This window comes from Loxodonta africana, chromosome 7 (assembly GCF_030014295.1).
Source record: "Loxodonta africana isolate mLoxAfr1 chromosome 7, mLoxAfr1.hap2, whole genome shotgun sequence".
NCBI lineage: Eukaryota > Metazoa > Chordata > Mammalia > Proboscidea > Elephantidae > Loxodonta > Loxodonta africana.
In genome coordinates this window covers 380101-511869 of record NC_087348.1, presented here as the reverse complement: position 1 = coordinate 511869, position 131769 = coordinate 380101, and the positions used below count along the sequence as shown (strand labels likewise).

At 56.2% G+C, this 131769-nt stretch overlaps 5 protein-coding genes and 1 long non-coding RNA gene across 17 annotated transcripts; 3 read left to right on the top strand and 3 right to left on the bottom strand.

Moving 5' to 3' along the window:
• Positions 1-10079: 10079 nt before the first annotated feature.
• LOC104847227 (uncharacterized) lies at positions 10080-14964 on the bottom strand. Of its 2 annotated transcripts, XR_010322363.1 has the most exons (3): positions 14805-14958; positions 11949-12873; positions 10080-10465 (listed from the first exon to the last, which is right to left on the bottom strand). It is a non-coding gene; the product is annotated as an uncharacterized LOC104847227 (long non-coding RNA). The 2 variants fall into 2 exon arrangements; XR_010322362.1 differs by having other exon boundaries at positions 10080-12873; positions 14805-14964.
• RNH1 (ribonuclease/angiogenin inhibitor 1) lies at positions 14742-33774 on the top strand. 7 transcript variants are annotated; one of them, XM_064287481.1, is made up of 10 exons: positions 14742-14838; positions 24346-24451; positions 25349-25519; positions 25734-25904; positions 26379-26549; positions 27237-27407; positions 27548-27718; positions 27977-28147; positions 33008-33178; positions 33486-33774. In XM_064287481.1, exons 2-10 carry the CDS (start codon positions 24366-24368, stop codon positions 33571-33573), a joined length of 1371 nt encoding a protein of 456 aa, XP_064143551.1. In that variant the 5' UTR covers positions 14742-14838; positions 24346-24365; the 3' UTR covers positions 33574-33774. The 7 variants fall into 7 exon arrangements, with proteins under 7 accessions (XP_064143551.1, XP_003423109.1, XP_023397976.1 ...); XM_003423061.4 differs by lacking the exon at positions 14742-14838 and adding an exon at positions 16817-18686; XM_023542208.2 differs by lacking the exon at positions 14742-14838 and adding an exon at positions 18702-19377.
• Positions 33775-35652: 1878 nt separating this feature from the next.
• On the bottom strand, positions 35653-80031 carry PTDSS2 (phosphatidylserine synthase 2). 4 transcript variants are annotated; one of them, XM_064287483.1, is made up of 12 exons: positions 79844-80031; positions 73655-73756; positions 61710-61792; positions 56115-56182; positions 40245-40379; positions 39840-39890; positions 39403-39516; positions 38989-39107; positions 38224-38338; positions 37087-37232; positions 36818-37003; positions 35653-36548 (listed from the first exon to the last, which is right to left on the bottom strand). In XM_064287483.1, exons 1-12 carry the CDS (start codon positions 80029-80031, stop codon positions 36395-36397), a joined length of 1461 nt encoding a protein of 486 aa, XP_064143553.1. In that variant the 3' UTR covers positions 35653-36394. The 4 variants fall into 4 exon arrangements, with proteins under 4 accessions (XP_064143553.1, XP_023397978.2, XP_023397979.2 ...); XM_023542210.2 differs by lacking the exon at positions 79844-80031 and adding an exon at positions 73883-74356; XM_023542211.2 differs by lacking the exons at positions 61710-61792; positions 79844-80031 and having other exon boundaries at positions 73655-73693.
• Positions 80032-95299: 15268 nt separating this feature from the next.
• On the top strand, positions 95300-107262 carry ANO9 (anoctamin 9). Its single transcript, XM_064287478.1, has 21 exons — positions 95300-95666; positions 95823-95958; positions 96514-96563; positions 96668-96726; positions 96796-96866; positions 97430-97564; positions 97811-97907; positions 98054-98114; positions 98271-98353; positions 100271-100375; positions 100534-100698; positions 100778-100814; positions 101148-101259; positions 103853-103910; positions 104306-104403; positions 104593-104726; positions 104801-104953; positions 105710-105857; positions 106422-106523; positions 106597-106690; positions 106828-107262. The coding sequence occupies exons 1-21, from the start codon at positions 95414-95416 to the stop codon at positions 107038-107040; spliced, it is 2364 nt and encodes a 787-aa protein (XP_064143548.1). The 5' UTR covers positions 95300-95413; the 3' UTR covers positions 107041-107262.
• A 2741-nt stretch (positions 107263-110003) lies between these two features.
• SIGIRR (single Ig and TIR domain containing) lies at positions 110004-117301 on the top strand. 2 transcript variants are annotated; one of them, XM_064287476.1, is made up of 10 exons: positions 110004-110258; positions 112014-112156; positions 113103-113301; positions 113804-113937; positions 114033-114173; positions 114421-114564; positions 114916-115018; positions 115082-115232; positions 115583-115772; positions 116062-117301. In XM_064287476.1, exons 2-10 carry the CDS (start codon positions 112150-112152, stop codon positions 116223-116225), a joined length of 1233 nt encoding a protein of 410 aa, XP_064143546.1. In that variant the 5' UTR covers positions 110004-110258; positions 112014-112149; the 3' UTR covers positions 116226-117301. The 2 variants fall into 2 exon arrangements, with proteins under 2 accessions (XP_064143546.1, XP_064143545.1); XM_064287475.1 differs by having other exon boundaries at positions 112011-112156.
• Positions 117302-117530: 229 nt separating this feature from the next.
• PKP3 (plakophilin 3) lies at positions 117531-126942 on the bottom strand. Its single transcript, XM_064287477.1, has 13 exons — positions 126677-126942; positions 123893-123972; positions 123111-123742; positions 122900-123023; positions 120930-121134; positions 119948-120122; positions 119350-119467; positions 119109-119279; positions 118784-118969; positions 118483-118636; positions 118080-118272; positions 117814-117901; positions 117531-117591 (listed from the first exon to the last, which is right to left on the bottom strand). Exons 1-13 carry the CDS (start codon positions 126906-126908, stop codon positions 117556-117558), a joined length of 2394 nt encoding a protein of 797 aa, XP_064143547.1. The 5' UTR covers positions 126909-126942; the 3' UTR covers positions 117531-117555.
• Positions 126943-131769: the final 4827 nt, after the last annotated feature.

Sequence of the window (131769 nt, the reverse complement as noted above, 5' to 3'; positions counted from 1 at the left end):
TCCCCCATGCGAATCTTCACAAGCTCTGGAGAACCTGCCTCACTAAAACTCCCGGTGTTGAGGGAGGCCACGGCCAGGGCGGAGGGGGGCTATGGCAAAGGCGGCAGAGCTGGGAGGGCGGGCACTACGGGCTGTGGTGATGGCTGTGATGTGACCCACGCTGGCTCAGCTCCGAAGAAGGCCCACGCCCTGTGCTGGAGCCTTAGAAATGTGGGCTGGGGTGGCAGGTGACCACTGGGAACTCAGGCAGGCAGGGGGCAGCCCAGGAGGCCAGTCCCCCCACCCCCCATGGGGATGGTCTGGGAAAAGGTCTCCAGCTGAGTCAGGGCCCTGGAGAGCAGCCCCTGGGGACCCTTTCCCTGTCTGCAGCTCCTATAGCTCTACCAAGTGTCTGATTAATAATATGGTACCTTCAGGGTCTAAATTCAAATTTTATGACAACAGCAATGTTTATTCAGCATGCTACTGACTTGTAAAATTTCCTCAGAGACCAGCACCCTGCACTCTGCTAGCTCTCGGGGTCTCAGGCAACCCCGGGAGGAAGGTGTCATTCCTTGCTTTGAAAAGTCGTGGGTGGGCCTGGGTGCCCCCAACCCTTAGAGAGCCCCTCCACTCTTGGACTGAGCTGGAATCTTAACTAGCATGTTATATTGGTCACAAATACTGAATTTTCAAACAGCAGTGAAGTGCCAGCCACACCCACCCTGGCTGGCCAAGTGGTTACCGTAGAGTCAGCTGAAAAGACGTGAAATGAGGCTCATTGCCTAGTACAGAAAAGGAAAGAGCGACTTTGGTGTTTTTTTGTGCTGACATTGTTAGTTTACTTTTGTTTGAACAAACCCAGACACCGCCACCAAACCAGGGCAGTGTCACAGTTACCCACAGAAATCAACAGTGAGGTCCTCCCAGCTTGGCACCGTGGTGTTTTTATAAGTAAAATCTACATCTGATGAGCAGACTACCCCAAGCGTATGGTTTGATGAGTTTTTCCCACGCTGGTTGTCTTTTCTGTTAGTTTGCATACATTCATGTCACTCTGTGATGCTCTGTTCTATGGCCTCACCAAACGCGCAGTCACAGATCTGCCACGCCAGTGCCTACAGAACAATTCCGTCACCAAAAAGTCCCTGTGCATGCCCTCCCCTCCACCAAATCCCAGCCACCATGTGTCTGTTATCTGTCCTGTCCAATTCCAGATGTCATACAAGTGGAAACATATACTGTGTGGCCTCTTGGGTCCAACTGACCTATAGCCGAGGTGGCCCTCCCAAAGGTGGACCCTGAGACACAGTATATGTCCACAGGCTGCCCGGCCTCACCCCCAAGAGTGAGCCAGGCCAGGGGTCAGTCCTGCTCAGAGCCATAAACAGACGCGCCTACATCCCAGGAGAAGGAAGGGGAGAACCTTCTGAGGGAGGCCGTGGATGCTTTAGATGATCTCATCCACAAATTAATTATTGCCAAAGTGTAAACTGGTTTTTTTCTGACTATAAAAACAATAATAGGTACTTACAAGACACTGAGACAATACAAAAAGTAACCTCAACACCAGAGACAACCAGGACTAGCTGACTGATTCTACACCCATACGGAGCCCTAACACCGCACTTGGCTGTCGGGGAGGTGATGGCTCAGAGACACAGGTACTTACATGTAGGTGCGCACACTAGAGCGTGTTTTAAACACAAGTGGTAACATACCACACACACATCTTCACCCTGGTTTTTACACTTAATGTTTTCTGGAGACCCTTCCATAGCAATCCACGAAGAGCTGCTTCACTCTTTATAGCAGAATTCTGCTGTTCAGGTGTACAATCACTTGAATTGATTATTTTACGCAGGGCTCTCAACCTGTGAAGGAATTGCATTTGTATCTGCTGACTCTCCAACTCTACCCTTTGTTTCCTTAGTGGAAAAGAAGAAACGGAGAGCAGAGAGTTTCTGACACAGCAAGTTAGCCCCACACTGCTTCAATTTTTGTGAATGCTAAACAGGGAACAGGACACAACTGTTGGCCCTCTACCACCTCCACCGTCAAAAGTCCCCAGTCTAAACCACAGTGCACCCCACCCCTGCTGACCCATGCTCATTTAGTCGGTCTCCACAGCTTTCATGTCTTCTCTCTCGTTTTATGTTTGCATTTAAAAAAATTACAAGCAATAAATGAATATATTCGTTGTTAAACGTTTGAATGGTTCATAAACAGAGAAAAACAGAAACCCCTTCAAAGATAGCCTCTGCATCTCAGCCCCGTCCCTTCCCCAGGTTATCTCAGGCTCGGTGACTCACCCAGAGGGCTCACGGGACGCAGCGTATAGTCGTACTCACAGCTGTCTTACAGCTGTCTTCGGAAGGACACAGCAGATCAGCAAAGGGAAAGGTGTGTGGGGCCAGGTCCAGAGAAAACCAGGCAAGAGCTTGCAGAGTCTGCTCCCAGGAACGAGCTGTGACAACACCTGAAACGTCCACCAGGGAAGCTCATAGAGACGCCGCGCCCAGGGTTTTACTGGGGGCTGCTCACATAGGCACCACCTGCCTAGCACACACCCAAATCCCAGATGCCCAGAAGGAGACCAGGTGTTCAGCATAAACCACAGTGTTTGCACAGCCTAGCCACGGGGAGCTACCCTTATCATTTAGGGGAATTTTGTATCAGCACAGGGAACACTACCAGCCAAGTTCCTAGCCCCTGCCCAGGGCCAATCATGCAGGCAGGTTCCCAAGGTCAGCAGCCTGGGCCTGCTGTGGGAACTCACACATCTGCTGTTAAAGTTCACTGTGTATCTCCTGGCCTTCCTTCACACGTTTACAGATAGCTATGTGAAACCCTGGTGGTGGGCATAGTGGTTAAGTGCTACAGCTGTGAACCAAAGGGTTGGCAGTTAAAATCTGCCAGGCTCTCCTTGGAAACTCTATGGGCCAGTTCTACCCTGTCCTATGGGGTTGCCATGAGTCGGAATCGACTCGACGGCACTGGGTTTGGTTTTCTTTTTGGTTATGTGTGCATATATAATGCAGTTTTCCCTGAAGATAGCAACGTACATCTTATTCTGGGACTTGCTTTCTCACTTCTCATGTAGCAGAGTAGGGCTTCCTCCTTCTGTTTAATGGCCGCACAGGACTCCCACCATGGAGTTGCCTTAATTTAATTAACTGTGGTGGTCCTCCAACTGTTGGCTCCGTCTAGGTCTCTGCTCTGAATGCCAGGGGTCTGGAAGCCTGCAAACTATACTTCCCAGCCTTCCCAGCCTTCTGATCAGGTCCTGCTATGGAGGGCACCAGCAGGAGCTATGAAGTGAAGGGAGGGGTGCAGAGGTGCCTGCAGGGATGGCATGAGCCCGCTTCAGCAAGGATGTGGGCCCCTGGCTCCCGTTGAGGTGCTATGGGGCTGTTTCCGCAGCCTCCCATAGATCGGCCCTGACTGCGAGCCTGTGGGGCTAGCAGCTCCCACATCTCCGGGTGGTATCTCCTCTGTTTCTCTATTCTAGCCCTTCCAACCTCATTGTCACAGCTCCTTGCATGAGCTGCCTCTGCACCTGTAATATTTCCTCTCCACCTGTAATACCTGTTCTTTATGACTGCACATCAACGTTAATCATTCTCCGATATTTGCACATGGAGCTGTCTCCATTTTTCTGTTGCAAACAACGATGTAATGAACACGTATCTGTGCACCTCCGGGTACACATGAGCTTCCCAGGAGAGCTACCTAAAAGCAGAATTGCTGGTAAAGGTATGTCGTGGTGGTCATTAGGTAATGTCAAGTTGCTTCTCACACATAACAACCCTATGCACAACAGAACAAAACACTGCCCGGTCCTGTGTCATCCTCACAGTCATTGCTAAACTTGAGCACCTACTGTGTCAATCCATCTTGCTGAGGGTCTTCCTCTCTTTCGCTAATCCTCCACTTTGCCAAGCATGATGTCCTCCTCCAGGGACTGATCCCTCCTGATAACATGTCCAACGTACATGTGATGAAGTCTCACCATCCTTGCTTCCATGGAGCACTCTAGCTGTACTTCTTCAAAGACTGATTTGTTTGTTCTTCTGGCACTCCATGGTACAGTCAATATTCTTCATCAGCACCATAATTCAAAGGCGTCAGTTCTTCTTTGGTCTTCCTTATTCATTGTTCAGCTTTCACACGCCTATGAGGGGACTGAAAATACCACGGTTAGCCACACCTTAGTCCTTTAAGTAACATCTTTGCTTTTGAACACTTTGAAGACATCTTTTGCAACAGAGTTGCCAAATGCAATGTGTTGTTTGATTTCTTGACTGCAGCTTTCATGGGTGTTGATTGTGGATCCAAGTAAAATGAAATCCTTGACAACTTCAATCTTTTCTCCATTTATCATGATATTCCTTACTGGTCCAGTTATGAGAATTTTTGTTTTATGTTGAGGTGTAATCCATACTGAAGGCTGTGGTCTTTGATCTTCATCAGTAAGTGCTTCAAGTCCTCTTCATTTTCAGCAAGCAAGGTTGTGTCTTCTGCATATCACAGGTTGTTAATGAGTCTTCCTCCAATCCTGATGCTGTATTCTTCTTCATACAGTCCAGCTTCTCAGGTTACTTGCTCAGCATACAGATTGAATTGTTGTCAGGTGCTGTCGAGTCGGTTCTGACTCATAGCAACCCGATGTACAACAGAATGAAACACTGCCCGATCCTTCGCCATCCTCCCAATAGTTGCTATGTTTGAGCCCATTGTTGCAGCCACTGTGTCAGTCTATCTCATTGAAGGTCTTCCTCCTTTTTGCTGACCCTCTGCTTTACCAAGGATGATGTCCTTCCCCAGGGACTGATCCCTCCTGATAACATGTCCAAAGTGAGATGTAGTCTCGCCATCCTTGCTTCTAAGGAGTGTTCTGGTTGTACCGCTTCCGAGACGGATTTATTCATTCTTTTGGCACCCTATGGTATATTCAATATTCTTCACCTACAACATAATTCAAAGGTGCCAATTGTTTGGTCTTCCTTGTTCATCATCCAGCTTTCACATGCATATGAGGCGATTGAAAACACCATGGCTTGGGTCAGGCACACCTTAGTCTTCAAGGTGACATCTTTGCTTTTTAACACTTTAAAGAGGTCTTTTGCAACAGATTTGCCCAATGGAATACGTCATTTGATTTCTCAGTTGTTGCTTCCATGGGAGTTGACGGTGGATCCAAGTAAAATGAAATCCTTGACAACTTCAATCTTTTCTCCATTTATCATGATATTCCTTACTGGTCCAGTTACGAGAATTTTTGTTTTCCTTATGTTGAGGTGTAATCCATATTGAAGGCTGTGGTCGTTGATCTTCATCAGTAAGTACTTCAAGTCCTCTTCACTTTCAGCAAGCAAGGTTGTGTCATTTGCATAACACAGGTTGTTAACGAGTCTTCCTCCAATCCTAATGCCCTGTTCTTCTTCATATAGTCCAGGTTCTCGGATTATTTGCTCAGCAAACAAATTGAACAAGTATGGTGAAAGGACACAACCCTGATGCACACCTTTCCTGACTTTAAACCATGCAGTATTTCCTTGTTCTATTTGAACAACTGCCTCTTGATCCATGTACAGGTTCCTCATGAACACAATTAAGTGTTCCGGAATTCCCATTCTTTGAAATGTTATCCATAATTTGTTATGATCCACACAGTCGAATGTCTTTGCATGGTCAATAAAACACAAGTATACATCTTTCTGGTATTTTCTGCTTTCAGCCAAAATCCATCTGACATCAGCAATGATATCCCTCTTTCGACGTCCTCTTTATAATCCAGCTTGGACCTCTGGCAGTTCCTTGTTGATGGAACCGCTTCTGAATGATCTTCAGCAAAATTTTACTTGCGTGTGACATTAACGATTTTGTTTGATAATTCCCACATTCCATTGGATCACCTTTCTTTGGAATGGGCACAAATATGGATCTCTTCCAGTTGGTTGGACAGGAAGCTGTCTTCCAAATTTCTTGACATAGACGAGTGCCCACAGTGCTGCATCCATTTGTTGAGACATCTCAATTGGTATTCTGTCAATTCCTATAGCCTTTGTTTTTCGTTATTCCCTTCAATGAAGCTTGGGCTTCTTCCTTCAATACCCATTGGTTCTTGATCATATGCGATCTCTTGAAATGGTTGAACACTGACTACGTCTTTCTGGCACAGTGACTCTGTGTATTCCCTCCATTTGCTTTTGATGCTTCTGGTGTGGCTCAGTATTTTCCCTGCAGAATCTTTCAATATTGCAACTTGAGACTTGAATTTTTCCTTCAGTTCTTTCAGCTTGAGAAATGCTGAACATGTTCTTCCCTTTTGATTTTCAAATTTAGGCCTTTGCACATTTCATTATAAAACTTTACTTTGTCTTCTGGAGATGACCTTTGAAATCTTCTGTTCAGCTCTTACTTCATCATTTCTTCCATTTGCTTTAGCTATCCTATGTTTGAGAGCAAGTTTCAGAGTCTGTTCTGACACCCATTTAGGTCTTTCTTTCCTATCTTTCTAATGACCTTCTGCTTTCTTTGTGTACAATGTCCTTGATGTCATCCCACAACTTGTCAGGTCTTTGGTCATTAGTGTTCAATGCATCAAATCTATTCTTGAGATGGTCTTCAAATTCACGTGTGATATACTGAAGGTCATATTTTGGCTCTTGTGGACTTGCTCTAATTTTCTTCAGCTTCAATTTGATTTCAGATGAGCAGTTGATGGTCTGTTTCGCAGTTGGCTTTTGGTCTTGTTCTGAGTGATGATATTGAACTTCTCCATGGTCTCTTTCCACAGATGTAGTTGATTTTTGATTCCTGTGTATTCCATTTGGCAAGGTTCATGTTTATAGTTGCTGTTTATGTTGTTGAAAAGGGTATTTGCAATGAGTAAGTCATTGGTCTTGCAAAATTCCATCATGTGATCTCCAGCATTGTTTTCATCACCAAGGCCATATTTTCCAACTACCGATGCTTCCTTTTTTTTTTTTTTCAAACTTTGTATTCCAATCACCAGTAATTATCAGTGCATCTAGACTGCATGTTTGATCAATTTTAGACTGCACAAATTGGTAAAAATTTTCAATTTTTTCATCTTTGGCATTAGTGGTTGATGCGTAAATTTGAATAATAATATTAATTGGTCTTCCTTGTAGGTGTGTGGATATTATCCTATCACTGACAGCCTTGTACTTCAAGAATAGATCTTGAAGTGTTCTTTTTGATGGTGAATGTGACACCATTGCTCTCCAATTTGTCATTCCTTGCATAGTAGACCATGATTGTCTGATTCAAAATGGCCAATACCAGTCCATTTCATCTCACTAACGCCTAGGATATCAATCTTTATGTGGTCCATTTCATTTTGCTTCCAGTTTTCCTAGATTCATACTCTGTACGTTCCATGTTCCAATTATTAATGGATGTAGCGGTTTCTTCTCATTTTGAGTTGTGCCACCTCAGTGATATGGATGCTAGCCAAAAGGTCAGCAGTTCAAATCCACCAGCCGATCTTTGGAAATTCTACTCTGTCCTCTAGGGTCATTATGCGTCTGAATCAACTTGGCGGCAATGGTTTACAGATTCTACTTTGAGGAGGCAGTTCTTCCCCAGTCGTATTTTGAGTTCCTTTCAACCTGAGGGGCTCATCTTCTGGCACTGTATCAGACAATGCTATTCATGACGTTTTCACTGGCCCATTTTTTTCAGAAGTAGACTTCGAGGTTCTTCTCCCCGGTCTGCCTTAGTCTGGAAGCTCTGCTGAAACCTGTCCTCAGTGGGTGACCCTGCTGGCGTTTGAAATACCAGTGGCACAGCCTCCAACATCACAGCAACACACAAGCCACTACAGTACAAGCTGACAGATGTGTGAAGACCCGCTCTTAGACACCGTAAAGGCATACACAGCAACACGCAAGCCACTACAGTACAAGCTGACGGATGTGTGAAGACCCGCTCTTAGACACCGTAAAGGCATACACAGCAACACGCAAGCCACTACAGTACAAGCTGACGGATGTGTGAAGACCCGCTCTTAGACACCGTAAAGGCATACACAGCAACACGCAAGCCACTACAGTACAAGCTGACGGATGTGTGAAGACCCGCTCTTAGACACCGTAAAGGCATACACAGCAACACGCAAGCCACTACAGTACAAGCTGACAGATGTGTGAAGACCCGCTCTTAGACACCGTAAAGGCATACACAGCAACACGCAAGCCACTACAGTACAAGCTGACGGATGTGTGAAGACCCGCTCTTAGACACCGTAAAGGCATACACAGCAACACGCAAGCCACTACAGTACAAGCTGACAGATGTGTGAAGACCCGCTCTTAGACACCGTAAAGGCATACACAGCAACACGCAAGCCACTACAGTACAAGCTGACGGATGTGTGAAGACCCGCTCTTAGACACCGTAAAGGCATCCAGATAGATACCGCCAAACTGTCCTCTGCTGAGCTAGCACAGATTTGTACTCCGATAGACACTGTGTGATAATACCAGTCCCCCAAACTGACACCAACCCTAAATAATAATCTTTACAATTTTAACTGGTGGGCCAAAAGTGACAGGTCATTGTTTTAATTTGCATTTCTCTTATTACTGGTAAAGCTGAAAGCCTTGCAAAAGTCTTTTGTGCCATTATATTTCTCTTTTGTGAACTGTGAATTTGTACCCACTGCCCATTATATATGGGTCTGTCTTATCGACTTACAGTTCTTAATATACTTTGGATACTGACCATTCGTTACGTATATTGCAAATAATCTTACCTGGCCTGTCACGGGATTTTTATTTTTTCTTTGGTTTTACTAAAGTTTTAAATTTTTATTTAGTCAAATCCATCATCTTGTCCTTTACGGCCTCTGGGTTTTATATCTTCTTTAGTAATACTTCCCCAGCGCCGAAGTATACAAAGCATTACCTTACATATTTTTTCTAATTATCTTTAGTTTTGCTTTCTTGCTTCTGTTTGGCATAAAGATGGGAGCTAACTTTTTCCTAAATGACTATCCAGTTGTCCCAACAGTATCTGTCCAACTGTCTATCCTTTTTCCCTGATTTGGAATGCCACCTGGGGATGGGTTACCCAATAAGCAAGGTACGTGTGCTTGCTTACTAACGTGTAGTGCACAATTTCACCCATTTTTCAGCACATCAAAGATGAAACCCATGTGAAATTATGCACTACAGATGGTTAAGCAAACACGGTTAAGGCCATGCATTCTTTGCTCAGGAGGAGCCCTGGTGGCGCTGTCGTTAAAGCCATTGACTGCTAGCCAAAGGGTGGGTGGTTCAAAACCATCAGTGGCTCCAAGCGAGAAAGATGTGGCAGTCTGCTTCCACGGAGATTTATAGCCTTGGAAACCCTATGGGGTCACTAGGAGTCAGAATCGACTCAATGGCAGTGTTTTTTTTTTTTTTTTGGATACCTTGGTTACTGGTTAATTTGCCCCTAATGCCACAGGTACGGTAATCTACGTTCCTAGACACACAAAGGTCTACTGACCATCTACACTATTCACGGATCTGTCTCTTTTACACTGTCACATGTCACAGTGAGTTTTAAAGGCAGGTAGTTCAGGCAGCACAAGACCTCCTTCATTGCACCTCTCTTTAAAAAGTGTCTTGGCTATTCTTGTGGTTTGTTTTCCTCACGAACTCCAGAACCAGCTTGTCAAATTTATTTAAAAATCCACATGGGATTTTGATTGGAACTGCACTAATAGGTTTGAGTATAATTGATATTTTTATATTAATCTCATTCATGAACATGGTGACTTTTATGCTTTCATTTATCCTTCAAAGTTATAGTTTTTTTAAAATACTGTCCGTACATTTGTTAGGTTTAATTCTAGGTAGTTCATGAGTTTCATTGCTATTGTTAAGAAGATCTTTTTTTCTAGTTGCATTTCTAATTGGTTCTCTCTGATGCTACTGATTTCTTTACACTGATCTTCTGTCCAGTTACATCACCGAATTCTCTTGTTAGTCCTAATGGTTTCCCTGCCAATTCTCTTGGATGTTCTAAATAGGTGCTAATTTCATCTGCAATATTATGGGCAAATAACGATAGCTGTCCCTCTATTTTCTGTAGATATATTTCTTTATTCTCATCCTACTGCATCGTCAGGACCATCAACACAACGCTGAGTATGGGTACCCAGTGGTATCCTTGCCACGTTCCTGATGTTAACAGGAATATTTCTAACATGTTCGCATTAGTTCGTGAAGTTTCTACCAGCAGGCAAAGCATATTTCAGGCAAACTTCAAACTCAGGGCCAATGCTTTTCTAGTCTCTCCTGTTACTCCATCTCCAGATAGCAGTAACACTGCTGACTCCCCTCTCCCCATTAGTCTCTCTTCTTGGTTTCCAGGACACCACAACAGAGGTAGATGCAGGTTTTGTGGAACCCAAAGCTTATTAAGGCAGGAATGCTCCTTAAAAAAAGGAAGTTCAGAAGCAGGTGTCCTACAGAGAGAGAAAGTAGATTAGTAGTTGCCTAGAGCTGGGGGTGAGAGGCGGGGTCGCAGCTAACATGTACAGGGCTTTTGGGGTGAAAGTTCTAAAACTGACTGTGGTGATGGTTGCACACATCTGTGAGTCTCCTAAAACCAGTGAATGTAAGAGAGGCATGTCACTTAGCTCCTGCTGTGTCATAAGCCACCCCAGACCTAGTGGCTGAGACATAAACCATTTATTCAGCCCCAGATCCTGCAGGCCAGGGATTTAGGCTGGGGGTCCATTCCACTGGTCTCTCCCAGCCCCCCATGCAGCTATGGCCAGCTCTTGGGACTGGTGGGCTGGGGCTGGGTAGCTCGGCTCTCCCCAGGGGGTCTCTCATCCCAGCTATGTCAGGGCATCCAGCAGGCTAGCTCAGGGTCCACCGTGAGCCTGAGACCTGAGAGAGGGGCCTGGGCTCACACCGGCATGCTGTCCCTACCCCACGTCCTGCTGGCTTAAGTGTGCCATGAGGTCAGCTCAGAGCCAAGGGTGGGGACTGACTTGACTGATATCATAATCTAAGTCTCTAGACACATAATGGTCTACCAGACTCTCTACACCATTTACAGATCTGTCTCTTCTTACACCATCACATGGCCTCCATCGCTGTACTACTGTGTGTGCGCACGCATGTGTGTGTGCATGTGCACAGAGTATGGGTGCTGGGCGGGGTAGGGAGCCATGCAGGGTTGCATGGGCCTGATGTGGAGTGGGGACTTTATCCCGAGGGCAGTGGGATGAGGACACGGCACGGAGGACGTGAAGGTCACTGTGGTTCAGACTAGGCTGTGTGGTGGATGACGGTTTGCTGTGTAAAGCGGCTGAAGCTGGTGTGGGTGTGCCGTGAGGGTGGAGACAGGGTGTGCTCCCAGAGTTGGTTCCAGAAGTGAGGGTGCAGCAGAGCTGGGGGGGCAGGCTGGGGCTGCGTGGGGGCCAAAGGTAATTTTTGACATGCCAGTTTGGGGGCACCCAGGGGTACACCCAGATGACTAGATGGACAATGGCTGCAACCTGGTGGGCACATACTGCTGTGGATGTAACTCAAGGAGACCATGCCAGGGCTCGAGTCTTGCCCGATTCCCACTCCCAAGTCGCTTTCCGGCCCCATGACTGCTGGACCAGAGTGAGGTGGGGGGGACACAAAACACAGTGGCCCCATGGGTTCTCCTTGTGCTCTCCTGAGGGGACTGACCTGGATAACTGTGCCTTGTGAAAGTCCCACACCCGGACAGTGAGGACCAGCCGTAGGGCTACGCCGACTCCTGGGAACCAGGAAAGCAGCACAGCCCCCAGGTCAGGGGATGCATAGGGGGTTGGGTTGTAATGACATTCACCCCGAGTCCATTTCATGGTGCCCACAGTTGAACCCCGGACACACGTGGGGGTCATTCTCCAGAGTCCCCAAGACTCCACGGAAATAAATGGCCTGAGCACATGGCCCACCACCTACCTTGGCTCCCTGATCCCCTAGGTCTTGACTCAGGTGCCAGGCCCATCCTCGGCAGAACCGCAGAGGCCAGCACCCCCAGCCCAGTGAGGATGAGAAGTTTGTCCCATGTGGCCCTTCCGTCTGCCAGGTCAGTGAGGACGGGGACATGTGGCCTGGGGAGTGGACACAGGGTGCTGGCCCTGCCTCCTGCTGTGCTCAGGATGTGTGCTTTTGAAAGTGATGTGTTTACAAAGTCGAGCAGGAATACGGCCCCTACTCCAAGCCCCCAACAGCCCTCACCCAGCAGCCGCGTGTCGTCAGCTGCATCTTGCAGGTCCTCCTGGGTGATCTGTGGCCTCACTCACAGTTTACTGAGAGCCTGCAGGGTCAGGGCCTGTGATAGGTGTCGGGGGACAGGCAGACACCAGCCAGAAGCCCTCCACCCTCAGAAAGCGTGCCGTGTGGGGGCCGGAGGTGTGAGGGCAGAAGGGCAGACGGGAAAGGAAGGGTCTCGAGGGGACACCCACCAGATGCCTGTTTGGGCTGGATCTTGAAAACAAAGCAGAAACGAAGCAATTCAAGAACTGGGCAAGCATGGACACCTATAGGGTGGGCAACATGAAGCTGGGGGTGGAAGTACTTCTGTGTTCTCCAATCCCATGCTGGGTGAACAAGGTACATTTAAAAATAAAGACTTACCTTTCTGCAGCTCACAGGTGCCCCTGACTGCGGCCAGCACACACAGGGAAGTCCTGCCACACGCATGACCTTCCCAACTTGCAGATGCGTGTGGGGTCAGCATGGATGAGGAACCTCCCCACATCTCTTCGCTGGGCCCCATGGCAGCCGTGGGGCGGATGTCACAAAAGGGAGCGAGGCTTGCAGGTGAACACGCAGTGGTGATAGACATGGCCAACAACACCCTTATGAGAGTGTCATAGGAGACCTGGCATCGAGAAGAGTGATGTGAAAGTGAACTATCTTAGCAGCTCCCCTGAAAACATCATTCTCCTGGTGAATGTGAGAGCTGGGCCGGAGCCGGATAGACTGGTCCTTCCAGAGCCCTGAGGTGAACTCTGAGCCTCTCCTCCTGAATCTAATCCAAAGGCACCTAGTTCTGCACATTTTGCAGGAACACCACCGCGAGCCCTGGGCGTTTAGAGGAGGGAGGCATGGTGCAGAGGACCACCACCATTGGGGGCAGCTGCAGGGAGTGCGCGCTACCCACAAAAATAATCAAGTTTTAAGCATTGAATGGGTTGCCCCCAGCCACCAAGCTTGAAATGGCAGGGCAAGGATCAGACTCGGGTCTGGTGACCTTGTGCCTGTGAGCCAGCCCACCTCCTGTAAAGACAAACAGAAAAGCAGACCAGTAAAAAGAACTGAGGAGCCGCCCCGAAACACCTAACTTGTTGAATAAGCGCCCAAAGCGAAAGTCAGAGTTTACGCACTAACATGCATGTTTGCTCTTGTAAGGACATCAAACCCACGTTCTCAGAAATTTCCTCTTCATTAGTCACAACTCCAACAAGCCTTGTTGGTTGGTTTCCCTTAAAGCGAAAGAAAGCAACAAGAACAGGGGAGACCCGAAGCCAGGCCGTGGGTACCGGGCAGACACCACCCCTCATGTGCGCATTTCTAGCCCCGTCGCCATCGCTATATGTTAGAAAGGATGAACGTTTCTCGCGATTTCTTTATCCTTTTCTGAAAACCCCGGTTGTGTAGGACCTCCAGGGCACTGGTGACAGCTGCCGCCTGGAGAGTTGTCCCCACACGTGACCATGGGGCCAGCGCTGCAGGCAGGTGGCGTCCCTCCTCCCAGGCACCTGCTGGGTGCCAGCCCACAGACAGCCCTCAAATGATTTGTTAAATTAATTTTTAAAAAGCCAATTAAAGTCAGTACACTGCGTTTAGAAAACAGGGAACAGAATAATACATTTAAACAAGAAACTTCTATCAAAATTGTTAAAATAAAAATTTGATACTGATATAAGTAAGTCCTGGGGAGTCCGCTTCATCCCTGACGCCCTCCTGCCTTTTTCTACAGCAGAACCCGGGGCTCCGGCCAGCACAGCCTCCCCATCGGCCCTTCCAGCAGGGCCAGTAGGAGGTGGGCAGCTGTCCTCACCCTCACTGCTGCTTCCAGACCACCCTTCCCTTCTCGCCCAAGGCTCCAGCCTTGCCGTGTGTCCTCCCACGTCGGTGGACACCTGACCTCGCCAGCTCCCGGCAGGCTCTTGCTGTCCCTGCTCTTGTCTCAATTCTCCACGAAGCAGCCCCCAGCCCTGGCCTCAGGCCTTGCGCCTCCCCTCCGCCGTGTCTCCCCCATCAGGCCCCCGTCCGTCCCCAGCCAGCACGCAGCCGGTGCGAGCAGCCGCTCAGTAAGCGCCCGTGGCGTGCGAGCCCTCAGCGGGACCCCAGGCGAGGCGTCACCCACGCGTGGACGGCAAATGCGGCCTTAATGAGCAGCTTCACAGAGACAGACAGACAGACGACGGCCGGCGGATTTCGCCAGTGAGGCAGGCGGCGAGCGCCCGCGGGGAGAGGGTCCAGAGACTCCCGTCGTGGTCACGCAGAGCCGGGCACAGGCCCACGCGTGACTCTGGACCCCGCCAGCCACGCCCACCCGACGCCCTAAGGCCCCGCCTCCGCCGGCGAGGCCCCGCCCTCCCGCCGCCAATGCCGAGCGCGGCCGCCCCGAGGCCCCGCCCCCACCGCGGCCCCGCCCGCCCCGCAGGCCCCTCCCCTCACCACCGGCCCCGCCCCGCAGGCCCCACCCCGCGGGCCCCGCCCCTTCAACCGCCCCGCCCCTCTCCCGGCCCCGCCCCTTCCTGTCCGCCCCGTCAGGAGCCGCCGTCTCCCGCTCCGTCCACAGACCAGTGACAGGCAATCGTCGGTCGCCGCGTCCGAGGTCAGTGACTCCAGCGGCCCTCAGCCGCGGGCCCTCGGAGAGCTGGCAGTCCGGGGCCCACCCTCACAGGCGCAGGCCTCGCTCCGGCCGCCGGTGGACGCGTGCCGGGCGCTGCTGGGCCCTCGGAGCCCGGGCGGAAGGGGCGGTGGGAGCGGCCACGTGCGGGGGCGGGGTAGGGGCGAGGGGCGCCCGGCGAGGGCGTGGGGGCGGGGCCTGCAGAGGCAGCAGCACCGCCCAGCGGACGTCGGCGCGCCCTGAGGACGTCATCGCGCCTGAGTGCGCCCGCCCCCGGCCTCGGCCCGCTCCCGGGGCATGCTGGGAGTCCCGGCGCGGCTGTGGGTGTGCGCCTGCGTGGTCCGCCCCTCGCGGCCGGCGCGCGGGGGCGCCTGGGTCTCCCCGTCGGCTGGCGCCGCGCAGGCCACGCGAGCGAGGCTCGGCGCAGCCACGCTTCTTCCCCAAACGCGTAACCCTTGGCCTTATTTCCCGAAGAGCCGCCCCCGAAGGGAAGCTCTGGCAGAAAGGCCTCGCCTGGGTCCCACCCCAGGGCTGTCGGGAGGGGCGGGGCACCTCGGTGACCTCAGATCGGAGAGGGGCGGCCCCTCGGGCACCCTCCGGTGGTGCCAGGCCCCCGAGAGTCGGCGAACGGGCGGCCCCTTCCCGGGGGAGGAGCACCCAGAATTTTGCATGCGCTCTGGTTTTCTGGTGCAGCCCACGGAGCAAGTCCCGCGCGGGGTGTGCGCACCGACTACGTCGACACCGTGCGGACGGAGCCGGGCCGGGCCACGGTACCGAGAGAACCGGGCCAGAACTCTGGCCCAGGTCCTCGCCTACGGCTCCGCTCGCCGCCTGGGGGCCCTGGGGCGGTTACCTGCCTCCCAACTCAGCCCCTGCTGGAGCCCCGAGCGGCCGGGGGGCTGGGGCAGCGCCCCTAGGGGCCCAGGGCCAGGTGGTCCCAGGGTTGATTGAAGTGTAAAACGAGTCCTTCCAGGCGCTTGAAGGTAACTGTCTGATACCAGCAGAGGTGCCGACGCGGTGCCGGGAGGGTTAAGGACAGCTCGGGCAGTTGAGGAGGGCACTTGGGCGTGTTTGGCTCTAGGATGGTGTGCCAGGAGGGTAACAGTGAGTGATCAGCTGCAGAGCCTTAAAACAGCTTAAGTGTCCACCATGGAGACTGGCCGAATAAACAATACATGCAGACAACCTCACACGATGTGGCCATTAAAATTACATTGTATACTTGATTCTTGAGTGAAAAGGATTATAATGTAACATACTAATGTCTTTCTACTATTGTAGCAAATCACCGCCGATGTAGTGGTTTTGCACAAGACAGATATTTTTATTTCAGTCTTTGGGAGGGCAGAAATCCAAAATAAGTCTTCCAGGCTAAAATCAAGGTGTCAGCAGAGATGGTTCCTTCTAGAGGCTCCCCAGGGCAGAGTCCATTTCCTTGCCTTTTCTAGCTTCTAGAGGCCACCCTCATTTCTGGGCTGGTCTGTGGTCCCTTCCCCATCTTGGAAGTGCATCACACCACCTCTCGTTCTGTCCTCGCACCTCTGACACACCTAATATCAGACTTTTTTTTTTTTTTTTAAAGTGTATGCGTGTGTAGAGAAGGTGTGGGGGCAAATACCACAGCATCAGCAGACCTGTGTGTGGGGGGGGGGGCGGGCCTTTGGTTTCATTCTCTTTGCTTATCTCTGTTTTCTGGTTAATTTGTTGGGAGACTAGTACACGGAGAGGCCCCTCTCCTCCCCGGCCCACCCTCGGCCTCCATTAGTCTTCATCCCCCATCTACTCAGAGACCTAGCAGCCCCCTCCCTATGTCAGGGTAGAGGGTGCCACTCGCTGTCTTCACTCTGCAGCTTGTCCTGGGTGCCCACCCTGTGCCAAGCACTGAGCCCGACCTGCCCTGCCCCTGGAGAGCTCATCGGCTGGAGGGACTCAGATGTGATACAGCCTACCGGTCAGTTAGCCTCGAGTGTGACAGGTCCTCCCAAGAGGCATGAGGCTAGGACCAAGTCCAGTCTGGGGAAGTCGGGGAAGTCCCTTGGGCCATGGCTGAGCTCAGAAGTGGGGAACTGAAAGTGGCTGGAACTTGGGGAGCCTCCTGCTACACCCAAACCCTACCCCTGGAAGTAAAACAAGAATTTCGGTCATGCCCACCAGCTTGAAGGCTGCATCCCAGCCACTCTCCCCACCCTCCCTGTGGAGCATTTTCGCTGACCCTGCTGAGAGACCTGCACTCTTGGGGTGCTGGGCTCTGAGAGGGGAGAAGGGCCCTCTCTCTACAGTGACAAAGGAGCAGGGCTGCAAACCACCTACTTCCCAACAGCTGGAAGCCCCACACACTCAGGCCCCGCCCTCTGCAATCACCCCTGGCACACCCTGGACCCCCAGCCCCAGTGACCAGGCTCTGCCTGAGTGCCCTCCAGGCACTCCACGCAAGCCTGCTTTAAACGGATGAGTTCACCTGGGCAAGGACCCCAACTGCAAATCCACTATGGGGCAAATCAGTGGCCCTTTGTTTCTGCCACGCAGTAAAGAGCCACTTGCTGACCAGCACACTGAAGCCCCCACCCCACCTTGGTCCCTTCTCAGGTGATGGTGGCTCTGTCTTTCCATCACCTGGGCCAAATTGTGAGCCATCCTGGTTTGCCCACACACACTGTGAGCCATGCTGGTCTTCCATACACACCATGAGCCATCCTGCCCACCCACCCCCCATGCACTGTGAGCCATGCTGGTCTTCCATACACACCATGAGCCATGCTGGTCTCCCCCCACACACTGTGAGCCATGCTGGTCTTCCATACACACCATGAGCCATCCTGCCCACCCACCCCCCATGCACTGTGAGCCATGCTGGGCCACCCCCACTTCCATGGTGTCAGCTCCACCCTACTTCCTGCAGTGGCCCCCTGACTGTCTCCCCTCTCCTGCCTTCAGCCCTCACCCTGCAGTCTCTGTCCTTGATCCCCATACAGCCCATTCTCAACCCCGCAGCTGTGAGAACATGGCTCCTGCCACCCCTGTAGCAGCCTGGACACAGTGCTAGAGAGTATGGGTGAGATGCTCTAGGCCTTGTCTGGCAGCTGCCCTCCTGGCTCCAGTGATGGTTAGGCTGGTCGACAGGGTGCCTGAACGGTGGTTTTTAATAAGAAGGTACTTTCCACTCCTTTCCCTCCAGCCCCTAGCTGAGGGCTCACTCTCACCTCCTTGGTGAGGACCTGCCTCACCACCTTCCTGGCCCCTCCAAGACCCCTCCCTGCCTCACTAATACTCTTGATTCCCCTACTTAATTTTTTCCATCGTGCTCATCACATTCTAAATACTATTAAATTTCCTTTTTACCCCGGCCTGGAACATAAGCTCTGGATGGTAGGGACTGTGCTCACTGCTGGAGCCCAAGTACCTGGAACAGTGCCTGCCGCACACAGTAGGGGCCACTTATGCCCAGTGCAGTGCTTTTCCAGACAAAGGCTATGCTACATCCTGTTCTGCGCCTTAGAAACTTAGCAGCGCACTCTTGAGGGTCTCTAACTGGCAGAGCAGGGGCTTGCGGTAGTTATTTCCACAGACTGATGGTTATTGCCGGGTTGGCACTTCCAGAATGATGCAAAACCATACCGACTAAGTATCCAAGGTCACATGCTGAGGCCCCTCCTGGTTGGTTCGTCGGGGTGGGAGGGTGTAGGATGGGAGGGCCTCAGGCCTTTGGAGACAGCCGGGCTGACCTCCCAAAGCCTGAATCACCACACCCTTCTGAGAGTCATCTTTCGGACATCTCCTAACAAATCTTTCGGACATCTAACAGAAATCTTGCGGACATCTCCTAACAGAAAGCGGTGAGTCAGGGCGCAGTTTTTTCTGTGCTCTGGGAGATTCCTGAGGGCCTGCTGGTGGGAGGCGGCTTAGGGAGGGAAGCTCTGCCGGGCGCCCCCACCCCTGCACCCTGCTCCCCTCTCCCGTGCCAGGCCCCAGGCTTTTGAGGCTTAGGGGCACGTGGTCCGGCCCCTCCCTTTCTGGGAGATAAAGTGACTCTTTGTGTCCACTCAAGGTGGCCCTTAGCTTTGAGGCCAGAATGTGGGAAACCTGGAGGGGTAGTCGGGTTTTGCCCTGAGGCCAAGCACTGCAGACTTAATTAGGGGGAAATGGCTCAAAAACAGCCCCTGAGCAGCAGGTGGGCCCGAGTTTATGGGGCTTTAAGGCAGGGAGAAACCCGCTGCCTTCCAGTGGATTCCAACTCAGTGACCACGTGGGGTTTCCAAGGCAGTAAACCTTTAAGGAAGCCGACTGCCATATATTTCTCTGGCGGAGTCTCTGGTGGTTTCCAACCGCTGACATTTCAGTTAGCAGTCGATTGCTTTACACACTGCCAACCTATAGGGAGCCCTGGTGGCGCAATGGTAAAGTGTTTGGCTGCTAACCAAAGGGTTGTCAACTGGAATCCACCAGCCACTCCTTTGAAACCCTGTGGGGTAGTTCTGCTCTGTCCTGTAGAGTCGCTATGAGTCGGAATCGACTGGACAGCGATGGGTAAGGCAGGGAGGGTCAGGGGCAGACGCCTTCCGGAGGAGAGTGCCCCCAGCGGGGAGGGTCTGGAGGGATCCGGAGGAGCGGAGCCCCACCGCGCAGAGGCCCCACCCCGCGGGGACCCCGCCCCTCCGAGGTCTCGCCCGACCGGGCCCGCTAACCCGCAGAGGCGGAAGGAGCAGCAGCGGTAAAGCGAGGTGAGCGGCCGGCCCGGCGGGCAGGCCGAGTCTGACCCATCAAACCCGAAAATCGGGCGCGGCCTCCTGCTGACCCTGCGGGGCCGCGCGCCTGGGTGGGAAAAGGTGCTTTTCTGGATTTTTCTCGGCCCTTTAGCACGCGGCGGAGGGTCTGGAACCCGCGTGGACCCGACCTGAGAGCCGCGGTCGGTGGGTGCAGAAAGCGCCACTCCTCGGCTCCCCGCAAAGGCCACTTTCCTGGCTCTTGGAACCTTCGCCACGAGCCTCTCTGGCCCCGTTCGTCTGAGCAAGGCCCTGTTTTTTTCTAGAAAATGCCCCCGTCGCGGGCCCCCAGGCCGCGGGTCTGACCGGGCCTGAAGACCATGCGCAGCCTCGGGCCCGTGCGCAGGGCGGCGGCTTCCCTGTCCAGCCCCAGCGGTCCCCTGCTGGCCCCCGGCCCATGGCTGGCTCCCCGCCCCCGGCGGCCCCCAGCCTGCTCCCTTTCCGCGCAGGCTCTGTCAGGGGCCCAGCCTGGGCGCTTTGGATCCCGCTGGGCTGCCACACCTCCTGGAGGTAACAGCACCTGCGGGTCGGGTCCCCAGACACAGGCTGGGTCGGTCCTGTGTGCCTGCTGGCCCCCTCCCGGCGCCTGCTGTCCACAGCCTGGCTAACTTCTTTGCCTCTCCTCTGAGTTGGTTCTCTGCAGGAGGAGGAGGAGGAGGGGTAACAACAGACCCCAGACTGCTGGGTTCTTACCCCAGGCCCTGACCGCAGGCCCCTTAGCCTCTAGGGGCCCCCTCCCACTTTACTTATTGAGTTTAGTTTGCCCCCAGACACCTATTCAGACCCGAAGTCTTGGGGTTCTTAAGGTTGGAGAGAGTCCAGCTTCTGTCCTCTCAACTCCTGGGCCTGTTCTCACATGTCAGAGAACCAACCAGGTTAACAGCCCCAGTGGTCAGATGGGGCTGCTCCCGGCTGTGTGTGGGGTCCTGATTCAGTGTACGCCCAGGGCCCCAATGGGCTTTATCACCATCTAGATCAGAGCCCTTAGCTGGGGCGGGGTGGTGGGGGGACAGGTTGTATGTGGAAGGTGATACTTGTGCGTGGCTTTCAGGGGACTCCCAGAGGGCAGTGACCCAGCGGCCGAGAAGTGGTCTCCTGTGTACTCGCGACGGGTTCTGTTCAACTCTGGGGGGGGGGGGAGGGTCTACCCAGCTGCCCAGTGTCCTTGTCCCCACCCCCAGATCACCCCAGAAGGGCAGACCCCGAGCCCAGCCACGTGCTTTACCAGTATCCACCTGCCGAACCCCCAACCCCAAGGAGACATGAGGAGCTGTTGTACCATGAGGGGGTGTGATTTCTCACTGAGCCCCTCCCTTTTTTGGGGAACAGAGGAGCAGGAATGTCAGCCTGGGTTCAGGGTGGAGGCACCACCTTGGGTGAGAGCAACACTGGGGCTGTGGTGTGTGTGGGGTGTCGGGGCAGCCCCTCTCCCCTTTGGGGGATGTTGGGCTCTGCAGCCCCTGAGCTCTTGGGAGTCCCAGGGTTGGGGGAGTGGTGATCACACCCAGGGCTCCTGGGAGAGTGGCTGGGGTGGTGGCTGGGCAGACTCCAGTTCCTCCATGGGACAGTTGTGTGACCCTGGTGAGTTACGGACACCCCGCTTCAGTTTCCTCAGCAGACATGTGAGCTAAGAGGTGAACAGTGAATGTGGTCTCCGGGCTGGAAGTGGGTACTCCTTTCAGCAGCCCCTGGGTGGGTAGCATCGCACCCCAGCAGGGCCAGGCCATGCCAGACATGGCACAGCGAAGATGGATTCAGTGTTCTCACAGTGCAGTGGGATGGAAGGACTGTGTCAGGGATTTGAACTGTGCCTGGTAGGGCTGGTGACCCGAGGGGCCGTGGGGAGGAGGGGATGTTGGAGCAGAGGGTCAGCAGGTACAAACCAGAGGTGAGAAGATGGAGGTGATATGGGGAAGGTGAGCTTAGGTCTTGGGTTCTTGGGGGCCAGAAGATGGGATGGGCCATTGGGAAGGGTCTTGTAGGCCAGCTGAGAGAGGGGAGACCTGGGAGCTCTGACTGCCAACACAGTGGGATGTGTAGAAAGGCAGCTGCGGGGAGGGGCCCAGGCGGCCATGGTGGGGCTTGGTGGGCTCCGTGTCTGCCCTCACACCAGTCTTGGGCGTGAGGGCTGCCTGTCCTGGGTGTGCTTGTTCCCCAGGTATACGTGGCACTGAATTTGAGCTGGGAGCCAAGTTCTGGCTGAGCAGGGCCTGGCGGGGGCCGGGGTCATCTGGCTGCCTCCCGCAGTTACAAAGTCTTCCTGAGTGATGAGCTCTGAGCACTGAGGCTGGCAGTGGAGGTGCTGGGAGTCCTTCCTCCCTAGGGCTATGTGCACCTACCAGGGTGTTTGAGGTAGAAAGCGCCACTTCCCCTTGGCAGTTTCCCTCTGTCAAGGTCCCTACTGTGGCAGCACCCTCTCGTGAGCTGGCCTAGCCCTGTGGGCGGCTTCCCCTCCTGACGGCTCAGGCTCCCTCAAAGGAAGTAGGCAGCAAGGCTCGTCCTCAGGGTGGGGTGGTGGCCAGCTGCCTCCCAGGCCTCCCTTCACTGACCCCACCATTCTCTGCTCTCTGGCACCTGCTGGACATGCGGGGGTCTCTGTGGGTCCCTCTTGACCACTGGGCCACTTCCCCTGCCCCGGCTCAGGTGTGGCCTGTGGTTTCAGGAAGTGTGTTCTGCCAAGCTGTGGTACCTCCTCTCAGGCCCTTCCCTGGAAACCCCTACCTGAGACCCCTCTCTGGGACCCTTTCCTGAAGCCCCTCCTTGGGACGTGCTGACCCACGTCCTGAGGCCTCTGTTCCACATCACAGCCCAAGTGGCTGTAAGTGAACAGGGTGGGCACTCAACTCTATGCCCCCTCAGGCCTCACAGAAGGGCCTGTGTACTGTCCCAGTTGATGGCACATGGGACCTGCTGAGGGGACACTGTGGACAAGGGGATGCTGTGGGGATGGTGAGGGAATGTGGGGAATGCCTTGGGGGTGCGGATGAGGCGAGAACAGGGGGACGGGGACACCGTGGGGACGATGAGGGGATGTTGTGGGACCGGGGGGATGTGGGGCGACTGTGGGGATAAAGGGGGTGGGGGAAGTTGTGGGGCCGTTGTGGGGATGTGGGGGGATGTTGTGGGACCACCATGGGGATGAGAGAGGATGTTGTGGGGATGCGGCGGGGGGGATGTTGTGGGACCATCATGGGGATGAGAGGGGATGTTGTGGGGATGCCGGGGAGGGGGGACGTTGTGGGACCAAAACGGGGATGCAGGGAGATGTTGTGGGGCCACCGTGGGGATGAGAGGGGATGTTGGGATGTGGGGGGATGCTGTGGGACCACCATGGGAATGCGGGAGGGATGTTGTGGGGCCACCGTGGGAATGCAGGGGGATGTTGTGGGAATGCGGGGGGATGTTGTAGGACCACCATGGGAATGTGGGGGGGATGTTGTGGGGTCACCGTGGGCTTGTGGGGGGGCTGTTGTGGGGATGCGGGGGGATGTTGTGAGACCACCATGGGAATGGGGGGGGATGTTGTGAGACCACCATGGGAATGGGGGGGATGTTGTGGGGCCACCATGGCACGGCGTCACTCTTACCACCTAGGTTTTCAGTGTTTGCCCAAGGCTTCGGCCCTCCCTTGCAGCCCACCTGGCACAGGTCCTGCCTGGCCTGACCCTTCTAGAGGGCAGCTCTGATGGCAGAGCTCCATCCTCGGCTTGCTGCTGCTGTTCTTGAATGAGGGTCAACTTCCTGCCTGGTCCCCGCCCCCATCTCTCACCTCTTCCCCCCATCCTTGATGGCCGGGGTGTGGCAGGTGCTCAGGAAGTGTGACCACCGAGGTCTGGCACAGACATCTGATGACTAACCCAAGGGTGGGGTGGTGCCAGATATACGACTTTCCCGCTGAGCAGGTAGGCCCCCCAGGCTGGTGGTCCCTGAGCTCCTGGCCCCTGTACTCTGAGGCCTTGGGAGACTGGCCCTGGCAGACTGGTACCCTGGGACTTTGGTGTCAGGAGATGGGTTTCTTTGGGCTCCATGTTTGTCCCCTGTGAGGCCCAGGGGCCAGACTCTTCTGGGCTTTGCCTTGCCTGCCCTGTCCTGTCCAGGGCCTGTGGCTGGTGCCCACAGGAGCCATCTGACCACCCACTCACTGCTCCAGCTGGTGAGGTCCCAGGTCCACGCTCTTTGTGTCCCATGGGGCCTTCAGCCTCAGGACCGGCACAAGCCCAGCTTTGCAGATGGCGTGGTGGGACCCAGCCCAGCCCAGCACTCCCATTCCTGGAAACACAGGCCAGAGCAGGCAGGAAGAGGGCATCCCCCAGCTCTGTACTGACCCCAGGCTGGGGTCTCTGCAGATATTCAGGCTGTGGGCCTCCCGCAGCCTTGCACTGGTTCTTGTCCTTGCCCGGGCAAATGAGAGGCAGGGCGCCGGGTGGCGAACAGATCTGGGGTTCCCTGGAGTGCCCTTTTGGGTGGGGAGGCTGGGAGGAGAGTGCAGCCCTGGCATCTCGGGCACTATGGGTCTCCCCCTGGGCTGGGCTGGCATGCTGGGTCCCCCAAGTTCTCCTGGAGAGCCATACCTCCTGGCAGCCAGAGGTCCTGAGGGGCAGAAATGACACAGGCGCTCACCAAGGAAGGACTGAAGTTTTTCGTGCAACACCAGCCTTCTGGGTCCTGTTTGCTGGATCCCAGCCTGTCGTACGCTGAGGGCTTGACTGAGATATCCCCCCTCCACATGCAGAGAACCCGTCTTCTGTCACCATGAACCTTGATATCCAGTGTGAGCACCTGAGTGACACGCAGTGGAAGGAGCTCCTGCCCCGGATCCAGCAGGTCGAGGTTATCAGGTAGGCACGCCCCTCCCGGGAGGGTGCGGGGCAGGGGGCTGCTTGCTCAGCCCTGCGTGGTTGTGGAAACTTCTGGCATACCATCGTGTCCCTGCAGGACTGGCTTCCTCTCCTTGCATCTCCTCAGGGACAGAGGAACGTGGGCTGGCCTGGTCCTGGTCTCACATTTCAGCGTCTGTTTAGAAGTAGTTTCAGACACACAGAGGGTTGTAGAGTGACTCCTCGAGCCTGCAGACTGGCTGGCCCCTCACAGCTCAACTCACACAGTGGCCAGGACCTCCCTAATCACATGGTGTGTCCATGGCTGCCCAGCATCACCACTGTCGTCACTGTTCTTCCTGGTGACGGACCAGTGTCAGGGAGGATGCTGCAGGAGGCTCTGACACCCCATCTTCTCTGCCTCCCCGTTCCGTGCCATCAGGGGTCTGCCTGGTGGGGTCCCTAGCCGCACGCTCCTCCTGCGCTGCCTGATGGCCATTCTTCTGCAGGCGCTGCTGTTTCACTCAGTTTACTGATGGGTTTCTTCAACCTTACTGGCCGAGGGCTCTCGGCATCGTGCGTCTGGTGCTCAGGCTGCCCTCCACCAGGCCTGTGTTGTCCGACAGCCCCTCTTCCCTCTCAAGTGCTTGGTCACTATCTTTGCAGGTGTGCTTTTCTCCTGCAGGGAGGCCAGAAGCATCTAGACTGCGTGACCACAGTGAGCTGTGGCCCAGAGGACACACGGAGAAAGATCTCCAACAGAACTGTCAGGAACCATTCTCACTGTTTCCTGTTTCATTTTTTAAAATACCCTGGCTCTCGCCCACTTTGTTGATGTCTTGGCACTAGTGGGCTGTGGCATGTGGCCTGGACACCCCGCGGGCCCTGGCCCACCCTAAGTGAGCGTCCTGTCCGCAGGCTGGATGACTGCGGCCTCACGGAGGCCCGGTGCAAGGACATCAGTTCCGCCCTCCAGGCCAACCCATCTCTGACAGAGCTCAGCCTGCACAACAGCGAGCTGGGTGATGCTGGAGTCTGCCAGGTGCTGCAGGCCCTGCAGGGCCCTGCCTGCAAGATCTGCAAGCTGAGGTGAGCGGCCAGGGCCAGCGCTCACCCACGGGCAGGAAGCCCTCCCAGCTGCTCTCTTATCACTCGGGGCTCATTGCACTGTCCAGTCCCCTCTGCATGCCTCCTCCTGCCTAAGGCTGGAGACCCCAGAGCTCCCACAGTGGAGAGTCTAGATGGCAGTGGGGGGCAGGGACAGGGGCTTGCTGCAGGGGCTGGACTCAACCGCAACCCCCAGCCTCCAGAACTGCTCCCTGACGGCGGCCTGCTGCACGGTGCTGCCCGGGACGCTGCGCTGGCTGCCCACCCTGCTAGAGCTGCGTCTAAGTGACAACCCCCTGGGCGACGAGGGGTTGCAGCTGCTCTGCGAGGGGCTCCGGGACCCCCAATGCCACCTGGAGAGGGTGCAGTGAGTCCGGCCCCTATGTGTGTGCTGTATACAGGGTCCCTGGTGCCTGAACCCGCCGGGGGTGGGGGGTCCCTGCTGCACCCAAAGCCCTGCGCATCAGATGGCAGTCCTGCTCCCCACACGCTTGCCCCTCAGATTTGGGTCGTGCCCCCTCCCTCAGTGGGTGAGCCCCCCACTCCACCCAAATGCTCCCCTCCTCCGTTAGCAAGCCCCTCTCTGCGCCGAGGCTGCGAGGGGTGGGCTATGTGCTCGGGGACCAGCTGTCCTCCCGTCCTCCCTCGTGTCGCCCCCGGGAGGGGCTGGGCGGAAGTGGAGCTGAGTCAGCTGTGACTTGGCTCTGGTATTTGGGGCAGTGCCGGCAGCAACACACAGGGCGGAGGTTCTGGGCCTCCTGGTGGAGGTGGCACTCCGCCCCCACTACTGTCTCCTCACCCTGTGGGGAGGCCCGAACTTTCCTGCGCCCCCTTTCCACAGGCTGGAGTACTGCAACCTGACTGCTGCCAGCTGCGAGCCACTGGCTGCGGTGCTGCCGGCCAAGCTGGGCCTCAGGGAGCTCGTGCTGAGCAACAACGACCTCGGTGAGGCGGGTGTCCAGGTGCTGTGCCGCGGCCTGCTGGGTGCCACCTGCCCACTGGAGACGCTCAAGTATGCGGGGGGACGTGAGGGTGGGTGGGCGTTGTGGTGGGGTGACCCCCGGCCCAGCATTCTGATTCGGCAACAACTCCCCAGCTTTTACTGCATCTTGAATTCTGTGCTCAGTAGACTGAGGGGAGAGACTAGCCCCCTTGGGTACGAAGATGCAGATAGTGCTCCACATAAACGGAGACCCTCTTTCCCCTGGCTGTCACCTCGAATTCCCGGACTCTCGGGGCCCACATGTGGGATGCTCCCCTTTTTCTGTGGTTAACTTCCTAAAGCCACTGTTCCCTGGAAGGTCAAAGCCCTTTACCCTGTCTCCCCCCCACGCTGCAGTCAGCACCACAGACTGGATGGGGGGCAGTGTGGCTGTCCATGGAAGGTCACGTCCTTTAGCAATAGTGCAGGAATAACAAGTCCCAAGACTAAGGAAAGTGGAAGGAGCAGAAGAGGAACTTAGATGCGAAGTCTGAGCAGTTTTGGAGACTAGAAAGCATTTGGGTGTGGAGATCGGGAGAAAGACATGTCTCCAGGTGGGGTGGAGCTGCAGAGCAGGACCTGGGCGAGGGGACTGTGGACCACTGGCCCTTCTCCCCGCACTGACACCCTCGCTGTGTCACCCCACACCCTCCCCCTGCGCCTGATGCTGCCCCCCTCCACGTCCTGCCCTGAGCACCCCCCATCCTGTCTCCCCAGGCTGGCAAGCTGTGGCGTCACGGCGGCCAACTGCAAGGACCTGTGCAGCATCGTGGCCACCAAGGACTCGCTGCAGGAGCTGGACCTGGGCGAGAGCAAGCTGGGTGACGCGGGCATGGCTGCACTGTGTCCCGGGCTTCTCAGCCCCAGCTCCAAGCTCAAGACCCTGTGGTGAGTCTGTCTCGGAGGGGTCCTGGCTGGGCATGGTCTGCTTCACTGGCCTGAGAGGGGAGTCAGGGAGGGGATGTGTCTGGTGGAGCAGCCAGGTGGCACAGACACGCGGAAGTGACTCCCTACCCCCACCCCTGTAGGCTCTGGGAGTGTGACATCTCTTCCGAGGGCTGCAGGGAGATCAGCCAGGTCCTGCGGGCTAAGGAGAGCCTGAAGGAGCTCAGCCTGATGGGCAATGAGCTGGGGGACCAGGGTGCACGGCTGCTGTGTGAGGCCCTGCGGGAGCCGGGCTGTCGGCTGGAGTCACTGTGGTGAGTGTGGTGGGCACTGGGTATCCTGTCATGGGGACCCGAGTAAGGGGCATGGCCCAGGGGGACAATTCTGGAGGCCAGGAGCCAGATCAAGGGGGAAGGTGGGTGAGGAAGAGGAGGAGGCTGAAGCCCCTGGGAGCTCCAGGCTGAGCCGTGCAGACAGGTGAGTTCTTGGAGACATTCCTGCCCAGGTCTGCATGGGGCCCCGGGATAGGAGGTGTGGCCCACCCAGGACCACAATCCCGTTTGTCCTCATAGGGTGAAGGCCTGTGGCTTCACGGACGCCTGCTGCCCAGACTTCAGCACGATGCTGGCCCAGAACAAGTTCCTCCTGGAGCTGCAGCTGAGTAATAACAAGCTGGGGGACACGGGTGTACAGCAGCTCTGCCAGGGCCTGAGCCAGCCCGGGGCCACTCTGCAGATGCTCTGGTGGGTGCCCATGTGCACGTGTGTGCATGTGCAGGCAGGCAGGGTGAGGCCAGGGCAGCCGGCGCACGCTGGCTCACACCCCCAGCGTGCACACACAAAATTTCCACAGCTGCCATCCTCCCGACGTCTCTGCACCGTCACCTGGTCACAGCCATGCTCCTGTGAGCGTGGCCCTTGCGCTTTGTCCGCTCCCTGTTTTCCTTGGCTCACGACTTGTTCCTCAGGCCGGCCGACAGGCATGGATCTCCCTCACAGCACCTCCAGTGACATCAGGCACCTCTGCGTGTCTTCTTTCTTGGTGACGCCCTCTCACGTGCATCTGGCCTGGCGGCACGTGCTCTCCCTGGTAGCTCTCTACCTCCTCGACATAGGGGCCTGTCTCTGGACCCCCCGTTTCCTGGTTTCCTCCCTGCTTCTGCTGACGTGTGTTCTCTGGCAGCTTCCTAAGAGAGGGCTGTGAAGAAGATCTTTGGAGGCCTTCACTCCTCCCTCTTCTCTAATTGTTTGCTGGATGTAGTGTTCCCCTCACACGTGGAAGGCACTGCTGCGTCATTTGCTAGCTCCCGTGAGGACTGCTTTCTGGTTCTTACTCCCTTGTGATCCTTTGTGTGCAGTCTGTTTTTTCCCTCTGTTCACTGTGCTTTGGCGCTTGATGTTCCTCGCCCCGATGGGGGTCTTTTTTCATTACCGTGCTAGACATCTGGGAGGCCCTGGTTCCCGAAATCCATGATCTGCTAGAAGCAGGGTTTCTCTGATGATGTTGCGCATCTTTTCCTTTTTCTCTGGAGCACCCGGGACTCTTATTAGGTTTTGTGGACCAGCCCTCTTATTTTCTGCTCTGTCCTGTTTTGTTCCTCTTCAAATTTTTGTTATTTTTGGGAGACATTATCAACTGTATTTTCCAACCTATCTGCTGAGTCTTTTGTTTCTGCTCTCATATCCTCTTTTATCGTGTGTTCTCTGTCTTGGTCTGCGGTCTGCATTGGAGAATTGGATACCTGGCCATCCTTGGGTGGGTGCTAAGAAGCCCCGCGGAGCTGGGCCTGCAGCTGAGCTCAAGGGTGGTGCCTGTCACCAGCAGTTTCTAAAGGCCTTCCTCCCAGAGAGGAATCCTCCCGCCTCCTGGCTCGGTGGGGGGGTGGGGGGGGGCTCATCCTGGCTGCCAGCGTCCTTGGAGGCATTCTGGGAGCCAGGTGGTGGAAAGAACACTGGATCCTGGTCATTGTGTAGACTTGACTCTGTTCAAAGGAAGCCCTGATTCCACTCCATCCTCTTGTGATGCCTGGTGTCCCCAAGACCAGAGTCTGGAGTACAAACTTTTCAAGGAGTAACCCCGTCTTAGGTTGAGAGGGCATGGGCTGTCAGCCAGCCACATGGGACCTGACACTGCCCCTTTGCTCTCCAGTCCAGTCCCTAGTCTGCCGTTCCAGCTGGACCTCGGCAGTCCTGTTGCCAACTGCTGGAGCTGAGGGGAGGCACAGCGCCTCACCGAGGCAGGTGGCTCCTCCCCCCGTCAGGAGTGGGTGCTGCATCTGCCCTTCCCCATCCTCCTTCCTTTGGCCTGTACGCCATGATCTTTCTCTTGCGCCTAGAAGCTTCTGTCCATCCACTGTGTGCCCTCTGGCCATCCTCCTCCTCCTCCTCCTCACGGCCAGGCTCAGGACATGAGGGCTCAGGACCTCAGCGCTCCTTGGTCTCCCCAGCACCTGGCACTGCACTGGTGGCTTCCTGAGCCTGCCGGCCAGGCTCACAACACTGGAGTGGTGGGGGAAGCACATCCAAAATCTGTGTTAGTTTCCCGTGGTTGCTGAGACAAATTACCACAAATTTGTTGGTTTAATTCAACAGGAATTTATTCTTTATAGCTCTGGAGATCAGAAGTGCAAAATCATCATTGAGTCCAAATCAAGGTGTTGGCAGGGCCACATTCCCTTTTTGCTTCTTCCCAGCTTCTGCTGGCTCCAGGTGTCCCTTGGCTTGTGGCGGCATCGCTCCTGTGTCTGATTCCTGCCTGCACATCACCTTCTCCTCTGTTCATGTCAAATCTCTCTCTGCCTCTCTCCTATAAGGACTCTTCTGATTGAATTTAGGGCCCACAGGGATAATCCTGGATAATCTTCTCATCTCAACATCCTTCATCACATTTGCAAAGATCCCTTTTCATTATTATAACAACAGTTCTAGGAATGAGGTCCTGATATCTTTAGCGGCCATTATTCAGCCTACTACAATCTGCCCTCTGGCCCCAAAGATTCATGTCCATCCCCCATGCAAATACATTCACCCCATCCTGACACCCCCTAGAATGTCAAACCATTAGAGCATCAACTCAAGAATGTCATCTAAATTATCAGCTCAGGAGTTCCAGATCTCATCATCCAAGTCAGCCATGAATGAGACTGTAGGTAAGGGCCATCCTGAGGCAAAACTCCTTTACATGTCTAGACACATGAAACTAGAGAACAGGTTATCTGTTCCCAAAATACAGTGGTGGGGCAGAGTTAGGGTAAGGGTTATAGACACTCCGTTCCAAAGGGGGGTAAATGGAGGGAAGAAAGGAATCACTGGTCCCAAACAATTTCAAAATCCAGCAGGTAAAATTCCTTTAGGTTTCAAGGCCTGAGAATATTCCTCTGTGGCCTCATGGTCTGCCCTCGGAGTGGTCCTCCCTTTTTCTTGAAGCCAGGTTTGCAGCTGAGTAGTTCTGTTAGCCTGTTTCCTACTTGAAGAATTTTGGGAGTTAACAGTCTTATTTCATCCTGTCTCTAACCCCTCCTGGCCACGCTGGCATTGTTTCTGCAGTATAAACTTATCAAAAACCTTGTGGGTCTCCTGTGTATATTATGACTCATGCCATTAGACAAGAGAGTCTGCCACAGGTCTTTCCTGGGTAACCTCATCTCTGTTCTTGACAGCTGCTGAGATGGTTGAGGGAATTCTTTTTTTGTGTGTGTGTGTTTTAAGTGAAAGTTTACAGCTCAATTTCTCATATAAAAATTTATACATATATTGTCATGCGATCCTATTTGCTATCCCTGTAATGTGACTGCACATTTCTCCTTTCTATCCCAGATTTTCTGTGTCCATTTATCCAGCTCCTATCCTTTCTGCCCTCTCATCTTACCTCCGGACAGGAGCTGCCCATTTAGTCTCGTTTATCTACTTGAACTAAGAAGCACACTCTTCTCGAGTATTATTTTATGTTTTATAGTCTGGTTTAGTTGACATTGGGAATGGATTTAGTTCTGGGTTAACAGAGTCCAGGGGCCATGTTTTCTGGGGTTCCTCTATTATCAGTCACACCAGTAAGTATGGCCTTTTCATATGAATTTGAGTTCTGCACCATACTTTTCTCCTGCTCCATCAGGACCTCTCTGCTGTGTTCCCTGTCAGGGTGGTCACTGGTGATAGCTGGGCACCATCTAGTTCTTCTGGTCTAAGGCTGATGGAGTGTGGTTTGTGTGGCCCTTCTGTTTTTGGGCTAATGTTTTCCTTGTGTCTTTGGTATTCTTCATTCTCCTTTGCTCCAGGTGGGTTGGGACCAATTGATGCATCTTAGATGGCCACTTGCAAGCTTTTTTAAGACCCCAGATGCCACTCACCAAAGTGGGATGCACATTTTAATGAACTTTGTTACGTTAGTTGACCTAGATGTCCCCTGAAACCATGGTCCCCAGACCCCCACCGCTGCTACTCTGTCGTTGAGTTCTTGAGTCACATACCTGATTACTCACACTAGCATAAGGTTGTCCAGCCACACCCTTCGTCCTCTCTCCAGAGCACACTTTGCTGACAGCTCATCTAATTTTGGCATTATTTGCAGTCTCAGTAGACCGAGAATTTCCCCAGTCATCAAGTGCTGGTTCCTTCTGGCTTAACAGTTCTTTCCTGAATTTATCTCTTTCTTTTTGCATTTTACTGTAAGCAGCACAGAGAAACGAGGCTGCACCTTTAATACTTTGCTTGGAAATTCAGCTAAACATCCAAGTTCACTGCTCGTAAGTTCTTTCTATGCAACGGTAGGGCTGAATTCAACCAAGTTTTCTGCCATTATCAGAGTTTCGCCCTTATTTCCAGTAACACGTCCTTCATTTTTTCCTGAACCAAGGCCTTTGATGCTCATATTCCCACCCACAGTCTGTTTATGGCAACAAACGTATCCTCAGATGACACAGGCTCACGTCACCTCTACCACGCTCCCCGTGTCCTTCTGAGCCCTCACCAGACGTCCCTTTGACGTCGTGTTTGTACCAAGTTTCTTCCAGGCAGTCTACGCTCTTTCTGTCATGTTCCAAAAATTCCTCCAGCTGCTACCCATAATCCAGTCCACAGCTCCTTCCACATCTTCAGGTATTTATCACACACCTAAGTGTGGAGGTCTGAGGCTTCTGCAGGGACAGCCTCCGGAATCTGCGGTTTCCTCCTGTTGTCGCATCCTGTCACTGACGCTCTTCTTCCAGAAAGGCCTCTGGTGGCACCTCCGCTAGAGGAAGCTGGGATGCAGTCCAGGGTGTCCTGGCCTCAGGCGAGTGCACACCAGGCTGTGCCCACTGAGGGAGACTCTGTGCCTGCCCTATGTGGGTGGGGATGTCATCCTGCCTTCCTGGGGCCAGTGGTCTGTCCAGGGCCACAGAGGGTCTCTGGCAAACACCACAGAGGGCTGCCATCTGGGGCAGCAGCCTACCCTGCTGCGGGACCAGGGGTATTCAGGGCTCTGTGGCATCGCTGGTGGCCTCGAGTCCTGTGTGTGGGGCCCACACCCATCCTAGACACAGGTGGGGAGGCGGAGACCCAGGGGCACTAAGCTAGCTCGGGGTAGACACACACCTGTCTTGACCTCTGATCTACTCTGCTGCCCAGCCTGGGTGACTGTGATGTGACAGACAGCGGCTGTACCGCCCTCGCCTCGCTCCTGCTCTCCAGCCGCAGCCTGCGTGAGCTAGACCTCAGCAACAACTGCATGGGTGATGCGGGCGTCCTGCAGCTGGTAGAGAGCCTCAGGCAGCCGGGCTGTGCTCTGCAGCAGCTGGTGTGAGTGTGTGGGGTGTGGAGGTACAGGTCCTCCCATCACTGAGTGGCCTTGGCTGTGGTGTGAGTGCGGGGTGGGGAGTGTGTGGGGTGGGGAGGTACAGGTCCTCCCATCATTGTGTGGCCGTGGCTGTGGTGTGAGTGCGGGGTGGTCAGTGTGTGGGGTGGGGGTACAGGTCCTCCCATCACTGTGTGGCCCTGGCTGTGGTGTGTGTGTGGCCAGGGTGGCCCAGGGGCCAGGCAGATGGGGAGTGGGGTTGGACAGGTAGCACCGAGGTCTTGGCCCATGCCTGTCCTGGTCTGTGTGCAGCCTGTATGACACCTACCTGAGCGAGGCGGTGGACGACTCCCTGCAGGCCCTAGAGGAGAGCAAGCCTTCCCTGAGGATCATCTCCTGAGGAGGGGCTCCCACTGCGGCCCCCGCAAACACGCTGTCCAGGATGGTGTCTTGGTCTTGGCCGCCTGCGCTGCCGCTCGCCCCAGGGCACGCTCTCAGCTCTGAGTGTCCTTCCTCGGTTTGACTAAAGGGAACTTCCTAATTGACTTATTTCCGTGGGAAAATCTTAGACACTTTATACTAATAAAAGCGCTTTTTGGCAGGAGTCCTGTCCTTCCTCACGGAGCCCTGCGTGGCCCTGTGCTGATTCTCTATGTCGGTCTCCTGAGACTGCGTCCCCCCAGACTCAGCAGCTCCACAGAGCCCAGACAGCTCGTGCTTCCCCTGGGCCCAGAACCCGGGCTTGGTCAGGTGTGTCCCTTGCTCAGGCCTCATGGCTGCAGTCCAGTGTGGCTGCTGCAGTTCTCCTCTGAGGCCTGGTCATCATTCAGGCTGACTCAGTGCCTTGGTTGGGCCCATGGCTCCTGGGGCCACCCTCCCCATGGGCTTTAACTGACTCCAGTCCAGCCACAGACCCCTCTCACTCAAGTCGACCTCACCATGACGACACCCCACCCCTGTGCTGTACACTACTGTTAGGGGCCAGTCGGGGCCCTGCCCACACCTGGGCACCCTGCGGGTCTGCACACAATGCCGTGCCCCTGCCTGCTGTCGTCTCTGCCCTGTGGGCAGCGGGCACCTCCCTGCCCTGGCCTGGGGTCAGCTTAGCACTGTGGGTTGTGGGAGCACTTGCTCAGCCAGCAGTCTGCTCCGATGGCCTCCTGCTGGCTCCTCCTGGCATCCCTACGGGTGGCACAGCACCCTGGACCTGGCCACCCAGGCCCATCCTGAGCGTGAAACACTGCACGGGTGACTGGCCCAGACCCACTGCCCCACTTCCCCTGAGTTCTCAGCATGCCATGTCTGAGCAGTGCCCTGAGGTCTTGGTTTCTAAGTGCTACCTCCCCAGGAAAAGGCATCAGGGCTCCTTGAAGGGGTGATCTGGGTCTAGGGCTCCTCATCTGAAACCAAGAACTCACTCGGGTCTCACTGGCCACACCTGGGCAACACAGGCATCCACGCGTGTACATCCTGGTGACAGACAAGTGGACCGGGCGGGAGGTGGAGCCGTAGCAGTGCCTACTCCAGACAGGCCTTGCGGGGGGTGGGCCCATGATGGCAGTCCTCGCGGGGAGCGTCTGCAGGCAGGATGCGGGCACCTGGCCTCGTCTGCACAGCCTGCGATGGAGCAGCCCCAGTAAGGGGTGTCACAGACCCTCCCCTTGCCTCAAAGAGACCCAGCATCCTGGTGTCAAGGGGGAGAACCGCATTAAAGGAGCGGGAGACACAATCCTGCGCCCAGAATCACAGTCCCTGTGGGACCACGGCAGGGACTGCTATGCTGGGGCACTGGTGGGGGGGCATCTGTGTCCACCAGCCAGACTGACAATCCAACACAGGCAGCTTGGGCAGGAGTGGGAGCACGGCAGGTCTGTGAAGGGATGCCCCAGTCTTCCTGAACCTTTATCTAGGTTTGCTATTTTCCAAAATAAAAAGTTGAGGGAAACCTACAGACACAGCACCATGAAGCCAGGGATTCTGTGACAGCAACAGGGCGAGAAAGTGCCAGGCCCACTGGGCTGCACCTCAGAACCGCACTGGGGTGCCCGTGTCCAAGGGAGTGGGGGCAGGGGGCAAGCGAGGAGACCAAAGGCTGTGGATGGAGGATCCAGTAGCTACAGGGGATGCAGGAATTCAGGGCACTTTCCCCTATACTTGGAAGTGTCTGCAGTGAAGCTTGGAAACAACAGCCCCCGGGAGCTGGCTGCCCCGCAGGATCCCACTCCCACCCTCCACAGCCCGGCCTCGTCCACCACCACCTGCAGCCACGCAGAGCTGCCCACACCCCCTGCCCAACTGCCCTGCAACCAGCACCACCTCCTTCCTCTCCCAGCTCCCTCCTCACGGGGTGGGGGGGGGGCGGCAGGGGGCGATGTGATGAGGTTGGCAGCCCTGGGGGTCGGGACAAAGCCTCTGGTTGGAGCAGTAACCACGGCTGGACCCCCAAGGCCCTGACAGCGAGTGACTCAGAGCCACAAAAGTCACTGCTTTATTTGTTCTCTTTGCTCACGGTGGGGGGGTGCCCGAGAGAGACAGCCCACCTGTCCTCTGGCCCCCACTCAGAGCCTGCTACATAAACGCTCTATAGAAAACGACTTGGTGTCCCCCTTGGACCCACCCGATTCTAGGGATCTTAGGATGTCATAGCCACCCCCCTCACACCGTGCTGCCAGGAGTCCATTGGAGGTGCACTTGGAGCCTTGGGGCCGGCAGAGCCTGTGTGGACACCCAGGGGCCTCTGTCCCCCACCACACGGCCGCCCAGTCTCAGAGCTAACTGGGGGGCCACAGGAATGGCGGCCCCTGCGCAAGGGGCGTAGGAGGGATGTAGGAGTGGCGCCACAGGACTCTGCCCCTCAAGCAACCCGAGCCCACCACCCAGCTCACAGCCCCAGACACTCATGGACAAAGAACACACAGGTGTGTGCACACACATGTATGTGTACACACACACACACGTACACGCAAGCACACATGCAGACACAGAAGTATACACACACACAGTTGAACACACACTGGCACGCCCACACACAGCCAAAGCCCAGGATGGGGGCCTCTCTGACCCCACCTCTCAGAGCCGCCTCAGGGAGCAGGGGCTTCTGCTGGGAAGAAGGTAATGAGAGACTGAACGGCCGAAGGCATGTTTTGGCTCTGGGGCCACACATGAGGAGGCCGGGTGAGGAAGACGGGTAGGCAGCCGTGGGTGCTGGCCAGGTGGCAGCATCAGTTCGGAGCTGGCTCTCCCACCCCCTCGGGCTCCGGCAGGTCATCCTCCAGCCCCGGCGAATGGCCGTCCCCATTGCTGACAGCCTTGCCCTTGTTGCTCTGGCTCTCCTGCTTCTGCCGCCGGATCTCTTTATACCGCAGGGTGATGTCCCTGGGAGGGAAGGGAGCGTCACACGGACGGCAAAGGCCGTGCCACCGCCTGTCCCTGCAGCAGCCTCAGTGTGGGTCCTGGGGTCACCTGGAGTCACGAGTGCCATCAAGTGGGGAGGGATGCTCGGGGGGGGGTGTGTCAGGGAGGTGAGAAGGTCCCCCACATGCTGGGTGAACAGCAGCTGAAACTACGGCCCTGGAGTTGTGTGTTGGTGGCGCACCGAGCTGAGCACGCCCCGTCCCCCCGACACGCAGGCCAAGCCCCCCCACCTTAGGAAGAAGCGCCACACGGTCCAGGTGAGCACCAGCACGGAGCCGAGCGTCCAGCACTGGGAGATGTAGAAAGGCAGCGACAGGGTGAGCGTGTGTGGGTCGTACTTGACCACGATCAGCAGCTCCGTGACAGTGATGGCCGCCACCAGCCAGGCCTGCTGGCCCAGCTTCTTGTGGAACCTCCTGCAGGGAGATGGTCACGGTCAGGTTCCCCGCCTGAGCCACACGAGAGCCTTGGGGGGTACGGGTTCCGGCCCCCCACTCACGGGTCGTCCATGAAGTCGTAGATCTCACGCATGGCCACGCCGCCCACGTTCACGAAGAAGACCAGCCGGAGGAGGACCAGGTAGTGCTCTGGGGGCATCCACAGCACAAACTTCAGGTAGAACGTGTTCAGTTCCGCCAGCAGGAACTGGGGGGCAGAGGACGGTGAGCCCCGGTCACCCGATGACCAGGGCCCAGGACGGGCAGGCTCGGGAAGGGGGCGGGGCTGGAGGCCCGGGGGCGGGGCTAAGGGGCGGAGCTGGAGGTGGGCCTGGAGGCGGCACCCAGGGAGGGGCGGAGCTGGAGGTGGGCCTGGAGGCGGCACCCAGGGAGGGGCGGAGCTGGAGGTGGGCCTGGAGGCAGCACCCAGGGAGGGGCGGAGCTGGAGGTGGGCCTGGAGGCGGCACCCAGGGAGGGGCGGAGCTGGAGGTGGGCCTGGAGGCGGCACCCAGGGAGGGGCGGAGCTGGAGGTGGGCCTGGAGGCGGCACCCAGGGAGGGGCGGAGCTGGAGGTGGGCCTGGAGGCGGCACCCAGGGAGGGGCGGCGCTGGAGGTGGGCCTGGGGGCGGCACCCAGGGAGGGGGCGGCGCTTGAGGTGGGCCTGGGGGCGGCACCCAGGGAGGGGGCGGCGCTTGAGGTGGGCCTGGAGGCGGCACCCAGGGAGGGGCGGAGCTGGAGGTGGGCCTGGAGGCGGCACCCAGGGAGGGGCGGAGCTGGAGGTGGGCCTGGAGGCGGCACCCAGGGAGGGGCGGAGCTGGAGGTGGGCCTGGAGGCGGCACCCAGGGAGGGGCGGAGCTGGAGGTGGGCCTGGAGGCGGCACCCAGGGAGGGGCGGAGCTGGAGGTGGGCCTGGAGGCGGCACCCAGGGAGGGGCGGAGCTGGAGGTGGGCCTGGGGGCGGCACCCAGGGAGGGGGCGGCGCTTGAGGTGGGCCTGGGCGCGGCACCCAGGGAGGGGCGGAGCTGGAGGTGGGCCTGGAGGCGGCACCCAGGGAGGGGGCGGCGCTTGAGGTGGGCCTGGGGGCGGCACCCAGGGAGGGGCGGCGCTTGAGGTGGGCCTGGAGGCCTAGGGGACAGCTGGGGCTCGGGCCGGGCTGGGTCAGGGCGAAGGCCGGGTCTGGCCCAGCACAGGTGGGGCCTCACCACCAGGATGATGCCGCACACGGCCAGCCAGCGGCGCAGGTTGGAGGCGGGCTTCCACTCGAAGCGGACCCAGCTGTAGGGCGTGAACTGGAAGGCTATTCTCTTCATCTTGCCCCTGGAGATCGCATGGCACCATGAGCCCTTCCCTTTGGGAGGGAGCACTGCCTGGGACCCCTGTGAAGCCCCCGAGGGCAGAAATGCACGGGCGGGCTGGCTGTCCCAAGTCCTCCTCCCACACCTGCTGGTCTGAGCCCTCCCTCCCGACCCCTGATGCCAGTCCTCTCCTTCCACCCCCTCAGCGTCAGGAAGAGCCCTGTCACCCATCGATGCTGGGAGATCCCAAGCCCAGTGCTGTCCACCCACGGGCTCCAGCACCAGTCTGGCCTCAGCCCAAGGCCCTTCTTGGCTCTGCTTGTTGTTTCATTCCCACTTAAGATGGCAGAGCTCTTGTAAAGCCCTAGGAGACACGAGCAGCAAGGGAGATGATCCCAGGGACTCTCAAGGAGGATGGGTGTGGGGAACAGGTTCAGGTTCGGCCTGATGGCACAGAACATGGCCCCAGACATCCCTGCCACCACGGGGTTTTTGGCAGGGTGGCCCCAGACCAGGGCCTGGAGGTCAGGGTCCCGCTGCGGGCGTTGCCAGGCAATGAACACAAGGACTTGAGAGGAAGGTCTGGTTCTTGGTGGGAGCAGGGCCTGGACCTTGGGCTCACCTGTAGCCCCCACCCCTAGCCCTGAGAGTGGGGCAGCTCTTGAGACATACTTGTAGGTGGGAATGTTCCAGAGACCCTGCCACTTGTATGTCTTCAGGGACAGCCACTCGAGCGTCTTCATACCGCAGTAGATGCCCAGCCCGTTGCACACAAGCACGTCCATGATCCACTGGGGGGCAGGTGAGGGCCAAGGCGTTGGCGAACCCCCAGAGCCCCTGCCTGACTGGGCTCTGCCCACCCGCCTGGGGGCCACACGGAGCACACACCTTCCCACATTACCCTCCACCCCCCATGTCCCGGCCAGCCGCCTACCGCTCAAGTGACTAACAACTGGGACGGACCCTGTGGGGTGTGGGGCACCTACGTGGTCCCACCAGCACTTGCTGAAGTTGGGCAGCTGGTGCTCCAGGCTGTACCCCAGGGGACTAAGGACTGGGCCCGACCCCAGGACGCGAGGCACCTACGTGGTCCCACCAGCACTCGCTGAAGTTGGGCAGCTGGTGCTCCAGGCTGTACTCTAGGAACTCGAACATCACGCTGATGATCATGCACATCCACCAGTCCCGGATCATCAGCGTCTGCGGGACCCACACGGTCACCAGGGACCCCGCCCAGGCCTCAGGGACACCCCCCCTCCCCCGTGCACACCACAGCCCGGGACCCCGCCCAGGCCTCAGGGACCCCGCGCACACCACAGCCCGGGACACCGCGGGCCGGGCAGCAGTGTTGTCTGAGGGTGGCGCTCCCTCCCAGGGGGTCCCCCCACCCTCAGATCTCGCTGGGCGCCCCTCCCCGGGCCTGGGGCCCACCCCCTGAGGTCACAGGCCGCTGTCTCCATGCCCGAGAGCGTAGGCGCCAGTGAGCACGAGGGTGTGCTGATCCAACACGGTGGTCACCGTACCTTCAGGTACCAGCCAAGGAAATGCGCAGGAACAAAGCCGTCCAGCTTGTCCTGGGGGCAACAGTGCATCCTGTGTGTCTCTGCGCCCCCCGCTCCACTCCACACCCCACCATGGCCCTCATCCTCCGTTACCCTGAGTCTGTAGGAAGGGTCAGCGCCCAGGACGCCCTACGATGTGGAAGCTGCAGCCAGCGGGGGCCCTGGGGCAAGCAGGAGGGAGGATGGTGCTGCCACAAGCCCCCCTCACCCCATCCTGTCCAGGACATTCCAGAAACACCCGCCATTGGCAGGAAGCATTTGGGAGCTTGCTAAGAACACTGTCCCCATGTGGAGTGGCAGATCCCCAGAGGGACGACACATGGGGGCACTCCACCTTCCCCAGGACAAGGGCTCCTGGCTTCTCACCCAGACGTTGTGGAAGGGGTCGGTCTTGTTGTCCGGATCATAGATGAGGCAGTTTCCCCCATAGTCCCTCTCTGGCAGTGGGACCCCTAGCCTGGGGTCGATGTACTTCAGAAACTGCCGGCCATCGTGGACAGTCTGGAAGCCAGCACAGCCTGTCAGTGGGCCTGGCTGGGACACTGGGGATGGTGAGCCCCGTGTCTGTGTCTGGGGGTCCTAAGTCCTGGACCAGACAGCAGCCCCACTCCACCCTCCCTGCCCCAGACGTCACCACATCGGCTCCTGCACGTGGCCTTGGGTGCTCTGAGCCCCTGGGGGAGAAGGCAGACTCAGATCCCTGGAGTCATCTGTGCTTCACATTTCAAGTACAAAAATGTGAGTGTGTATTCACCAAAACAGACCCCAATCTGGTCATAAAAACAAGCCTGAACACACTCAAGTGAACTGAAATCCTAAAAGAATAAAACCTAATAGAATTAGACCACAGTGGAATTAAACAAAAATTAATAAAGAGACGTGACAGGTAAATCTCCAAACACTTAGAAATTACACAGTACACTTCTAAATAATCCATGGATCTATGAGGTATTTTCAAAGGAAACTTGAGAGTATTTTGAATGGAACAAAAAATAAAACATAACACAGCAAAATCTGAGGGCCACTGCTAAAACGGTGCTTAGAGGGAAATTTATAGCAATAAACGCATACATTAGAAAAGAGGAAAATCTCAAATCCATCATGTAAGCGTACTGCTTAAGAAACTAGAAAGAAAAGAGCAAAATAAAGCAGGCAGAAGAAAGGAAAAATAAAGAGCTGAAATCAATGAAACTGGGAAAAAAAAAAAAATCACTCCACGAGCTCTTCCAGAAAAAACCAGCACAGGGAGCACGTCTTAACCCCATTCAGTGAGGCCAGCACCACCCTAACCCCAAAGCCAGACAAGGACATTACGAGAAAGAAAACTACAGACCGGGATCTCTCAGGGACACAGATGCAAAACTCTTTAACAAAATACTAACAATCGAATTTCCCAACCAAATGGGATTTATTTCAGGTAAGCAAAGTCCGGTTCAACATTCAAAAATCAAACGATGTAACCCACTACATCAACAGGCTAAAGAAGAAAAAATCACATGGTCCTGTCATTTGATGCAGAAAAAGCATGTGACAAATTCCAATACCCATTCACGATAAAACCTCTCAGCCAACTTGGATTGGAGGGAACTTCTTTAATAAAAGACCATCTATTCACATGCAGGAAGATGCACGCTGCACACCATACTTAACAACCAATTCAAAACGGATCCAAACCAAAGCCCGCTGCCGTCAAGTCTGCCTTACGGCGACCTCATAGGACAAAGCAGAACTGTCCCTCTGGGTTTCCAAGGCTGCACCTCTTCATGGAAGCAGGCAGCCACATCTTTCTTCCATGGAACAGCTAGTGGGTTCGAAGCACCACCTTTCAGTTGGCAGCAGGGTGCTTTGAACCACGGCACTGCAAGGGCTCCTCAAAGTGAAACAGGAACCTAAGTATGAAAACTAAAACCATAAAATCCTTAGAAGAAAACATATGGGCGTGGCTGCAGGGCCTAGTTTTTAACAATGGATTATCAGATATGACAACAAAAGCAAAAACAGCAAAAGACAAAACTGATCTACGGGGCCCCATAAAAATTAAATACTTTCATTCATCAAAGGACTTTATCAAAAAAGTAAAAAGACAATTTACCGATTGGGAGAAAATTTTTGGGAACCATGTATCTAACAAGGATCTATTCAAAATATATAAAAACAACTTAACAACAAAAAGACAAACAAGCCACCAAATCAAATTCAAACCCACTGAGGTAGAGTAGATTCCAACTCATAGAGACCCTACAGGGCAGAGGAGAACTGCCCCAAAGTTTTCCAAGGCTGTAATCTTTATGTAAGCAGACTGCCATATCTTTCTCCCACTGAGCTGCAGGTGGCTTTGAACCAGTGACCTTCTGGTTAGCAGCCAAGTGCTTAACTACTGTGCCACCAACGCTCCTTAAACAACCTACAACAAAAAGACAAACAGCTCAATCAAAAATGGACAAAGGACTTTAACAGACATTTCATCAAAAAGAATATTCAAATGGCTAACAAGCACATGAGAACACTCAATGTCATTAGCCATTAAACCAAAAGAAACCAAACCCATTGCCTTTTAGTCGATTCTGACTCAGAGATGCAAATCAAAGCTACGATGAAATACCACCTCATCCCTATCAGAATGGCAATGATTAAAAAAAAAAGGAAAACAACAGGTATGGAGAGGTTGTGGAGAAACCGGAACCCTCATCCGTCAATGGTGGGAATGTGAAAGGGTACAGCCACTGTGGAAAACAGTTTGGTGGTTCCTCAAAAAGTTAGACACAGAACTACTATATGATCCAGCAATCCCAATCCTAGATCTATAACCAGGAGTGAAGGCAGGAATGCAAACATAAAACTGTACACCAGTGTTCACTGCAGCACTTTTCACAAAACGTGGAAACAACAGAAATGTCCATCGACAGAGGAAGGGATAAACGAAATGTGGTATACACACACAATGGAATATTACCCAGCTATAAGTCCTGACGCATGCTACCACATGAAATGAACCCTGAAAACATTACGCTGCACAAAATTAGTTGGCAAAAGGGCAAATAGGGTTATGGCTGCACTTCCGTGACACAGGCAAATATGCAGAAAGATCATGAGTGGTTACCTGGGACAGGAGGGAAGGAGAAAGAGGGAGTTTCTGCTTAGCGGACGCTGAGCGTATGTCAATGGTGTTGGAATAAATTGGAAAAGGATGGCGAGAATGGTTGCACAATTTGAAGAATGTAACCAATGTCGCTGAGTTATACACACAGAACCTGCTGAGATGGCGCACGTTTTGTTGTGTGTATTTTTACCACAATAGCAAAAAAGAAAAGAGCACCTACAAAAGCTCAGAGCTAGCATCATACTTAATGGTGAGAGACTGGACACTTCCCCCCAAGATCAGGCACAAGGCAAAGATGTCCTCTCTCACCACTCCTATTCAACATAGTCCTGGAAGCCTAGTTTCTTCAACAAGACAAGAAAAGGAAATGAAAGGTATAATAACAGTGGGAAGGAAAAGATAAAATTGTCTTTGTTCCCAAATGACGTAATTGTCTTCTCAGAATATCTCACAGGATCAACAAAAAAATCTTGAACCAATAAGTGAGTATAGCAAGGTCACAGAATACAAGATCATGTAATGAACAAAAGTTAACTGCTTTCCTATACAAGCAACTGAATGTTTTTTTGAGTCAAATACATGGATCACACCCTGGAGTCTCCACGAGCTTTGCGTGGGCCTTGTCAGCTGCTGACAGAACTTGCACCCAGCCAGCCGTGGGACTTTTCCATCCACAAGGCTGCCTCCACATTTCACTACAGCTTGGTACTTCGAGAACGAACTCAAGATTCACTTGTTGGAACCGTGGAGCTACTTGACCTTGACCATGACCTAGGGTTCGCTTCCCTCTTCTTACCTAGTTGACTAATTAGGAACTCAACAAATGGCCATGTCTTATCGCAAGTGTAATCAAGCCCTCTTTGTTCATTAGTAAGAGAGCAAGGTTTCCCTTTAAGGCCTGTTGCAGATTCCCACTGATAAATCCTTGAATCGAACTTTGAGATTGAAAACAATTACCATTTACAGTAGCATGCCAAAAAATGAAATACTCAGGTACAAATCTAACAAAATATATACATGATCTATACATGGAAAAGTAGCAAAACTCTCATGGAATAAATGAAAGATCTAAGTAAATGGAGAGATACTCCATGTTCAAGTACTGGAAAACTCAATATTGTTAAAATGTCAATTCTTCTCAACTTGATCCACATACTAACACAATCCAATCAGGACCCTGGCAAGCTATTTTACGGGCAAAATGGTTCTAAAGTTTATATGGAAAAGGCAGAATATCTAGAAGAGCCAAAACAGTACTAAGGAAGTACAAGTTGGAGGGCTTATTAGCCCAATACCAAGAGTTACCACAATAAAAAAAAGCTACTATAAATTAAGACAGGGTGGTATTGGTGAAAGAACCGACAAGGATCAATGCAAGAGCACAGAGCGCCCCAGGTATGACCCACCCCTGTGTAGTCAACTGACCTCTGACAAAGGAACAACACTGGAGAAAGGAGAAGCCTTTCCAAGCAATGGTGGTGAACAACTGGATGTTCACATGCAAAAAAACAACCTAGACACCAACTTTACACCTTACACAGAAATTAACTCAAAATGGATCACTGACCTTATGTAAGATGTAGACTACAGAACACCTGGAAAACATAGGAGATAAATCTAGTGACCTCAGGTTGGTGATAAGTTTTAAAATGCAATATCGAAAGCATGAACCATGAAGGAAACCTTGTTAAGTTGGAGTTCATTAAAACGAAAAACTTCTGCTCTGTGAATAACACTGTTAAGAGAATGAAAAGTCAAACCATGGGCTGGGAGAAAATATTTGTAAACACATATCTGATAAAGGGCTTGTATCCAAGATACACAAATCAAACCAAAACCAAACCCAGTGCCATCGAGTCGATTTCGACTGATAGCGACCCTATAGGGCATAGCAGAACTGCCCCATAGAGTTTCCAAGAAGCGCCTGTAGCACTTAAGCACTATACCACCAGGGTTTCCAAGATACACAAAGAGCTCCTAAAACTCAAGAAAAAAAACAAAACCCAAATACAAACTGGACAAGAGATCTGAACAAACACTTCATCAAAGACAGACGATGGCAAATAAACACAAGATGCTCAACATCATATGTCATTAGGGAACTGCAAATTAAAACAACAATGAACTAACACTACTTACCTATTATATTATTGGTGCCATTAAGAATGGCTGTTAGAATGGCTAAAATCCAGAACACTGACAACACCAAACGCTGACAAGGACGTGGCGCAACGGGCGCTCTCAGTCACTGCTGGTGGGGATGCAAAATGCCACAGCCACTGTGGAAGACGTCTGGTAGTCTCTTACAAGCTAAACTTGGCCTTACCATTTGATCCAGCAATTGTGCTCCTAGGTATTCACCCAGCTGATTTGAAAACATATGTCTCACAAACACGTGCATGCAAAAAAATTTTTTTAATTGTGCTTTAGGTGAAAGTTTACAGCTCAACTAAGTTTCTCATACGAAAATGTATACACACATCCTTACGTGACCCTAGTTGCTCTCCCTATAATGTGACAGCACACTCCTCCTTCCCACCCTGGATTTCCCGTGTCCATTCAACCAGCTCCTGTCCCTTTCTGCTTTCTCATCTCACCTCCGGACAGCAACTTCCCATTTAGTCTCGTGTATCTACTTGAACTAAGAGGCACACTCTTCAGGAGTATCATTTTATGTCTTATAGGCCAGTCTATTCTTTGAAGAGTTGGCTTCAGGAATGGTTTTAGTTCTGGGTTAACAGAGAGTCCGGGGGCCATGTCCTCTGGGGTTCCTCTAGTCTCAGTCAGGTCTTTTTACGTGAATTTGAGTTCTGCACCACGCTTTTTTCCTCCTCTGTCAGGGACTCTCTGTTGTGTTCCCTGTCAGCGCGGTCACTGGTGGTATGTGTGTGAGTGTACACAGCAGGTTTATGCATATTTTCCAGAAGAGTGGGAGCCATCAAGAGGTCCTTTAGAAGTGAATGGATAAACTCTGATACATGTGTACGATGGAGCATTAGTCAGCAATACAAAGAAATGACCTATCCAGCCACAGAGTCATGGAAGAACCTTAACTGCATATTGCCAAGTGAGACAAGGCAGTCTGAAAAAGCTACATACTGTATGATTCCAACTATAGGATATTGTGGAAAAGGCAAAATTACAGAGTCAGTGGACACATCAGTGGTTGCCACGGGCTGGGGGGAGAAGGGGAAGGAACGAACAGGTGGAGCACAGGGAACTTTTAGGGCAGTGAAACTATCCGGCACGATACTGAAGTGATGGATACGTGACATTCTGCATTTGTCAAAACCCAAAGAACGTTCAGCATAAAGAGTGAACCTTAATGTACACATTTTAAAAACATTATTTAGGAGGTTGGGGGATCCCAAGAAGGAAGAAGAACGTGACAAGAGACTTAAATTGTCATACAAATATATGACACATTCTCAGTGAAGGGGTGGGGGAGTAAGGTGCTGATCTAAGAAATTTCAGAAACTAGTGGCATCTGTGACAATTAAGGCAAAAGGAATTGAACGTAAGGACTGTACCCTAGTTGATAAAGTCGTTCAGCCACAGGTAAGGGCTAATAACTCTTCCACTGCTATACATGCGTGCTGGGACTGAGCAATTAAATAAACGGATGGTGGATGACCGGTGCTCACTGTTGCTGTGGCAGTTTACCGAGGGGGCTGGGATGACCCCTGTGGTGGTGCTCTATGTCAATTGCCAGTATGAACTCCTGTTTAGCTTAATACAGTCACAGGAGGAGGCTGGGACAACCCCTGTGGTGGTGCTCTGTGTGAAACGCCTGTATGAACTCCTGTTTAGCTTAATACAGTCACAGGAGGAGGCTGGGATGACCCCTGTGGTGGTGCTCTGTGTGAAAGGCCGGAATGAACTCCTGTTTAGCCTAATACAGTCGGAGGAGGAGGCTGGGATGACCTCTGTGGTGGTGCTCTGTGTGAAAGGCCAGTATGAACTCCTGTTTAGCCTAATACACTCACAGGAGGAGGCTGGGACGACCCCTGTGGTGGTGTTCTGTGTGAAACGCCTGTATGAACTCCTGTTTAGCCTAATACACTCACAGGAGGAGGCTGGGACGACCCCTGTGGTGGTGCTCTGTGTGAAATGCCTGTATGAACTCCTGTTTAGCTTAATACAGTCACAGGAGGAGGCTGGGACGACCCCTGTGGTGGTGCTCTGTGACAAATCCCAGTATGAACTCCAATTAAGCCTAATACAATCACAGGAGGAGGCTGGGACGACCCCTGTGGTGGTGCTCTGTGTGAAATGCCAGCATGAACTCCTGTTTAGCCTAATACAGTCACAGGACGAGGCTGGGACGACCACGGTGGTGGTGCTCTGTGTGAAAGGCCTGTATGAACTCCTGTTTAGCCTAATACAGTCACAGGACGAGGCTGGGACGACCACGGTGGTGGTGCTCTGTGTGAAATGCCAGTATGAACTCCTGTTTAGCCTAATACAGTCACAGGACGAGGCTGGGACGACCACGGTGGTGGTGCTCTGTGTGAAAGGCCTGTATGAACTCCTGTTTAGCCTAATACAGTCACAGGAGGAGGCTGGGACGACCCCTGTGTGGTGCTCTGTGTGAAATGCCTGTACAAACTCGTGTTTAGCCTAATACACGTGCAGGAGGAGCCTGGGAAGACCCCCGTGTGGTGCTCTGTGTGAAATGCCAGTATAAACTCCTGTTTAGATTAATACAGTTGCAGGAGGAGGAGGGAAGACCCCTGTGGTGGAGCTCTGTGTGAAATGCCACAATGAACTTCTGTTTAGCTTAATACAGTCACAGGAAGAGGCTGGGATGACCCCTGTGGCTGTGCTCTGTGTGAATTGACAGTATGAACTCCTGTTGAGCTTAATACAGTCCACAGGAGGAGGCTGGGATGACCCCTGTGGTGGTGATTTGTGTGAAATGCCAGTATGAACCTGAATTTAGTGTAATACAGTCGCAGGACGAGGTGGGGACGACCCCTGTGGTGGTGCTCCGGGTGAAATGCCACTATGAACTCCTGTTTAGCCTAATACAGTTGCAGGACGAGGCTGGAACGACCCCTGTGGCGGTGCTCTGTGTAAAATGCCACTATGAACTCCTCTTTAGCGTAATAGAGTCGCACGAGGAGGCTGGAATGAACCCTGTGGTGGTGCTCTGCGTGAAACGCCAGTATGAACTCCTGTTTAGCTTAATACAATCGCAGGAGGAGGCTGGGACGACCCCGGTGCTGGTGCTCTGTGTGAAAGGCCGGAATGAACTCCTGTTTAGCCTAATACACTCGCAGGACGAGGCTGGAATGACCCCTGTGGCGGTGCTCTGTGTGAAATGCCAGTATGATCTCGCCTTTAGCCTAATACACTCCGAGGAGCAGGCTGGGGCGACCCCTGTGGTGGTGGTCTGTGTGAAATGCCAGTGTGAACTTGCATTTAGCCTAATACAGTCGCAGGAAGAGGCTGGGATGACCCCTGTAGTGGTGCTCTGTGTAATGCCTGTATGAACTCGTGTTTGGCCTAATACAGTCGCACGAGGAGGCTGGGACGACCCCTATGGTGGTGCTTTGTGTAAAATGCCAGTATGAACTCGTGTTTAGCCTAATACACTTGCAGAAGGAGGCTGGGACGACCCCTGTGGTGGAGCTATGTGTAAAATGCCAGTATGAACTCCTGTTTAGCCTGATAGAGTTGCAGGACGAGGCTGGGACGACCCCTGTGGTGGTGCTCTGTGTGAAATGCCAGTATGAACTCCTGTTTAGCCTGACAGAGTTGCAGGAGGAGGCTGGGACGACCCCTGTGGTGGTGCTCTGTGTGAAATGCCACTATGAACTCCTGTTTAGCCTGACAGAGTTGCAGGAGGAGGCTGGGACGACCCCTGTGGTGGTGCTCTGTGTGAAATGCCACTATGAACTCCTGTTTAGCCTGACAGAGTTGCAGGACGAGGCTGGGACGACCCCTGTGGTGGTGCTCTGTGTGAAATGCCAGTATGAACTCCTGTTTAGCCTGACAGAGTTGCAGGAGGAGGCTGGGACGACCCCTGTGGTGGTGCTCTGTGTGAAATGCCACTATGAACTCCTGTTTAGCCTAACACAGTCGCACGAGGAGGCTGGAATGACCCCTGTGGTGGTGCTCTGTGTGAAATGCGTGTATGAACTCCTGTATAGCCTAACACAGTCACAGGAGGAGGCTGGGATGACCCCTGTGGCGGTGCTTTGTGTAAAATGCCAGTATGAACTCATGTTTAGCCTAATACAGTCGCAGGAGGAGGCTGGGACGACCCCTGTGGTGGTGCTCTGTGTAAAATGCCAGTATGAACTCCTGTTTAGCCTGACAGAGTTGCAGGAGGAGGCTGGGACGACCCCTGTGGTGGTGCTCTGTGTGAAATGCCACTATGAACTCCTGTTTAGCCTAACACAGTCGCACGAGGAGGCTGGAATGACCCCTGTGGTGGTGCTCTGTGTGAAATGCGTGTATGAACTCCTGTATAGCCTAACACAGTCACAGGAGGAGGCTGGGATGACCCCTGTGGCGGTGCTTTGTGTAAAATGCCAGTATGAACTCATGTTTAGCCTAATACAGTCGCAGGAGGAGGCTGGGACGACCCCTGTGGTGGTGCTCTGTGTAAAATGCCAGTATGAAGTTCTGTTTAGCTTAATACAGTCGCAGGAGGAGGCTGGGATGACCCCTGTGGTGGTGCTGTGTGTGAAATGCCAGTATGAAGTTCTGTTTAGCTTAATACAGTCGCAGGAGGAGGCTGGGATGACCCCTGTGGTGGTGCTCTGTGTGAAATGCCAGTATGAAGTTCTGTTTAGCTTAATACAGTCACAGGAGGAGGCTGGGATGACCCCTGTGGTGGTGCTCTGTGTGAAATGCCAGTATGAACTCCTGTTTAGCCTAATACAGTCACAGGACGAGGCTGGGACGACCCCTGTGGTGGTGCTCTGTGTGAAATGCCAGTATGAACTCCTGTTTAGCCTAATACAGTCACAGGACGAGGCTGGGACGACCCCTGTGGTGGTGCTCTGTGTGAAATGCCAGTATGAACTCCTGTTTAGCCTAATACAGTCACAGGACGAGGCTGGGACGACCCCTGTGGTGGTGCTCTGTGTGAAATGCCAGTATGAACTCCTGTTTAGCCTAATACAGTCACAGGACGAGGCTGGGACGACCCCTGTGGTGGTGCTCTGTGTGAAATGCCAGTATGAACTCCTGTTTAGCCTAATACAGTCACAGGACGAGGCTGGGACGACCCCTGTGGTGGTGCTCTGTGTGAAATGCCAGTATGAACTCCTGTTTAGCGTAATACAGTCGCAGGAGGAGGCTGGGACGACCCCTGTGGTGGTGCTCTCTATAAAAGACCTGTATGAACTCGTATTCAGCTTAGTAAGGCACAGGAGGAGGCTGGGATGACCACTGTGGTGGTGTTCTGGGTGAAATGCCTGTATGAACTTGTGTTTAGCCTAATACAGTCGCAGGAAGAGGCTGGGATGACCCCTGTGGTGGTGCTTTGTGTGAAATGCCAGTATGAACTCCTGTTTAGCCTAATACAGTCGCAGGAGGAGGCTGGGACGACCCCTGTGGTGGTGCTCTGTGTGAAATGCCAGTATGAACTCCTGTTTAGCTTAATACAGTTGCATGAGGAGGTTGCGAGGACCCTTGTGATGGTGCTCTGTGGTAAATGTCAGTATGAAGTTGCGTTCAGCCTAATACAGTCGCAGGAGGAGGCTGGGACGACCCCTGTGGTGGTGGTCTGTGTGAAATGCCAGTATGAACTCGCGTTTAGCCTAATACAGTCGCAGGAGGAGCCTGGGACGACCCCTGTGGTGGTGGTCTGTGTGAAATGCCAGTATGAACTCGCGTTTAGCCTAATACAGTCACAGGAGGAGGCTGGCATGACCCCTGTGGTGGTGCTTTGTGTGAAATGCCAGTATGAACTCCTGTTTAGCTTAATATAGTCACAGGAGGAGGCTGGGATGACCCCTGTCGTGGTGCTCTGTGTGAAATATGAGTAGGAACTCGTGTGTAGCTTAATACAGTCGCAGATGGTTACATATGTAAACATTTATAGATAGATAGTACGTGTATACATAAGAAGCACAGCCAGAATGCTCGTTATAAGTGAATATGGTTAGATTTCGCCTCACATACTGTGGACATGTTATCAGGAGGGACCAGTCCCTCAGGAAGGGCATCGTACTTAGTAAAGTACAGGGTCAGTGAAGGAGAGGAAGATTCTCTACAAGATGGACTGACACAGTGGCTACAATGACGGGTTCAAGCATAGCAATGGTGTGAGCATGGTGCAGGACCCAACAGTGTTTTATTCTGTTGTAGAAAGGCATGCATGCATTGGAAGAGACTTGATGGCACCTAACAACAACAACAAAGATTTACGTACATTTCCTTGCTATCTGTGGAAAGGACCTAGAAGCAGTGACACCCCAGTAGCAATGAGCACACCCAGAGCCCGGATCGTGGTCTCTACACTGCTCTCCAGTAAAGGAACCAGGGCTCCTCAGGGACATGTCTGAGTCAGGGACTGGGGCAGGAAATGCACAAGATGCGCCTGGAACTTCGTGTGGTGCCAGAAAGTAAGGATGTGCTCAAAAAATAAAAGGATGAGATGTGTCAGAGGGGCACAGAAGCTAAGTGAAAGAATCCCAATGGCCCAAGCTGGAAATAGAAAATAAATAAGGTGGCACTGGGTCATAACCCAAAGTATAAACTAAATTTCCATGCGATCTCACTGATACAAATAAACTAGAATAGCTAGAACAATTCTGACAAGGAAGCGTACGACTGGAGGACTCACATCACCTGATTTTATTACTGACTTTAAAGCTGCGGTAATTAAGACAGTGTGATACTGTCAAAAAGACAGACACGGATCAGCTGAACAGAACAGTGTCTAGAAAGACACCCACATAAACACAGCCACGAACCTTGAACCTAAAGCTCAATTTACCCAAAAATAAACTCATAACATGGAGAGCCCTGTGGTGTGGAACAGTTCTTGTTCTTGTCTGTGGTGGTGATTACACCAATCTGCACATGTGATAGAAATGCACAGAAACACACACACACGAGTGAACGTAAAACTCTGTGAAATTTGAAATCTGTGGATGGCAGCAATGTTAGCTTCCTGGATTTGACATTGGACTACAGTCATGCAAGATGTAACCATTCGGGGAACCCAGCTGAAAGGTACAAAGAACCTCCCGGTACAATTTTTTGCAACTTCTTGAGAATCTATCATTATTCTAACACAAAATACTTAGAAAAACAAACTCCACATGGGTGATAGTCTAAATATAAAATATAAAGCGGTAGCCTTTAGAAGAAAACGTTAATAACCTGGGGTTAGACAAAGAATTCTTAAATATCACAGCAAAAGCACAAGTGATAAAAGAAAAATGAAAGACGCTGCTAAGCGAGTACAAAGACGGCCACAGATTTGTCACCTAAAACCTTGTGTCAAGGCAACATAAAGTACTCTCAGAACTCAACTGAGAAAACAAACAACCCAACATGAAAAGGGGCAAAAGACTCGGAACAGACACTTCACAGAAGAGGGTATATGCATTACAAACAGATACTTCACAGAAGAGGGTATACGCATTACAAACACACACGGAAAAAGTTGTTCAACATCACTAGCCACTGCTGCTGCTGTGTGCTCTTGAGTCGATTCTGACTCGTAGCAACCCTATGTGAGTAGAACTGCCCCATCAGGGAAATTCAAATTAAAACTCTTACAACATACCTATTAGAATGACTAGAATAAAAAATACTGACAATTCCAAGTGCTGACAAGGGTGCAGAACTGAAACCCTCACTCGCTGGTGGTGGGACACAAAATGTCCCAGTCACTATGGAAAAAAGCTTGGCAATTTCTTAGAAGGTTAAGGACACACCTGACATATGATTCGGCCACCCCACTCCTGGGTGTGCACCCTGGAGAAATAAAAGCTCGTGTTCACGCAAACATCTGTACAGAACGTTCAGGGCAGCTCTACTCAGAATCACCCCTTCTGGAAACAACCTGGTGTCCTCCAATGGGTTAAGAGTGAGCTGTGGTTCACTGTACAAGGGAATGCTACTAAGCAGAGAAAGGGAACAGAGGACTGGTAACATACAACGTGGACCCATCCTTAAGGCATGGTGCCCAGTGGAAGAAGCCAGGCTCAGAAGTTACATTCTGTATGATTCCAGTCCTAAGACATCCTTGAAGAGAGACCCACAGGCTGGAGGTTGCCTGGGTTGAGGGGAGGCTGCACCGATAAAGGGGTGATGGGCCATTCTGTGTCCTGACTATGGTGTGTTTACATGAATCTACACATGTGTTGAATACATAGAACTGCACACCTATCCAAAAAGTCAATTTTACCTATGATAATTAAAAACAAGCCACACATTGACCAAGTCCTGAGATTCTGAGTAGGGAAGGGCTCTGTAAGTGGATGACCCCCATTAGGGTGTAGCCCCCATTAGGGTGTTGGGAACATCAGGGCATAGACCCCATCAGGGTGTAGACCCCATCAGGGTGTTGGCCCCATCAGGGTGTAGACCCTGTCAGGGTGTTGGCCCCACCAGGGTGCAGCCCGTCAGGGTGTTGGCCCCGTCAGGGTGCAGCCCGTCAGGGTGTTGGCCCTTTCAGGGTGCAGCCCGTCAGGGTGTTGGCCCCGTCAGGGTGCAGCCCGTCAGGGTGTAGGCCCCGTCAGGGTGCAGCCCGTCAGGGTGTTGGCCCCGTCAGGGTGCAGCCCGTCAGGGTGTAGGCCCCGTCAGGGTGCAGCCCGTCAGGGTGTTGGCCCTTTCAGGGTGCAGCCCGTCAGGGTGTTGGCCCCGTCAGGGTGCAGCCCGTCAGGGTGTTGGCCCCGTCAGGGTGCAGCCCGTCAGGGTGTTGGCCCTTTCAGGGTGCAGCCCGTCAGGGTGTTGGCCCCGTCAGGGTGCAGCCCGTCAGGGTGTTGGCCCCGTCAGGGTGCAGCCCGTCAGGGTGTTGGCCCTTTCAGGGTGCAGCCCGTCAGGGTGTAGGCCCCGTCTGGGTGCAGCCCGTCAGGGTGTTGGCCCCGTCAGGGTGCAGCCCGTCAGGGTGTTGGCCCTTTCAGGGTGCAGCCCGTCAGGGTGTTGGCCCCGTCAGGGTGCAGCCCGTCAGGGTGTTGGCCCCGTCAGGGTGCAGCCCGTCAGGGTGTTGGCCCTTTCAGGGTGCAGCCCGTCAGGGTGTAGGCCCCGTCTGGGTGCAGCCCGTCAGGGTGTTGGCCCCGTCAGGGTGCAGCCCGTCAGGGTGTTGGCCCTTTCAGGGTGCAGCCCGTCAGGGTGTTGGCCCCGTCAGGGTGCAGCCCGTCAGGGTGTTGGCCCCGTCAGGGTGCAGCCCGTCAGGGTGTTGGCCCCGTCAGGGTGCAGCCCGTCAGGGTGTTGGCCCCGTCAGGGTGGCTGCTGGCTCAATGAATGAGCCAAATGAAACAGGCTCTGTGACCCACAGACCCAAGATCGAAGGTCATGAGGAGATGGCACCCTCCTCACCTAGCTCTGGGCAGTGGGTGAGTTGGGGGGAGACAGGCACGTGAAGCCACAACTGGTCAACCACGCACAACAGGAGTGCCTCACGTGGGGCCACATTAACACATAGAGCCTTAAGTGCCTCTCAGACTTGGTCATGTGCAGCTGAGAAGAAAACTGCCCCCCAAGGCGAGCAGCCCCTGCTGGACCTCTTACCCAGCCCCGTCCAGCCATGCCCCACCCCTCCTGGGGGGCCAGACGCCCCACTCCACCTGGGGGGCCAGCTTCCACGTGCACACTAGGGACAGGGCTCTGCTCAAACAGAGCAGCTTTATCTTCCCACAACTGGGACTTCTGGGACTTCCCCTTGGGACCTCTGCCCATCTTCACTGGGGTCCAGGCTGGCTGCCAACCACAGTTACTGTGGGGATGGGTGTGCGACGTCACTGTTCACGTGCCATGGAACTTCCCACCGTTCATCTGACCAAGAAAAGCTGCTCCGTCCACGTGCCTAGGGCATGTGCCATGGAACTTCCCACCGCTCATCTGGCCAAGAAAAAGCCGCTCCGTCCACGTGCCATGGAACTTCCCACCGCTCATCTGACCAAGAAAAGCCACTCCGTCCATGTGCCTAGGACATGTGCCATGGAACTTCCCACCACTCATCTGACCAAGAAAAGCCGCTCCGTCCACGTGCCTAGAGCACGCGCCATAGAACTTCCCACCGCTCATCTGACCAAGGAAAGCGGCTCCGTCCATGTGCCTAGGGCATGTGCCATGGAACTTCCCACCGCTCATCTGACCAAGAAAAGCCGCTCTGTCCATGTGCCTAGGGCACGTGCCATAGAACTTCCCACCGCTCATCTGACCAAGGAAAGCGGCTCCGTCCATATGCCTAGGGCATGTGCCATGGAACTTCCCACCGCTCATCTGACCAAGAAAAGCTGCTCCGTCCACGTGCCTAGGGCATGTGCCATGGAACTTCCCACCGCTCATCTGGCCAAGAAAAAGCCGCTCCGTCCACGTGCCATGGAACTTCCCACCGCTCATCTGACCAAGAAAAGCCACTCCGTCCATGTGCCTAGGACATGTGCCATGGAACTTCCCACCACTCATCTGACCAAGAAAAGCCGCTCCGTCCACGTGCCTAGAGCACGCGCCATAGAACTTCCCACCGCTCATCTGACCAAGGAAAGCGGCTCCGTCCATGTGCCTAGGGCATGTGCCATGGAACTTCCCACCGCTCATCTGACCAAGAAAAGCCGCTCTGTCCATGTGCCTAGGGCACGTGCCATAGAACTTCCCACCGCTCATCTGACCAAGGAAAGCGGCTCCGTCCATATGCCTAGGGCATGTGCCATGGAACTTCCCACCGCTCATCTGACCAAGAAAAGCCGCTCCGTCCACGTGCCTAGAGCACGTGCCATAGAACTTCCCACCGCTCATCTGACCAAGGAAAGCGGCTCCGTCCATGTGCCTAGAGCACGTGCCATAGAACTTCCCACCACTCATCTGACCAAGAAAAGCCGCTCCGTCCACGTGCCTAGAGCACGTGCCATAGAACTTCCCACCGCTCATCTGACCAAGGAAAGCAGCTCCGTCCATGTGCCTAGGGCATGTGCCATGGAACTTCCCACCACTCATCTTACCTGGAAGAGGATGAAGATGAGAAGCAGCTCGTAGAGCACACTCACGCAGAGCCAGAACCGCCAGTAAGCTATAAAGACAAAGACAAGGAGGACATGTCAGAGGGCCAGGTCTGTGTCCCCAGTGGCCCACCCCACACTGGCAGAGCTCCCCAGCCTCCCACAGGTCCCTCCCGTGCCCCAGTGAAAAAACCAGTGCCTGGAGTCGCCTCAGCTCATGGCAACCCCATGTCTGTCAGAGTAGAACTGGGCTCCACAGGGCTCTCAATGTTGGTTTTTTGGAAGTTTGCCAGGCCCTTCTTCTGAGGTGCCTCTGGATGGACATGAACCTTCGACCTTTCAGTTAGCAGCTGAGCAGCTACTTGACCGATTACACCACTAAGGAGTCCTCCTCGCCCCAGTAGAGCATTTATGGAGCAAGGTCTAACTCAGTGGGCTGCACAGTCTCTCTCTCGAATGTTTTTCCTTCATTTTTTTCTGCCCCAGTCCTTAAATCTTTTACCTCTTTTTCTTGTCTTACTGCAGTGGCTCAGAAAGCCTACACGAGGCAATAGCACTGACAGCAAGCACCTTTGTCTTGTCTTCAGAGGCAATACTCCTAACTCCTCCCCAGTAGTTATGTTTGTAGGTTTCAAGATATTTCTTACCACATTAAGAAAATCTCCTTTAATTCCACTGTGCTAAAGCAAAAGGAAGAAATGATGAAGTCAAAGAGCTCAAGAAAAGATTCCAAAGGGCAGCTCGAGAAGATAAAGTATCACGATGACATGTACAAACCCCTGGAGATAGAAAACCAAACGGAAAGAACACGCTCAGCATTTCTGAAGCTGGAAGAACTGAAGAAAAAACTCAAGCCTTGAGTTGCAATAGTGAAGGATTCTACAGGGGAAATATTAAACGACGCAGGAAGCATCAAAAGAAGATGCAAGGAATTCACAGTCATTATATCAAAAAGACCTGGTCGATGTTCAACCATTTCAAGAGGTGGCATACGATCAGGAACCGACAATACTGAAGGAAGAAGTCCAAGCTCCTCTGAAGGCACTGGCGAAAAATAAGGCTCCAGGAATTGACAGAATATCAACTGAAATGTTTCAACAAACCGATGCAGCACTGGAGGTGCTCACTCGTCTATGCCAAGAGATCTGGACGACAGCTACCTGGCCAGCTGACTGGAAGAGATCCATATTTATGCCTATTCCCAAGAAAGGTGATCCAACCAAATGTGGAAACTATAGAACAATACCATTAATATCACATGCAAGCAAAATTTTGCTGAAGATCATTCAAAAACAGCTGCAGCAGTATATCGACAGGGAACTGCCAGAAATTCAGGCCGGTTTCAGAAGAGGACGTGGAACCAGGGATATCATTGCTGATGTCAGATGGATCCTGGCTGAAAGCAGAGAATACCAGAAGGATGGTTACCTGTGTTTTATTGACTGTGCAAAGGCATTCGACTGTGTGGATCATAACATGTTATGGATAACACTGTGAAGAATGGGAATTCCAGAACACTTAAATATGCTCATGAGGAACCTTTACATAGATCAATAGGGAGTTGTTCAGATGAAACAAGGGGATACTGATTGGTTTAAAGTCAGGAATGGTGTGCGTCAGGGTTGTATCCTTTCACCATACCTATTCAATCTGTATGCTGAGCAAATAATCCAAGAAGCTGGACTATATGAAGAAGAACGGGGCATCAGGATTGGAGAAGACTCATTAACGACCTGCGTTATGCAGATGACACAACCTTGCAGGCTGAAAGTGAAGAGGACTCGAAACATTTACCGATGAAGATCAAAGACCACAGACTTCAGTATGGACTACACCTCAACGTAAAGAAAACAAAAATCCTCACAACGGGGCCAATAAGCAACAAAAGATTCAATTTGTCAGGGACTTCATTTTACTTGGATCCACAATCAACAGCCATGGAAGCAGCAGTCAAGAAATCAAAAGACACATTGCATTGGGCAAATCTGCTGCAAAAGACCTCTTTAAAGTGTTGAAGAGCAAAGATGTCACCTTGAAGACTAAGGTGTGCCTGATCTAAGCCATGGTATTTTCAATCGCATCATATGCCTGTGAAAACTCGACAATGAATAAGGAAGATGGAAGAATTGATGCCTTTGAATTGTGGTGCTGGAGAAGAATATTGAACATACTGTGGACTGCCAAAACAACGAACAAGTCTGTACGGACCAAAGTACAACCAGAATGCTTTAGAAGGACGGCAAGACTACATCTTACATACTTTGGACGTGTTGTCAGGAAGGATCAGTCCCGGGAAAAGGACATCAATCTTAGTAAATTACAGGGTCAACGAAAAAGAGGAAGACCCTCAACGAGATGGACCGACACAGTGGCTGCAACAATGGGCGCAGGCATAATAACGATTGTGAGGACGGCGCAGGACCGGGCAGTGTTCCGTGCTGTTGTGCGCAGGGTCGCTGTGAGTCAGAATCACTCGACGGCACCTAACAACAACATGCTTAGTTTTATCATGAATAAGTGTGAACTTCCATTGTTCTGCATCTGAGGGTTCATTATTCTTCCTCTGTTAGTGAGTTGTGTTACCCTGACAGATTTTTCTACTGTTAAGCCATTCCCTAACGCCTGGGACAAACCCCATCTGGTCAGGATGAACTGTTCCAGGAAACTCTTCGGGTCAGACCTTGGTGCCCCTCCCAGTTCCCTGTATCAGCCACAGCCCCTCTCCCCGACCAGCTGCCTTTCATACTCTCAAATGAAGAGTTAAACTTTTCATGGAGGGTAACAGGAACGGGGAGTCCACGGCTGTTTTAAAGCGCAAGCGACAACCTTCACCTTCCAAGAACGTCAGAGACACTGTTTAAGAAAGGTCTAAAGTATCTCGTCTCCCTTTGCTTATCCTACTTTTAAAAGAGAATTCACCTTGCAGAGAAAAGGCAGGGCTCACAACGATTTCAGAGACCTGGGCTGGGAGACCAGGTCAGCCTGCTCTAGGGAAATCCTAAAGTGGAGGACCTTTCGGGACAATGCCATGGGCTCTTGTACCCACGACTTGCAGGCCCGGCTTCAGGGGGCCGTAGAGGGATGTGGCTGGGCTGCAGGTGGCATTCAGAGTGCCCAGTGTGGCTGGGGAATAGCTCCCTTGACAGCGACTCCCTGCAAAGGTACGTGGCCCGCAGAAGCGTTAGGGCTACGTTGGGGCTTCTGCCTAACCTACCTGGGAGAATGACGGAAATACAAACGTGGCAAGTTCTTAGGGAAGTTTACTGAAGCTGAGCTACAAACTTGTTCTTCATGCTCTTGTGGGTGTAACAAGTCTGTATGGAAGGTTCTCAGTAGCTCGGCCGCAATAGCAGCTAGAGGTGAATCAAGACTGCAGCCTTTATCCCGGGGGCTCGCTGCACATCCAGTATGGGGTACCTTTGAGGGGGTCCGGCCCACTGCCGGGCCCACCAGCCTGGGCACTCTTGGATCCACCACAGCCGATACCTAGCTGTCTCCTTGCGGCTGCTCAAGACCTCACACCATCCACCTCTGAGCTATGGGGAAGTATCAGGCTCCTCGCCACTCTACCTGACCTCCAGCAAGGCCCCAATCTGCCCACCCATTCACAATATCCAGCAGTCCTTTCTCCTGTATCCCACTACCAGTGTGCGCCCCTCAGCTCCCGTGAGCAGCTCTGGCGCCGCAAGCTGGCCCTGACTCCAGTATTAACACTCACTCGTCCTACAAAACCACGGCTGATGGGGAAAGGGCATCTGGGTAGCCAGATCCCCGGTAATGCTCAGAGGCACTCCAGTTTTCTGAGGGAGCCACAGAAGGCAATAAAGCGTCTTTCTGTGCAAAATCATGAAGGGGGTGCCTTCTTCAATGGCCCAACCCTGGTTCTAGATACCCAGTCTTACTCGTTTTCCAAATAAAGCACCTCCCCAGCGAGCTCAGCTGGGCTCCTCCTTGGCTTGGAGTAGGCTGCATTGCTAGGGGGATAAGGGCATTTTCAGAATTGGGAGGAGGGGGCCACAGGACGTTGGCAGAGCCCCTCAGGGATCAACTTTTGGAGCAAGAAAACTCTTCTCACTTTCCCTCCCACAGCACTACATGGCACAAGACAGGTTCTCACCCTGCCACTTATTCACTCGAAACCTATACAACTGGAGAAGTTTGAGAACTTCCTGCCAACTGCCAAGCTAAGAAGACACCTGGAAGATGGCCCGTGGGTCCAGGCCAGGCCTCCCACTTAACCGTGTCAGCCAATCAAAGCCTGGCCATGTGTGCAGCATTCATCTAGTGTAAACTAAGGGGGGCAGAGCCGGAACTCGGGCCTGCACACAGATGGCCCCCCACACCACCTCCCACAGGTGCCCACCCACATGACCCCCAACACACCACCCCCCACAGGCGCCCCCCGCACACCACCCCCCACAGGTGTCATCCAGCAGTAACACCCCCTAGGCGTCCAGGCCCAGTCAGCCCACCCAGTCTGAGCCCACGGAGCCCCCAAGGGCTGACGTTTCTATACTGGACGTAACCAAGGACCCGGAAGGCTCATGCCCTCTGACCCTGGGACTCTTGCATTAAACGTGTCACCAAAAGCACCCACAGAGGCACGGGTGAAACTCAGCACAGCCTGACAAGTCACCAGAAATCACACAACTCTGAACATGCAGTGGGGACCCGTTAGCAAAGCACAGCGCAGTCAAGGGCACCAGCGGCCACTAAAACCCGTGTGGCACACACCCTGAGGTTTAACAGGGTTGTCCTTCCTGCACGGTTCTTATTTTAATTTTTAAATATTGCTTATATTTTCTACAATCAATATTTATCCCCATTAGGAGGCAGAGAAGAAACACGTTTTAAAAACTATTGTCAACTTCAGGAAAACCAAGCCACCCTCCTGCAGCCAGTCTGACAGGCTGGAGGCCTAGACAGTGAAGGAGCCAGTCCTGGGGGTGTGGGTCAGGCAAGAATGATGGAGGGTACGGGGGAGTGAGAGGGTGGACCTGGGGGTGCGAGGGGGTGGGACCTGGGGAGGGTGGGGGGGGCGGGGGGGACGAGACCCGATGGGGGAGTGGCAAGACCCCAAGGGGGATGAGATCTGGCGGGGGAGCCCAGGCAGCACCCGCTGCTCTTCAGCTCTGAGTTCTGCGGCCCTGGGGTGTGGGGGGCACGTTGTCACCAGGTGTTTGTTAGAACTTGCCATGGCTTTGCTGACGGGGTGGTGGGCTGAAGAGATAGCAAAGTCTGGTGCAGTGGGACTGCACGACATCCTGGGGGGACCTGAGTCCACAGACCCCCGCCCATGTGGCAGCCCGCGGGGTGGTTTGGGAGGCCCCTCACCTGCTCTCAGGTCTGGGAAGGGGGTGGCGAGGGCCCTTGGGGGCAGTTCTAGAGGTCCCTCACCCACTCTCAGATCTGGGAAGGGGGTGGTGGGAGCTCACGGGGAGGTTCTGGAGGACCCTCGGCTGCTCTGTAACTGCAGGGCCCTGGCCACCCTGGGAGAGGGGGCCGGGAAGAGGGACACGGACACTCACACGGCAGCACAGACACAGCGACCTCCCAGGACAGATGGCCGCGCGGCAAATGAGAAAGATGACAGGTTACCTGGGTGAGGTCTGGAAAATGGCCCGTCTTTAGCTTGGGTGACTCCAAAACATAAGAAAACCAAAATACTGGCCACAATACCTCTGCAAATAAAGAACAGACACCCCTCAGTGTGCGTCAGTATGTGCAGCTGGGTCTGCTTCCCTCGGGCAGGGTGGGGACCCATGGGGACACCCAGGGTGGGGACATCCCCCTAAAACGAGAATAGGAAGGCACTGGGCCCAGCTGAGCCCACGCCTGCCACAGAGCTCTGCACACAACACCCAGGGCACCCTTAATGGCATCACAGGAGGAGGGTCAAATGGGCTGGGCCCACAGGGAATGTCTACACAAATTTATATCCTGTGGGGCCTTGTTCAACACCATGGGACTCCTGTAATTCACAAGAAAATGAAGTGAAGTGACCACACTGTACAAAAGACAGAAGGCACGTGCAGGAAGAAAGGAGCCAGACACACAGAAGGAGCGCTGTGCTGGGGCAGCACCGTGCACACAGGGTCGGGGGCAGGTCACGTGGACAGGGTTGGGGTTCAGCACTATGCAGACAGGGTTGGGAGCAGGATGCGTGAATGGGGTGGGGGGGTTGGGGGAAGCCCAAACCAAACCTGCTGCCATTGAGTCGATTCCGACTCATAGCGAACCTATAGGACATAACAGAACTGCCCCACAGAATTCCCAAGGAGCGCCTGGTGGATTTGAACTGCCAGCGTTTTGGTTAGCACCCATAGCTCTTAACCACTAACTACACCACCAGGGTTTCGGGGCAGAGAGGGGGAAGAAGCACCATGCAAATGGAGTCAGAGGCAGGTCCCGTGGATGGGGTCGGGGGGAATGTGGCATGGACAGGGTGCAGGGCAGATCACGTCGATGGGGTGGACCCTTAGGTCAGAAGGAAACTAGGTGCCACCGACATCAGCAAAGCTTCATGTGACGGAGTGTAGCTCCAGTGCCAAGACGTCCCCCCAGGCGGGGCCTAGGAGGACAGCGCGCTGTGGCCTGCAGGCTCGGCAGCCTGACCAGCAGCTCCCACCCCCATGGGCTGTTGTGCAGGCAGCAGAACTCTGGCCACGTGTAGCTCAGCAGATGTCCCTCAGGCACGTGTGCACCACCTCCTGGCCACGTGCGGCCTCACTGCTCTGCACAGCCTGTGCGGTCCCTGGCCTGTCCAGGCTGTGCCGAACTGGTTTTTCCGCACTCCAGTGACTCACTTCCATTGACAACGGCACCATCGCGCCACCGTTCACAGCGACCGTCCTCATGCATCCTGGGGGATGCGGGCGGCATCCCTGTTTGGTGCCAGACCACAGACCACACATGTCTCCCATGCCCCCCACTTCTGAGCATGCAGAGGCCTGCATCCTCCACACACAAGCCACTGGGCCGAGATGCAGGGCTGGCAAGTTCCCACTGGTCCTTGGGCTGGGTGTCCTCAGTGTTCTCTGGGGCCCTTCACTGTGGGTCTCAGGGTTCACCAAGATGCCACCACCTCCCTTCACTCCCTCCCATTGGCAATCCCAGCCCACTCCACCCAGAGGGCAGCCATTCAGCTCACCACTGCAGGGGACCTGACCAGAGTAGAGGAGAAAAGGTCCCGCTACACTGTGTCCAGTGAGGCGGGATCCATGCCAGGACCATAGCTCAAGTGAGGACTTTCTAACACCTGGCATCGCCAACCTCTGTGGTCCCCCAGCTGCCAGTTCCCAACACTCCTGCACCCCGTCGTCCTGACAGCTGCATTCCTGCCCTTCCTCTCCTGGTGTCCGCCCCGCACAAGCCTTATCAGCTGGTGTACTGGGTCTCCCCTGCTTGCAGCGGCCACACCCCCTGCCCAACTGCTCACACTGGGCCCTTGGAGACCCCTCAGTCTATCCCCCCAAAACACCTGTCTGACCCCTCTGCCCAGGAGCCCTCTCCACATCATGGGCCGGCACTCTTAGGAGGTACCAGGGTGAAATGTTATCATGTCTACAACTTAACTTCAAGAGGTTCTGCAAAAAAGCAAGTTATGAGACATGAGGCAACAACGCACACGGCCCAGCAGTAAACTGAGAAGGGGCTCAGCGTCCTTTATTCTCTCAACCTTTCCAAGAGTTGACATTTCTCAAAATAGAATACTGGCGAAAAATATTAAGTAGGCCCAGCATCACTCCTCTCTTTAATTAACATGCCATCTGGTTTGTCCTCAAACCCTCCTGCCTGATGCCTATGACCACCTTGCCTCTGCATGTCCACGGGGTCTGTCACCCCCAGAAAGCTCTCAGGCTGGGCCGCTCGCCTCTGCCCTGGGCACCTGGCTCAGGCCAGCCACCCGTGGAAGGCTCTTGGGAAGTGGGGACACATGAGAATATCACCCGCCCACCCCACAAACTTCCTCAGGGAGGTCTGTGGTCCACGTCAGGTGGGTGGGCGTGCCCAGCACATCCTTCAGCCTGCGCAAGTCGGGACGCCGCAGCTGGCCTTGGGGCCTGGAGCGCTAGGGCCTGTCAGTCGAGCAACAGCACTTTTAAAAGAAAAGAAACATGTTAAATTTCAAATAATCTTTTTTATTCTAGGACAGTGTTAGATTTACAGAATTATCGCAAAGATAGCACAGGGTCCCTTACACCCCATACCCAGTTTCTACATCCTCCGTCGGTCTGGCATGTTTGTCACAAGTAAGCAGTGCTGATACATTACTATTAACTAAAATCCATACTTTACTTGGATTTCCTTAGTTTTCCCCAAATGTACTTCTTTTCCTCCAGGATCTCTCCAGGACACCATGCCAAATTCAGTCCTCATGTCTACTTAGGCTGACTGGGGCTGAATGACATCTGTTCTTCACTCTTCGACTCCTGTGTCCTTCTGATATGGGCGTGCTTTGTTTCTGAGCTTGTCCTTACTCTGAAGACACCCCAAGCTCATCTTGTGCACTTCCTGCCCCAGCCTCTACTCAGACGTGTCTCCAAGGAGCCCTGGTTCCTTCACTGGAGAACAGTGTAGAGACCAAGATCTGGGTGCTCGCTGCTACTGGGGTATCATTGCCCCTTGGCCGTCTCAGAGAACAGAGGAAGGAGATACATGTGTGTACGCTAACTGTCCCCCACGTGTCTGTCAGTTTGTCGTACCCTGGGGGTTTGCACACTGTTGGGATGCTGGAAGCTAAGCCACCGGTATTCAGATACCAGCAGGGTCACCCATGGAGGACAGGTTTCAGCTGAGCTTCCAGACTAAGACAGACTAGGAAGAAGGATCTGGCAGTCTACTTCTGAAAAGCATTAGCCAGTGAAAACCTTATGAACAGCAGTGGAATATTGTCTGATATAGCGCTGGAAGATGAGCCCCCCAGGTTGGAAGGCACTGAAAAGACGACTGGGGAAGAGCTGCCTCCTCAAAGTAGAGTTGACCTTAACAACGTGGATGGAGTCAAGCTCTCCGGACCTTCATTTGCTGATGTGGCATGACTCAAAATGAGAAGCAGTAGCTACAGACATCCGTTAATAATCAGAACATGGAATCGTCCTTATAAGCAAGGATACCAAGACTATGTCTCACATACTTTGGACATCTTATCAGTAGGGATCAGTCCCTGGAGAAGGACATGATGCTTGGTAAAATAGAGGGTCAATGAAAAAGAGGAAGACCCTCAACGAGATGGACTGACACATTGGCCACAACAATGGGCTCAAGTACACAATTGTGACAATGGCGCAGGACTGGACATTATTTAGTTCTTTTTGAGTCAGAACCAACTTGACGGCACCTAACAACAGCACTAACCTGTGCATATACATGTCTGTAAATCTTTCCGTGTGTAACCGTCTGTATAGGTATCAAGCTAAATGTGACTCCCAGGACTACGCCGAGACCTGGCTCTCACTATCCATCTGCTGACTTAACTGTTCAATTCCCGTATACATGCACAGCGGTTTAGAATTGACTTGTACCCTCGTGGCTGTGAGTCCCTGGGTGGCACACATGGTTGAGCAACTGTTAACCGAAAAGTTGGCAGTTCGAACCCACCTGGAGGTGCCTAAGAAGAAAGGCCTAGCAACCTGCTTCTAAAAAGCCATGAAAACGTGCGGAGCCATTCCACTCTGCACATACGGGGTTGCCACGGGTCAGAAACAAGTTTTCGGGACCTGGATAACCCGGGTGGGAAACGGCTTTCTCTACCAGACTACAGAGCCTCCGTGCAGCTCCTTCTGCCTTAGGCTTGGAGATGCCATTCATTTCCATCGCCACCCCACTCCCCGACCCCCTTCAGTGAGGTGGTTTCCCACGTTTGCAATACAGCCAGATTCTCTAGTCACGGTCTGCATTCCATTCTGGGAGGCCCTGGCCTTGACCTCCCAAATAGTTTTTTCTTTTTGATTTGCGTACATTAAAGCTTACTTTTTGTGCTGTAAAGCCCTACAGGTTTTGAAAAATTATTAATGTCTCGTGCTCACCATTACAGGATCACGCAGAATACTTTCACTGCCCAAAAAAAATCTTCTGGGCTTCACTTCCTCAATCCTCTCCTTCCCACCCCTGAACCCCTAGAAAGTACTGATCTTTTTACTGTCCTTACAGTTTTGCCTTTTCTAGAATGTCGTAGGATTGAAATCACGGAGTATGCAGCCTTTCCACACTGGCTTCTTTCACTTAGCAATACGCATCTAAGACTCAGGTGACGCAGACATCTAGGTCAACTGGCAGAACAAAGTTTATTAAGAAAACGTTCTGCATCCTACTTTGGTGAATGGGGTCTTAAAAGCTTTCAAGCAGCCATCTAAGATGCATCAATTGACCCCTACCCACCTGGAGCAAAGGAGAATGAAGAACACCAAAAGACACAAGAAAATATTAACTCAAGAGACAGAAAGGGCCACATAAACCAGAAACTCCATCAGCCCGAGACCAGAAGAACTAGATGGTGCCCAGCTACCACCAGTGACCACCCTGACAGAGAACACAACAGAGTCCCTGATGGAGCAGGAGGAAAGTGTGGCGCAGAACTCAAATTCACCTAAAAGACCAGACTTAATGGTCTGACTGAGACTAGAGGAGCCCCAGGAGGCATGGCCCCTGGACTGTTAACCCAGAACTAAAACTATTCCCGAAGCCAACTCTTTAGACAAAGATTAGACTGGTCTATAAAACGTACTAATACTCGTGAAGAGTGTGCTTCTTAGTTCAAGTAGATACAGGACAGCTCCTGTCCAGAGGCAGGATGAGAAGGCAGAAAGGGACAGGAGCTGGTTGAACGGACATGGGAAACAATGGGATGGGAAGGGGGTAATGTGCTGTCACTTTACAGGGATTGTAGCTAGGGTCACACAACGGTATGTGTATAAATTTTTGCATGAGAAATTAACTTGAGCTGTAAATTTTCACCTAAAGTCACACGCGCGCACACACACACAGAGCAATTAAAAAAGATACAGGTGGTGCGAACAGTTAATACACTCTGCTGCTATCCAAAACATTGAAGGTTTGAGTCCACCCAGAGGCTCCTCAGAAGACCCGGCAATACTTCTGAAAAACCCTATAGATCACAGCTGTACACAGACACACACGGGGTCGTCATGAGTCAGAGTCGACTGTGGGGCTGGAGGGCAACCAGTATGCCTTTTTGTGGCTTGACAGCTTCTTTGTAATCACTGAGTAGCACGACACCACACGAATGTAGGAGTTTGTTTATCCATTCACCTGTTAAAGGACCTTCTGATTGCTTCCAACTTCCGGCAAGTACAGGCAGTCCCCACCCTAAGGTTCCGTTCTGACGACTTTATTGTAAGTCATTTCTCACATAGAGTATCTTGTTTTTTTTTTAGTTTTCATTATTACTGCCTTTTATTATCAGCATTTTTATAAACCCCGTTTTATTTGTCTTTGGGATTGGAAACATCACATATAAACTTACAGATACGTTTTAATAAACACGTATATTAAAAAACACAAAAATTTACTCTCACGACGCGGAAGGGTTTGATGACCTCGGCATTTGGTCAGCTGCGGTAACAGCCACCTGTGGAAGGTTCTGGATCATGTGGACTAGCCTTGGGAGTGCAGATGGAGTTTCTAGTCAGAAAGTCAGTGACAGCTGTCTGAACATTCCTTTTGTCTCTTCATGTATTTTGTGGTAACACCTCACAGCTTCCTTAATCTGCCTGTTGACATTAGCAAAGTTTTCAGCATTTGGGTCCATGTTTTCAAGCAACTGAAGCCCCTGATTTAGTTTAGAAAACTAAATCTACAGGGCAATGTTTTGAAGAGTAAGTCAGAGTTGAACACCTAAGAATGACGACATTAGCAAATTACAAGCTGTCACACTGCATATGCTGTTCAAAATAAGAAAGGACGGTCCTAAGTGCAGTTTGTCTTAACCTGAATATGCTGTAACTCAGGGACTAAGATGCAGAAAGCTGCTACAAATATTCACATGCGGACATCTGTGTGGACGTGATTTTCTACCTCACTTGGGCACACGACTGCTGAGTCTTATGGTGAGACCACGTTTGGCGTGTAAGAGACTACCACACCGTCCTCTAGGCCATTCTGCATTCCCACCAGCAGTGAATGGGAGCCTGTTGCTCCGCGTCCTTGTCACCATTTGGTGTTGTCAGCGTTTTGGATTTTAGCCATTTTGACAAGTATGTAGTGGTTCTTCGTTATTTTAATTTACAATTCCCTAATGATATCATTTTTTTAAATGATATATGATATTGAACATGTTTTCACGTGCTTATCTGCCATCTATCTTTAGATCAGGAGCCCTGGTGGACAGTGGTTAAGAGCTCAGGCTGCTACCAAAAGGTTGGCAGTTTGAATCCATCAAGCTGCTCCTTGGAAAACCTACAGGGCAGTTCTATACTCTGTCCTAGAGGGTCGCTATGAGTCAGAATAGACTCGACGGCAACAGGTTTGGTTTTACGTCCCAGGCTTTTGACCAGTTTCTTTTTTTTACCACTTAAAAAAAAATATTGTGCTTTAAGTGAAAATTTACAGAGCAAATTAGTTTCTCATTCAAAAATGTATACACTAGTTGTTCTGTCACGTTGGCTGCAATCCCTGCACTGCGTCAGCACTGTTCCCCTTTCCTTCTTGGGCTTCCTGTGTCTATTCGTCCAGTTTTCCTTTCCCTTCCTGCCTCCTTATCTTTGCTTTTGAGCAGGTGTTGCCCATTTGGTCTCATATACTTGGCTGAACCAAGAAGTATGTCCCTCACAAGTTTGTTTTATAGGCCTCTCTAATCTTTGACTGAAAAGTGGGCTTCGGGGGGTGGCTTCAGTTCTGAGTTAGCAGGGTGTCTGGGGCCATAGTCTCGGGGGTTCCTCCAGTCTCTGTCTGACCAGTAAGTCTGGTTTTTTTTTTTTTTTTTTGTGCTTTAAGTGCAAGTTTACCCATCAAGTCAGTCTCTCACATAAAACCTTATATACACCTTGCTATACACTCCTAGTTGCTCTCCCCCTAAAGAGACAGCACACTCCTTCTCTCCACCGTGTCTCCATGTCCATTCAGCCAGCTTCTGTGCCCCTCAATTTGCCCAGTTTTTAACTGTGTTGTTTGCTTTACTATTGTTGAGTTTTAAGAGCTCTTTGTCTAGTTCAAATACAAGTCTTTTTATCAGGTAGGTGTTTTCCAAATATTTTCTCCCTGTCTGTACCTTGTCTTCTCATTTTCTTAACAGTGTCTTTCACAGAGCAATTTTTAATTAAATGGAGTCCAACTCTGAATTTTTTCTTTCATGGGGAGTGCTACTGGTACTATATTTAAAACCCACCACCAACCCAAGATTGCCCAGGTTTCCATTAACGTGTTCATTCTTCAGGGAGTTCTGCAGGCTACAGCTAGGTCTGTCCATAACATATTCTCAGTTTTTTAAAACTCCAGTGTGTGAGTTGTGTATAGGTTGATTTTTGTTTTGTCTTGTTTTTTCCATATGGATGTTCAATTGTTCATTTGTTGAAAAAACTATCCTTCCTCCATTGACTGCCTTTGCTCCTTTGTCAAAGACGATCTGTCAGTACTTATGGGTCCATCTCTGGCCTCAGTACTCTGACTCACTGATGTACATCTCTGTTCTTCTTCGGTACCAGGCCATCTTGATCACTGCAGCCTCATAGTAAGTCCTGAAGTCAGGTAGTGTGGGTCTTCCAGTTTTATTCTTTAGTACTATGAATATGTTTTTTAATGTAGCCTAAAACATGAACAAATTTAATTCACTAAATTTGTTAATGAAATAAAACATGAATCAAGGTCCCCTTAAATGTGATGGTCAGAAAAACTGGAAACCGCCCAAATGTCACAAATGAAGAAAAGACGGGCAGCAGACGCCCCTTACAGTGAAGATGCAGCTGCCGATGGACCCGGCCACGTGGTGGCACAGAGCTACTGTGTGCATGACGGCAGTGCACAAGGGCACCAACACACAGCTGCCTTCAGGCAGAACAGGATGGGGGAAGGCTGCAGGGCAGAGGGCACACAGGTGTGTACTTGTCAAAACTCGCTGAGCTGACCGCTTGGGAAAAAAAAAAAAAAAACCCGCTGCCATCGAGTCGATTCCAATTCATAGTGACCATAAAGGGTAGAACAGAACTGCCCCATAGGGTTTCCAAGGAGTGCCTGGTGGATGTGAACTACCGACCTTTTGGTTAGCAGATGTAGCTCTTAACCACTACGCCACCAGGGTTTCCAGAACTGGACACTTAGATTAATTTTAGTAAATGAAAATTAAACCTCAAGAAAGCTGATTTAAGAAAAAAACCAAAACGAAGCCCTGCTAAGTGACAGGACCTGTTAGAATAATGACGCGTAGCATTAATTTCACAGCTTATGGAAAACTACACTCTAAACATTAACTTTCTAGAATAAGAATATCCTTTAGGAAGTCTTTTCTATGCACAAAAACTGCCCTCAGGGGCACTGAGGAGCTCTCACGGAATAAAGACACACCAGCACCTAGGCCTTGGGATGTACTGGGGATGCACGGAGGACCCTAGGGGGACATGTTGGTGACACACTGGGGGAGGCACAAAAACACATGCGGGGAGGCGCTAGGGGGACACGTGGAGGATGAGTTGGGAATGCACTGGGCACGCGCTGGGGGGACACACAGATGTGCATGGGGGGTGCCAGGCGGACACACTGGGCAGGAGGGAAAAGGAATGCTGCCAGCGGGTTCTGGTGGGCACAGTGGGGGTCCGGGTGGGCTCAGACAGAGGAGCCCTGCAGTACCACGGATCACTTTTGTGTGGCCCTTCTTCCCATTATCTTGTAACTCCCACCCAAGTGACTGGGCAAGACTGTGCAGGTATGGTAACTGTGGACCACCAAAGGGACTTGTCCTGCTGGGCTTGAGGTGAGCTAGCCCAGAGGCAGGAGAAGAGCCCTCTATCACCAAGGAAGGACAAACCACCAGGGAAGACCCGCAGGAGACGGTGCAGTGAGCTTCCCAGCTCACAGAACAAGAAAACTGAGTGCCATGGGGCAGAGGCTGAGGGCCAGGGAGAGGTTTGCCTGCAAGCACAGATGGGAAGAGGCTGTCCTGAAGGAAGAACCACACCCTTGAGAGTTCCTAAGCCTGAATTATAACTTGCTTCCCTAGTAATCCCCGTACTTGTGAGTACTGTCTGTGAGCTGTGTGTGGCCACTGCGATAAATGACTGAACTCGGCAGAGAAGGAGAGAGTGCCGTCGGAGGGACCGCTGGTGTCAGCGTCGGTAAAGATGGTGGAGAGAAGAGGCGTGTCTGGCCTCCGGCTCACAGGAATCAGCCTTGGGCTGTTCGTCCTGATGCTCCTTCCCCCTTGGGAGGTTAGGTGAGGTCAGACACGGCCCTTACGCCGTTTCTACAAGCCCCTGCACAGACGAGCACCAGATGCTAGGCAGCAACCGCGGCCTGGTGAGCTGGGGACGGGGTGTTCTTTTGCATTCCTACAGGGGCCAAGGGGCCAGAGAACATGAGCTGGGAAGATGTCCGGTGCCCCCAAACAGACCTCCGGAGTAAAGAGTGCCCCCGAGACCCTGGAATTCCTGTGCATCAGACAGCACGGGCTGGAGGAGGCCTGGTGCCCCATCCCCAGGCTGGCACTGTTGCTCAGATTCCGTGACATGGGGGCAGCCCAGGGGTAGCGCCACTGCTAGAAGCATGGGGGCATGTTCACAGGGTTCTTGGCTGTTGTTCCAACAAGGCTGATAAGCCCCTCCTTGGGGTGTGGAGCTCCTGGCCCTCTGGGTCTGACCACCCAGTATGGGCCCAGGCCCAATGAGAAGGGCCCCAGAAGAGGGCTCTGAGCCTCATACAGACACAGCTGTTTTCTGACCTCTCACCCAGCAGGCGTCCTGTGAAGGAAGCTGCCCCACCCTTGGGGGGCGACTGGCTGGCCTGCCTTTGGGGTCAGACTCATCCTTATGGCAGCCCATGCCCAGCCCCATGAGAACCGCTCATCTGTGACCCAATTTCTCTTTCCATGTGAGAGTGTCTCTCAAAGCACAGCGAATCCCATGCCCTCAGTGCCCCACCCCGCACACCAGGTGATATGCAGACCCTCGTACCCAGGTGCTGACAGACAAGGTAAGAAGACCACGTTCTTTGGAAATTTCCTCTAGGCAAACACCGGCACCCTGTCAATGCCTCACTGTTTTCCAACATGCCACAGGCTCAGCATCCCCAGGGTGACATCCGCAGGGACCAGGGGCAGCAAGAGCAGACCCAGGAGGCCCCAGCCCTGGGTGCCCAGGACCAGCACAATCCTCACCTACGTCTAGACTCTACTTACTCACGAGTTCCCTGTGCCTGTAGATCTGACTGAGACCCAAGCAGAGAGCACGGGGGCAGGGAGGAACAGACAGACAGAGATAGAGCAGAGAGACAGAGAGGGAGCAGACAGACAGAGATACAGAGAGAGGGAGCAAACAGACAGAGATACACACAGACACACAGAGAAAGAGAGGAGGAAGGAGGAAGGAAGAGGCAGACAGCGAGCTCAACAGAGACCCAGAGGCAGGAAGGCAGCCACTGGCCTGAGGGATGAGAAGCAGGAAGGCACCTGCATAGGTGGAGAGGCCAGTATGGCAGGGCTGGGGTGGGGAGGTGGCAGGGGCAGTGTGTGGGAGGGTCCAGCCCAGCTGGGGCCTAGAGGCCCAGGTAAGATGCTGAGCCTGGGCAGTGACAGGTGTCCGGAAGTGCTGGATCAAGGACAGGGGCTTCATCTGACAATGTACAGAAGGCTGCACAACAGAGAGGCAGGATCCAGGGAGGCTTCTCACCACTGGGGGTACCCAGGCGGGGCTGGCGGTGCTGGCGGGAGGGCTGGCACTGGGGGAGGTGTGTCCGGAGCCAGGGAATGTGTTTCAGCAGCAGAACTGCAGGACTTGCCCACCAGTCAAACCTCACCTGACCCCACACACCAGGCCTGTCCCACCCCGTGGTGGCCTCTAGTCCCTCCTCTGCCCTCCGGCCATCCTCGCAGAGCCCTCGCCAGGAAGCAGCCCTGGGCAGACACCATGCAAGGACGGCAGAGGCATGGGATAGGACGGCTGATTGCCCACATGGGTTCTAGCACTGGATACAACCTTTGCAGGGAACCTGAAATACAGCTTGCCCCTTTCCTGAAACGAGGCCAGAGCTTGTCAATCTGACACTCGCCTCACGTCTTAAAGCCAGCTTCGTTGACAGCAAGTGCTTGGAGTCCACACCACTGACAGACCCACGTCAGCCAGGGGCCACCACTTGGGGCCGCAAACCCACACCAGAGATGCCCAAGCTCAGGGGCTGTCCCAGGAGACGTCACACCCTGGCCAGTCACAGTAGGAGACAATGTGCCCGAAACCTAGGCCCATGGCCAGACTGGGACTGACTGGTTCCACTTAAGAAATGCTGCCCCTCCAAGCGGGGCCTCAGAAACTCGAGGAGGAGGTCCGGTGGCCAGCCTGAGCACCAGACGCGCCCGCCCCACACACCGCCGGCGGGACTGTCACCTCTTGGTGTTGTAGGCTGTGTCCTGAGGCGTCTCCTCCAGCAGGGTCACGTAGCCAAGTGCACAGGTGAGGATGAACAGCACGGTGAGGGTGTGGGCTCGCCTGTAATCCAACATACAAGCACAGACGTGTCAGAGGCAGGGAGGGGGCAACAGTGTGCATGCCACACGCAACCGTGTCTACACAAAGGACAGTGTGACCTTAATCTTCAACTCACAAAACACGTACCACTGGGCGCTGTCAGCTGGGTAATTACCAGACGATGTGTACATCTGAGGGAGTCAGGGCTGAGACCCCATGGAGGCTGGAAGAGGACAGCCCTGTGCCCAGTTGAGCTGACGCCCCATGCTGAGGGGCTATGAAGGGGGCAAAAGGGTGCTTCCCACCACTGCCTCCAGGTAGGGCAGTGGGCATAGGCTGTGCTTGTCGTAAAGTGAGGCCGGCGCTGCGCACCCAGGGGCCGGACGTGCCACCTGACCAAGGAGACCAGGCATGCACGTGGCCTGGCTGTGGACACTGTCTGGCACCCTCTGCCTCACAGTGACTGCCCTCCACAAGGAAGAGCATGGCCCTCGGGTCATAAGACCTGGTTCTTGATCCCAAACCAGGAGAGCGTGTCCTGGAATGGCTCACTGGACTTCTCTGAGCCCCAGCTCCCTCTGTGGACAGTGCTTCTGACCCCGAGGACAGTACGGAAAATGATTTACGCACGTGAAGCATCTCGCACAGTGCTGGTCCCGGCCTCCTCGCAGAATTCCATAAAACGTAAATGTTTAAAAAACAAGAGTTATACTGTAATAAAAATGAAAAGGCAAGCCACAAACTGAGAGAAAATAGTAACAACACATATATCCGATAAAGCGTCTATCCAGTACATATAAAAAACTCTCAGAACTCAACAACAAAAGAACAACCCAATAAAAGCCAAACAAAAGATTTGAATGGACATGTCACAAGAGAAGAAATACAAAATGCCAACGAGCACGTGAAAAAACGTGTTACATCATTAGTTATAACAGAAGCAAATTAAAGCCCCAGTAAGACACCACTACACACCCACCAGTGCGGCTAAAATTCAGAAGACTGATGGGACTCAGAGCTGGTGAGCATGTGCAGCAACTGGGACCCTTGCGCATTGCAGATGAGAATGTAAAATGGCACAGCCACCCCAGAAAAGCTTCTGAGAAAGTTAAACAGACATTTTCCTGACCAGGAGGGTTCTGAGGGCCTTGACACCCAGGACAGAGCAGAGGACCCCAGCAGACTGATAAGACAGACACGTGTCCCTGGGAGGCTGCTACAGAGGCTGGGGGAGCTGGGTGGCCCTGGGCACTTGGAAGTGGCCCGTGGCTCTCGAGTGCTCTGAAGAGCTAGTCACATGGGAGAGGTCACCTGACGGGAGAGAGACAGGACCTTCTCTTCCCACCTGGAGGCTCTCACTTGGGCGAGGGGCCTGGAGGGCGGCAGGGCCTGTAAGAAAACAGGTGATGTAGCCTGTCTGAGGGAGGAGTGATGTGACACAGAGAACTAGCCATCACACAGCATGAGACCCTCAGGGAACAAGGCAAGCCAACACAAAGGTGTGGCAGATCTGGAACATCAAGGAGCCTGCAGGAGCGGCTTACAGGAGGGACCCCTCACCAGGAGGAGGCAACCCTGTAGCATGGCCATGACCCGGGCGGTGGGGGGGTGAGGGGATGAGGAGGACCCTCCAAACACACCTTGGCCCGGAGCCTGACGACCCTGTGGCTCCTCCCTCCCCGTGCAGCATCACAGACAGGCTCCGAATCCCAGCAGCTCTGGGTCTCTGTGGCATAGGAAGACGCGCTCTTACGAACGCAAGTCAAAGTGAAAACGAGAAACCTTTTCCTCCGACTTCAGCTTCTTTGACATTACTTTCCACAAACAATCTTTCTGTCATTTTTTCAGTGGCTCAATCAGGACTCAGTCCCACAGGCATCCAGTTGGCCCTGGTGGAGCACCCACCACCTGCCAAAGACACAGGGCTGCCTAGAAAACATAACCTGCCCTGCCCTGCCCTGCCCTGCGCTGAGCATCACTGAGGGCCTGCCCAGCCATCCACAGGCCGCACCCCCAGACCCAAGAAGTAGAGTAAGAAATAAGGGGACCCAGCTCCCCTACCCCACCTGAGGCAGGAAGGACCCAGGGGGCCCTCTGAGCAGGAAAGACTTCAGAACTGCCAAAACCAAAGGCTCTTTGAAAGTAAGATCTACGCAATTAAGTTTAAAACAGGCTCCCGCGCCTGGCTCCTAGTGCTGTTCCCACACATAAACGAACTCACAGGGCCACGTGGATGTCACAGAAAAAATTTAAGGGCAGACAGACGTGCTCTCAGACCCAGGCACAGGACAAACTGGCATAAATCCTGAGTCTGGTCACTCAACAGGGTGAGGGTCTCGGGCCAGCCAGCTCTCCCCATAAGTGCAAAATGCCCTTACCATCACCCCCTAGAGATAGCCACACTTGCTATGCTGAGGTGAGCAGGTGGGCACACAGAGGAGCCGGCCTCAGCAAGACAAGGACACCACCTGGCCGATCACCAGGGCAAAATGGCTTCACTGACAACTTGTGCTTCCCAGGTCTCTGTAACACTGGAAAGCCACTGACCCAAAAGGCTGTCCCTGCTCCAGACTGCCCAGGATCACCCCAGCTCGCAGCACAGGGTGAAGAGCTGCTGTAAGACGCACTGCTGAGTCGCTGGGAACATCCACCCTCGGCTAGGTGACTTGAAGGACAAGTGCAAAACACACTCAACGTGCGGCGGTCTCATGCCTGGCTTGGCGTCCCCGGAAAGCACCGAAGCCAGGCAGTGTTCCCTGGCAGCTCCAGAGGTCAGAGCTGGCCGCTTCCTCCAGACCATTTTAGACCACACCAGATGAAGGTATCTCCCAGGGACTCTGCCAACGTCAGTAGCTTCAAACATTTCCCTGAGCCAACGCCCCTGGGGGTTCCCCTGGAGAATGCTGCGATCTGGCAGTCATGGGCCAGGAGCTCCAGTGCCCCTCACTTCCAGGCCCAGGACAGGAGAGGCCACCTGGTCACTGTAAATGGAGCTCCACCTCATGACCGTAACTGACAAGTCACAGCAGAGAAACACAAATCCTCACACACGCTCCAGTAGTGTCACATGGGCCTGGGACGCGGTCTCTGGAAGTGAGAACCCCCAAAACAAGGTTCAATCATATAAAAGTTCCTTTCGGTAATTCGGAGACATGCAATCGCCTTCATGGTTACATACTATTTGGATCAGTCTTCATCTATATTATTCCTTCTTTTCAAACGATTGTTATTAAAATTCTCCGAGATTCAAAATCGGCTTTAAGCCTTCACACAGGAAGTCAGTGAGGGGTTTTAGAAGATGAAAAGTCATCCTCGCCAGGCAGCACTGATTACCTGCCCTGAAGAAACATGAAGCTGCCTCCGTACAGGAGGGGAGTGGAGGGGAGCCCCCACGCCCTCTCTGCTGTACCCCAGACTCACCAGCCCTGCCAGTGCACACACACTCCTGTTACAGGAAAGCCAGAGCCACCGCCAAGAAACTCACAAGGCGGGAGGGGATAACACCAGCCAGCCACAATGCACCCCCCGAAAGCCTCCTGACCCCAAGAGTCACTGTCACAGGTAAGCCCTGCTATAGCCAGGGACCTACTTGCCACATCCACCCCAGACTGGGGACCCAGGTGCTCAAATCCCCCCCTGGACCAGGGACTCGCATGCTCATGTCACCCTTGGACCGGGGACCCACCTGCCAATGTCCTCTCCCCAGCCCCCCAACTGGGGGTCTGCGTGTTCATCTCCCCCTTATACCAGGGACCCATGTGCCCATATGTCCCCCGAGTCAGGAACCTGCATGCTCATGTCCCCCCTGGATGAGGGGCCCACACAGATACATTCCCACTAGTCCAAGGACCCACTTGCCCACATCCCCCTGCAGTTCAACTGATTACTTTTGTGTGGCCTTTCTAGCTATGGCCTTGTAACTCCCACCCAGGTAATTTGGCAAGACTATGCGGATAGGGTAATTTCAGGCCACCAAGGGGCTTGGTCAGTTTTCCCATCCCACTGGATTTGCAATGAGCCACCCCAGAGGCAGCACCAAGAAAGAAGAGCCAAGAGCTAGCAAGTCCTTTGGACCCAGAATCCCTGTGCTGAGAAGCTCCTGGAAGCAGGAGACCAAGACAGAGACAGAAAAGAGAGAACTGTAACCCTGAAAACAGTGAGAAGTGGAGGCAGCAGAAGGCAAAGCGGTGCCTTTGGGCAGAGGCTCATGGCCAGGGGAAGGTGTGCCTGCAGAATCTAGCACCTGGTCTAGTTCTCTGCTGTACCCCCAGAGCAGTCACTGGCACCCCGCAGAGCCACGATGAAGTGTTGGCTGAGTGAATGAGTGAACAAATGTAAATAAGGGAAGCAAGCCCACCCTGAGTTCAAGGACTTCAGAGACCGTAGGGTGGAAGCCCTTCTCCTGGCTCACTCAAGACGCCATAGGGGATTATCTGCCCACAGCAGGGTTCAGGATGTCTGCCAACCACCCATCCATCTCAGCAGGGAACGTGCATACCTCTGGTCCGGACACAACCCCCAGCTTGCACGTGAGCTTTGCTTCCTGCCACTTAGGCTCTATCTGGAGGTGTGGTACTGTGAGCACCTCCCTCTGTAGTCTCCACCTGGAAGCTGGCACCTTCCTGGAAAGGTCCATTCACAGCAGCCCCCCACCGGGCCCCCTGCATTATGTTCACTATGTCCCCCAGCTCTCTCAAGACGTACACCACACTTAACCACCTTCTCCAGGGCCCACCACAGGACTCAGTGACGTCTGTCACCTGTTGTTCAACTGTGTGGAACAGGACATCCAACAGGAGAAAAAAGTCCAGAACTGCTATGAGATCGGCAGGGCCTGAAAGAGCTTGGAGGGCAGAGGGACCAGCCCAAGGTCACAGAGCCATCAGGTGGAGCCACCCTGGGAGCCCAGCAGGCCAGGGTGGTTCTCCCTGCAGTGGAGCGTGAGCTCTGGAAGGCCTGAGCTGCCCGCGCCGTCTCCAAAAGCAGAGCCGGTACTGAGTCGCCCAGGGTGGCAGAGGTGGCCCCGCAAGGGGCAAACGAAGAGAAAAGTGCAGTCTTTACTCAACAAACGGCACAGACTAAGAAGGCCATTCCTGCTAGTTAAGATCATCACAACAACGAACGCGATAAGTTCACACAGCCTCAACTGCTGTTCAGGAATCCAAAATAAAGCCATGGAAGATCAGACAAAGCCTCTCTAGATGGTTCTTCACTCCAGTCCTCCCTGGGCTAGGGGGTGGGAGAAGGAAGGGAGCTACTAAAGGGGAACCAGGGCAGTGGGAGCTAACTTGGACCTCCCCACCTCACCAGCAAAGAACGAGACAGGTGGCCTTTCCGGAAACCACAGGGAACGGGGGCCTGGGTCCACCTGCCGCCGGAGGGGCGTGCGCGGCACCCGGGGTCCGCTCCGCCCGGAGGCAGGGAAGGCGTCTCGGGGAGACGCAGAGGCGAACGCCAGGCGGGCGTGCAGCACCACAGACCCTGCGCGGGGCGGGCGGGGCAGGGATGTGCCCCGGGGACCCCCGCCTCGGGCGCGCCGCCCACCACCCACCGCAAGACGCGCCTCGGGGGCCTGCCGCCCGCTGCGCTCGGGGCCGGGGGCTCAGGGGGCTCGGGCCCCGGCGGGCAGGCTCGGGGCCGGGCGGGCTCGGGGCCGGGGGCTCGGGGGGCGGGCGGGCTCGGGGCCGGGGGCTCGGGGGGCGGGCGGGCTCGGGGCCGGGGGCTCGGGGGGCGGGCGGGCTCGGGGCCGGGGGCTCGGGGGGCGGGCGGGCTCGGGGCCGGGGGCTCGGGGGGCGGGCGGGCTCGGGGCCGGGGGCTCGGGGGGCGGGCGGGCTCGGGGCCGGGGGCTCGGGGGGCGGGCGGGCTCGGGGCCGGGGGCTCGGGGGGCGGGCGGGCTCGGGGCCGGGGGCTCGGGGGGCGGGCGGGCTCGGGGCCGGGGGCTCGGGGGGCGGGCGGGCTCGGGGCCGGGGGCTCGGGGGGCGGGCGGGCTCGGGGCCGGGGGCTCGGGGGGCGGGCGGGCTCGGGGCCGGGGGCTCGGGGGGCGGGCGGGCTCGGGGCCGGGGGCTCGGTCCGGGGACAGGCTCTGCGCAGGACGCCCCCCGCCCTCACCAGAAGAACGTGTTGGTGCCGTCGTCGTAGACCTCGGACTCGGTGCTCCGGCGGCCCGGCCCAGCGCGCTCCCCCGCCGCTCGCCCAGCGCACGGGCCGTCGGGCGGCTCCTCCAGCGAGGCCTTGCCGGCGGGCACAGGGGACCCCGGCCGCGGCCCCCCGGCCGCCCTGCGCTCGCCCCTCCACATGGCGCCCCCGCCCCGAGCTGCGGCGCCTGGCGCTCTGACCCCACGCACGCCGGGTCACCGGGGAGCACGCGGCGCGGGGATCGCCGGGAAGGGGTCGTGGCGCTCGCTCGGCGGGGTCTCTGGAGAGCTGGGGCGAGGGACGGTGAGGAAAGGGTGGCCAGAGCATTGTGGGACTTGTAGTCCCCGGAACGGCGGCTGCGAGCGGCCACCCCCGGTGCCGCGGGGCATCCTGGGTCTCGTAGTCTCCGACGCCACGGGCTGGTCGCAGCGCTTGCTGGGAAGGACGCCTCTGGTTGCTACGTAACAGGAGCCAGCGGGCGGGCGGGCGAGGCTGACAGCGCGACGCCGTGGGTGGGGCCGGCGACCCCGACCGCCCTCAGCCCGTGGGCCGCGCGCTCTCCTCGTCGGGACGGAGGCCCTGGCCGGGTCCCCCTGGGGGCGCGTGCCGACCCTCCGTGCTACGCGGGTGGGCCAGATGCCCCGGCAGCTCCCGGCCTCGGGCCTCCAGCGAGTCCCGCCGAGCAGCCGTAGTTCCTGGGGGGGTCCCGCCGGACCGGGGCGCCAGACGCGGGGCAGCGGGCATGCCGACCTTGGCTGACTCAGTACAGGCGCTCGAACCGAGCTCTCGTGGGAGCCGGCGGTTCACCCCAGGTTGTGCCCAGGGGAAGCGAGCGCGTGCGCCCACACGGAGACTCGTTCGCCAGGCTCCGCAGCCGCCTGGTTCGCAGTAGTCCGTCAGTGGGGTGGATAACGGCAGTGTGGCCTGCGCACACGGCGGAGTATTACACAGCCCTGAAGAAGGACGGGGCACCGGCCCACGCCACTGCGCGGAGGAACCTTGACAGCACGCTGAGTGGAAGGAGGCAGATGTGGCCTGCGCACACGGCGGGGTATTACACAGCCCTGAAGAAGGACGGACACCGGCCCACGCCACTGCGCGGAGGAACCTTGACGACACGCTGAGTGGAAGGAGCCAGATGTGGGCGGAGCACACGGCGGAGTATTACACAGCCCTGAAGAAGGACGGGGCACCGGGCCACGCCACTGTGCGGAGGAACCTTGACAGCACGCTGAGCGGAAGGAGGCAGATGTGGCCTGCGAACACGGCGGGGTATTACACAGCCCTGAAGAAGGACGGGACACCGGGCCACGCCACTGCGCGGAGGAACCTTGACGACACGCTGAGCGGAAGGAGCCAGATGTGGGCGGAGCACACGGCGGAGTATTACACAGCCCTGAAGAAGGACGGGGTACCGGGCCACGCCACTGCGCGGAGGAACCTTGACGACACGCTGAGCGGAAGGAGGCAGATGTGGCCTGCGAACACGGCGGGGTATTACACAGCCCTGAAGAAGGACGGGACACCGGCCCACGCCACTGCGCGGAGGAACCTTGACGACACGCTGAGCGGAAGGAGGCAGATGTGGCCTGCGCACACGGCGGGGTATTACACAGCCCTGAAGAAGGACGGGACACCGGGCCACGCCACTGCGCGGAGGAACCTTGACGACACGCTGAGCGGAAGGAGGCAGATGTGGCCTGCGCACACGGCGGGGTATTACACAGCCCTGAAGAAGGACGGGGCACCGGGCCACGCCACTGCGCGGAGGAACCTTGACGACACGCTGAGCGGAAGGAGGCAGATGTGGCCTGCGAACACGGCGGGGTATTACACAGCCCTGAAGAAGGACGGGACACCGGGCCACGCCACTGCGCGGAGGAACCTTTACAGCACGCTGAGCGGATCGAGGCAGATGTGGCCTGCGCACACGGCGGGGTATTACACAGCGCTGAAGAAGGACGCGGCACCGGGCCACGCCACTGCGCGGAGGAACCTTGACGACACGCTGAGCGGAAGGAGGCAGATGTGGCCTGCGAACACGGCGGGGTATTACACAGCCCTGAAGAAGGACAGGACACCGGGCCACGCCACTGCGTGGAGGAACCTTGACGACACGCTGAGCGGAACGAGGCAGATACAGCGGGCTGCGTGGTGTGTGATTCCATTTGTGGGAAATACCCAGAACAGGCAAATGCGCAGACAGGGCGTTGCCGGGGATGGAGGAAAGGGGGCATGAGGACTGACTGGTAATGGGTACCAGCTGCTCTTTTGAGGCGATGAAAATGTTCTAAAGTTGACTGTGCTATTGGTTACATGTATCTGTGGATATTTCTTAAAATCCTTGAATTGTACACTCTAAATGGGTGAATTGCGTGGTGTATGAATTTTACCTCAATAAAAAGCCAAATCCAAACCCGTTGCCTCCCAGTTGATTTGAAAGCAGACCGCCACTGCTACAACTTTCTCCTGAAGAGCTGCTCGTGGCAGAGATGGAGTTCGATCCAGCACGTTTCCATTAGCAGCTGAGTGCTTTAACTGCTGTGCCATCAGGGCTCCCCATTACCTCAGTAAAGGTGTTTTTGATGTAAATATATTTGCCCAGGGCCCTAATCCCGGCCTCAGATGTAGTCTCCCAATACGCCAGGACAACCTGTGCAGGTGCGCTGCCAGCTGGCGGTCCCGAGCCTGGCCGCTGCCCTCCGTCTGCCCCTTGGCCCAGCTGCTGCCTCAGTCCTCTGTCGTCATCCTGGAGTGAGCAAGTCCGTGAGTGGGTGGAGTTGAGGTAGGACCTTGGTCTCCATCCTGAAGGCAGCAGGGAGCCACTTCTTATGAGAGAGGTTGGCGTAACCTTGGCTGCACCATGTGGGGGAGCTGGGCATGAGTGTTACGGGGAGGAAACCCCAGGTTCTTGCTTGGCATGACTCGTATTGGCCAACAAATGAGAGGCCGAGTAGGGCGAACAAGAAAGGTGCCTTTATTTCGTTGTACAAGGAAAAGGAGTTGGTCAGAGCTGTTGCTGCCAAGACTGCTACCCAATGGCAGGCGGGCAGGTTACTTTTAAAGGGAAGTTCATACAAGTTATGTCAGCAACATTTTTAATCATACTACACAGGTGCAGGGGGGTTTACACATTTCCTCCAAGCCAAAACAGAAGTCAAATGCAAAGCTGGAGGGCAAAGAAAACAGGATTTTTAATACAACGCTGTGGGGGAGGAAGCCAAACAAAGAAAATACGATTTTTCATAAAGCACTATGTCTTATGAGGGCCCTGGCAGGGGCTGGCACACAGTGACACTGGAACCTGCCTTGCCTGGGAGAGGCGATGTTGGATTAAGGAGCAGGAAGTGGCTCCCAGAGAAGGCCAGCTCCCACCACCCTGACTTTCCACCAAGCAGCCTTGCAGGCCTGGTTCCAACCCCTCCCACCCTCTTCTCCCATCCCAGTCTGTGACGCTCACGTTCTGGACTGTCTTGGTGGTGTTGGGATGTTTCCTGGCTATGGGTGTTTCTCTCGGACTGCACTGAAAGCCTTCTTCCCAAGGCAGGGCCAGGAGCTGCCACCTCTCCAGGGTGTAGAGGCCAACCAAGGGGCGGAGGGGCGTTGGCCCTGTGGGACTCAGCACCAGGCTGCCTTGGCAGGGCACTGGGGGTGGGAAAGGGGACCAGGGGAGGGCTGGGCAGGTAAAAGACCAGGCCCTGCAATTAGTGGGTGGGGCTGGGTACAGCAGGACCACTCCCTTCTCATGGCACACAGACCGTGTTGGGTAACAATCCCTACAGAGCTATGGCCAAGTGCCAGCAAGAGTTCCAAACTCTTTATAAGTGGTAACTGTTGTGGTCCCCACATCCCATAAGTTCTATTCTTATCTCTTGTTAGAGATGATGAACCCAGGCAGAGAAAGGTTGAGGAGCCCTGTGCCAGCTCTTTCTTCTCTGCTACAGCTCCGGGCCTCTCTCCTCTGAACCCCACACTTTGCTCCTGATGCCTAATATCTGAGTCTCCTCTCGGCCCAGTCCCTGACTGAACCAACTACCCCACACCCTGGCTGCAGCCCTGCCCACCCCTCACTCTCAGCACTGGCACAGTCCGTGGCAGGACGTGGAGACTGGCCGAAGGGGAGGCGTGAGGGTGTCTAGGAAGATGAGGGGTCTTTGTCTCCGGTGTCCAAGTAGTAGGTGAGCGCTTCCCTGAGGGAGGAACCTGGTCCATGGAGAGAGAAACACAGCCCATCAAGACAGGAACTTGGTCCATTGGTGGGCCAGGGCATAAGGGAGGTGCCTGAGGGCACCTGGACCTGAGGGTCTCCTGCCTGGGGAAGGGTGCATGGAGCAGAACTGAATTCCGTGACCATCCTCCACTGCCCAGTTGCCCGCCAGAATCACCACAGCACTGGAACAAGGTGGGGTCCTTAAAGGAAATGGCCAATTCCGGCCTTACCCCGGGAAAGCTGGTGGCAAAGGGACAGCTAGAGTGCAGGGCAGCCACTGCACAGGGCCGGTCAAAGCTCACCTGGGCGTGGTCTTGCCTCGGAGTAAGGCTTCAGCGAGCCTCCGGGAGTCACTTTCAGGGTGGTAAACAGTGAAATCAGGAACAATTATGGCCTAAGTGCTTTCTAAAAATACCCTTGCCAGGAAGAGGGAGAAAATGAGTTTTTAAGACAGCAACCCTCTTTTTCTCTAGAAACAATGACTTTTTTCCGCTAAGGGGGTAAACCTATAAAGGTGAGTGGATTACAGAGCCCCCACCCCCACTACACCTGCCATCTGGGATTGTCCTCAGAGTTGGCCAAAGGGAGTCAGGGTGCACAGAGCTGTGAGCCCAGCCAGGAACTGGAGCTATCAGCTCTTTCCACAGGAAAAAGGAACTCCATGGAAATGTTGAGCCTGCTGAGCAAGGGGTTGACAGCTCTGCAGGAGGGCTTTGTGGGGAGGGGTTGTGGGAGCAGCAGGTGCCTGACATCCCAGCTTCAGGCAGAGGTCCAGCAGGGCAGAGGGGGGCCTCTGCTGCAGGGGCAGGGCCAGGGAAGATGGTCTACCCCAGGCAGGTGCTCACAGCCAGGAAACTGGAGTCCCAGGGGCCTGGGACCAACCCCAGGGAAGACAGGACACAGTTTCTTGGAGGCACCAACCCCAGCAACCCAGTGGTGCCGCTCTGGGAAGCCCGAGACAGACCTTGGAATGCCCCTGCACCACACCCCTCCATCAGGGGTGGGAGGACAGGCTCCTGAAGAGCAAAGGGGAGAGGAGGCACGTGGCACCTGGGGAAGACCGCCTGGTGGTACTCTCCAGCTCTGGTTGCCTCCCCCTCAGAGTGGCCAGCAGACCGCCCAATTAAAAGTGGTGCTGTGCCCTAGAGGCAGAGGGATGGGGGACCTGCTTCTTGCTGCACTTTGACCTTCGGGGAGAGGGTGTCAGGTGTGAGGTATGCAGAGTCTCCTGGAGCTGGAGGAGGAAGGAAGGGGGCAGAGGGGTCCATGGTCCACAGAGAAGAGCAGGAGGCCCACGTGGGGTTCGGCCAAAGTTCTCTGCATGAGACGTGGCAGCTGGTCACCAGTCAGGGCACCAGCTGCACTCCCTGATACATGAGATCCTGAAGGTCAGGAGTAAGGCTGAGCCTGGGGGAAATAACATTTCTAATAATCAGCTTCAATACAATAAAGTAAGTTCATACCACTGATATGTGTTTGTTGTTGTTGTCGTCGAGTTGATTCCAACCCACGATGACCACATGACAGCACAGTAGAACTGCTTCTTGGGTTTTCAAGGCTGTGATCTTTCAGGAGCATATCTCCAGGCCTGTCCTCCAAGGTGCCTCTGGGTGGGTTTGAATTGACAACCTTTCAGCTAGTGTCGGGCCACCCAGGAATTCTGTGTTTGGTGTAGGCATTTGAAAAACTCAAAATAAAACAAGGAAGAGAAGCATAACCCCACCATTCCACCATCCACAGTTCCCATTAAGTAAATATAATATCAAATATTAAATGTGCTCTTTCCGTATTTTAATGTTTTAACTTATTTGGAAAAAATCTTTATACATTTTTTAATCTCGCCTTATTTCATTTAACAGTAACAAGCATTTTCCCATGTTCACACAAGCTCTTCTTGAAGCATAATTTTTCGTAGCTACATAATCAACATATAAAAATACTATATTCGTTCAGACATTTTCCTATTGTTGAACTTCCAGGTTGTTTACAATTATTGCTGTTGCAAAGGACATATTTATACAAACTTTCATTATTTTGGCTTTTTTCCTTAGGATAGTTTCCATAAAGAGAAGTTAATGGCATAAAGAACAAACAATTTTTAGTCTTTTGATACTTATTGCAGGGTTACTTTTCAATAGGGCTGTTCTCATTTTCTCTCCAGGTAGGCGTAAATGAGACCTGCCCTTACTTTCGATCGGCCCCTAAAAAAAAAAAAAAAATTTTTTTTTTTTTTTCTGGAAATTTCCAAGTGCAGTGAGGCCTGGGTCTGTCGAAGCTTCCCCATGCGCTTTGAAATCCTATCATTTCTCCAAAGGGTGCGTGTCAGGGCTCTTTCTCAGGAAGGACTCTGGGTATAACTGAGGTTCCGCAAACGTAACACAGTGCAGTGTTTCTTTTGCAATCAAGTTGGAAATGCAGAATAAAGACATTGAAGAAAAGTGCAGGTGCATAAGCACGTGAGGTGACACCCGAGTCAGATAAAATCCACTGCGTGCGATGGAATTGTTTCAACATGATGGAAACGTAGATGGAAAACATTCTGGGCAGGTTGCCTTTGAGACTGGGGGAGGCGCCTGTCAGGGAGGGCCCGGGGTCTTGGTGAGACCTGCGTTTCCAGCTGGGCTTGCTCCTGTTCTTAAGCCCTCTTCTTGACTGTTCCCTGAACTCCCCTCTGGTCTGTAGCCAAGGCTGCTGGGTGCCCCAGTGTCTGTCATCCCCCTTCTTTAAATCAGAATCCCAGTATGCACCTGGACATGAGGCTCCTTGGAAAGGACACCACAGTTCCCAGCCATCTTTGCAGTAAGGTATGGCCACATGATTAAGTCGTGGCCAGTGGCAAGAGAGTGTAAGGGTCACGTGAAAGTTCTAGCCGGTGTCCTTCAAGGGTGGGGCTCCCCTCTTTTACTTCAGTTGTCCCTCTTCCTGCTGGAAAGTGGATGTGATGCCCAGAACAGCCATCTTGGACCATGTGGTGAGGCCATGTGCTTAAGGGCGCAGAGTAATGAGTTCAAGGGGTTCCGGGTCCTTGGTGATGGAGCCAGACTTCATTTATAGGAGAGGGAAATGCATGAGCTTGTTTAAACTGCCACCCTTTGGGGTTTTCTGTACCACCACCAGTCTGAACCCAGCTTTGCAGGCACCTGTTGCAGCCTCCCCTCCCACGTGGGCTGGGTTCCATTAGAGCTGCCCAGATTCCGTGCCACAAGTCCCTCCACTGTCTCCACCACCTCATGGTTCAGTCCTGTCCCTGCCACAGTCAGAGCCAGCAATGGGATAGCCCAGACAGAAATGTGGGTGGCCTCCTTATCCACCAGGAACCCAGAGCAAACATATCAACCTTGGTCTGAACCGTGGCAGAGTGATGCCTCCCTTATGCCTTGGGTGCACTCTGCCCCCAGGATGCTGTGGGTGCTCCCCACTCCCATGGGGTGCCATGGATGGTCCCTGGCCCCAGGATGCCATGCTCCCTGCCCCTGAGGATGCTATGGGTGCTCCTTGAACCCCCTGTGATGCCATAGGTGCTCCCCAAACCTGTCAGGATGCTGTGGGTGCTCTCTGATCCCAAGATGCTTTGGGTGCTCCCTGAACCTCCTAGGATGCTGCAGGTGCTCCCTGACCCCCCCCCCCCGATGTCATGGGTGCTCCTGATTCCTCAATGCCATGAATGCTGTCTGCCCCTCGCCTGTGGTTCCCCCCAGCTCCCTGTGTGCTGTGCACCTGATGTGGACCACAACCTTCTCCTGCAGCTGCTCTCTACCCCTGGAGCTGTACAGATGGCACTCATACTACCCAGAGCTGCCTCCTTCATAGTGGCCACTGCAACCCTGGGGAAGCCGGATGTCCCCTAGGAATCCCAAGGCTCCCCACCCCCTGTTGGGCTACGGGTGGAAGAAGACCCCAACATTTCTTTTTGGGGTCTGTCTCATCCTCAACCCTCAGGAGCCCTGGTGGTGCAGTGGCTAAAACAATCAGCTGCTAACGGAAAGATCGGCAGCTCAAAATCACCAGCAGCTCTGCTGGGGAAAGACGTGGGGGTTTGCCTCCATAGAGATTTACAGCCTCGGGAACCCTGTGGGGTTGCTATGAGTCAGGATTGACTCGATGGCAGTCGGTTTGGGTCTCATCCTCAACCCTCAGTGCCCAACTGTAAAAACGGCCTGGCAGCATCATCAGACCTCCTTATTTAACTTCACGAGGCGAAGGAGAAAGGGTCCTTATGGGCATCAGCCCAAAGCTGATTCCTACAAGGTGGAGGTGAAACATGCCTCCACCCGCCAGCCTTTTACCAATTCTCACACCCACTGTCCCTCCCATGGCACTCTCTACTTCTCTCCTGGGTTGGGTAATTCGTCGCAACGGCCACACGGAACTCTCAGACCATACTCAAAATTACTGGCTTTATTACGGAAGTAACAGGTTACAAGTCAGGTTCAGGAATGCTTAGGATACAGTTCTTTGCTCAGGATAGCTTTTTCTCAGTTGTCCGGCAGGCAAGTGTCTCTCTGGCCCTTGGCCCCTTGGTCCGTTGGCCCCTGCTCCGCTCGGGCAAGCGTTACAAAGCTCTTCAGTTCACCAGTAAGTGCTCCACCAGTAAGCCTTGGCCTGATGGCTCTCAGTGCTCCTGCTCTGTGGGTCAGCACACCCAGTGCAGCTGCCTCACTTTGTGTGCCAGGAAGCCCACCTTGCCATCTCTTGCCAGGCCCCTGATTCTGCTGCCCCCATTTTTCTGCCACTGCTTCTCACAGTCTTTGGCCACCTCTAGTGTTACAGCTTTCTCTCTCTCTCTCTCTCCAGGATCTAGAAGGTTCTCAGTGCAGGGACCCCTGGTCTGCAAGATGCGCTCAACCCCCATCTCTTCTTGGTGGTAGTGAGGTCCTCCCTTTCTGCCTCTGGGATGGCTCCTTTTAAGGATTGGCAAAACTGACCAATCCTCTTGTGAGCGTTCCATACACCTTATTTGCATGGTCCCACCCCCACAAGTGGGCCATGCACCTTATTCACAGGTGAGGGACCCACTCAAGGCCGCGCGGGGGAGGGGGGATCCGCAGGGGAGGGGACAGACCCTCCCGCGCCCCAGGATATACTGGGCTCCCGCTCGCCGGGCCCCAGGTGGGGTCCCCAGGCGCTCAGGGACTTGCATAGGAGGCTGAGGAGCTTTCCCGCCCGCGAGCTGCTGGATCCTCCCCGGCTGCGGCTGCGCCCAGGCGGCAGAGGTAGGGACGGACTAGGAGGAGGTGGGAGGGGTGAGTCCCACGCGGAAGTCAGGTAGGACGCCGGCTGCCGGCCAGCCACACTGCGAGTCCCGCCCGCGCTGCGCGACCCGCCGGCATGCAGGTGAGTCCGGCGACGCGGGGGGTCCACATCTGCGCCCCGGCCGGAGCCCCGCGTCCCTCGCCGCCAGGTTTCACCGGCCGCGCCCACCCACGCCGGCCCCGCCTGCGGCCCCTCAGCGCGCCCTGCCAGCCTCATCTGAAAGTGCGGTGGAGTGCCCTGCAGCTCCCCAGGCCGAGCCGAGGGTGTCCAGAGGCCCCGCAGAACCAAGCTGCCGTCACCCGCCTGGGGCCATGCAGGCTAGGGGATGGGGACCAGGAGGGAGGAGGGCCTCCTTCTCATCCTCCAGCGGGTATTCTGGGTACCCAAAGGCCGGCCTCTCACTGAGGAGGTTCTGGGGCGGCTCTGCCAAGCTCCTCAGTATGGAGAGAGAGGGTGTGCCCAACCTCTGACCCTCACTACCAAGGTCCCTCTCACCTTGCAACTTTGTCCTGCAGTGCACTTGAGAGGGAGGGGCCGAGGGCTCCATGGCGGGCTCCCCTGGGGTTGGGGGACCTAGGGTGGCCAGCTGGCTTTGGGCCCTATGCTTCCTCAGGGTCCTGTGCAGCCAGAGGGCACTGGGTGCTGTTGGACCCTGATTGTGGGAGCAGAGCAGGAGGCTATGGGGGACCCTAGTGGGTGGGCAGGATAACCCCTGAGATGACATCATTTCTTCCCTGGTGATGTCCTCTGCCAGGGAAGAGTCCACCTGGAGCTGGGGCCAGGGAGGAGGCCTACGGGGAGGAAGAGTGAAACCAGCCTCCCACTCACCTCCCAGAGTGTGGGCCGAGAGGGTTGGCCTCACCCCATTCTGCCCAGGGCTCGGGGCCCTCCAGAGCCAGCTCTGCAGTCAGGTCAGCATGTGGGGAGACCCCTCTGCCTGACCCCCAGGCTCCTCCTGCCAGCCCCTTCCATCCATGCCAGCCCTGTGCTGGGCGTGGAGAGGCTCCAGGATGGCATGGGGTTGACCGAGGTGAGAGTCGGTCCTTAGACAAGGACAGATGCAGTGGGACAGACTTGGTGGCCCCAGCTCCTGGCTGGATCTGAGCATGCTCCTTCCCTTCTTAGATGCCTTCCATAGCTCCTCACTGTCTGTGGGTGAAGTCCAAGCTTCCCAGCCAGCCTGAGCAGCCTTCAGTTATCTGGCTTCTGCCAATCTCTCAGTCTCACCTCCTGGCAGCTCCCTTGTCCTTGCCCTTTATGTTCTGCGGAGCTGAAGTGCTGAGTCCCTGGAAGGAGTAACTACCGGGTCTTTGGAGGTGCTGAATGCCAAGTTGCCGGGAATAGTCACTGCTACATCCTAGGAGGTGCTGAGTACTGAGTCCCTGGATGCAGATTGCACCCTTTCCAGGATTGTCACCCCCACTTATTCACCTCCTGGCAACTTGCCCCAGAAGGAAGAGCTCCAGGCCATCTCCCCTGCCAGGTAGATGCCTGTCCCTCCAGCCACCTGGTCCTCTTACCAGGCATGGTTATCACAGTGCCCATCTCGTCGTCCCCACCTGGACACTGGTCCAGGAGCTCAGCATCCCCAGCACTGCCCTGTGAGGCCCAGGCATGGAGCAGGTCGCATCATCATCAGTGACTGTCGGGGGATGGATGGATGCCTGAAGGGGTGAACAGACAGAGAGGTGGAAGGAGGGGTGGATAGGTGGACAACTGGATGCATGGGGTCTGGTCTGTGGGGGACTGCAGTGGCCAAGTGGCTCCATCAATCCCTTTCTGCTCTTGTCCTCACCTAACCCCAGGATGACTTCACAAGGCAGGTGTGTTTGTCACCCCTATTCCATGGGTGGGGAAACAGGCACAGAGCAACTTGGCCCACGGCTGACAAGACTTTCCTCAGGTCCTGGCAGAGCTGGGACTAAGCTTCTAGGGCCCCTGAGGCCATGATGTGTGGAGACAGCCCTGTCCCTGCCCTGGGGGTATGGGGAACCTGGTCAGCACACAGGACTTCCTGGAGGGGGTGGGGCGGGGCACCGGGCCCTTAGCCACTCGGTCGAAGATCAGTCGGCTGGAATGAGGGAGGTGATGTGGGGCATCTGGGCAGAGGGGGGTCAGGGGAAGGGGATGAACAGGGGCCCAGACACCAATTTTGGGTGCAGTCTTCTTGGGTGAGGCCCCCTCCCCTGTGAAGACACCGAGGGTCACACCCAGAGGATAGGTCCCATGGGTAGCAGGCCAGGACCAGCCAAGGTGTGGGGCTATGCATGCTCACTCTGGAGGACAGATGGACAACCTGACCTTGGAGGCAGGGAGGCTGTGGCTATAGCCCAGGAAGGGGCCAAAGGGACAGGGGGTGGCAGAGTCCAGAGGGGTCCTTTGAAGCTGGTGCCTGAGTGGCTGAGAGGCGTAAGGGGTCACTGGATGTGGACGCTTTGACCCAGCACTCATGTGGTGCTGGGCCATCACCAAAGGGGCAGCAGAGGACAGGTGGTGGCCAGACAGCCCCCAGGTGGGCGCTTGTAGTTTCACTGGGGGGGGGGGAGTCCGTGCCCAGATGCCCATGCTTATGGTGTGGGCTAGTGCCTGCTGGACACCTGGGTGTCACCTCCCTGGCCCAGAATATAAGCCGGGCCTGGGGAGGTCTGATGGGCTGGGTGATTGTCCCAAAGCAGCATCGTATCATTGATGGGAGAGGAGTCTCTCTCTGCATCTGACTAAGAGATGGCCCTATCTCCACCCTTGGGGTGTCCTGGGGACGGCCCCTTCTTCCCAAGCCCCCTTCTCTGTCCCCGTCATCCCAAGGCCTGCACAGTCTTGGCCCCTGCCCACCTGCCCCTTCCTGCCCAGGCTCCCGGCCTCCACCCCTGCTTGTCTCCAGCCTCTGCCTGTGTTCACTGTTCGGGGGGGTCTCTCCCCTCCCAGTTTCTGCAGCACAGAGTCTGAGGTCGCGGACATCTTACCAGCAGGATGTCACATCGCATCTCCTAAGCTCCTTGGGAGGCAGGCCTTGGGACTGGGTGCAGGCGATTCAGATGTTCCCTCTGGGGTCTCCATAGCGGTGCTGGGCTGAGTCAGGTACAAGTGGCCCTCCCTGCCTTGGGTCTCACTAAGGATCCGTCCCTGAGTGGGCCCCTTCCGGACCCAAGATGGGGGAGAAGTTTCAGGTACCAACCACCACATCTGAGTGCAGGTGTCTGTGGGCTGTCAGTGGGAGGCCGTGGAATGTCAGGATGTCTGGGGCCGGAAGAAGGACAGCATTGTTGTGGAAGGGTGCCTGATTGCGGGAAGAGAGCTGCCACTCTCACAAGGGATGGGGTGCAGAGGGGCCTGGGGTGTCCCAGGGACTTGGGGAGGAACTCAAAGAGCAGGTTGGGAGCTGCAGCGTAGGTTGGGAGCAGGGAGGGAATTACCACATTTACCCAGTTTCTGCTGTGGCTGGATGTGTGATGCCTTCCAGACGACTTTTCTCTGGATAGATTCCGTTTCCTGACTTCTGTGGTTGAGCCTCCTGCGAGGCTGTGCTGGGGGTCAGAGAGCAGGGAGGACCCAGGCCCTGGCCTGGAGCGATTAGATCCTGGTGCATGAAGCTGGGAGAGAGGTGGAGTAAGGCTGCTGGATTTAGAAACAAAAACAAAAACCCCCACAGAAACACCCAGGTAAACTGAATTTCAGATAAACAGTGAAAAAATGTGTTTAGGGTAAGTCTGTCCTACGTAATCACAGAGACATACTTACATTAAGAAGTGTCTGTTTTTTATCTGAAATTAAAGTGAGACTGGGTGGGTTGCATTTTCCCTGGCATCCTTCGAGGGCAGAGGTCAGACTGGCAGAGCCATCAAGTGAGGCTTCCTGGAGGAGGCGGTCTTGAGCTCAGCAGAGTGTGGTTGGGGAAGGAGGAGGAATCCCCATGGGGTGGAGGGACTAGCAGGGCAAAGATGGGGTGACTGAGAAGGGTGTGAGGCAGCCAGAGACAACCTTCAGCTAGACTGGAGGTTCCTGAGCAGAGAGAGGACTGGAGGACCCTGGGAAGTGGTGGTGCTGGGCTGGCAGGAGGCTGTCGAAAAGAGGCCAGGGCCAGCAGGGCCGCAGTGGGTGGGTGGGAGGTGGCAGGCATCCAAACCTGCTGGTCCAGCGCAGGAGGCAGCTCCACTTTGGCTGGGGGTGCTGGGGTAGGGGTGGCGGGGTGCTCTGCTGGGCACAGCCCCCAGAGTACCCCTGTGCCCTTGCCCTCACCCATGCTGGAGGGGCCCTGTCCCTCCCTCAGCCGTGTGTCTTGCCTGTCCCTGGCCCACCCCGTCCCCATATCCTGAGGTTCCCAGAGCAGCCCCTCCTCACCCCTTGGGCCTCAGAACTCTCTGATCCCCACCTCCCCCCTGGAGAAGCCCCTGTGAATCCCCCATGTGCCTCAGGAACACAGGGACACTGACCACGACACCTGCCCCAACTCCTTTTCTTGCAATGCAGTTTTGCCACATCTGTAAGTTTTCGTAAAAAAAAAATGTATTTTTACTTTTGTTACTTTTCACTTCACAAAAGGGGTATTGGGCTACAAGTAAACATCTGGGACTTGTGTTTTTAAAAAGTGCTTGGTTTAGAAGCAATTTCAGACTCACAGAGAGTTGTAAAGGCAGCTCCCAGGCTCCTCACCCCACGTGGTATGGGTCGAAGGGAAGAGGTCGCCCATGGGACTACCCCTTTAACCCAGCCACAGCCGTTGAGTGGTGTCTCCAGCTTTCCCGCTGATGTCCTTTTCTGCTCCGAGACCCACACAGACCCACACAGGACCCTACAGACCCCGCATTGGCTCTGACGGTCCCTGTGTCTTTCCTCGACCTTAAGGACACTATGGAGGACCTCTGGTCAGCTCCTCTGTGGAAGGCCCGTCCCCTGGTTTTATCTGACGTTCTCCTCCCAGTCGGGCGTGTGCTGTGGGAGGAATCTCTTCGCCTTTTGTCGGGCCAGACACCCACACCACGTTCCTGGTGACGCTGAGCTTCATTACTTGGGCCCAGGGGAGTCTGCTGGCGTTGCTTCTGGAAAGCGGCCCTTCTTGTGAGGAGTCACTGAGCCCAGCCCAGCCCCAAGGAGGGGATTAGGCTCCACCCCTGGATGGGGAGGTGGGAAGGATTTATGGTAACCCACAAGCTCGTTGTGGGGAGCTCTGGGCTAGGCCAGTGACCCGTCCCTCCTTGTGGTTCCACCCTGATTTGGCCTCGTCCTGGCCCTCTGGCAGCGGTTACCCGTGGGGTCCTCGGTGGACTCTTGCTAAGCTTGGCGCCTGTGGTGGACGGTGCCTATGCGCGCTGACTGAGCACTGCGTCTTTACTCCTTCGCCCGCCCTGTGAATGCGGGTTATTTCCGGACTTTTGGGTTGATCAGCACGCTTGTCTGTGCTTCCTGGTGGCCAGGGTGGGCAGGCAAGGCCCAGGGGGAGGGGGATTCCATTCTAAACGTCACGCCCAGCGAGCTCCAAGCTCATTCACCAACATACCACCAGCGACATCAGCGACTATTGATCCTCCCAGTCCTGGGCACCTCGGACAGCAGTATATGGGCGCAGCTCCTTCTCTCCTGATTTCGGTCTTGGTCGCTCAGGAGGACCCTCCGCTCAATGCCTATGCCCCTCGGTCCTCCCCTTCTGTGAGACCCCTCTGCACCTTCCCTGTTTGTAAATTGGGCTGCTTGTGTTCTCTTGTGGATTTCAGGAGCTCTTTGTACGTTTTGAGATGCAGACCTCTATAGGTTGTTTGTGTTGCAACCCAGATCACCCTGCTTATTGCCCTCACAGCACCCCCCTCTGCGTAGAACAACCTCAGTGCTTGTTCACTCGGTTTTCCCCAGATACCCCTCCCCCAGTTCTGTGGTGGGATGTACGGTGTGTCTCAACCCCGATTGCCTATCTCAAGAAGAAGCAATGAGGGAGCCGGCTCTCCCACCCATCTGCAGGGTTCCTCAAGGCTCTGTCTGTCCCCATCCAGGGTGAAGACAGGCTGGCAGCCTCAGAGGAGGACAGCATCCCGCTGATAGCCATCCACCCTTGTGAGGGGAGTCTCACCTGCACCAGGGCAGGGCCCTCCATGCTCCACCTCCCCTGCCCGCCTTGGGCTCAGGAACCAGCCATCCCTCACACGCCCTGTCCCCTGCTGAACCACCCTGGCCCTGCTGCTGGACCCCAGCACCCCTCCTCCCTCCAGACCAAGGCCACTGAGCCCTGGGACTATGTCTTTGTGGCCAGCCGTGACCAGAGCTCAGAGCAGTGCAGCCGGCAGCAGCAGTTCCTGGAGGAGCTGAAGAGAAAGGGCTTCCGTTACAAGGTGGGCTGCCTGAGGGGTGGCTGAGGCAGGGGCTGGGGACGGAGGGGTCTGGAGAGGCTGCATGGCCTTGTGCCTGGTAGAGTGGATGGGCCGGCAGCCAGGGATGCAGGGAGGGAGAGTCCTGAGGTAACTCAAGGTTCTCCGGTGGCCACCAACTCCCAGGAGATGGAAGACCAGCATAAGAAGTACTTTGGGATTCTAGCCGAGAATGAGATCTTTCTACCATACTGCAAACTTCTCATGGAGCCCGAGGGTCCTGTACCCAGATCCCTTCCAGCTGAGAAGGATCCCACTCTAGATACCACACGGTGAGAGGCACCCCTGGCCCACCCTGTGCCTGGTCCAGGCAGAGCACAGGGACACAGCCCAGGCTCCCAGAGGCCAGACTCCCTGGTGGTCTCAAGGCAGAAGGTCGAATCCCATCCTGTGTCTCCACATTCTTGATGGAGGACAGTGGGAGTCCTGCCTCTGGGGGTGGTTCTGCAGGTCAGATATGATGAGGTCCCTGGGGCATAGCAGGAGGGCAGCCTTCATTGGTGGGCAGGATTCCGAGGGGCTGAGAGGCCTGGTCCCCAGACACCCCTCATGCCAGCCTCCCTCCCTGGACACAGGGCTCCACAGGAGTGGGGGTGGGGAGCAGTGTGACTGGATGTCAGGGAGAGGGCTGAGAGAACCCCAGGCCTCTTTTGGGGGTGGGGCTGGACCAGGGAAGGCTGAGAGGATGTGCTTGAGATGAGCCCTGGCTTCTGGGTGCTGATCCAAGCAGGGGCACAGGGCAGACCAGAGCACGGGGCTGGCGGGTGGAGGCTCCCTCCAGGACAGGGCGGGTGCCTGGGACCTAAGCTGGGGCCCCTGTGTTTCAGAATCCGCATCATCCACACCTTCATCCAGAACAACAAGACGGCAGACGGGGGTGAGGAGGGGCCTCTCCAACCAGGGGCAGTGACTGTAGCTGCCTGTGGAGGCAGGGGCACGGGGGCCCTCCACTCTGACTCATCGACTTCCTGTGACCCCCAGAGACCTTCGATGACTTGAAGAAGGACCAGGTCTTTGAGACTGGGTTTTTCCTGCACACGGTGAGGGCTGGCTGCTGGGACGGGCCTGGAGCAGGACCCGGAGAAAGGAAGCACTCTCTGTTGGCTGAGAAGGAGGAAAAACTGAAGAAATGGGCCCAGTGGAGAAATGTGTTTTGCGAGCAGCCGATTGATGCCATCAGGTAATACTGTACCTACAGATCTCCTGTGCCCCACAGACTCACCTGTGCCCCACAGACACACCTGTGCCTCCACAGACACACCTGTGTCACAATAGACCACCTGTGTCTCACAGACGCACCTGTGTCCCAATAGACCACCTGTGCCCCACAGACACACCTATGCCCCACAGACAAGCCTGTGCCCCACAGACACGCCTGTGCCCCACAGACACGCCTGTGCCCCCACAGACACGCCTGTGCCCCCACAGACACGCCTGTGCCTCCACAGACACGCCTGTGCCCCACAGACACGCCTGTGCCCCCACAGACACGCCTGTGCCTCCACAGGTACGCCTGTGTCCCCACAGACATACCTGTGCCCAACAGACTCACCTGTGCCCCACAGACACACCTGTGCCCGCACAGACACACCTGTGCCCGCGTTGACATACTTGTGCCCCCATTTAGACACAATTCTGCCTTAGGTGCAGACACTCCCTGACCACCCACAGGTAGACTCACCTCTCCCCTGTGGTGGGCACCCTGGTGGAGGTGGGCCCTGACAGGTGGCACCTGTACTTCAGGAACTACTTTGGCGAGAAGGTAGCACTGTACTTCGCCTGGCTTGGCTGGTACACCTACATGCTGGTGCCTGCCGCTGTGGCCGGCCTCATCCTCTTCCTGACTGGCTTAGCGCTCTTTGATGCCAGCCAGATCAGGTGGGCTGGGGCTGGGAGGTGGGGTTCTGGGGTCTGTGGCTGGGTAGAGGCCAGGGGCAGGGGCTGGGGGGCTGGGAACCCGGGGAGTGGGGAACCAGGGAGGTGGAAGTAAGAAGCTGGGGGAAGAGGGCCAAGGGTTAGGGCGCCAGGTGGGGGTTGATGACCTGGGGGTGGGGAGCTGGAGGTCTGGGGGAGCCCTATATCAGGGAAGCCTGGCACCAGCCCTCCCTTTGCACCCCTACCCAGCAAGGAGATCTGTGAAGCCCATGACATCTTCATGTGTCCTCGTGGGGACCATCACCAGGGGAACCATCGACTCTCAGACACCTGTACTTTTGCCAAGGTTTGCCACCACTGGGGTTCACTCCACCAAGATGGGGACACTGAGGCAGGGAGTCCACAGAGCTAGCCAGAGTGTCCGGGGGCCCCTACCCGCCTGGGGTGTGGTAAGCAGGAAAAGCTGCTCAGCCCACCGATCCCTCTCCCCAGCTCACCCACCTCTTTGACAACGAGGGCACGGTGCTATTTGCCATCTTCATGGCTCTGTGGGGTGAGTCACTGTGGCCGTCGGGGCCTTTGGGGCTCTTGGGAGTGTGGGCCCCTGTCCAGCCTGAGCTCCAAGACTCCTCCTGCTTGAGTGCTCTAGGCCACCACCCCCAGACCCACACGGACAATCATGACACCCTTCCTTGCTCCTGGGTGGTAGCCACGGTGTTCCTGGAGGTCTGGAAGCGGCAGCGTGCACGTGTGGTCCAGGACTGGCACCTGTACGGCTGGGATGAGGATGAGGTGAGGGGGGTGCCCAGTGGGCTGTGCCTGAGGCCAGTGCTGCAGGCCACCACCTGTGCCTGCCACGTCTGAGGCATGTGCACTGTGTCTGAGCTGTGTAGGCTGTTTCTGAGGCGTGCGCACTGTGTCTGAGGTGTGTGTGCCGTGTCTGAGGCGTGTGTGCCAGGTCCGAGGCGTGTGTGCCACATCTGAGGTGTGTGTGCCGTGTCTGAGGCATGTGTGCCATGTCCGAGGCGTGTGTGCCACATCTGAGGTGTGTGTGCCATGTCTGAGGTGTGTGTGCTGTGTCTGAGGCGTGTGTGCCACATCTGAGGTGTGTGTGCCACATCTGAGTGTGTGTGCCACATCTGAGGGGTGTATGCCGTGTCTGAGGCGTGTGTGCCACGTCTGAGGCGTGTGTGCCGTGTCTGAGGCATGTGTGCTACGTCCAAGGCGTGTGTGCCACGTCTGAGGTGTGTGTGCCACGTCTGAGGTGTGTGTGCCACCTCTGAGGTGTGTGTGCCATGTCTGAGGTCTGTGTGCCGTGTCTGAGGCGTGTGTGTCACATCTGAGGTGTGTGTGCCACGTCTGAGGTGTGTGTGCCACATCTGAGGTGTGTGTGCCGTGTCTGAGACGTGTGTGCCGTGTCTGAGGCGTGTGTGCCGTGTCTGAGGCGTGTGTGCCACGTCTGAGGTGTGTGTGCCGTGTCTGAGGCGTGTGTGCCACATCTGAGGTGTGTGTGCCGTGTCTGAGACGTGTGTGCCACATCTGAGGTGTGTGTGCCGTGTCTGAGGCGTGTGTGCCACGTCTGAGGCGTGTGTGCCACGTCTGAGGCGTGTGTGCCGTTGTCTGAGGCGTGTGTGCCACATCTGAGGTGTGTGTGCCGTGTCTGAGGCGTGTGTGCCACATCTGAGGTGTGTGTGCCGTGTCTGAGGCGTGTGTGCCACATCTGAGGTGTGTGTGCCGTGTCTGAGACGTGTGTGCCACATCTGATGTGTGTGTGCCGTTGTCTGAGGCGTGTGTGCCACATCTGAGGCGTGTGTGCCACGTCTGAGGCGTGTGTGCCACATCTGAGGTGTGTGTGCCGTTGTCTGAGGTGTGTGTGCCACATCTGAGGTGTGTGTGCCACGTCTGAGGTGTGTGTGCCACATCTGAGGCGTGTATGCCGTGTCTGAGGCGTGTGTGCCACGTCTGAGGCGTGTGTGCCGTGTCTGAGGCATGTGTGCTACGTCCGAGGCGTGTGTGCCACGTGTGAGGTGTGTGTGCCACGTCTGAGGTGTGTGTGCCACCTCTGAGGTGTGTGTGCCATGTCTGAGGTCTGTGTGCCGTGTCTGAGGCGTGTGTGTCACATCTGAGGTGTGTGTGCCATGTCTGAGGTGTGTGTGCCACATCTGAGGTGTGTGTGCCGTGTCTGAGACGTGTGTGCCACATCTGAGGTGTGTGTGCCATGTCTGAGGCATGTGTGCCACATCTGAGGTGTGTGTGCCGTGTCTGAGGCGTGTGTGCCACATCTGATGTGTGTGTGCCGTGTCTGAGGCGTGTGTGCCACGTCTGAGGCGTGTGTGCCACGTCTGAGGCGTGTGTGCCACATCTGAGGTGTGTGTGCCACGTCTGAGGCGTGTGTGCCACATCTGAGGTGTGTGTGCCGTGTCTGAGGCGTGTGTGCCACATCTGAGGTGTGTGTGCCGTGTCTGAGACGTGTGTGCCACATCTGATGTGTGTGTGCCGTTGTCTGAGGCGTGTGTGCCACATCTGAGGCGTGTGTGCCACGTCTGAGGCGTGTGTGCCACATCTGAGGTGTGTGTGCCGTTGTCTGAGGCGTGTGTGCCACATCTGAGGTGTGTGTGCCACGTCTGAGGTGTGTGTGCCACATCTGAGGTGTGTGTGCCGTTGTCTGAGGCGTGTGTGCCACATCTGAGGCGTGCCTGGTGTCCACAGGAGGAGATGATGCTGGAGCTGATTAATTGTCCCCAGTACCAGCCCAAGCGGTATGAGCACTCATACCTGCGCAGCACCGTCATCCTCGTCCTGTCTCTGCTCATGGTACTTGTGGGGAACGCACAGTGCGCTGAGACCTGGGCTACGGACAGGCCCCTCCTCAGAGCCCCTCTCCCTGCCCTCAGCCTGTACCCCTACTGCGTGCCCTGCCGCCTGCCTGCCTCCCTCACCTCCTGCCCTCCCCACCTCCCCCACCGCTCCAGATCTGCCTCATGATTGGCATGGCGCACGTCCTGGTCATCTACCGTGTCCTGGTTGCTGCCCTGTTCAGCCATTGGGCCTCGCCCTCCCTGAAGGAGCAGGTGACCACGGCTGTGGTGGTCTCCGGGGCCCTCGTGCACTACGTGACCATCGTGATCATGACCAAGGTGGGGGCGGGGAGGGCGAGGGCGGGGTGGGGGCTCCATTCAGGCTTGGGGTGAGTCCTGTCCTCTGCACCCCCTGCAGGTCAACAGATACGTGGCACTGAAGCTTTGTGACTACGGTAAGAGAAAGGGGCTGCCTGCGCCCTGGTCCCCAGCTCCTCTCTGGCTTCCTGGAGGTTTCAGGGCTAGAGTCCCAGAGCCGTGATCCTTCTGGAGGTTGGGGGCGCTGGGGCGGGGGAGGCTGGCCTTTCCTGCTGTCTCCAGTGTTCTTCCCACTCCACTTGGTCACCTGGTCCCTGCTCCAGCCCGACACTCAGTGCAGGGCTGGAGGGTCACACGTGGGAGAGCGGTGAGGGGCACTGGTGTACCCAGTTGGCAGACGGGACAGTCTCTCCCAGGGTGAAGGGCAGAAGGACTGGCCGGGCTTGGGATCACCTCAAGTCTCTTTCCAGAGAAGCCCAGGACCTTCTCGGAGCGAGAGAGCAAGTTCACTGTCAAGTTCTTCACCCTCCAGTTTTTTGCCCATTTCTCTTCCCTCATCTACATTGCCTTCATCCTGGGCAGGTAGGCCTCGGGCGGGGCTGAGGCCAGCCCACCACCTCCCCTGTAACTCAGCCTTCCCTTTCCAAGATGGAAATACCTGTTCTTTTTAATTTTTAAAACAATTCACCCTGAGAACAAGTACGTGTGAACCTCTAACTCTCTAAACCCAGTTCCCAGAGGTGACACTCATAGCAGTTTGGTGGGGTCTTTCCAGACTTTTCCATGCATTCATATGCACACACACCTTACTGACTTAAGTGGTTTTTCCCCATAAGTAACTGTATCTGCTTTTTACATTGAAAATGCATTGAGGACATCAGCCATGTCTGCATGGGGATGACGTCTTGTTTTTAAAACTACACCATCAGCCTACGTGGGCGGGAGGTACCGTGGCTCACCTTGCTGTGTCCGTTGGTGGGTGTTTGGGTCCTGTCCACTTAGGAGCTTCACACAGTCACACACACTCGGACACACACTCACACACTTACACACAGCCGTGGTTTCAGAGTTTTAAACGTTCAAATCTTCGAATCATAAGGAATTCATTTTGTTGCAAGGGGCGAAGAAGGGAGGGCTGCTCTGTTGTTTCTCAGCTGGAAGCCAGTCATCCCCAAACCCTTCACTGACTAACCCTAACCCTCCCCTCTTAGGAGGAAATACCTTCTTTGTCATAAACTAATTTCCATTGTTCGTTCCAGTCGTTTGGCTTTTTCACAGATTCTAATAATTCCAGGGCTGGTACCTGGCTATCAGTTATTATGACTTTATGTTTTGCTGTCAAATAGGGCTAGCTACTATTCATTAAGGAGACCTGGTGGCATAGTGGTTAAGCGCTCAGCTGCTAGCTGAAAAGTTGGCAGTTCAAACCCACAGGAGAAAGACGTGGCAGTCTCTTTCTATAATGATTACAGCCTTGGGAACCCTATGGGGCAGTTCAACTCTGTCCTATAGGGTCTCTGTGAGTCGGGATAGACTCAGCGGCCCACAGTAATGACAGCTGTGTATTACTGTTTTCACTTTTTTTTTTTAGTGGTTATTTACGCACAATTATTTTTCTAAACTGAGCCCTGGTGGCATAGTGGTTAAGAGCTCAGCTGCTAACCAAAAGGTCAGCAGTTCAAATCTACCAGCCGCTTCTTGGAAACCCTATGGGGGAGTGCTACTCTGTCCTATAGGGTCGCTATGAGTTGGAATTGACTCGATGGCAACAAATTTGGGTTTTATTTATTTATTTGGCTTTATATTCTTCTAAATGAAATCATTTTGTCAAATTACCCCTAAATTCTGTGGCATTTAGTTTAAGATTGCAGTAAAATTGCACACTATTTCAGGGAGAATCGACATGGATACTGTATTAGTTTTCTTTTGCTGCTGCAACAAACTACCACATATTTAGTGGTAACATAAATGTTTAATTTTGCAGCTCTGGAGGTCAGAAGTCCAGAACAGGTCCTGCTGGACTAAAATCAAGCCATCAGCAGGGTTGTTTTCCTTCTGGAGGCTTTAGGGGAGAATCTGCTCCCCTGCCTTCCCCAGCTCCTAGAGACCACCCACATTCCTTGCCTCATGGCCCCTCCATCATCAAAGCCAGCAACACCTGGCCAAATCTTTCTTACAATGCCATCTCTCTGGTTCTCCCTCTTCTGCTTCCCTCTGCACTTTTAAGGACCCCTGTGATGACACTGGGCCCACCTGGGTAACCCAGGATAATCTGCACCTCTCAAGGTCAGCTGATTAATAACTTTCACCTTAATCCCAGCTGCAGCCTTAATTCCCCTTTGCTATGTAAGGTAACAAATTCACAGGTTCCAGGGATTAGGACCTGGACATCTTTGGGGGGCCATTTTGCCAGTCACAGATACAAGCCTGAGTTTACTCTCCATCAGTGCAGTTCCTTTATTCAACTCTTCTTTTAAGTTCTTTAGGAGTTTTATGGTTTTCTTCATATAGGTCCTGCTGATTTCTTGTGAACTTCACTCTAGTTGTTTTGTAACTTTTGCTGTTGTCTATGACTGAGATATTTCCTCAGTAGTTTTTGTTGCATTCAGGAAAGTGAGTTTGACTTGATATCAATTTTATATCCACCCTGAGAAGATTTATTTTGGTTTTCCAGATATATAATCATATTTCCTAAAATAACGATTTTTCCTTTGCAAATTTATACGTTACATTTCTCTTGCCTATTTTTGAGTAATTCCACAACAGCGTCCAATAGTAGTTGTCATGAACTGTAATGGCAGCTCCTCCAGGATTCCACCATTGAGCGTAAGCCCAACGTTTGCTTTCAGATAGTTTATGTGTTTTTACCACGTTATGGGAAGCAGATGGCTTTTAATACAAGGTAACCCTGCATGCACGCTTCCACGGGGAGAGTAGCAGCCTTGTCTGGGTCGTGCGTCTGAGCACATGAACATGTCGGTGTGTGGGGCTGAGTGGTGCACGCCTATGAATGCACGTGAAGATGTGTGGAGCAGGGCATGTGGGGTAAGGGTGTCGGCCACACATCTGCCCTGTCCTCTCCTCCCCTCCATCCTGTGGTGCCCCTGCTTTCCCCTTCCCCCAGTCCATCAGAAGGTCCTGACCCCCCTCTTCCCATGCCTCCCTTTCCTCCCAGGATCAACGGCCACCCTGGGAAGTCTGTGCGCCTTGCGGGTTTGTGGAAGCTGGAGGAGGTCAGTCTGTCCTTGAGGCCTCACTGTGCATCCCCCCACCCCAGGGCCTCAGCCCCCCAGGGCCATTTCAGTGGCTCCCTGACTGCGCCCTGCCCAGTGTGTGTGTGGGGAAGAAGGGGTAACAGAGCACAGGCTGCTGTGGCCACACTCAGCCCCAGGCGGAGACTTGAGAGGAATCAGGGGAGGGGGACCAGGAGCCAAGGCAGGACTTTGCCGGTACATGATTGCTGGACTACAGCTGTGCTGGGGAACACACCTCCACCAGATACCCCCACCTCCCTCAGAATCCTTGACCTCCCCCCCCGACCTGCCATCCCTGAACTCCCCTCCTCCCTGACCTCTGTCTCCCCCGCCAAATCGCCCCCCACTCCCTGACTCCCCCCCCTTCCCCCTAGTGCCATCTCAGCGGCTGTATGATGGACCTATTTGTGCAGATGGCCATTATCATGGGTCTGAAACAAACGCTCAGCAACTGTGTGGAGTACCTGGGCCCGTGAGGACCCTCCCCCCACCTACTCCCCCCTACTACCCTCTCAACCCCCTCTCAGCCACCATGGGAGCATCTGTACCCAAGGACCTCCTTCTCATCCCCAGCCTTCTCCCCATCTCCCCAGCAGCAGTCCCAGGGGCCCCTGGGCCCCCAGCTCCCCTCCCACACCCCACCCCACCCTGTCACCACCAGGTGGCTGTGTAACAAGTGTCGCAGGTGCCAGCATGGCAGAGTGTCCCAGGACCCTGAGCTGAGGGACTGGCAGCACAACTACCTCCTGGGCACTGTCAACGTCTTCAGCCTGTTTGATGAATTCATGGAAATGAGTGCGTGGGTAGGGTGGGAGGCCAGGGAGGGGGCACCCTGCCTGGCCGGGGTGACACCCCCTCCATCCCCCCAGTGATGCAGTATGGCTTCACCACCATCTTCGTGGCCGCCTTCCCACTTGCCCCGCTGCTCGCACTCTTTAGTAACCTTGTGGAGATCCGCCTGGACGCGATCAAGATGACCTGGCTACAGCAGCGCCTTGTGCCACGCAAGGCCAAGGACATTGGTGAGAGGTGGGGGGACAAGGGGACCCCAGGGACCAGGTAGGGTATGGGATGGGGGAGTTCACACCTGGGGCCTCCCGCTCTGCTAGGGCCAGCCCCCCTTGAATAATCACTCTCCAAGCACCCTTCTTTCCACAGAGGGTCCCCCCAGCTCTTCCCCAGGGTCTGCCTATGATTGAGACTGAGCCTGGGGTGAGCTGTCCTCAGGAACAGGCAGGGCTGAGGGGACCTAGCAGGCTCCTCCCACCTGCCACCAGGAAGGGGCTGAAGTCCCTACCGGCCCAAGGAGGGTTCAGGGGAAAGGGCTGGACTCTGGGGAAGGGATGTCCAGCCGCTGGGGGCAGGAGCTGGCTGACGCAGGCAGCTGTTAGCGTTGAGCAGAGGGGTTGGGGTGCTGGATATGGGGAGAGCACAGGGAGGTGAGGGAGGCCCCTGGGCTTGGGCCCAGGTGAAGGAGTTCCTGCCATGTAGTGGGGACCAGGAGTTGGAGCAGGCTCAGGGGTGACTGAGGAGTTCCCACAGAAGATGGGGGGGAGGAGGAGACCCCCCTGTCCATGTCAGGGAGAAGGAACCAGGGGTGATGGTGAGGGTGGGGGTACAGCAGAGCCAGCTGAGCTTGGCTGGGGGCTTCCAACCCTGGCCCTACGTGTCCAGCGCTGGGCTTGGCCTGAGGGGTGCCTCAGGCTCCAGCTGGGGAGGAGGGGTGGCCCAGGGAGGGAAGGGGAGCCAGAGCCCCTCACCGCACCACTCTGGCCCAGGGACTTGGCTGCAGGTACTTGAGACCATTGGTGTGCTGGCAGTCATTGGCAATGGGCTGGTCATCGCTTTCACATCGGAGTTTATCCCCCGAGTGGTCTACAAGTACCGCTATGGCCCGTGCCGGCAGGGAGCCCACCCTGCAGTCGAGTAAGAAACCTGCCCCATGGCCCAACCACAGCCTGCCCGGGGGATCCCCGGTCCTCTCTCTGGGAGTCCTCAGTGGTGTCTGGGTTACCTGGTGCTGTTAGTGAGGCTGGAGCCTAGTGAGGCTGGAACCTGGGGGAGGCTGCCTGGGATCCGGGCAATGGGTATTCAGGTCCCAGATCCAGGGCTTCCTGACCAGGCAATTCCAAGTTATACCCTTTGTGAGGTCCTCAGCTGGCCTTCTCTGACCTCGAGGGCCCCTGCACCTGCAATTCAAGTCTCCAGGGGGAGGCCCCACCCACCAGGGTCACCCCAGGAATACTCCCTTCAGCCCCTGGCAGGGGAGGCAGCCTGCGGCGTGCCCAAGTTGCACCAGGCATGCGACAGTGCTCGGCCCAGTGCGCTGTCTTCCGTGTATGGAATGGGGGGTGTCTGAGGTGTGCCCCACCCTGATTGTACCCTCAAGATTCACAAAAGCAACCCAGGGGCCCAAAGGGGCTGGTGCTTCTGGGAGGGGCCCCCCTGCCCAGTGCCCTGCAGCCCACACTTGCCTCATGCCCCCGCCAGCTGCCTCACCGGCTACGTCAACCACAGCCTGTCCGTGTTCTACATCAAGGACTTCGAGGACCCTCTGCAGAAAGAGGGCTGGGAGACAGTGACCGAGTGCAGGTTGGAACCCCTTCCCCCCAACACCTGCACTTTGAACTTCTGACTACTGACCCCAGTCCTTCCCCACCCCCAGGTACCGGGACTACCGCAATGCCCAAGACTACAACCTCTCAGAGCAGTTCTGGTTCCTCCTGGCCATCCGCCTGGCCTTCCTCATCCTCTTTGAGGTGGGCCAGGTTCGGGGGTGGGGCCTCTGGGGGTGGGGAGATCTCCCTAGAGTCCTACCTGATTCCATACCCTAAAACCCTTGCTCAGCCCTGACCCCATGCTAGGCCTGTCTTGACCCCTGACCCCTGACCCCCAGCATGTGGCCTTGTGCATCAAGCTCATTGCTGCCTGGTTTGTGCCTGATGTCCCTCGGAAAGTGAACAATGATGTTCTGAGTAACAAGTTCGGGAGGGTCCAGAAGAAGATGAAGTACGAGAGGCAGAAGCTGCAGAGGCCTGGGGGGAGGCCTGCCAGCCCTGACTCCCACAGTCCCCCCACAGCCTCCAGTTCCAAGAGCACTGCCGTGTAGGGGACCCCGACTGGTTTGCAAGAAGCCGGTGCCCAGGAGCTGAGACTCAGAGCTCCAGCCCTAGGCTGTGTGTGTGCATGGCGGGGGCGGGGGCGGGGCTGTGAGAAGGCCTGTGCACCTGGGGGGTCCTGGGAGACCCGAGTGTATTTTGGGGACTCTGTGAGTCCGGGTGGCCTGTTCCATGTGTTAGAGCTCAGGCTGGGTGCAGTCCTGGCTTGAACGTCTTCCTCCAGGACCTGGGACTGGCAGTGCCCCCATAAAACTGGGGGGGGGGTGCTTCTCATGCAGTGATGACGCAGGAAAACTGGACAAGCTTTCCTAGCAAAGAATTCTTTGGGGCTTCCCTGGGTGCTTATCCTGCCCCCTCCCCGTGCTGGCTGGTCCGTGGCCCTGGTCCTCCCCACAGCCAGCCAAAGATTCTATAATAAAACCTGTTTGTGCCAATTTTTAGACTCTATTTTTTTTTTTTTTTAGTGGTGTAAAGGCAGGGTCTTGGGCAGATTGTGTTGGCCCTCAGGGCTAGATGGGAAACAGAGGCCGAGGAGGAGGGTCTGGACTGTGGTAGCCTCCTGGGGGCCCCTGGTTTTCAGTGGGGTTCCAAGGGAGGGGGCCTTATTGAGGTCCCACCCTCCCTGCCCCTGAGGTTTAGGGGTGGCGAGGGAAGACGTCAGGTACAGGGTAGGTGAGGGGTCAAAGAAGGCTACATGGAGGAAGAGGAGGAGCTGGGGAGGAGGGGCAGAACGGCAAAGGAGCACTTGCAAAAAGGTGGGATCTCCACGGAGTCTTGGTCTCCGTGAGACACTCGGGCTGGTTGAGCCCATTTGACCTCTGCCCCAGGCCCGGGCGGCCGCAGTCCGGGGGGTGGCGCCCAGGACAGTCCTGAGCCGAGCCCCAGCCTCCGGCCTAAAGCGGTAACACCTGAGTCCGCCCTCCCTGCTGGCTGCGGGGCGGGGCTGCACCTGCCGCCGCCGCCGGGGCCATCGCCGCTGCGCATCTGGCCCAGGTGAGCCGCCCCGCCCCCACGGCCGCGCAAGCCCCGGGTTTTGGCAGCAGGTGAGTTGCTGTCGGGGCTCAAACCGCTGGGGGGGGGGGTGGGGAGCGGAGGCCGCCGTCCCTCTGGGGCTAGGACCCAGACCGAAGACCGGAGAACGGGGCGCTTGTCGTGCCGAAGACCCTCCGGGGGCGTGGCGGATGGGTCCCGCAGGAATTGGCTCGGAGCGCCAGCGGTCTGCGTCGCGGCCCCTTGGACCTTTGAGGCCGAAGCAGGGGCCCGAGGCAAGGCCGCCTTTCCCGCGCCCCGCGACGTGCGCGGGGGCTTCCAGTGACCTTGCTCCGCGGGGCGAGGGGCCCTCTCTACGCCCCAAACCCAGAACCGAGGCCTGCGGCCTCTATGGTCGCCAAGAATCTACCCGGAAACGCCAGGTGCGGAGGCTCAGGGCGGAGCTTCCACCATCCGCACCCCCGCCCCCGCCGCACGCGCCCCGCCCGGCCGTCCGCGCCCTCACCTGCCGTGCTCGCTCTCCGACCTACCTAGTTCCCACGCCTGCCAGGTGCTGGGTAGCGGCCAAGGCCTCCCCCCAGGGAAGGCGGAGGGCGGGGTGGGGAGCAGCGTGGGTGCGCCGTTGCTCCTCGGCCCCGCGACCGTTTAAGCACGTCCCCTCCTAAGGAGAGACAACGCGAGGGCGCAGCCTGCGAGGGTCAGGGGGACTGCGTGTCTGAGATCCGGGAGGGGGAGGAGGTTCGGAGACAGCGGAGGACTGGGAGCTGGCGGGAGGGGCCGGCCGGCGAGTCCTAGAGGCGCGGGGACCGAGAAGGCAGTGGCAGCGGCTTTCTAGGAACGGGGAGGGGCGCAGATGGCCGCGGGAGAAAATGTCCGGGAGTGGCCAGGGTCGATTTGGGACCTTACGGTCGCTTGGGGGTACTGGGGTTGGTAGAAGGAGGCAGGGGGTCCGGGGTGATGGTAATATGAACGGGATGTGCACAGAGGGCAGTTTGGTGGTGAGGCCGGCTGGGAGGCGGGCTCTGGTGCCCGAGGGAGACCGCCTCCTTTTCCGGACCTACAGTGTGGGGATGAGCTAAGGAGCTTGGACGCTGGCTGTGGCCCCTGCGAGGAGGCGCCAGTGGTGCCTGTAGTGTCCAGCGTTGGAAAGGAGGCTCAGCGAGGCACGCAGCCAAGTCAGGGGTCCATCTAGCTCTGTGGGACCCCAGCCCGAGGTACCCTATTACCCAAGGGTCTTGAGCATGGGCCCTGGGAGAGGGGCCCTGGAGAGGTGGAGCAGGGGTGGGCCTGCTAGGATGTGGGATAAAGACCTGGACCAGCAAGGCTCCGCCCGGGTCAGGGAGACAGGAGGGAATTACCTCTTAGGACCCCTGGCCCCCAGGGAGTGAGGGCACCCTTGTCTGGTTCTGCAGGTAGCGACCCAGCCACCTATTGCTGGGCTTTGACTACCAGCTCGATGAGGGGGAGGTGGTAACAATAAGAGATGCCCACTCCCCCCCCACCCAGTCTCAGACCAGGGAGTCTCTGCTCCCTGTGCCTGCTTCCTTGTAAGCACTCACCTGCTTGGGGGGCCATGCCTGGGAGGTAGATGGGCAGGGCCCGCAAAACCCAGCTTGATGCCTGTTTTTGGTCAGGAGTTTCCTTGAGCCCCTCCCCCCCCCGCCCACCATGGGGTCCTTTCTCTTGGGCTAAAGGCAGGTCAGGGGTCAGAGAAGCCCTGAGCTGAAGCGACTCCTCCTCCCAAGTAGCACCTCAGGGTGTCCAGGGGACAGGCCACGTCACCCATACTGCCCCACATCACCCTGGGCCCAGGCCCACTGCACCTCTGCCCCCCCACACCCCCACCAGGCAGCCTGCCGAGGGAAGTGCGGTGCATGGTGGGTGCGTCCAGAGGAAGGAGCTGCCTGACTCAGAGCTACAGGAAGAGCTGGGCGGGCAGGCAGGTGGGGGGGCCTGGGTGGGGCTTAGGGTCAGGAGAGGATGTGACTGCAACGCCAGGAAACTACGGAGAAAGTTTTGATTAAAATACACACAGACAAACAAAACCAGGTCCTGCTGTGTCTGCTGGTGCTTCTCCAGGAGACACAGTGATGAAGAAGGTGTGGGGGGCCCAGCTGTGCTGAAGAAGGTGTGGGGGGACCAGCTGTGTGAGGAGTTTGTGGCCCATTCACACACACATGACCAACACCACCCCCCAGAAGGAAAGAGCCGGAACCAGGTGACTCCTTGCCCTCCAGCCGCCTCCGAGTGAGCCTGTGGCTGGTGGGCCTTTTGGGGCTGTGGCCTGTCTCAGAGCGGGCCTGACTGTGGGGAGGGGGCAGTGTGCGTGGTGTGTGTGCATGGCTTGTGTGTGTGCAGGTGTGGCAGTGTGCTCTGCAGGCGCTGCAGGTGTGTGTGCGCCCAGGAGGCGTTCGAGATGTAGTGGGAAGGGTGCTGTGTGTGCACACTGGGTGCCAGGCTTGTGGGCCTCGAGTGCTGGAGGTGTGCTTGTGTGTGCATGCAGTCTACAGGACAGGAGCTCAGTGCAGGTGAGCATGTGGACAGGGTCCTGTGTGCACCAGTAGGTGTGTGCATGTATATATACCAAGTGCAGTGCAGAGGCACCTGCTGCCTCCTGGGGTTCACCGAGGCAGTTTAGCCTTGACTTCCAGGAGGGCCAGAGGTGGCCTCTGCAGGGGCCGAGGGGCTGAGGGGCCAGACCTCTAGGGAGGTGCTGGGGAACCCACTGGGCTACAGGTGGTATGTGTCCTTCTGGGTACACTGTTAGGAGTCAGCACTCTGGGCTGCAGGAGGGAGTGCCAGCCATTCTGTCTTCACAGTCCCCCCTTAGTAGGCTCTTCTGCTCCAGGGAACTCCCCAGGACTCCCCCCACCCCACCAGGCTTCTGGAAGGACCCTCCTTGCCAGCTTTAATGGCTACATGTGTGAAGTGTGATTCACCACCAGTTCCCATGGAAGTTCTGCCCAGACAAACCTGGGGCTCTAGCTGTGAAGAGGCCAGGCTGGGCTAAGATGGGACCGGGGGCTGGGGAGGAGCCCAGGCTGACTTGCACAGAAGACCCGGGAGCCAGGGCTCAGGGGCAGAGGGGGGCCTGAGGGAGTTGGGGTGCAGGGCCCTACCCCAGCCTTGAGGTGTACACTCAGTAGGGAGGGGAGTGGGTGTTCAGTAAACCGTCATTGAGTAAACAAGGTGACCTGGGGCAGGAGGTGACCCGAAGACTGCTCCCAGTTCACATCACTTGGGAGTTTTTTGTCTGGAGAGCTGGGTGTGGGCAGCCAGCCTCGGGTTAGGGATGGTTCCTGACCACGTTAGGAGACAAAGGTCACCTGCAGGAGGTCACCTATGGATGGGGTGAGGGCTTCCCTTGGAAAACAATTTAGACAAAAGTCTCAAGGTCTGGAAATGACAAATCAGGTCACGGGGTGGGGTGCAGCAGTGTGGGACCCAGAAGATGGGGTGCACAGTGAGACCCATCAGAACAGCCTCAGCCCCAGCCTGGCCCATCTGCCTCTCTTGCCTTGGATACCTCAGGGCTCTGCTCTGCCTTCAGGGGCTGACAGGCCTGGCTGTGTCTACACATGTGTGTACACATGTGAATAGATCTAGAACAAAACCCTGGCTGTCGGGTGTATGGGGTCTGGGACCCACCGTGTGGCAGTGGACATGTCACTCGTGGCCCCAGTCCCCGGGTCTTCACTCAGTAATGGCACCTCAGCCCCCACCTGTGTAGGCCAGCCCTCATTCTGGGGGACAGAGCTGGGAGTGAGACAAACCCCTGCTCTCCTTGGGACCTCGGCCCAGCTGGTACCCTCAAGGTGGAAAGGCCTGAGGAGGGGGAAGCTGGTCTGAGAGCCCCTCCCAACCCCAGGCTGTGCGGATCTGGATGGGATTGATGCTGGGGCCAGGCCATCTGTGGCCAGTGCGGTTACTTGTTAACTCATCCTGTTTAACTTGTTCCCTGTGATGGCAGCAGCCTCTGACCCCTCTGGGCGCCCTGACCAACCAGCCACAAGGACAGAGCGAGCCCTGACCCCAGTACACTCGGGCCAGACAGCCCGTGGCTAGGGGTAGCCCTGGGCCCAGCCTGCCCTGGAGGCCCAGCCAGAGCTATGGCAGGTAGGCGGGTTAGAGAGGGCTCCCCCTCCCCACCTCCTGCCCCTCAGGCTGCTCTCACTTGGCTCGCAGCTGGGCCTTGTGATGGAGTACAAAGGCCTCTGCTCCCTCCCCCATGGCTTTGTTGGAGGACAAGGGACACCCTTGCCTCTGGCTGGCAGTTCCCCCACAGGGGCCTTTAGGAGGGCCCTGAGCCCAAGGCTTCCAGGCCGGGCTGGGAGGGGAGGGCTGTCAGTGAAGTCCGGGAATACGGGTGGTAGGTGGTCCTGGGAAAGGGCAAGTAGATGTGGGCTGGGGGGAGGCCACTCTACCACGATGATGGTGGTCTTCTCTGATTCTCCCTCTGGGGCTCACTGATCCATAGAGATGAGAGCCTTCGGGTCTCAGGTTGGTGGACTGGAGCAGAGAGTTCTGGAACCCCAGGTTCCCAAATGTGCGGTCCAGGGTGGAAGGTCGTGGCAGGGCAGCACCTGACTCCCCCAACCCACCAGTGCCCATGCTCCCTACAGACCCCTACAGCAGGGGCAGATGGGCTGAGGGGGCTGCACCCGGCTCCTCACCCTCGGCGGCAGGTGGGCCACAGGTACACACAGGATACCTGGGGGCCGGGCTCAGGTCCTGAGTGGATAAGCAGCTGCTGGATGGCCCTGCTAGGCTGGGGTGGTAGCTTGCTGTGACCCAGGCCCTGCCCCGGGACTCAGGCTCTGGCCACTGCCCTCCCTGCTGATGTCACCTCCTAGAAGAGGGCCTGCCAAGTATAGTGCAGGCAGAACACACAAACAGGCTGCCGCTGTGGGCTTTATCCCATATGGGTCCCGTGGATGGAGGAGGCATGACCACCAGGCACACCCACCTCCGCCACTGGGTCTTCCTTGGACACCAGGCCACAGTGCAGGTGGTGGGAATGGGCATCCCAGGCACGATGGGCCCCACTGTGTCCTCTCTGCAGGTGTCTGTGACGGGAACCCTGACTTCATCTCCCCGGCTGGAGACCAGGTCCTGAGGCCTGCTCTGGGCAGTGTAGTCACTCTGAACTGCACGGCCTGGGTGGTCTCTGGGCTCCACTGTCCTCTGCCCTCAGTGCAGTGGCTGAAAGATGGGCTGCCACTGGGCAACGGAAGCAACTACAGCTTCCAGGAGGGCTTCTGGTAAGGGAGTGACTACCATGGATATACCCTGGGCTGCAGCTGTCCCTGACCCACACCTTGGTCTGTAACCACCTGGATATGGGCTTGTGTAGTGGAGTGTCACCCTAGACACAGGCCAAGGGTTAGTGACCAGAGAGACACATCTTGGGGTCTGAGTGGCCCCTGCAGACACTGGTCCAGAGTCAGTGTGACTGCCCAAGCCATTGATGCTAACAGTCCTAGGGCTGGAGCGAGGTCACTGACCACTGGGTCAAGCCTGTGATCAGATAGATGACTCCACAGGACCCAGACCCTAAGTTAGGGTGACTGTCCCAAAACTGATCTACCCCTCTGCCTCCCCCACCTCCTCCCTGGTTCTGGCCACTTCTCTTAGCTTAGCACCCAAGGACTGCCCAGAAAGCCCAAATCTGCAACCTCCCCGGTGAGGTCAGACAGGTATGGCTCTGGTGCAATTACTGACACTCGTGGCCCCAGGTGAGAGGTTGGGGCTTGGTCTCTCCAGGGTCGGGGCCAACTTGTCAAAGGTGCTTGTGTCCAGAGTCCTGGGAGTCAACCTGACCACTGCGGAGGACTATGGAGTCTTCACCTGCTCGGTCCACAACATCAGCTCCTCCTCCTTCATGCTCTGGAGAGCAGGTGAGGCTGTACACCGGGTGGCGGGGAGCCCGGGGGCCGCGGGGCATGGAGAGTGCGGGGCGCAGCAGCTCAGGCTGCCCTTGGTCGGTCCCCAGGTCCGCCCGGCCATGTGGCCGCAGTGCTAGCCTCGCTCCTCGTCCTGCTGGCGCTGCTCCTGGCCGCACTGCTCTACGTCAGGTGCCGTCTCAGCGTGCTGCTCTGGTACCAGGACGCCTACGGCGAGGTGGAGGTGAACGGTGCGTGGCGGCCCGGAGGCCGGAGAGGCTATGCCCCGGAGAACTCTGGCGCGCACCGGTCCAGGGAAGGGGGCGCACGGGGCCGGGGGGAAGTCCTGCGGCTGGGGGCCGTGGGCGGCTGTGCCGGCATCTGCTGGGTGGGCGCCCGGGGACGCGGGTGGCCTGTGCGCGCGGGGGCAGGGGCCTGGGGAAGCCGGGAGCCGGCCGAGGCCTGGAAGCCGCCGCGCTGACCGGCCGCCGTCCGCAGACGGGAAGCTCTACGACGCCTACGTCTCCTACAGCGACTGCCCCGAGGACCGCAAGTTCGTCAACTTCATCCTGAAGCCGCAGCTCGAGCGGCGTCGGGGCTACAAGCTCTTCCTGGACGACCGTGACCTCCTGCCCCGCGCGGGTACCGCCTCCCGGGCCCGCCCACCTGCCACTCTCCTCGCCCCCTGCCCGCCCCCCAGGGCCGGTCTGCGTGGTCCGAGGGGTCTGGTCCCGGGAGGGCAGCCCCGCCCCCACTAGGGCCCCGCCCAGGAAGCCCCGCCCCTACTAGGGCCCCGCCCCGACAGCCCCACCCCTAGAGGCCCCGCCCCAGGCACCACGACAGCCCCCATGGGCCACGCCCACAATAGCCCCTGGAGGCCCCGCCCACAGCAGTCCCGCCCCGACGGGCCCCGCCCCTGCACCGCCCCGCCCACAACAGCCCCCGCCCCCGCATCTCTGTCCCGGGTCCCTCCCGACGTCGCGGTCCCCGCAGAGCCCTCGGCCGACCTCCTGGTGAACCTGAGCCGCTGCCGGCGCCTCATCGTGGTCCTGTCGGACGCCTTCCTGGGCCGGGCCTGGTGCAGCCACAGCTTCCGGTGGGTCCCACGGGGGGCGGGAGGCCCCCATCCCCGCCCGCCCTGACGGTCCCGCCCCCGCAGGGAGGGCCTGTGCCGGCTGCTGGAACTCACGCGCAGACCCATCTTCATCACTTTCGAGGGCCAGAGGCGCGACCCCGCGCACCCAGCACTTCGCCTGCTGCGCCAGCACCGCCACCTGGTGACCTTGCTGCTCTGGAAGCCCGGCTCGGTGGTGCGTGAGCGAGGGGGAGGTGTGGGGAGGGGGCCGTCCTAGTGGCCCTGGGAGATGGCAGTGGAGATGGGGCCTGGGGGGCTCCAGATAGGGACCCTCTGTCGGTACGGGGAGTTGCGACATGGGGCCCTGTGGTTGGGGATTCCATAGCTTGGAAGGAGTGAGCCGCCTTCGAGGTCCCCGGAGCCGCGTTGGACTTGTGCAAACACGCTGCAGGAAGCACTGTTTGGGACCAAAGTGGCCGGGGGGCTTCCAGCGTTTGTAGCCCCCTCCCCTTGGCCACACATGCTAACCCTGGATGGGGGGCCACGCTCATTGACACCCCTGACACTCCCACCCTGATCCCCCAGACACCTTCTTCTGATTTTTGGAAAGAGCTGCGGCTGGCGCTGCCACGGAAGGTGCGGTACAGGGCAATGGAGGGGGACCCTCAGACCCAGCTGCAGGACGACAAGGACCCCATGCTGATAGTCCAAGGCAGCGTCCCGGAGGCTCGGACCCTGGATCCTGAGCTGGACCCGGATCCTGAGGGAGACCTGGGTATGCCCCACCTCAGCCCCCCGACCCTGAGAGGTGTAGCCTGGGGGACAGAAAAGGGCCCAGCTGTGAACTCTTCCCTGCATTGAGGGCCCCTGCACCCCCTCACTGCCCCTCTCCCTGGGGGTGCTCAGGCCCACGGCCAGGTGGGAAATTCATGGACCTCATGTGCCAGTGTGGCAGGGGGAGGGGTGGGGATGAGCAGGGAGGGTGACCCTGGGCAGAAGGCAGGCTATGGGCAGCTCAGACTCAGGCCTCGCGGCTCTCCCCCCTGCCCCCTGCCCCCCCACAGGTGTCCGAGGGCCTATCTTTGGGGAGCCCTCAGCTCCACCGCGTGTAAGTGTGGTCACGCTGGGCGAGGGCCTGGGCAACGACATGGACGTCTCGGACCTTGGCTCCCGGAACTACAGCGCCCGCACTGACTTCTACTGCCTGGTGTCGGAGGATGACGTGTAGCCGGCCCCAGGCTGCCCCCAGAACAGCAGGCTCACCAGGGACAGCTGGGGGGAGGGCTGCTCAGCGGGAGGACCCTTGCCCTGCCCCGGGTTCTGGGACCTCTCAGGGGAGTGAGGCCTCAGGGCCCATTCAAGTGCCAGAAAAATAAAGTCTTTTTGGATCCTGCCTGGACCACAACCCCTCCTCTCCTGCAGCAGGAAGGGTGGGTGGGGCCGTCCACAGTGTCCTGGACAGAGCATCCCCTTGGCCTCCTCCCCCTCACTCCAATATCAGGCTCCCTGGGGCCCTTGACTTTTCCCTTCTTTCCTCCATGTTCACTGGATCACCAAATAAAGCTCCTTCGCCCTGCCCTCCCTCCCTTCTCCCCATACTGGGGGTTCTCAGGTCTCCCTCTGGGTCCTCCCTGCTGCTGCTGGCATGACTGTCCCCAGCCCGCCGATCCTTAGGGTGGGACCGGCTTTTAGAGACCTCAGGTTCCAAGCTTTGCAAACATTTTTCAGCAGCAGAACCTCCTGTTGTGAAAACATCCACCATAGCCTCACATCCAACAGCCTGGCCCTGGGTGCGATGGGGACCCAGAACCAGCCTACCGGACCCCAAACCTCAGGTGGATAGTGAGAGGCCTGCTTGGCACCCTGGCCCAGTGGGGCAGGCAGAGGGGTGTTGGGCACGTTTGAAGGTGGTGTGTGGGGGCAGCATGGAAGCCTGCACTGGTCACAGCCCCAGCCTCGTGTCTGCTTACAAGGTCTCCAGCTCTCCTGCACCCACTGCCCCTTGTCTCAGCCTTGCCAGCTCTCCCCACTCTGGGCATCCCCTCCTCCCTGTCCTGGGTCGGGTGACCTCAGAAGCCAGTGTGTGAGCCTGTGTGTGTGTGTGTGCAGGGCAGGTGTGGGTGTGCACCTCCCCCTTTATTAAAGGCCTCCCTGAATTAGATGCTCCCAGGTCAGGCAGTCAAAGAAGCACACAGGGCTGTGGCTGCTGCATCCTCGGCCACTTTTATTGCCCAGTGTTGGCCGTGAGGCACTGTCGGGCTGTGCTCAGACCCTCCTCAGCATGGCCGCCCCCCCCCCTTTTTGCCAATGTGACCTGGTCGTCTCCCTAAGCACCAAAGCAGACTCAAGCCCTGCCCCTCCCCCGCCCTGCAGAAACCAAGTCCCCAGCCACAAGCCCCGTCCCCTTCCTGGTGGCCCAGGCCCCTCGCAGGTGCACACAAGCGTCCAGAGAGGCCCCTGAGCCACAGCCCTCTCCCAGCCCGGCCTGCGATGCAGCTCCTACTGGAGTGTCCCTCGGAGCCGGCCACACCGCCTGCCCCTTGTCCAGGAGGCCTCGCCTACGGACCCAGGAAGTCCTCTTTCCGATAGCCCTTCTGTAGCCAGAGAGGGGCCAGCTCAGACGCTCGTCTGCCGCTGACCCTGCATCCCCGGCCCCTGGCATCCCCTAGGGTAGGGCGCGGCCGTACCGCTCTGTCCTGGGTCCCGCTTCCCACGCCCGTCCCCGCCTCTCGGAGCCCTAGCCCGCCCCTCAGAACCCCGACGCCCCGCGCTGTGTCCCACACCCCACGAGCCCGCCTCGCCTCGCCAGGACCTACCGCCCGGAAGTCGCGGTGGAGCTTGCTGTACTGCCACAGGTTGGCCAGGAGGCTGGAGGCCGCCCGCGCGGACTTCTCACTGTCGGGGCTGGGGCGGGCAGGGGTCAGGAGAGCGGTGAGGGGACAGGGAGGGAGGGGCCGAGGGGTGGGGCTCCAGGGGGCGGGGGTCGAGCTTCCCGAGGAAGGGTCCCCGCTCTGAGAGGCGGGTGGGCCCGCGGGGCTGGGGCGGGGTCTGAGAGGAGGGCGGGGCGGGGGCGGACCCTCACCCGTCCAGCTTCTTCTTGATGAAGACCAGCTTGCGTAGCCCGTCGAAGTAGATTAAGTCTCGGGCAGCGATGGGACTGGCCACCACCAGGTTGTTGAGCACGGCTATGATGTTGACCAGCACGTCGGCTGGGGGGCACTTCTCCCCCACGCTGCCTGGGAGCTTCTCAATCAGGTGGCTCACTACCTTGGTGGCTGGAGGATAGTCCAGATCAGTGTCCACCCCGCCTGCAGGTCCCTGCCTCCCCCAGGGGACTGGAATGGGGTCCACACCCCTGGGCGGCATCTTGCCAGAAGCCAGCCCCACTGGGGAGACATGGGGCTATGAACTGGGCAGGGGCCAGGGCAAATGAAGGCCAGACACAGGTCAGGGGAAAACCCAGGCTTCGGGACAGTCTGACTCACACATCTCATCCTTGTTCCTGGCATTTCGGGACAAGTTTCGGATGAGTCCGGTCAGTGAGCGCAGCTGGTGGTGGTCAGCAGTCCGGACGCGGTCCAGCAGGGGGTTCAGGATGCGCTCCTGCTCCAGGGCCAGGCGGCTCAGCACGCCAGCCCACTGTGGGGGTGTAAGGCAGTGCTGTGAGGAGAGGCCCAGCCCTGGCGCCTGGCCCCATCCAGGCCCTCGGCCCCCTCCAGCCCTGCCACTGCCTCGCCCAAGCCTGTCTGTCCACCCCAGCAGGAAGCAGGTCCACGGCCTGCCCACCCTTCGGTCGCCCGCGGTGATGTTCTGCAGTGCCCCAGCCGCAGCCTCAGTCGTGTGCCGGTTCAGCTCACAGCGCTGCAGTAGCCGGTTGTACAGCCCCACGATCTGGGGACTCCACAGCCACTCCAGGCCCTTGGGGTCCTTAGACACCTCCGCAAAGGTGAGCGCATCCGCTGTGAGGGGCAGCTGGGTAGGAGGGAGGGAGAGCACCAAGGGCCAGCCAGGTCAGGTGGGGTTGGGTGGCCTCACTGAGGTCAGGTGGGGTAAGGCAGGTATCAAGTGGGTTCAGGGTGGGGTTGGGCTAGAGTCTTCCGCCCAGGCCCACCTCACGCAGCCGCCGGCTCTGCGGTGTGAAGCAGCCCACCACCTCGCCGGGTGGTACCCCTGCAGCATCCCTGCGGCCCCGGCCCTCAAGCCGCTGCAGCGCAGATGGCGGCATCTCGTCATACAGGCGGTAGGACAGGTTCCTCAGCACACACACAGCGTTCTCCACACTCTGCAGGGGGTGATTGGTGGTCAGAGTAGGCTGGAGACCCCCCAGAACCCCGGGCATGGTCACCCCTCACCTTGTCTTCGCACTTGCCCACGTCCAGGGCGTGGTTGATGTAGGTGACCAAGGCGTCCACCAGCCCGTGGCACTCCCGCATCTTCTGGCGAGTAGCCTGGGAGGCTGAGCTGAGATTCCTGTGGACATAGGCAGATGAGGGCCCTTCAGGGACTCTCCCTCCCAAAGCAGAGCCCACGCCACAGGGGCCCCCTGACAGAGCCTGCCCTACAGGACACTGCTGGCCCCTGCAACACTGTTCCCATCTCCGGGCCCACACCTCACAGTTGGAGGTGGGGGCTTATGTACATCAGATCACGTCGCATCCCTAATTTTATGACACCTAAGCCTGTGGCTCTGAGAGTCATCCTGCTTATACCTGTGCAGCCACAGCTGGCAGCCCATCCCCCAGTCCTTGCCTTAGCCACCCCTGCCTGTCTGCCCACTTCTCTCCATTCTCCTTCTGCCAGACTTATGGCTGCTCCTCTTCATTGTTTAAGTCTCAAACACCTCTTCTTAGAGGTCTCCTCTGCCTTGCCCCATTATCCCAGCCCCTGGCTCTTCCCCACAGCCCTCGGCCCAGCCCGTGACCCTCCCGGCCAACTGTGAGTCCTGTGCACCTTAGGAAGCCGGTGGCGTTATAGAAGATCTCAGCCTCGGAAGCATTCTGCTGGATGAGGGGTGGCCCCCCAGCTCCCGAGAGAGGGCTCAGCACCAGGTCAGTGAGCTGCTCCAGCGTGTCGCGAGCCAGGCGGTCTTTCAGATGGTCGCTAGATGAGAGGTTCCAAAGGATTCCTGGGCAGGCAGCACCAAAGGCTGGGGGTCAGGATGGGTGGGGGAGAGGAAGGCCCCCAAGGCTTGGCTCCCAGCCTCTGCCCAGTGGCCAGGCCTGGTGTATGTGTACCACTTATAGAGCCCCACTGGAAGATTGTGAACTTGCACAGCGTGACCTGCAGGGTCACAGGCTGGGGCTGAGCAAGAGAGGACAATGCTTGGGAACACATAGGCCTGGGGGGGCAGGGAGGCTGGCTCCAACAGGACACAGCCAGTGAAAGGAATCAGGGACCAAGGAAAGGGATGGGATGGGAAAAGGGGCAGGAATGGAAATGGCTGGGCAGAGAGAGGGACAGAAGGCGATGTAAGGGAGAGACAGATACAGAGCAGACAAGTGCAGGGCAGGCAGGGACAACGGGAGAGCATCACAGAGGATAAGTGGGGACATCATGGGGACAGCGTGGGGGACAGGTGGGGACAGTGTGGGGGACAGATGGGGACAGAGTAGAGAACAGGTGGTACAGGCAGGGACATTGTGGGGGTCAGATGGGGACAGCATGGGGACAGTGTAGGGGACAGATGGGGACAGAGTAGAGGACAGGTGGTACAGGCAGGGACATTGTGGGGGTCAGATGGGGACAGCATGGGGACAGTGTGGGGGACAGGTGGGGACAGCGTGGGGGACAGGTGGGGACAGAGTAGAGGACAGGTGGTACAGGCAGGGACATTGTGGGGGTCAGATGGGGACAGGTGGGGACAGTGTAGGGGACAGGTGGAGGACAAGGGGGCAGAGTGGGGGACAGGCGGAGGACAACAGGGCAGGGGCACCTGTGACGTTCTTGCGAAGCTCATCATCCTGCTCGCGCAGAGTCCGCAGCAGCTCAAAGATGCCATTCTCCTCCACCAGCGCAAGCTTGTTATCGGCGTTGTCGTAGATGAGGTTGCGCATGGCACCCGTGGCGTGGCGCTGCACCTCCTGGTTGGCATGGTTGAAGAGCTTCACCAGCCTAGGCACAGCCTGAAGGCTGCGGGCCTGTGGGCACAGGTATGCCAGTGTGTGCAGGTGTGCCCAGGTGTATGCAGATGTGTGCAGATGAGTGCAGACATATCCAGGTATATGTAGATATCCCAGAGTATGGAGATGTGCAGGTTTATGCAAACAGTGCAGATGTATGCAAATACACTCAGGTGCATGGAGATGTGTACAGGTGTATGCAGGTATGTGCAGATGTGCGCAGACATAACTGGGTGTATGGAGGTGTGTACAGGTGTACGCAAGTATGTGCAGATGTGTACAGACATAACCAGGTGTATGGAGATGTGTACAGGTGTATGCAGGTATGTGCGGATGGGTGCAGACATAACCAGGTGTATGGAGATGTATACAGGTGTGTGCGGGTATGTGCAGATGTGTACAGACATAACCGGGTGTATGGAGATGTGTACAGGTGTATGTGGGTATGTGCGGATGGGTGCAGACATAACCAGGTGCACAGAGATGTGTACAGGTGTATGCAGGTGTGTGCAGATGTGTACAGACATAACCAGGTGTATGGAGATGTGCACAGGTGTATGCAGGTATGTGCGGATGGGTGCAGACATAACTAGGTGTATGGAGATGTGTACAGGTGTATGCGGGTATGTGCAGGTGGGCGCAGACATAACCGGGTGTATGGAGATGTATACAGGTGTGTGCGGGTATGTGCAGATGTGTACAGACATAACCGGGTGTATGGAGATGTGTACAGGTATGTGCGGATGGGTGCAGACATAACCAGGTGTATGGAGATGTGTACAGGTGTATGCGGGTATGTGCAGATGGGCGCAGACATAACCGGGTGTATGGAGATGTATACAGGTGTGTGGGGGTATGTGCAGATGTGTACAGACATAACCGGGTGTATGGAGATGTGTACAGGTGTACGCAGGTATGTGCAGATGTGTACAGACATAACCGGGTGTATGGAGATGTGTACAGGTATGTGCGGATGGGTGCAGACATAACCAGGTGTATGGAGATGTGTACAGGTGTATGCGGGTATGTGCGGATGTGTGCAGACATAACCAGGTGCATGGAGATGTGCACAGGTGTATGCGGGTATGTGCGGATGGGTGCAGACATAACCAGGTGTATGGAGATGTGTACAGGTGTATGCGGGTATGTGCAGATGGGCGCAGACATAACCGGGTGTATGGAGATGTGTACAGGTGTGTGCGGGTATGTGCAGATGTGTACAGACATAACCGGGTATATGGAGATGTGTACAGGTGTACGCAGGTATGTGCAGATGTGTACAGACATAACCGGGTGTATGGAGATGTGTACAGGTGTACGCGGGTATGTGTAGATGTGTACAGACATAACCGGGTGTATGGAGATGTGTACAGGTGTACGCAGGTATGTGCAGATGTGTACAGACATAACCGGGTGTATGGAGATGTGTACAGGTGTACGCAGGTATGTGCAGATGTGTACAGACATAACCGGGTGTATGGAGATGTGTACAGGTGTATGCAGGTATGTGCAGATGGGTGCAGACATAACCAGGTGTATGGAGATGTGTACGGATATATGCAGTTGTATGCAAAGGTACACAAATACACAGATGTGCAAATTGCACCTTCCTGTCCCTCTTCCACTGTGGAAGCCCTGGGCAGGATCGGACCTCTCCAGTCAGCTTAGAGAGCAATGAGAGGTGGTCAGGGAACAGAGGTCAACAAGGAGTGGGTCAAAGAGGGTGGTCAGCAGGTGGCTCAGGACCAGCAAGGGGCAGTGGACTGGGCTGTGGGGTGGTTACCTGCTTCTTGGCAGCTGCATCGCTGTAGCACCTGTGCTGGATGTAGGCAGCTCCCAGCACCTGCAGGTTGGGGTCTGAAGCCATGAGGTACTTGACAGCTGAGTGCAGATCAATGTCGTCAAAGCTGCAGGCCAGGGGTCAGGTTTCAGCCAGACCTCAGGGTCCACGACGGGAGCCCGCCTGCTCCCATACCAGCTGGCCACTCACTCACCCGCTGCTGAGCCTCTGCAGGGTGCGGTGGCCCCCATAGCTGTCCAGCCTGCGCACGTCTGGCAGGTGGCCGGAATCAGCCAGGCTGAGGCTGAGGCTGCGCACAGAGGGTGCCCGGGCCATGGGCTCCAGCATGGCCCCTGGTGTCCCCCCAGTTCCCCCGCGGCTGCGGTGGCCACTCTGGAACCGCTGCAGGGTCCTCATGGCAGGGGCACGGATGGTCCGGCTTGGGGGGCCCTCGGCAGCCTCCGGCCAGTCCAGTGCCCCTGCCCGGCTTGAACTGGAGCTGGCCTGGCGCTCGTAGGCGAAGGCCCTGTAGGCGGAGGTGGCTGCGGGGTCCAGCTGCTCTGATACCACACTGTATCGGTCATCCAGGCCTCCAGACCCCAGCCGAAGGGAGCGCAGGGACAGCGTGTCATAGTCAGCCCGGCCACCCAGCATGCTGCGCTCATGGAAGGACACAGGCCGGGTGGGCATGGGTGCTGCGGGTGGCATTGCCCTGTACCCCACAGCCCCAAAGGCGCTGCCCCCATTGTGGGCAGAGCTAAGCCTCTGGCTGGAGCTTAGGTCCACAGCCGAGCGGGAAGACCAGGATGCAGGACTGTAGATGGGCTTGGCGACCGGTCGGGAGGTCTGGGGAGGGGGGACGGAGAGGGCAGTCACCTGGTGCAGCTGTCTGTTCTCCTACCCCAGAACCTCCCAGATGACCCGTGGAGTCCCCAAATGACCATGGGCCCAGACCCGCCCTCGCTCTGGGCTGGGGCTCGAGACGGCATCACTCACCAAAGTCTTATCTGCACTCAGGCCCTGGGAGCGGGAGCTGAAGCCAGTCTGCAGGGTGTGGTACTGACCCCTGGACACGCCTGGGCACAGGGACAGTGGAAGCTTGGCTGGACCACCTCCACCCTGCCACAGCCTGGCCTCAGCGTTCTACCAGCCCTCCTGCCCGTACGGGGAACTGCACTGCCTACCCCAGCCCACACTGACCTCCTGTCCACACTAGGCTCCTCCGCTGCCCAGACCCCATCTGTGCCATGGTACACCTGCAAGTGACTCACGCTCACCAAGGGCACCCAACTCCCTGGACCAGTCTGCCCTGATCGGTAGTCCCCTCTCCCACCTGCATAGCCTGAGGCCAGGACCACATCTCTCCTGTACAGCCACCTACCAGCTGAGGACAGAGGTGTCAGCTGACACAGTGTGGGTAGACAAACAGACAGTTGGCTGAGTAGGGGCTTCTAGTCCAGTGGGTGGGTGGGTGGAGGAAGGGCCAGAGGGGTGGGTGGGTGAGTGGGTGGGGAGTCTGTTGGATGAAAGGAGGGAGGGATGGCTGGACATTTGGAAGGATGGGAGGATGGATGGATAGAGAAGGGGGGCTGGGAGGTAGATGAGTGGAGGGGTGAGTGGGTGGATGGAAGGAGAGATGGACCAACACCTGGGTGGATGGCAAAGTGGACAGACGGACGGAGGGGTACATGGATGGGTGGATGGACAGATGGATAGGTGTGTAGGAAGAGCTAGAAAACAGATCATCCAAAGAAGCAACTGGGAAAAAGCCAAAACTGAGACCAGAGAAGGGGAAGGGGGGAAAACGGGGTGGGGGACTGGAGTTGATACCAGGGCAGGGCCTCCGGATGGGGCAGGGGTGACTAGGGGGTTGACCTCTTCCAGGGTCCTTGCTGTGTGGAAAACCTCCCTGGGCAGAGTGACTAGGGCTAAACGGGCTCAGGGTAGGAGCACAGGGGAATGGGGGCTCTTGGCCCTCCCCAGCTGGTGGTCTGGAAGACTCCCCTACACCCAGTGTGCTCCCCCAGACCCACCCTGGTTAATGAGGCTTCTGTACAGGGGCTATTAACCCTTTGACGCCAGTGAGGCTCAGCCTGGGTGGGCACGCCCCCAACCCCAAATTATAATCCTCCTTCCCCTAATTGTCAGAATAGCCAGGATGGTAATTAACCCTCCCCACTCCCTCCTCCACCCTGTGACCCCTGGGCACCCTACTTGGCATCCAGCAAGGATGAGCTCAGGAATCCAGGCTGCCCAATGCTTTCTGTCGGGCCCTCTTCCCCCTGCCGCTGGAAGTGGTAGTACTGGGAGGGACCCGCTGTGGATCGACATTCTGGGAGGTTTGCTTACTGTCTAACCTTAACCCTTGTTGCTGTAGCCTGACGAAGGAGGAAAACGGACTTTTTTAGAGCTACTTCCCTGAGCTCGTTGCATTTGTGGGACATGCACATACACATGCTCACAGGCACAGTACACACGCGTCCACATACACATACACACACGTATACACACAGGCACAGTACATAGGCATGCACATACACACATGTGCACACACAGGCACAGTACACACACGTCCACATACACATACACACGTACACACACAGGCAAAGTACACATACATGCACACACACACGTGCACACACAGGCACAGTACACACACGTACATACACTCATACATGTGCACACAGGCACAGTATACACACATACACTCACATACTTGCACCCATATGCACTCATGCTCTCACAACGCACACACATGTATGCCACACATGCAAGTGTACACACAGGCACCGACAGGCACATGTGTGCGCACACATACACCTGTGCTTACACACACAGAGCAAAGGAGCTCAGATTCCTGCACTGGTGGGTCTGGCTGGCACCGAGTGGCACTCCCCCACCTGCTGTTCTCACGGAGAATATCTGAGTCACTCCAGCTGGCCTTCCCCCTGCAATTCCCGCAGGAGCCCCTGGTCCAGACAGGCAGTGGCTCTTGTCCAGGATTTCCCAGACCCCCTGTCCCCACATTTCTGTTCCTTTTATTCCCATGGGGCATGGGGGGTGATGTTGGAGGGACGCTGGAGCCTGGGAGTCTGCGTTGAGTGTGTCTGTGGAGGCGTGTGACTATACATACATGTTCTTGTGTGTGTGTGTCTGTAATGTGAATGTATCTATTAGTCTGTGTCCATGTGTCTGTGTGCATCTGTGTGTCTGAGTGTCCATGTGCTGTATGTATGTGTGCCCATGTGTCTGCATACATATGTCTGTGTGTGTGTGTATATCTGTGTGTGTGTGTCCATGAGTGTATGTATGTGTGTGTCTGTGTGGCTCTGTGTATCTGCATACATGTGTCTGTGTGTATGCCTGTATGTGTCTAAGAGTGTCCCTGGGACTGGGCGTGAGTCTGTGGCATGGGCCTGGATGAGTGTGTGTTCCAGGTTTGCTGACAGAGGACAAACATGTTCCTGGGCCTGGCCTGGCTGCCAGGTACTGGGTCCTCCCTGCCATCATTCCCCAGGGAGGGCTGCTGCTCAGGGCGAGGGAGCAGGTAGGGCCCAGCCCAGGAGGACTCGGGGTCCAGGCCAGGGTGGCAGTGTGGCCCCACCCATGGCTTCTCCCCATGCCTGGGCGGGGCGGGCGGAGACGAGTGACTCAGTGGAGGCCTCCGTGAGTCAGGGAGTGAACTCGGGAGCCCGCCGAGGCCCTCACACACCCCATGGCCAAGGGGCCACCCTCTCTCTGCCCACCACCCACCACCCACCACCCCCACCCACTGCCTACCTCTCGTGGCCTCAGTGGTCCTCTCAGGCTCAGCTGCCCCATTGTGCCTCGGCTGCTGGCCTAGCTGCAGGAGGCGGGCGCGGACCTGCTCCTGGACGCGGGCCGCCCGAAGCCGCTCGGCCTCCGGCCCCTCAGCGCCGCGGCGGTCCAGCTGCATGTCCGAGGGCAGGGCCAGGGAGCACACGCCGGCCTCAGGCTGCAGGGCCGACAGCAGGAAGTTACCGTCCTGCATGGTGGTAGGTGGCTGGGTCCGCCTGGCCTGGGCCTCGGCGGCCGCCTCCAACCCAAACTGTCTCCAACGTCTCGTCCGGCGCAGCCCTGTCCCCGAAGTCCCCTCCCTGCTGGCCGCGCCCAGAGCCGGCCTGGAGATAGACTCCCGCCCAACCCTGAGCTCAGCTGGGGGCGGGGACACCTGGGCCAGGTGGGAGGGAGAGGCCGCCTGCTGCTTAAGGTGGAATTTGGGCGGAAGAACCGGCCCTGGATGGCTCCAGGTCCTGGCACTCCTCTCAGCTCATCCCAGGACAAGGGACAGGGGTTTGGGCCCTTCTCATTCCCATCCTGTAAGGGCCAGACTGGGAATGGGCCCAGGAGGGTGTGGGGGGCTTATCAGCTCCTGCATGTCCTAAGTGCTAGGCAAGGGCCTGGGGAGGTGGGGCGGAGCCAATGGCCAGGTCAGGGCACTGGAGACACAGACAGCACCTGTCTCCAAGCTAGACCCCTCGAACCTGCCCTGCCCCTGCCCCTGAGCCTGAGCAGGTGCTTCCTGCCCCCTGGGGGCCAACGGGTCTCTAGGTAGCTCTGAGGATGGGGCTGCCTCCACAACAGCCCACTGTGAGGCTGGGGTGAGGCTTAGGCAGGGATCACGTCAAGGGTCACATCACATTGTTAGGGGTCTGGGGTCAATGCTCTGGGTCAGGGCTGAGTATTAGGGGCTGGGGGCCCCATAAAGGAGGCTCTTGCTGGCCCTTGGCCCCAGAGAGACCCCAGAAACATGTGAATGGACTGCCCCTCCCCTGGCTCACACCCCTCTAGGCCTCCATTTTGTAGATCAGGCCCCCAGCCCTCTCCTCTGCAGAGGCCTCGTCAGGGTGGCTGCCCGCACTGGGTTGGGGACCCTGGCACCCCTCCTGGCCTCCAGCCAGCAGGCTGTAGGGGTGGGAGGCTGTTCCCAGCACATGAGTCAGGACGCACAAGGCTGTGTTACGCAGGGCAGGCGGGGCCGCCCCGGGGGGCTGACTCAGGGGCCTCATGTCAGTGCTGGCCCGGCTTGGGGGGGCAGGAGTAGGGGTCTGCCAGGGAAGAACCTGGAAGTCTGGGAGCTGTAGCTACTGGGATAGGGAGCCTGGGAAGATTGAGTCTGGGAGTGGGAAGGAGGAACGGAGAGGTGGGGAGAGGGAGGGGCCCCGCAGGGCTTACACCCCAGGGCTTGCACCGCCTCAGCTAGTTAGACCAGTGTGTTCCTTCCGAGACCCTCTAGGTTAGGCCCAGTGTCCAGGACTGGGGTGGGGGGTGTTAGCCCAAGGTGGGGGAGGCTGGCCTGAGCGGCCTCAAACACATGTCCTGGGCCCCCCAAACAAGCTCATCATGGGGCACCAACCCCAATAGCTCCCTCTTGAGACTCGGGTCTGCTCCTTGGGAGGCCGCACTCTGGCCCTTGGTGCCCTGAAAATGTCTGCCCCAATCTGCAATCTCCAGTGACGTGATGGGACAAGAGTCAGGGATGGGGGGGCAGGTTGCTGCTGGGGTAGCAGCTAGGGAGCAGAGGACTAGGGGTGAGCCAGGGGATCAGGGTCATTGCTGAGAAGAAGGGGTGGGGGTCAAGGTCAGTGTGGAGGTTAGGCTGGGAGGGGCCCTGGGGGGGTGGGGTGAGGTTTGGGGTGGGGGCTGCTGGGTGGGGTGGGGGTGGGAGACTTACCCCGCGAGTGGTCTGGATCCCGCCAGGCCCCTGGCCCATCCCGAAGCCCACCGGCCGAGGTATGTTGGGCTCCATTTGGGCCAGCGCTTTCGGGTTGGCTTCTGGCTGCAGGACAGGCTGTGGGGGACCAGCAGGCGGGTTGGGAACGCCCGCCCCAGCTCATCAGACCAGTTGCTTTCCTTGGAGATGTGTTTCGTGTGGAAAAACCCTGGGAGACAAGTTCCTGCGGAGCCAAGTACCTGGCTGGGCCTGGGCCTGCCCTCCCCGGCCACCCCCCCTCCTGGGTCCCCTGGGTCCTCAGGGCCTGCGGAGGCTGCTGGCAGCTTGAAGGGGAACTGGCCCTGAAGGCCAGGGGGCTGGGGGCGGGGTGCAGATCAGCACAGGGAGGGAGGGGCACTGGGCAGGGTGGTGTGGTGGGGGATACACATGGCCCAGTGCCCTGCAGTCTTCGTGGTCCCCAGGCCCGTGAGGAGCCCACTGAGGGCAATGTACCTCCCCAGCCACTCTAGGCCCGCCTCTGTGGCCGCTGCATCCTGGGGTCTTGGGCCAGTGATGAGAGACTCCTGGGGTGGGGAGACGTGTCTTCACACTCTCCACCTAGGCCCCCCAAGACAGCTCCTGCGTATTTCTTCCCCGGATGCTCTGAGGAGGGGGACACAGCCCAGGATTGATGGTAGCTTCCTGGAGGAGGCGAGTCAGAGGCAAGGGTTAAGGCTTCACTGGGGAGTGGGGAGCAGGGACCATGGGAGACAAAGTCTGTGTGATTTCTTGGCAAAGGGGGGAGGGCAGGCCTGATTGGGCAGGCCTAGGGATCTGCATTCAACACTTTGCAGGCGGCTTTAGTGCAGGATCAGGTTTGAGGGCCTGGACTGGGGCGGGGGGGGCCTCGCAGGGGTGAGTGAGGGTTGCTCTTATGGGATGGGGGAGGGGTGCCACTGTTGAGGAGAACTCTGCCCGGGGAGCCCAGGAGAAAGGCTTTGTCGGGGAGGGGAGAGATCAGGTCAGCGTTTACAGCCTCCCTGTGGCTCGGGTGACCCTAATGGAGGTGCGGACCTCTGGCAGCTCTTGTAAGTCTCCTGAGGGGTGTTGGAGATGAGGAGGAGGTTGGGGATGGGACAGCCTTCAGGGGGCGCAGTGGGCAGTGAGCTCGGAGTGGAGGGGCAAGGGATGGGAGGAGGACAGCTGGTCTGTATTTGGTGACCTGGTGAGGGGGAATCTCAGTGAAGATGTGGGATGCTGAGCATTGGGGGCAGGGTGCCTGTGTGTGTGTGAGTGTGGGTGTGTGTGTGGCTGGGGGAGGGGCAGGGCACAGAGAGCAAACCCCCAGGGTTTCTGAGCTTGTGGGAGTGTGGGGAGGTAGACACTAAGGGAGGGAAGTACCAAGGGTCTGTCATGGTAACATCAAAACAACTGTGACATCGAGGAGCTTGGTTGCCTGCAGTCATAGCCTGCAGGGGGGGGAGAGGTGGTCTCAGTGCCACCCTCACACTAAGTGGGGGCATTGATGGACCCCTCAGACTTGGGTGCCCCAGGAGGCGCCATCCTGTTGTCATTTTGCTGCAGCCCCACAGGTCCTCGGGCACTTCCTGTCAGCAAACCAGCCAGACGTGGCACCCACGCTTGCAAACCTGCCGATCCAGCTCAAGGGCTGGCTGCCTCCAGCACAGAGCCAAGCTAGATTGACCCATGGGCGCCGCTTCGCCCCCCCAGGGATCCACGGTTGGGACGTGAGGTAGGGATGGGAGTCTGGGTGTCCTCTGGGCCCCCACCTCCCGCCTTGGGCCTTTGGTGCAGCAGACAGCTGAGGGATAACCCCAGTCAGTGCCAGAGAGTGGAGTGGCACTGTTCATCCATCCATCCGTTCACCCCCTCACCCACCATCCATCCATCTACCTACCTTCTCTCCATCCACCCGGCAGTGGAGGCAGAGAGAAAGGTGGGAGGCCTTGGCTGGGGGCGTGTGGAGAGAACAGGCTGCCGCCTTCCTGGCAGTGAGCACCCTGTCACTGGAGGAATGCGAGCCTGCGCTGGGGTCCTGGGGAGAAACAATAAAACAGATTCACAGGTACCCTTTGCTGAGGGCTGAGCAGGAATGAGGCATGGTTGTTCATGGGAACCCCAGGAGGTGGCGCTGCGGCGACCGCCATCTTACATATAGGAAACTGATGCCCGTAAGCCCAAACAAGTTTCCACAAGTTACAAACAAGCCAGTTATGTAGAGAAATTCCTTACCTCGTGGGACAACAGGACAGGAGGACTCTGGGGGCCAGCCCTAGTGGGATGAGGGTCTTGGAAAGGCCACTAGCTGGGTCTGGGACACCCCATCCTTCCATCCACCACCCACCCGTGCATCCACACATCTGGCCAGAGGCCTGGGGAGGGGGGTGATTTATGCCGTGACCTATTCCCTGCTGCCTAGCTTTCTTGTTTTAGGATGAATTTCCTGCTTCTGCAAACCTTTTCCTACATTTGCTTTTATCCATCTCATGGTTGGCTCCTGGACACTGTAGGTAGGCTTCAAGTTCTTGAGTGTTTTGAGAATGTCAGCTGCCTTTTTCCTTGGATGACATCACAGCTGGGTGCTAACTTTCCCTTGTGACTTGGCACATTGTTTCCCGGACTTCCACGGTACACCGTGGGGGAGGTCAGAGCTGGCTGACTCGCCATTAGAAGGGTGAGTCCCCTGGAGAAGGGTCACTCACTCACACTGCCCCTCTGCCCCAGATCCTTATCTCTGAAGCCCAGGGGACTCCGTGAGCATAGGCTAATTTTTTTAAAAAATAATTTTTATTGTGCTTTAAGTGAAAGTTTACAAATCAAGTTAGTCTCTCACACAAAACCCTTATACACCTTGCTACACACTCCCAATTACTCTCCCCCTGATGAGACAGTCTGCTCTCTCCCTCCACTCTCTCTTTTCATGTCCTTTTTGCCATCTTCTAACCCGCTCCACCCTCTCATCTACCCTCCAGGCAGGAGATGCCAACATAGTCTCAAGTGTCCACCTGATCCAAGAAGCTCACTCCTCACCAGCATCTCTCTCCAACCCATTGTCCAGTCCAATCCATGTCTGAAGAGTTGGCTTTGGGAATGGTTCCTGTCCTGGGCCAACAGAAGGTCTGGGGGCCATGACCATTGGGGTCCTTCCAGTCTCAGTCAGACCATTAAGTCTGGACTT

Excerpts from the sequence above, each read along its gene's own strand:
- PKP3 (XM_064287477.1), bottom strand. The coding sequence starts at position 126,908 with ATGCAGGACGGTAACTTCCTGCTGTCGGCCCTGCAGCCTGAGGCCGGC. Across the intron at positions 121,135-122,899 it reads ATGCAGCTGCCAAGAAGCAG|GCCCGCAGCCTTCAGGCTGT; the intron begins GTAACCACCCCA and ends CTGTGCCCACAG. Across the intron at positions 120,123-120,929 it reads GCTTCGCAAGAACGTCACAG|GAATCCTTTGGAACCTCTCA; the intron begins GTGCCCCTGCCC and ends CTGCCTGCCCAG.
- SIGIRR (XM_064287476.1), top strand. Across the intron at positions 114,565-114,915 it reads TGACCTCCTGCCCCGCGCGG|AGCCCTCGGCCGACCTCCTG; the intron begins GTACCGCCTCCC and ends CGGTCCCCGCAG. Across the intron at positions 115,233-115,582 it reads TCTGGAAGCCCGGCTCGGTG|ACACCTTCTTCTGATTTTTG; the intron begins GTGCGTGAGCGA and ends CTGATCCCCCAG.
- PTDSS2 (XM_064287483.1), bottom strand. The coding sequence starts at position 80,031 with ATGTGGAGGGGCGAGCGCAGGGCGGCCGGGGGGCCGCGGCCGGGGTCC. Across the intron at positions 39,891-40,244 it reads ACCCCTTCCACAACGTCTGG|GACAAGCTGGACGGCTTTGT; the intron begins GTGAGAAGCCAG and ends TGTTGCCCCCAG. Across the intron at positions 37,004-37,086 it reads TACGACTTCATGGACGACCC|GAGGTTCCACAAGAAGCTGG; the intron begins GTGAGTGGGGGG and ends ATCTCCCTGCAG.
- ANO9 (XM_064287478.1), top strand. The coding sequence starts at position 95,414 with ATGCTCCACCTCCCCTGCCCGCCTTGGGCTCAGGAACCAGCCATCCCT. Across the intron at positions 96,867-97,429 it reads CAGCCGATTGATGCCATCAG|GAACTACTTTGGCGAGAAGG; the intron begins GTAATACTGTAC and ends CCTGTACTTCAG. Across the intron at positions 100,376-100,533 it reads TCGTCCTGTCTCTGCTCATG|ATCTGCCTCATGATTGGCAT; the intron begins GTACTTGTGGGG and ends CCACCGCTCCAG.
- RNH1 (XM_023542207.2), top strand. The coding sequence starts at position 19,934 with ATGCGCAGCCTCGGGCCCGTGCGCAGGGCGGCGGCTTCCCTGTCCAGC. Across the intron at positions 27,408-27,547 it reads TCCAAGCTCAAGACCCTGTG|GCTCTGGGAGTGTGACATCT; the intron begins GTGAGTCTGTCT and ends CCACCCCTGTAG. Across the intron at positions 33,179-33,485 it reads TGTGCTCTGCAGCAGCTGGT|CCTGTATGACACCTACCTGA; the intron begins GTGAGTGTGTGG and ends GTCTGTGTGCAG.